The sequence below is a fragment of the Ahaetulla prasina genome, chromosome 2 (genome assembly GCF_028640845.1).
Source record: "Ahaetulla prasina isolate Xishuangbanna chromosome 2, ASM2864084v1, whole genome shotgun sequence".
Taxonomy (NCBI): domain Eukaryota; kingdom Metazoa; phylum Chordata; class Lepidosauria; order Squamata; family Colubridae; genus Ahaetulla; species Ahaetulla prasina.
Window position 1 is genome coordinate 21,978,718 of NC_080540.1, and position 141,528 is coordinate 22,120,245.

The window sequence follows — 141,528 nt, forward strand, 5'->3', positions numbered from 1 at the left end:
AAGCTGAAAGATTTTATCGTATAAATAACCACTAAACTCCTCGGCCTGCCCTTGTAAGGGGTCCTCCCGCTCCTCCTGATAAAGGAGAGAGCGGGTCACCCGAAACAGGGCGGCCGGGCGGTTATCTGCCGACGCAATGAGGGAGGAAGCGTATAGACGCTTCCCTTCCCTCAATGCCACTAGGTAGGTCCTACTATATGACCTAACTAGTGTTCGGTCAGCCTCTTAACGGCTGGATCTCCAGGCACTCTCTAGGCGTCTTCTCCGGCGTTTCATCTCCCTCAGCTTCTCGGAGAACCAAGGAGCTGGTTGAGACCTACGCCGGGTCAGAGGCCGCAAAGGCACGACACGGTCTAGAGCCCCAGTCTAGCAATACGGTCTAGAGCCCCAGCCACAGCCAGTTCCCAGGCCGCGACTAGTTCTTCAGCCGTGCTATTTGATGCGATCCTATTATTCTTAATGTGAATTTTAGCAGCTAACCAGCTAAAAGAAGTGGAAATCTAGCTTTTTTGCTGTTGTTAAGATCAAACACTCTATGATCAAAGTGTTTAATTTAAGTGTCTTCCAGCACTTTTTACAGGCGGGATTAAGGGCCAATCACCCTTGAAATGGCAACAGTAATGTGTTTTATCAATAGCTTAAATATCACTGCATGCTAATGTATGTGGCTTGTCAAGGTGAATCTGGGTGGGGAAGAGAATTTGAAACAATGTAAAGAACTATAAACCAAAATAAACAACAAAAAAGGCTGCCAAGAATTTAAAAAAACCTCAGAATAACAACAATGCCTCTAATCCAGGCTTGACTAACTTTCTAACCTCCATGCCTGACGGTGAGAACAATTAATCAGTGGAACGACTTGCCTCCAGGAGTTGTGAATGCTCCAACACTGGAAGTTTTTAAGAAGAGATTGGGTAACCATTTGTCTGAAATGGTGTAGGGTTTCCTGCCTAAGCAAGGGGTTGGACTAGAAGACCTCCAAGGTCCCTTCCAACTCTGTTCTATTATTATAGCATATAGATATTTAAACTACGATTATAGCAAAGAGTTCAAGGAACATTGTGCTACCATCTACTGATTATCCTGGTTTTGGCAGCCCAGGTAATGGTAGCTCCATTTCCGTTCTCCCCTGAAAGGGCCGCTTCCTTTCCCATCCGCCTTGCAACCTTTTCATGCCTATCTCCAGCCTTAACCCAAGGACAGGAAGAATTCGCCCTGTGCCCAAAGACCCGGGCTTCCGCCCAAACAGACCACAAAGACCACCTCTCGCAGCCTAGAGCGGAAAGCGGTCGCCCCGCTCTACCCCTGCGCGGCCCCTCCTCTAAATCCAGGGGCCGTTCTCTATGGTGATTTTACGGACTCGGAGGTACGGGTTTTGCGCCAAACTGGTGCAGGCGAGAGCTGCGGCCGGAGCGCGCTCATCCCCAAGGACAGCGGACAGCAGAAGGTCCAACATGAACCCCCGGCCGACCCAACTGCCTCGAGCGACTCCCTGGCGCTCCCTGCCTTGCCCGCGCACCGAACTCCGCCTCGACCTGGTACTCTGTGGCGGGCAGACCTTCCGGTTAGTGCGCCCCCTGGCGGCTCCCAGCCAGGAATTGCAACCTTTTCCCCCAAAGCATCTCCCTTGAATTTGCCCCTTGGCCCTTTTCCTTCCTTCCTTTCTTTCTTTGCATCGCTGTCGCCCTTGGGCGGCTTCTCTTCAGCAATCATTTTTTTTAACTTGCCCCTCTCTGGGTTTGCTGCCTTGCTTTCCCCTTGGCTACCCCCCAGGGTTGTGCAGCTTTGGGGTACATGGAGGCCCGGTGATGAAGGAAGAGACCGCTTTGAATGCAGGCATAAAAGCCCCGACAGGCTCGCGCATGAAAAAGAATGGAGGGGGGAAGGGGGGGGGGAAGAGAGCGAGAGATGTTGGGCAGGCTTCTCTTCGTAATGATGCATATATTCTGCTTGTGCAAGCAATGCTCCTGCGAGCTTTTTTCCATCATCCGCAACCACCAATCCTTTTTATTATGATGATTATTGTTATTTTGGTCCATCCCCCCATTTGTAAGAGAAAGGAAGATGAGCACCGCCCCCTATAGTAGTTGATAAGGGCTAGCGAAGTAAAATCAGCAGGGATTCCTTTAGCGTTATCACTTTGTAAGAAGGAGGGGGGAAAAACCCATCTTAATGTTTGCAAAGAGGGGACGGCACTCCTTAGGGGTTTTTTTTTGGGAGGGGGAGCGTTTTGCTTTTTGCTTTTTTTTTTGCTTGCATTTTACTAACCGTGATGCCCCTTTTCTCCCCCCCCCCCACAAGGCACAATATCATTCAATATAAAAGCCCTTCTAATTCTTCTAAGCATCAGTAGGATCTACCCAGTCCTTCTCAGCTCTTTTGTTTTCTGCATATAATCTCTTTGGCTTCATGGAGCTGAAGCCTTGAGCTGCAAAACCTTCCCCCTGGGCACAGCCATTGGCTCCCTGAATTCTCCCATGCTGCTATTGAATTGAAAGAGAACCTGAGCGATCACTGCAATATTTATTTATTTATTTATTTATTCGCATTTTTATACCGCCCTATCTCCCAAGGGACTCAGGGCGGTTTACAGCCTGTTAAAAAACATACATATAGATACAGAATAAAACATCAATTAAAAAACTTATTAAATAAGGCCGAATATTTAAAATAGCAATAAAAGTAATAAAACCCCAATTAAAACCAAATTCAAAATTTAAAATTCCACTCCAGTCCTGCGCAAATAAACAGATGTGTCTTAAGCTCGCGGCAAAAGGTTCGAAGGTCAGGAAGTTGGCGAAGTCCTGGGGGAAGTTCGTTCCAGAGGGTGGGAGCCCCCACAGAAAAGGCCCTTCCCCTGGGTGTCGCCAGTCGGCACTGCCTGGCCGACGGCACCCTGAGGAGTCCTTCCCTGTGAGAGCGCACGGGTCGGTGAGAGGCAATCGGTGGCAGCAGACGGTCCCGTAAGTAACCCGGCCCTATGCCATGGAGCGCTTTGAAGATAGTTACCAAAACCTTGAAGCGCACCCGGAAGGCCACAGGTAGCCAGTGCAGTCTGCGCAGGAGAGGTGTCACATGGGAGCCACGAGGGGCTCCCTCTATCACCCGCGCAGCCGCATTCTGGACCAACTGGAGCCTCCGGGTGCTCCTCAAGGGGAGCCCCATGTAGAGAGCATTGCAGTAATCCAGACGAGATGTCATGATATAAAAGAATATATGTAGCTCAGGGCTGAACTGGGGAGTCCTTGTTACCTCTCTGAGCTTGGTTGTTTGCTTGCAGATGTTTCATTGTCCAGCCAGCACCAAGGACCTCGTAGAATAGATCACTTACAGATCTATGAAAATTCTCCTGAGTCAGGTGAAATCTGCAACCAAACAGGACAGGTACAGACTTCAACAGATAGTAGGACTACAGAAAAAAACAATTATAACCAGCCTGCCTTCCATTGAGGATCTGTATACAGCATGAGCTAGAAAGAGGGCTGAGACAATAGCTACAGACCTCTCACATCCTGGACGTAAAACGGTTTCAAGTTCTCCCCTCAGGACACCGCTATAGGGCATTGCATGCCAAAACAATTAGGCACTAAGATAGTTTTTCTCCCATGCCATCACTCCGCTAAACACCTACCAGTAACTCCCACAGCACTGTCTTACGCCTACAGGTATTTACCCATGTAGTAGGGCTATATTATTACTATCCTCATCTTCTCAAAAGGCAACTAAACTTTGTTTTTCCTTGAAGATGTTTCACTTCTCATCCAAGAAGCTTATTCAGTTCTGACTGAGTGATGTAAATCCTTCTATCCTCCACCATTCAGTCAGAATCGAAGAAGCTTCTTAGATGAGAAGCAAAACGTCTTCAACAAAAAACAAAGTCCAGTTGCAGTTTTGGAAAAAAAACACCTTTGAAACTGTTTCTCTAAAGTGACAAATTGCATTACATTGAATTTCATCCACAATCTGAAGTTCTTTAGAGACTAACAAAATTTAGTCTGAACAACAGTTTCATTTTATTTGTATATTTTGAGGCTAAAATTAGAATAAAGCTGGAAGGGACCTTGGAGGTCTTCTAGTCCAGGGGTCACCAATCTTTTGGACCTCAGGGATCACCAAATTCATAATTTTAAAATCCCACTGACCATTAATATGATTTTTTTTAAAAGATAGTTTTTAGTGCAATATAAAAAATGCAAATAATTTTTCTGTGGACCACCAAAATGTTCTCGCGGACCACCTGTGATCCATGGACCACCAGTTGGTGACCACTGTTCTAGTCCAATGACCTACTCAAGCAGGAGACTCTATACCATTTCAAATAGGTGGCTGTCCAGTCTTTTCTTAAAAACCTCCAGTGATGAAGCCCCTACAACTTATAAAGGCAAACTGTTCCACTGGTTAATTGTCTTCACTGTTAGGAAGTTTCTCCTTAATTCCAGGTTGTTTCTCTCCTTGATTCGTTTCCATTGTTTCTTGCTTCAAAATAAATTGACCCCCTGTTCTTTGTGGCAGCCCGTCAAATACTAGAATGCTGCTATCATGTCACCCCCTAGTCCTTCTTTTCTCTGGACTGACCATATCCAACTGTTCTTCATATGTTTTTGTCTCCAGGCCTTTAACCATCTTAGTTGCTCTTCTTTACACTTTTTCCAAAGTCTTTAAATAATAAATACCACTGAAGTTGCTTGTACCCTCAGAGACCAAATTGTGAGATATGTGAGAAAGGAACTTCTCCTTGGTCCGTTGCAAAATTTATTTCTTCCAGAAATAAATTTATTTCTCCTTCCGTTTTCAGTAAAGGAATTAATCCTGTACCTTGTAACCATGCGTTTTTTGAATTGCACTACTAATAAAGGTAATTGCATGTCACCGGTAACAATTTAGCTTGTTTACCTTTGTGTGCTCTATAGATAAAAGGCAGGAAATAATAAGAACTTTTTACAACTTTAGAAGTGATGTTTGGGGAAGGAGTAGCTTAAAGGTAGAACACAGATCCGGCTTCTATCACTGGTTATTTGCTCAAACAGTTCAGATAAGTTGATCAGAGTTGATTGGAGAGCAGCTGTCAGAGATGCTATCAAGTTAGTTGAAAAACAGGCTCGCTACTGTAGCTATAAGAAGCTTCCATTTTTTCTCTTCCCATTTTGCATGCTTAGAAGTTACTAGGAATCAGGGGTGGGTTCTACTTACCTTTATTACCGGTTTGCATTGTGCTCGCGCACACACGTGCTCTTCAATGCATGCGCAGAAGCTCCTTTTGATGACGTTCGGGTCAGTGGGCGGAGCCTCCCACCAGTTTTACTACCGGTTCTATAGAACTGGTCCGAACCCGGGGGGGCATGCTATTTTCTTTTCATTAACTTGGCTCCTAAGATCAATTAGCAGTACCATCATGTAATCTAATATAATTATTAATGGTTAAACTGAGGATGCTTTCCAAGAACTGGACATACCACACCACAGCAAATCTATACATAGTGTTTTAACACACCCCATCTCCGTGGCACCAACTAGCAGTCAGAAGACATAATGAAAACTCCTGAATCTCACAGCACATGGACAGATTTAATCATAGTTTCAACTGGGAAACTCTGACCATCCTAGAACAAGCCAAGTCCAAGAAGACTAGAGAATACCTGGAGGCCTGGCACCCTGACAAATCAGTCATCAATAGACATAAACAATATCTACATACAGGTAGTCCTTGACGTACAAACACAATTGAGCCCAACATTTCTGTCTCTAAGTGAATTGTTAAGTGAATTTTGCCCCATTTTACAACCTTTCTTGCCACAGTTGTTAAGTGAATCTCTCTAATTGTTCAGTTAGTCACATGGTTGTTAAGTGAATCTGGCTTCCCCATTGATTTTGCTTGTCAGAAGATTGCAAAAGGTGGATCACATGACACTGAGACACGGCAACTGTCATAAATATGAGTCAGTTGCCAAGCATCCAAAGTTTGATTGATCATGGGGGTCATAAGTGTGAAAGTGGCCATAATTCACTATTTCATGCGGTACTGGTATTGACTGAAGGATCTGGGTAGCCTTTTTTTAGGTGAGCCTTGGCTGTTTCTGCTGCTAACCAAGCCTGTGATTTTCTCAGGTGGTCTGAAACCAGCCCTGGCTACTGGACTGGTGTGCTGGCCGGGCGAGTCTGGACTCTCACTCAGTCTGAGGAGCATCTGTGGTACACCTTGCATGAAGAGGAAAAGGAGGACGGTAGCAGAGAGGAAGAAGGCCTGTCCGAACCTCCCCTGAAGAAGAGCAGGAAGCAAACACAGCCAGAACCGAATCGTCCTGGGACAAGCGAACGTTCAGGCAGCCATTTGCCTGGAGAGATGGCCCGGGGAACAGATGGGTTGACTCCTTCTCAGATCCTCCAGGACTATTTCCAGCTACATGTAAATGTATCTGCGTTATACCAGGGTTGGTCTTACGTTGACTCGCATTTCCGGGAAGTAGGTGTTAAATTCCCAGGTAGGCAAACTAGCACCAGAGAATGTTGTACTGCTACAATAAAAACGTATGGATTTTTTTTTACATGATGAAGAGATAGTACAATATCCTAATTTGTGTGTGAGCACTTGTTTTCAGGAATTAGAACTAAGTGACGTTTTATTTAGTTGAGAGTAAACTGACCAGCGGCAAAGCTGTGTCTTATATCAAGAGCGCAGAATTTGAATTCTTAAATGTATTTATGCATTTTAGGGAACAAACATTGTCCTTGTCTGGCAGAGGAAGATTTGAAAATGGACAGACAAATGACCCCAAAGTGAGGCTTTCTTGAGGGGTCCTTGGTGCTCTCTGAGTTTGGTTGTTTTCTTACAGACATTTTATTATCTGCACTGCAGATAATAAAATGCTGCCCTGATGATGTTACCTAGCTGAGTAATGTTGTGGCCCGCCAGCAGCCAGCAGAGCTGGCAGCAGAGTCAGACAGTGAGGAGGTTGGGGAGGAGTATGGGCCAGTTCTGGGAGATGGGGAAAGTTCGGACGAGGGCTCTGTGTCAGAGGCAGACAGGGAGATAGACAGCAGTGAGACAGAGGAACAGCTGGAGCCCATTCCCAGTGTGCGCATGGGCAGAGCTGCCAGAAGACAAGAAGAACTCAGAAAGCAGGGTTGACTTGGGAGTAAAGCCACACCTTAGAGATGATTGGCCCCTCCCATAGGAAACAAAAGAGGAACGAACTGGGAGGGGGCTTTTGCAGGAAACAATTCACTTGTTCGTTCGTTTCAAAAGTGGAAAGTTCTGTTTGTGACTCTGCCAAATTTTGCCTTACTTTGCATTTGGAAACAAGTTACATGGCAGCTTGCCAAGCAAGATAAGGTGTGTTGATAAATATTCCTTTGAAAACTGTTTGGTCAAGCCTTGCTGACTGTGAATGAAAGTAATTCACAGTCACGTAAATAACAGGTTTTGTCAGGACTTAAACTCTGCTTCCTGATTTTCAAGGGAGCCTAGGTCAGAACCAGTGGTGGGATTCAAGTAATTTAACAACCAGTTCTCTGCCCTAATGATTTCTTCCAACAACCAGTTTGCCAAACCGCTCAGAAAGTTAACAACCGGTTCTCTTGAAGTGGTGTGAACTGGCTGAATCTCACCACTGGTCAGAATAGGTAATGAAACGTCCACAAGAAAACAACCAAGCTCAGAGAGCACCAAGGACCTCTCATTTTAACCCTGAGCTACAAATATTCTCCTTTATTGGTGAGGCGTTCTTGCCCAGGGATCTCTCTCTCTGCTTACTACTAGTACTATAAAAACCCAGAAATCAGAAACTACTGTACCACAGAGGCAGCACGAAGGAAAGCTAAATTCCTTAGCTTAAACGCAAAGTATGTGACTAGTGATAGGAAACCTAGAAACATAAAAAACTGATGGCAGGAAAAGACCTAGTGATTCTTTCTTCTTCCAGGGGTTCGGGTGCTGCGGCAGGACCCAGTGGAGTGCCTCTTCTCCTTTATCTGCACCTCCAACAACCACTTGTCCCGCATCACCAACATGATTCAACACCTGTGCCAGGCCTTTGGGCGCCGCCTCTGCCAGCTGGATACCAAGACCTATCATGCCTTCCCCTCACTGCAAGCAATGGCAGGTAAAACCTTAGGCCTCAAAGTTGCTTCGCGGCCTTTCCTTCTCCACAAACCATCCTCGCTACGTCTCTTGACTCCTTCTCCACTTCCTGTTCTATCCCCAACAGGGCACATCAGTGACAGTAACAGTGTTGGAAGGGACCTTGGAGGTCATCTAGTCCAGGGGTCTCCAACCTTGGCAACTTTAAGACTTGTGGACTTCAACTCCCAGAGTTCTGGGATTGTGGACTTTAAGTCCACAAGTCTTAGTTGCCAAGGTTGGAGACTCCTGATTTAATCCAATCCCCTACTCTCGCAGGAGAGCTATACAATATTTGACAAATGGCTGTCCAGTCTCTTCTTAAAAGCCTCCAGACTACATCCAAAAAAAGTGCTTTTCTGCCCCCGTATCAAAAGATATTTGTGCAACATTCACACTCCTGCTTCAGGGAAAGCTGCCTTTTATTCAACCATTCCCCTGGTTGTGTGTCTCCCCTCACTCCAAAGGTCATTCCCACAAACCATTATGGGTGCTGGCTTGCAGGTAGCAGCTCAGGCAATGAGTTGAGTCTCAACCAGGCAGCACAGAAGGATGGAGGAGTTTACTGAGACAGGCCTGGTCAACCTTGGCAACTTTTAAGACTTGTGGACTTCAACTCCCAGAATTCCTCATGGTGGCTGGGGAATTCTGGGAGTTGAAGTCCACAAGTCTTGAAGTGTCCAAGGTAGGGCACTCCGGCAGCGGATGCTTTATCTGAAGCATCTGCCATCTCCCTCATCCTCCTTCTCCAACCCTCCCACCTGTTTCTTTATGCTTAACAAGCATTGGGCTTGCAAGAACGGGCACTTTCTCACCCAGAGACTGATCCTTTCTCTTCACCACACATAGGGAAGTTCTTAGTCGATGTCAAACATCTTTTGCAGTGTTTGCAGAATGCCAGAGGGGGGCAGTGTGGGAACACTCCTTTTAACCTTCCTGTTTTCAGATGGCCCTGGTTGCAATTTCCTCTTTTCTCACTATCTGTTTAACTCTTAAGGAAGGACCATTGGACTGGTTTCTGATACCTGTCTCCACTTTAGAGTCACAGTGTTGGCTGATTCAATGTGCAGCTTTCCTACAGTTCTGCTTTAAATCACAAAGGAGGTCTTCCCGAAATAATAAAGAGATAAGTACTGTATTTTTCGGAGTGTAAGACACACCTTTCCCCCCCACCCCAAAAGTGGGTGAATTGTTTAAAAAAAGTTTTTTATTTTATAAAGAAACAAACATTTAGTACATCAGTCATTCCTTCCATGTGACATCTCAGTGTCTTTTTATTATTTCTTCTTTCTTCACTTCAGTTTAAACTATTACCATTTTTCCACCTATTCTGATTATACCATTTTCTTACATAATTATCCATTGCTTATCTATACCTTTTTTTCTAACCAATGGTAGAATTTATCCCATATCTTAAAAATATTCTGAATCCTCTCTCTCTTTAAAGGATAATCTATTCATTTCTGCACAATCTAAAATTTCCCTAATAATTTCTCCTTCCAGGCGTATTTTCTCCGCTTTCCAATTTTGCACAGAAACAATTCTTGATGCTGTTATTACATGTATAATCAAACAGATATTTTCTTTAATGATTTTCTCTGGTAGAATCCCTGATAAGAACAGCTCCGGTTTTGAGTCAATGTGTTGTTGGGTCATTTATTCTAACCAAACCTTTATTTTCTTCCAATAGTTTTTGGCTTCTGGGCTTGTCCACCACCTATGATAATAAGATCCTGGTAACATATGACATTTCTAGCATTTAGCTGATTTATCTTTAGGTGAAATTTTAGGGGCGTCTTATAGGCTGAATATGGGCGTTTTTGGCCTCCCGAACCTTCCGCATGTTGCGTTTTCGCCTTCCCCAGCTCCCAGAAGCACTGCAGTGCTCTGCATGGCCTGTTTTTGTCAAAAATACCCCTGTTTTTGGCCTGCAGAGTGCTTTTGGGGGCCGGAGAGGGTGAAAACCTGACACACAGAGGCCAAAAACTATTTTTTTCTTGTTTTTCTCTTGTAACTTTAGATGTGTCTTATAGTCCGGTGTGTCTTATAGTCTGAAAAATACGGTAAATAAATTAAACCTCCACATACCTTAGCTGTATCATAATTCCTACCATAACAGGACTTTTCACTTATTATGCTTTCTTTACCACCGGTACCAAAATCTCTCAGCAATCTGCAGCTAGGAAAACTCTTGAGAGCCATGTATTTTGTATGCTCTCTCGGTATGACTCTCTGAAGACCAATTCAGCAGTTATTTAAGATCTCCTAATTTATTGTAGGTCATATAGCTGAAGAAATGTTTTCAAGTGCTTGGGAACACGACTCAGCAAGGATAAGGGATCCATTGGCAATTCAGGCTTGTAAAAGATGAATACACCCATGTGGACAATGATCTGAAGGAAAAGTCAACGTAAGATTGCTCATGGAAGTGCTGGAAGTTTAATTTTAAAAAGGAATTGACAATTGTTGGGAATGTAGACATCCACAGTCGGTTTCGAGCCTGTCTAGTCTTCTCACCAACGATCAATAGTACAGAAAGAATGAACGGAGCTGGGAGAAGATACCCAGTTTCATAAACTAAACTTTGCTAAATCTTGAAAGATCCTTTGAATCTTTGCTTGGGCAAAGAAGTGCCATTGAAGAGTGACTTGATGCACTCTACATTTGCACCTTTGCTTAATAGTTCTTGCTCATTGCTAGAATTGAACCAGGTAACTGGTAGCTTAGGTACCTTATTTTTCGGACTATAAGATGCATTGGAGTATAAGAAGCACCAAGTTTTCGAAGAGGTAAACAAGAAAAAAATAGTTTGGGCCTTCCCCAGCTCCCAGGAGCATTCTCCAGGCCTCCCAAATCCTCTGCAGACCCCGTTTTTGCGAAAAACGGGCCTGGTTTTAGCGAAAATGGGACTCGTGGGACAGGGTTTCAGGAGGCCAAAAATGGCTGTATTCTGTTTATAAGACACACCAACATTTCCACCCCTTTTTAGGGGGGGAAGAGTGTGTCTTATACTCCGAAAAGTATGGTAATTGAAACAAGTTATAAGAAAATAAAATATACCCCAGAGATGAGCTACCAAGATCCATCCTGCAGCAGAAATTCTATTTGTTTGCTGAAGGAAAATTCTGGTTGTTTTTTTTCTCCTTTAATGAAGAGCTGGCTAACAGTTTCTTGAAAGATTTGGCGAGAACAGTAGCTGATGTACGGTTAGGACTAAAGTGAACAAAACTAGTCCTTTGCGATTAAAATGCTAGTAGGTAATGCTGTTAAAATGATGGTGTTGCTCTATTGTTCCTTCAGTAGCTGGCTGCAAGCTGTCAAGTTTCTCATTGTTAGGCAGTTGATTGACGTTGCCCTGCCTGTTTATTTATTGCGTTTCCGTGCCGCCCATCCCTCCAAAAGGCATCTCTTGTTTCTTCTTGAAAATAGAATTATTTCTGGATTTCGTTTCATGTCTCCATTTCTTGGGGTAAACTTCTTGCAGGAGCAGATACAGAGGCTCGGCTGAGGGACCTGGGATTCGGTTATCGGGCACGGTTTATTAGCGAGAGCGCCCGGGCTGTCCTGAAGACTCTTGGTGGGGCTGCTGGCCTTCAGCAGTTGCGCACTGTCCCTTATGAGCAGGCTCGGCATGCCTTGTGCACCCTTCCAGGAGTGGGAGTCAAGGTGAGCATGGACCTGGCCCCCTTCCTCCCTGTTTTGCTGTTTTACCAAAAAAGCGTGTGGGTTCGGTTGTGCCTATTTGTGGGGAAAATGTAGTTGTGGCTTGCAAAAAAGGGTTTGTTTTTGCTCTGGGAGGTGATCGAGCCCCCCCCTCTCCCCCAAGATCCAGAAACATCTAGGCCCATGCCACAGGTGGCATGTGTAGCCATATCGGTGGGCACGCAAGCTCAGCTCCAGCACGCATGCACGCACCAGCCAGCTGATTTTCGGGCCTTCTGGGCCCACCAGAAGTAGGGAAACAGGCTGTTTCCTGCCTCCAGAAGGTCTGGGTGGTGGTGGGGAAGGCCCATTTTTGTCTCTCACCTGGCTCCAGAGCCTCTCTAGGAGTCTCTGGAGGCTGGGACAGCAAAAAATGTCGCTTCCTGTCTAACCGGAAGTTGGTAAACGGGCCGTTTCTGGCCTCTGGAGAGCCTCCAGTGGGGTGGGAAAGGCAGTTTTTGCCCTCCCAAGACTCATAGAGAGGCTCTGGAGCCAGGTGAGAGAGAGAAATGGGCCTACCGGGCCATCGTGTGTCAGGAGCAGGGGTGGTCACACGTGCATGGGTGGGGTGGGTGGGGTGCATAGAATTACATGTGTGGACATGCATGTGCATGACCCCCCCCCTTCCCTGCACACAATGGCAAAAAGGTTAGCCATCACTGATCTAGGCCAATTCCAACTTTTGAGGCCTCAGATACAACAGAAATGAAAAATGATCATTTATGCAACAAACAGTGGATTATAACTTAAATACTTTTAAAAAGCACAGCAAAATCCTGAGTTTGAGGCCCCAACTAAACAATGGATTGTTATTTTGACTAAGTTTTAAAATAAAAACCTAGCTGAAGCCCAAATTTGAGGCCCCAGTTGGCTTAAGGCAAAAGCCAAATACACCCCCTTCCTTGGCCCTACTTCTGATTATCTCTGATAGTCAAAAACAGTAACTGGTATTTTCCAACTAGAATAAACCTATTAGTTTGTTCATCCTGGGGAAAACTGTTGGTGGTTTCCCATTTCATGAGATCAGGGAAACTGAAGAAGACCCTGCAATCATTATAATGACCCAGGGGTGAAATCCAGCAGGTTCTGACAGGTTCTGGAGAACTGGTAGCGGAAATTTTGAGCAGTTCGGAGAACCGGCAGATACCACCTCTAGCTGGCCGCAGAGTGGGGTGGGAATGGAGTGGGGAGGGAATGGGGATTTTGCAGTATCCTTCCCCCGCCACACCCACCAAGCCATGCCCACAGAACCGGTAGTAAAAAAAATTGGATTTCACCACTGTAATGACCCCTATTTTGTGGTTCAGCCTCCCACTAGAGCAGGGGTTTCCCAAACTTGGCAACGTTAAGACTTGTGGATTTTAACTCCCAGAATTCTGGGAGTTGAAGTCCACAAGTCTTAAAAGATCCCTGCCCTAGAAGCTAGATTGGCTTCCCCTTTGTAACAACTGAAGAGCATCTGAAGAGCATTTGGGGTGGATGCTATCTGTATTTATTTCAGGGGTGAAATCCAGCAGGTTCTGACAGGGTCTGGAGAACCAGTAGTGGAAATTCTGAGCAGTTCGGAGAACCGGTAGCGGAAATTTTGAGTAGTTCAGAGAACTGGCAAATACCACCTCTGATTGGCCCTAGAATGGGGTGGGAATGAAGATTTTGTAATACCCTTCCCCCAGGAGTGGGGAGGAAATGGGAATTTTGCAATATCCTTCCCCTAGAGTGAGGTGGGAATGAAGATTTTGTAGTATCCTTCCCCTGCCATGCCCACCAAGCCTCACCACGCCCACCAAGCCACACTCACAGAACCGGTAGTAAAAAAATTTGGATTTCACCACTGGTTTATTTGTTATATTTATTGTTCGTTGCTGTGGTTTGATGGACTTCAGTTGCTTTAATATGTCACATGGGATTGGAATTCTTATTGTTGATATTGGTGTGTCAACAATATAGAGCAGAGTTCCCCAACTGTTCTGGCTTTGCAGCTTGCCCCGGGATGGGGGATGGCTCCATGCGAGCGGTGGGTACACATGCCTGCTATTGGAGCCCACTTCTCGCACAAGTGGGGAATGCACAAGTGCCCGTGCATTTCACCCGCCACTTCCGCAGCCTGGCTCCAAAAGGCTCAAAGCCCAGAGGTTGGGAACCCTAGATATTATAGAGCAGAGGTCTGCAACCTTGGCAACTTTAAGCCTGGCGGACTTGGATGGGGAGAAACAGGCTCAAGATCAATCCCTCCAAGACAGAGTGGCTGTGGATGCCGGCATCCCGGTACAGTCAGCTGCGTCCGCGGCTGACTGTTGGAGGCGAGTCATTGGCCCCAATGGAGAGGGTGCGCAACTTGGGCGTTCTCCTGGATGAACGGCTGTCTTTTGAAGATCATTTGACGGCCGTCTCCAGGAGAGCTTTTTACCAGGTTCGCCTGGTTCGCCAGTTGCGCCCCTTTCTAGACCGGGATGCCCTATGCACGGTCACTCATGCTCTCGTGACGTCTTGTCTGGATTGCTGCAATGCTCTCTACATGGGGCTCCCCTTGAGGAGCATCCGGAGATTCTAGGTAGTTCAGAATGCGGCTGCGCGGGTGATAGAGGGAGCCCCTCGGGGCTCCCACGTAACACCTCTCCTGCGCAGACTGCACTGGCTGCCTGTGGCCTTCCGGGTGCGCTTCAAGGTTTTGGTAATGATCTTCAAAGCGCTCCATGGCATAGGGACGGGCTATTTACGGGACCGTCTGCTGCTACCAAATACCTCTCACCGACCCGTGCGCTCTCACAGAGAGGGACTCCTCAGGGTGCCATCGGCTAGGCAGTGCCGTCTGGCGACACCCAGGGGAAGGGCCTTCTCTGTGGGGGCTCCCACCCTTTGGAACGAGCTTCCCCCAGGACTTCGTCAACTTCCGGACCTCCGAACCTTTCGCCGCGAGCTTAAAACTCATCTATTTGTCTGCGCGGGACTGGACTAGATTTTAGATTTTAAATTTTAAATTTAAATTGGTTTTAAGGGGTTTTAATATGTACACAGTTATTTTTAATTATTTGGCTATTTGGAATAAGTTTTTTAATTGTTGTTTTATTTTGTATTTATATGTATTTTTATCTGCCTGTAAACCGCCCTGAGTCCTTAGGGAGATAGGGCAGTATAAAAATATGAAAAAATAAATAAATAAAATAAATAAACTCCCAGAATTCCCTAGCCAGCTTTGCTGGCTGGGGGGTTCTGGGAGTTGAAGTCCGCCAGGCTTAAAGTTGCCAAGGTTGGAGACCCCTGCTCTAGAACAGGGCTATCAAACTCCCAGCCTGTGGCTGGATGCCTCATGTGCTGGCCACGTCCACGCCTGGTTTAGCGAAGGGGGAAAAAGTCCCGATACGTCATGTGATGACGACATGACACCCCTACTCTAGTGAAGTCCGCCAGGCTTAAAGTTGCCAAGGTTGGAGACCTCTGTTATAGAGAATATGTTGTCACGTAAATTTGATAAATGTTGCTATGCTGCAACCATTTCCTTTCCCCCACAGGTGGCTGACTGTGTGTGCCTAATGGCACTGGACAAGACTGAGGCTGTACCAGTGGATACCCACATATGGCAGGTGGCCAAACGTTACTATGGCCAAGAGTTGGGGATGGGGGCCCGCAGTGTGACGGAGCGTGTCCATCGAGAAATTGGTGAGGGTGCTTTGGAACAGGTCCTGCTTGCTGGTGACCAGCTTGAATTAGCAACATGGAGCAATAGCATATGTGCTGCCCCATAGTGCTTTTTACAGCACTTTCTGGGCAGTTTACCATGTCAGCCCCCAACAATCTGGGTCCTTATTTTACCGACCTCGGAAGGATGGAAGGCTGAGTAAACCTTGAGCCCGTCAGGATTGAACTCCAGACTCTGGGCAAAGTTTTCCTGCAATACTACATTCTGACCACTGTGCCACCAGGGCTCTTGAGAGAGGAGGGCACCTGGAGCACACCCACCTATCTAACCTAGTAGGAGCAGGAGATACGCTCTGGGAGAGGCGGTCTCACAAGTAACCTGTCCCTGTAGGGCTTTAAAGGTAATAACCAGCACCTTGAATTGCACTGCAAAGCAACTGGAAGCTAGTGCAGCTCACACAACAGTGATGTTACTTGGGTGAACCATAGGACACCCAAAACAGAATGTGTATGCCACTGCATTCTGGACCAGTCCAGTTTCCAGATGTCTTCAAGGACAACCCCATGTAGAGCATATGAAGTAGTCCAAACAAAAGGTGGCTAAGGCCTGGGTGACATTAAGCAAGACTTTCCAGTTCAGAAAACATATATAAGAATGTCAGAGCAGTTGTGAGGAATCAGATCTATTTCAATCACATCTTATTTCCTGTAGTGGCCAATGATAAACTCTGATAAAACTGGAGGGCATTAGCTTTACAAGAAGCAGAGAGGAATTACAAATCTCTTGTTAGTCACGAAGTCATGTCCGACCCATCGAGACCCTATGGGCAACTTTCCTCCAGGCCTTCCTGTCCATCTTCTTCTTTTGCCCTCAATCGTTTAGTGATTTTATTATAAATAGCAGTTCCTTTATTTCCATGAAGTTTCCTATCCATCGGGTGGTGTTACAAAGGATAGCTTTGGTGGAAGGAAGCAGCTAAGCTAGATATGTCAGCTTACCTGGTCTTCCACTGCATTGCTTCTAGTTGTAGTCCAGCATTGGGACACTGGAAGACAGTTCCTAAAAGCATAGCCTGAATGCGTTTCACGGGAGTAAAGTTAAACAAAGGGCCTAGTTGAGCTCCATAACAAACTGTACAGATGAAGGGCTTCAAGTATGTAGTAGCCTCATGGATAAAAAGCCAAATATTTTTATGCTTGGAATGTTGCCACCCTAAACTGTAATTAACATTGACAGAATGTTTATTTTTCTTTCTCTATTTTAAAGCATCTTAAATCATAGAATGATAATAAACCCTAATCATATTATATAACCATTACTGCAGCAAAACAATATGAGAGATTTGTGGCAATACAATAAATTGTAAAAAAAACCACCTCTGTAAAAACCTTTTAGTTTGGGAAAAAACCTTAAAATAGCAATGATTGTTTTCTGGATATTCTGGGACCTCTGTTGGTTATCTAGATCAGAGGTCTCCAACCTTGGCAACCTTGATGAAGGTATCTTTTCTTTTATGTACACTGAGAGCATATGCACCAAGACAAATTCCTTGTGTGTCCAATCACACTTGGCCAATAAAAAAATTCTATTTTATTCTATTCTATTTAAGACTTGTGGTCTTCAATTCCCAGAATTCCTCAGCCAGCTTCTGGGAGTTGAAGTCCACAAGTCTTAAAGTTGCCAAGGTTGGAGACCCCTGATCTAGATGCATGCAGAACCACCCATCGATATTTAAAGCTTGATACAAGTTCTGTTAAATTTTTAATTTCTCCTCCAGCAGCCCCCTACAACTGAAATACAATAATATGGGAAGGGACGTGAACTAGTTTGGGAACTCAACCCTGTTCGAGTTCTGTGGACTTGCTCTTTGCCACATTCTGATTTAAGTTTGTTTTGCCTTCAGGAAATTTCTTCCGCAGCCTTTGGGGACCATATTCTGGATGGGCGCAAGCGGTAAGTATGAAATGGCTTTCCCCTTCTCGCATTACTGCTCAGTGCCGTTGCCCACTGTTGCCAGAGGAGGTAAAATGCCTGACTAGGAGAAGCTTTCTCTGTATACGCTGCATAAACTTTCTGTCTTCCTTATATTAGCAAACCGCAGGATTGATTTAGAAGACTCAACAACACTAATAGAATCTGAGACATCACAGTCTAGTGGTGGGACATGTTCATGATTAGGGAGTCCTTTGGGGGGCTGAATTAGTGGATAGTAGTTTGGTCCAATGGTTAAGACGTGGATTCTAGTCCTCCTGTGGGCACAGAAGCCAGCTGGGTGATTTAGCCTGTTGTTTTCTGTGAACCCTAGGAAGAAGCCAATAACAATCCTTCCTAACAAGGTTGCCTGAAAGCTGTATGGATTCCTCTGTGTAGTTGCTAAGTTGGGTTTAAGAAAATAAAAACCCAGAATAGGTTCTTCTCCCACACATACTCTTATACAGAGCTTCCCTTCCCCTTCCCTTTCCTTTTTTCCTTTCTCCTTTCTCCTTTCCTTCTTTCCCCCTTCCCCCTTTCCTTTCCTTTCCTTTCCTTTCCTTTCCTTTCCTTTCCTTTCCTTTCATTCCCCTTCCCCTTCCCCTTCCCCTATCCCAGGGGTCTGCAACCTTAAACACTCAAAGAGACATTTGGGCCTGTTTCCCACAGAAAAAAAAACACCGGGATCCCCAAAACCCTTCCCGTGCCCAATTATTTCTTGAGCGGCCACAAAACTAGCATATGTAGTGAATTAAACATTCTGTTTTCTTCTGAAATTTTTCTTTTCTTGGATTTATCCATGGTTGGCCTATCGGGTTGAAAAGTTCAATAAATCACGTGCTGGCGGGTGTCACACATTGGCACATATTTTGAATGACAAGGAGTCGCATCAGAGGGGTGAAAGAGCCACATGTGGCTCCAGAGCCGCAGGTTGCTGACGCCTGCCCCATCCCTATCCCTATCCTTATCCCTATCCCTATCCATATTGACATGCCCCCTCATACAACCTACTTTGTTCCTCCAGTTCTATATACCAAGACAGAAGCAGCCATGATGAAGGTTCTTGGCTGAAGCTTTCTCCAGTGACCCAGATGAAGATAGATGGCGTCCACTAGTAATGCTGGAAGAACTTTCTCTTTCTAGCTAGATGCAGGTCAGGTGGATGCTGGAAAGATATTTGAGAGGAATGTTCTATGGCTCTACAGATCATGGTTTGATGACTTGACTCCCAAAGATCCAGTCATTATCTCAGGGATTAGAAGCAGGAACTAGAAGAAGAGGGGATACAATTTCTAGTAGATAAGTTGTTGTCCACCATGCCAGGCCCCTCTGTCCTCCACTGTCTCGCGGAGTTTGCCCAAATTCGTGTTCATTCCGTCGATGACACTATCTAACCATCTCATCCTCTGCCATCACCTTCCCCTTTTGCCTTCAGCCTTTCCCAACATCAGGATCTTTTCCAATGAATCTTCTCTTCTCATTTGGCAGCCAAAATATTTGAGCTTCAGCTTCAGTATCTGTCCTTCTAGAGCAGAGGTCTCCAACCTTGGTCCCTTTAAGACTTGTGGACTTCAACTCCCAGAGTTCCTCAACCAGCTTTCACACTAGGAGTTGAAGTCCACAAGTCTTAAAGGGACCAAGGTTGGAGACCCCTGTTTTAGAGAACAGTCGGGGTTGATTTCCTTTAGGATTGACTTTATTTGAACTCTATGTGAGTTGCACAAATTTGAATAACCTCTAGGTGGAAGCACTGAGACAGGGGAAAAAAAATTCTCCTCCTGGATGCCATCTCCAAGCGATCTGGATGTTTGCAGCCATACCTGATATGTCCCATTTTTAAAAATATCTTTTAACCCTTTGTGCCATCCAGATTTTTCCCCCTCTCTTGCCAGGTCCTGTTTTGTGCCGACCTAAGGAAGAACCAAGAGTCTGCAGATCCGAATGCCAAACACCGTTGCATCAAAGTGGCCCAGAGCAGCCACTCCACCTTGACATAGTAACCGTCTCTTGCAGCTCCACCTTATTTATGGGACTGATACAGGCAAGGAAGAAGACCTTTCCTGTTAATGACTGGAGCCAGAGAGAAATCACCCATGCTAAGAATAAGGGTTCTGTGAGCCGCTGAGGAAGACCGAGGCTGCTGTATGTTGCGGGGATCCTCAGTCAGTTGCTCCTACTTTTGTTTTTTAAATTTTATTGTCTTTTTTTCCTACCAGAGGTTGCTTGTAGCCTAAGCATCCCATGGAGCTGCCATGTATTTTAAAAAGTAGAACGTTTCCCGCTTTTTCCTTGTGACTTTTGTAATCGCAATAGGCTTGCTGTGCAGTGATACTGGGCATAAGGCAGTTTTTTTCAAGCAGACCATGGGAAAGTCGTTTTCTCTAACCTGGGGACATCTATTTAGAATGTCAAAAGCATCATTGTTTGGAAAGAGGTGACAAACATCAGCAATCTGGACTCCCATTAAATAGTGAGGTTGATAAGAGTTGTCGGAGGATAGGCAGAAATTGAATGGGCTTTCCCCAAAAGAAGTTGAGCTATTCAGTCTGTTAAATATCACCAATAACTTAACGGTACCACATAAAATTAAGGTAAAGGTTTTCCCTGTCTGGTCGTAGGGGGAGGTAGTTCATCTTAATTTCTTAGCTGAGGGAACCAGCGCTGTCTGAACTCGCTTCCACGGTCAGGTGGCTAGCACGATTAATACAACGAGGCACACAGAATGTGGTTACCTTATGGTAGCTATTTATCTATTTACTTTTGAACTGCTAGGTTGGCAGGAGCTGGGGCAAGTAACAGGAGTTCACCCCGTCGCATGGCACTCCGGTCTCGAACCCAGGCTGACAGCTTTCTAACTGACAAGCTCTTTAACTTGCTGAGCCATCGTGCCTCTCATAAAAATAAGACACTTCCTTTTTTTAAAGACGGGAACAAAGTTTATGGCCAAATTTGCGTGCTCTCTCATTCATAAAACCATGTATGTGCTGGGCTACATGTACTTTGTAACGCTGAATCGTTTCAGAGGCTGATTGTGATAGGCTGACTTTTTGTGATGGATGACACCTCCACCTAGGGAAGAGTAGGGGGGGACATGATAGCAGTATTCCAGTATTTGAGAGGCTGCCACAAAGAGGAGGGGGTCAGTTTATTTTCCAAAGCACCAGAGGGCAGGGCAAGAAACAGTGGATGGAAACTAATCAAAGAGAGAAGCAACCTGGAACTTCCGAACAGTGAGGACAATTAACCAGGGGAACAGCTTGCCTTTTGAAGCTGTGGGTGCTTCATCACTGGAGGTTTTTAAGAAGAGACTGGACAGTCACTTGTCTGAAGTGGTATAGGGTCTCCTGCTTGAGCAGTGGGTTGGACTAGAAGACCTCCAAAATCTCTTCCAGCTCTATTTTGATTGATTGACCTATTAGCTAAGAGAAGAGAATCCCTACCATTCAAAGTTGGCTGAGGAAGCTAGTGATTTGGGGTTTTTTACAACACTGTCAGTCTTTGGCATCAGTTGCCACACAGTTGTGTCCCATGCAGTAACTTGATTCTACCTAACTCTAACCCGGTTCCTTCCCTCTTTTGCCCAACTTACCTGGAGAAGATCCCTCTTGAATTCAGAACGGGTTACACCTGAGTAATTGAAGGGGGTTGCACTGTAAGTGAAGACCATCTCCAGCTGATTTGTGTTTTTGCTGATGATGATATTCTAAAACAGGGATCTCCAACCTTGGCAACTTTAAGGCTGGAGGACTTCCACTCCCAGAATTCTGGGAGTGGAAGTCCACCAGGCTTAAAGTTGCCAAGGTTGGAGACCCGTTCTAAACATGGCTGGCTGAGGAATTCTGGGAGTTGGAAGTCCACAACTCTTAAAGTTGCCAAGTTTGGAGACCCCTGTTCTAAAAGCAGCACTGGTCATTGGACGTGGGGCTGATTTCCAGTTTACTGAAATGGCAACGGTGTTTGTGGTGCCAAAATCCAGCATTAATAGGATCGTGTTTTAAAAGGTACTTTTTGTTTCATTTCTGGCGTGATGTTTCGATGCTCATCCAGATGCTGAGCCAGCTCCTTTTTCTTTTTTGTATTTGCTTATGTATATGTGACACAACAGCTCCAATTTTCTTTTGCCGCCTCATGTATTTAGAACGCTACTCCTAATATTCAATCCCTTGTACTATCTACCTTTTCTTGCTTTCATTAATTTTCTTCGCCGTCTATACAGAAGTCGTAAATTAGATTCCTAAACTCAAATGATAAGCATGCTGCAGCCTAGCCAAGCGTTTTTCTGATTTCAGGCAACGTTTCCTTGAATCTCACGATCGGAACAGAGACTTTTAAGGAGTGCAACCTGGTCTGGCTGTGGCCTGTTTTTTTTTGTTTTTTTTACTGTGTATTGTTTATATATATATATATATATATTCTCTCTTGCCCAAATCCATTTCTTCCTTTTGTCTTTGACCATTTCTAGTGGCTTTGGGCAAAGATCTACTTATTTGTATCCTTTTATAAAGTGCTTCTAAGTTATTTCTAAGTGCTGTATCAATTCTAATAAAACAATCCTGGTTTGTCCCTTAGGTCTCTTCTAGCATGGTTTGTCTGTTCACGTTAGTTCCTAAAAGTATGCCTACAACCAAACCGGATTCCTCTTAGGCAACAGCCCTCAGTGATCGTTTCCTCTTTTGGGGCCGGCCTTTGGCGAAGCTGGAGTGAAGCTCCGTCTTGTGTGCTTCCCTTTTAATACACGAACAAGCAGCAGCCTAGAAACCTCTGAGTTCAAGTTCCTCTTGAACTGAACGGGTGGATGAAAAGATCAACCAGACAAAACGAAGAGCTATAAGCTTTCAAAAATATGAGCCACGGTGGTTAGAGTGCAGTACTGCAGGCTACTTCTGCTGATCACCGGCTGCCAGCAGTTTGGCAGATAGAATCTCACCAGGCTCAAGGCTGACTCAGCCTTCCATCCTTCCGAGGTGGGTAAAAATCAGGGGTGAAATCCAGCAGGTTCTGACAGGTTCTGGAGAACCGGCAGCGGAAATTTTGAGTAGTTTGGAGAACCGGCAAATACCACCTCTGGCTGGCCCCAGAGTGAGGTGGAAATAGAGATTTTGCAATATCCTTCCCCCAGAAGTGGGGTGGGAATGGAGATTTTGCAGTATTCTTCCCTTACCATGCCCACCAAGCTACCATTACCCTTACCATGCCCACCACACCTACCAAGCCACGCCCACAGAACTGGTAGTAAAAAAAATTGGATTTTACCACTGGTAAAAATGAGGACCCAGATTGTTGGGGGCCATAGGCTGACTCTGGTTAGAGAGGGCTGTAAGAGCAGTGGTATATAAGTCTAAGTGCTATTGCTAAAAAAAAAAATCAGGCAGGAGAAGAGACTGAACCATAGAGAAAGCCCTAGTTATATCAGATAAATGGCACCAGTTCTGCCATGGAGGAAGACGGGTAAAACATTTTAAGAGTGGAATCTTCACTAGAAAGTTTCCCCACTACTTTCAAAGAAAGAATTGCCAAATTCAATCTCCCACCAACCCTTTCCTATTTCATGCAACTTTAAGAGAGAAGTCAAAGAGACATACATGAATTTTATGAGTTTATTCTTACTTTAAACCTCACCCTCCCTCTCCTAGCCACAAAATATTAACGATAATTTTACAACTGCTAGGGAGTATAGAAAAGATCGGATCCCCGCTGCCTTTCCCCCCACTTTGTACTGGTACCACCTGTAAAAACTGTTACAATTTTTCTCTCGTTTCGATAACTGTGTAAGAGGACAGCAAAATGACCACTCTTAAAACATCACCAGTCTTTTTCCAGAGTTGGCAAAACGACATTGGAGGAGGCACGGCTGGTGCCAAGGAAGCCGTGACCCTTCACTATTGCTGAAGCAACGGTGGCGCAGTGCTGAGTGCAGTACTGCAGGCTACTTCTGCTGCCTGCCGGCTGCCTGCAATTTGGCAGTTCGAATCTCACCAGCCTCAAGGTTGACTCAGCCTTCCATCCTTCTGAGGTGGGTAAAATGAGGACCGAGATTGTTGGGGGGCAATAGGCTGACTCTGTAATCTGCTTAGAGGGGGCTGTAGAAGCACTGGGAAGCGGTGTATAAGTCTTGAGTGCTATTGCTACTGCTCAGTCTACTTTAGCCTACTAAGAAATCAAATCCCATAAACCATCGCTCAGAATATCCCAAAGGTGCTTTTCTGAAAGGCAACTGGACTTTCTTGGGGGTTTTTTTCCCTTGAAAATGTTTCGCTTCTCTGAAGCTGAAGAAGCTTCTTGGATGAGAAGCAAAACGTTTTCAAGAAAGCCCAGTTGCCTTTTGAAAAACAAAAACAAAAACACCTTTGGGACAACCATGTCCTGGATGGTTGAGAGAATCTCCGTAGATGCTGTTCAGGAGAGCCGTGGCCTCTCTCGCCTCTAGAGGACAATAGGAAAGCTGCTCTAGCTCCAGTGGTGGGATTCAGCCAGTTTGCACCACTTCGGGAGAACCGGTTGTTAACTTTCTGAGCAGTTTGGCAAACTGGTTGTTGGAAGAAATCATTAGAGCAGAGAACCGGTTGTTAAATTACTTGAATCCCACCACTGTCTAGCTCCTATATTTGACTGTTTCTCCTTTAGAAACTTCAATAGATCACAGATAGGTGGAAAGCTACAAGCTACCGCACACTTCTCTCTGCAAACAAACAACCTTCATTCTCCAACACTGCACGCAGCTGAGCCAAGGGCCAGCTACAGTGTATTTACGTCCTCATTCCTTGGGTCAGCTTGGTTGGATCGTGTGGGAGAAGCAAGGGCTGGTTTCTTCAAAGCGATGTGATGGTGTGCGCAGCTGGAGAGCAAACTCCCACTTGAGCGGCTGCTGCAGAAAGCCAGAGGGGTCTTGAATATTTCCTTCCAAGACTTAAGCCACTCACATGATGGGCCAAAGAGGATGGTGGCATCGTTGCTGTCTTCAGATGAAAGAATGAGCATAGGGGGAGGGACAGGAGGGGTCTTTGGTGCGACCAACAGGGGCGTTGGGGTGGGGAGTGGAACGGGAGAGAATAAAGCATTTCCAGGGAAGTGTGGGACTCGGAAAATACTAGCCTCCACTTCCAGATTCTGGAGGATGCCGATTAATAGGGGACAGGTTCCATTCCCCTACAGTGGGACTCAGCTGTACTTTGCTGGGAAGATGGGATGATGGTCCCAGACCCTTCCCTAGCTCTTACAACAGGGCTTGGGGCTGCCCATTCAGTTATGATTGCTGCTGGCTCTGCCATCTAGTTCCTCTGTCCTTTGGTGAATGTTCAGTCCTGAGTTTGGCAGTGAGAGCCATTCCCCAAGGATTCCTCACTGCTATTAGTAGCCGAGCCTGAAGAAGACAAAGGGGGAGAAAAGGACAGTCAAGACCAGATTGACTAGAAATTGGACGATTCCAGGGCTTCCTCTGGTTCAGGAAAGGGAAGCTACCCAGTCCATACTTCCCATACGTAAGTGACCAGATTGACTCCATGGTTCATAACACTTTATTCTTGGAATGTGACTTAAGGAGGCATTCTTCAGGAACAGCATCACATGAACTCAACAGCCCACTGACGTACAACAAAGCTCCTACTGGCTTGAGCAGATCTTCAGAATGAGATGGCTTAGGAAGGAACCTGAAGACCTTGTTCTTCTTCCAGCTGCTTGGCCCAGTTGTCCCCCCCCTCTGCCCCAGCCCACTACATGAGTCATGGTCTGGTCCCCAACAGGGTCAGCTTTAATCGGTATGTTTTGGCAGCAGAACAAGTAGGCTCAAAAGCAAAGATCAAATAGGACACTGCTGTCATTGCTGGCTGACACATCAACGCTCACAAACAGAAGGAAGGGCTTTGAGGAGAAAAGCCACACAGAGACACTCGTAACCTCTCACCGTTGCTCTCCTGCATGGCTTGGCCAGGCCCCTCTTGACTGGTTCCAAGTTGTAGCTTCCTCATATGCCTCACCACAGCTGTTGCGTTGAAGGCTTGCTGAAGAGGGCGGGGGAGAGAAAAAGGAGGAGAGAAAATGAAAAGCAAAGCAAATGTTCCTCTGCCACAGACTTTGCCAAGCGAGAAAAGCTTTTTGAGAGTCCATTCCTTTGTTTCCTTCCCCACACTGTGAAGAACTTACTGATTTATCGATTGAATTTATTTATTGACTTTATTTGCCACCCATCTTGTCGGAGAAGACTCTGGGGCAGCTTCCAGCATTAGCAATTGTGTCAGAGTTTCTTGCCAAAAAAAAAAAATCAAATCCAGAAGCACATACAGATAACTGATTCAGCTGGATTCATCAACTTCTTTATATACATAATAACAGATGACCTATTTACAAGCATAAATTCTTCTTCAACGTAGTAGCAGATATAACACAAGGCAGGAAAGAACAGAGCAGACAAGTTCAGCAGAGCAGACAAGTTCAGGCTTATTTCATTTCAGAGCTGTGCATAGAGCTTAATACAAAGAGAGCCTCCTCTATGCAGGACAGTGAAGCTTCTGCACAGACTCAGTTTCCTAAGCCACTCACAGACTTAAGTTTCTTTTTCTAAACAGCCTTCATTGGCTGGGCCTTGTTACCATGTCTGTATTCAGTCCCCATTGGCAGATCTATTCCAGTCCATGAATATTCATACTCTGACAAATTGCAATATCACTTAGATACATATACCGCTTCGTAGTGCTTTACAGCCCTCTCTAAGCGGTTTACAGAGTCAGCATGTTGTCCCCAAAAATCCGGGTCCTCAGTTTACCGACCTCAGAAGGATGGAAGGCTGAGTCAACCTTGAGCCGGTGGGCATCGAACTGCTGTACTGCCGGCAGCCGGCAGTCAGCAGAAGTTGCCTGCAGTACTGCATTATAACCACCGCGCCAACACGGCTCTTTAAAAACCCAAGAAATATATTTTATGTTTATTTAACTGATGCTTGGGAAGACATCACTTGAGTTATAAACTCATCAGCTTTCTCCCACGTGATGTCCATACTATTCTTTGGGAAAAGGGGATATAAAAATCAAACAAATGAAACAAGCACTGGAATAATTAAAAAGCATTTTTAATCCTCACCTTCCATTTGCTTTTGGCAAAATTCTTTTTGATCTGCTCACTGACTGACTGATGGATGTTCTTATCTAGCGCGGTGTCTCCAGCAATCCTGAGAAGAGAGAAAGCATTCGTTCCTATTTTGCAGACAGTCCACTTCCATAAAAGGTAAGAAAAGGGGCAGCTATTAAAGAGAAACCAGTGGTGTTACCTAGTTGATGGATAAACTCCCTAAAGAAACTCATTAGGTTATTTTACGTTGGGGTCATTTTAGCATTTATGTTTACAGACCTTTACTTTAGGCTCTATGTTCTTTTTATACCAGGGGTCTCCAAGCTTGGCAACTTTAAGACTTGTGGACTTCAACTCCCAGAGTTCCTCAGCCAGCAAAGCTTGCTGTGGAACTCTGGGAGTTGAAGTCCGCAAGTCTTAAAGTTGCCAAGCTTGGAGACCCCTGGTATATACAATGCCCTCAGAGTACACCAAATTATGCAACCAAGATAGAACTTCTGCAAACAAAATAAGAGCAGGCAGAATTAATATAAAACTTTCATTTCCAACTTCCAATTTCCAAATGAAATTGAGAACTCTATTATAGAAGACTTTGTGCTAATAACAAGGAAAGGACATAGGGAGAAGAAATAAGTCAATTCATATAGAGCTGGAAGGGGCCTTGGAGGTCTTCTAGTTCAACTCCCTACTCAAGCAGGAGACCCTATACAATTTGAGACAAGTGGCTGTCCACTCAAAGTTCTTTTTATGTTCCTTTAAAAAGTGTTTAAACTTTTTAAAAAGTTCTTTAAAAGTTTTCAACTTCTTAAAAACCAAGTACATGGGTACTCCTATTTCTTTAAATCAAGTAATACTTTACTTTTAATTCCTTTGACATATTTTCATTTCCTGCCAGGCGATGTACATTCGCATGTACATTCTAAATCGGCTTTGGACAAAATAGGAATATCAATAGTCCTTAGACTTATATACCACTTCACAGTGCTTTACAGCCTTCTCTAAGCAGTTTACAGAGTCAGCCTCTTGCCCCCAACAATCTGGGTCCTCCTTTTACCCACCTCGGAAGGATGGAAGGCTGAGTCAACCTTGAGCCTGGTGAGATTCGAACTGCCAAATTGCAGGCAGCCGGCAGTCAGCAGAAGTAGACTGCAGTACTGCACTCTAACCACTGCGCCACCGTGGGTCAAAATAGTCATATAATCACTCCTATAGGTGGTCTCTATATTGAGGATGGTTGCAGTGTACCAGGCTCACGTCATCACTATTTGTGACCAGCAATTTGTTAGTAACGCATATTAAAGATGCATGGATATGTAATTTTTTTTTAAAGCAGCACGTTTTACTTGAGATTTGATGGCAAAAACGTCAGAAGCAAAAATGTGGGCCTGGCTGGAAGGCCATGGATGAGGTCAATAGAACTATTGAATATGAGAAAAGACACAGAAAAACATCAAAGCCACACCAATCCTAATTAAAGTTCAAAAGCCAAGGGTGGTGGTAAACCTTACCATGGGTGTTGTAGGGCTTGCTCGCAAGTGAATCGTTTTTTGGGGTCTCTCTCCATTAAATGCTGGATGAAATCTTTGGCTGGAAGCAAAAAAGAAGGTGAATGAGAAGCAAACTCTGACATCACAGCCGCGATGGGAATCCAACTTTTATTTTTGATCCGGGCATCCTGAGAAACTTAAGTTCTCTCTTCCTCACCTGAATCCGATATGTCATCCCAGTAGGGAGAATCAAATTCATATTCAGCCTTCAAGATCTGTTCAAACAGCTTGGTATCGTTCTCGTCGTAAAATGGGGGATACCCACACAATCTGAGGTAAAAGAGGGGGAAATAGGCCATGCGTGACTATAAAATCTAGATTGCAGGGAGGAGGGGAATATAGATTGGGAACAGGTGAAATGGTGAGGAGGAGGAGTATATTCAATGAGAGAAGGGAAAGAGACAGAAAGAGAGAACTGGTTATACCTGGATCCAGAAAGGAGATGAGGAGAATAGGAACAAAGGCAGAGATAATATTGAGCTGTTAATTAAGCTTTCCTGTAGAAAGAGGTAAATACCAAATAAAGGTAGTCCCCATCGTACAATCAATTTATTTAGTGACCGTTCAAAGTTAGAATGGCATTGAAAAAAGTGACTGCCGGTCCTCACACTTACAACCATCAAAGCATAATAAATGGTCATATGATCAATTATTTGGTTGCTTGGCAACCCAACTTACTCTGTTACTTTTTTTGTGAACCAAAAACATTCGGAAAGTGCAAAAGACAATCTAAGAGAGAGATTGTCATCTCTGCGGCAAAACATAGAAAAAAATACAATTATTCCCTAGAATGAAGGGGTGGAAGCACGTCGTGATCAAAGGGAGTGGAATTTCCTATCCTCCAAATTGCAAAAAGGGAATCATATAAAATTAAAAGCTGTATGCAAAAGAATAACAAGGGACCAGTGAACCAGCTATGCAAATGCCAAATATATCCTGGAAGCTAAAGGGACAGGATCGTGTTTGTAAATCGTTAAATGCAACTAGACAGAGATGTATTTAGAAGCAACAGGAAGTATTATCAGTTCTCTCTATCTTCCTGTTTATTCCTCCTCCCCCAAACACACACAATTCCACTCGATACATACAAGATGTAGGCAATGACTCCAATAGACCAGCAGTCCACAGCCTTGCTGTAAGGCTTCTGTGCCAAGACTTCGGGAGCTGGGCCACATCAGGAGGGAGGAACAGGAAAGAAAGAATGCAATTATTAGAGACCGAAATGTGTTGCTATGTCCACTAATACTTATTGGTTAATATACCTCTTACACTAGGGACTACCGTTCAGAGGTGGTAGAAGGCCTTCAGATACTGGATCCCAATAGACCCCGTCAATGGACTCACTATTTACAGTAGGGGCCAAAATTGTGGAAACATTTTGGGAAAAATGGATTTTCAAAAACTAGTTAATAACACCACTTTTTTTTCTGAGTAGTACCATAAAATTATATATCAATGGAAAGATAATTTAATCAAGAAAGTAATGCAATAATTTTTATAAAGGATTTGCAATTAGAATAGCAGTGAAACCCATAGAAAAAATGAGATATACAAAAATTATCACCATGTCAGTTAATACTTAGTTGGGTAACCTTTAGCATGAACTACAGCCTTACAATGTCTTCCCATGGAATGAACCAAGTCTTTTAGTTCTGCAGCTGTTATTATGTGAAATCAATACTGAATAATTGCTTCTATTAAACTGGTTTTTATTGCTGGGTCGCTTCTGACTAACAATTTGCTTTAGTCGGCTCCATAGATTTTCAATTGGGTTAAGGTCTGGGCTATTCCCAGGCCATTCCAGCAGTGGAATATGATTATCTTGAAACTCAAAAAAAAATAATGATGTTATTAGCCATCAAACCTCAAAAATACACTTTTCCCAAAAGGTTCCCACAATTTTCGCCTACTGTAGCAATGATAGCTCAACAACACCTAGGAAGCTACAGATGGCCTAACCCAGTTCTGAGAGTTGCTATGTCATTAATTGAGCTAGTGATCAAAAGTCTATTAAAACTTATTTCAACCTTCCATCTTCCTCCCGGATGATTCTCAGTTCTTGGCTTGGAACATTTGCTCAGTCCTTTTTCCTTCACAAAATATGGAGGTCATTTGAAGGTTTCATGCCTCCAAATCTGATCCCATCTCAGGTCCAACATACCTACACAGGTACCTGATTAAGGTATGCTGAAATGAAATTTTCAGTCAACTGACATTTAAAGCTTTAAAAGTTTGACACAGCACAATTGAACAATTGTGCAATAGAATTGTTTGGCAATTCCTGTTTCAAAGAATCTACTCCTGTCATAGGATTACTCAAAATGAATTCTCTTTATAGCAGAAATCTCTCCTTGGTAACTTCCTTCCTGCCCTTTTCTTTTAAAACTACTGCTGTCTCTCTGCCCACTTCCCACTCAATGGCATGGCTGTGGGAATCCTGAATTAGCCCTTTGTTTATCAATTACTCTTCCGGAGGAAAACCTTTCGTGAAAGATTGAATGCTTTAATTTACTTGGACCCCAGAGAGAGAGAAAAAAACCCCAACAAAATCCTTCTTAATTTGGAATGGAAATGGCCCCAAAAGGGGCAATTTAAGAACCGGCAAATAAGATTATAAGTCTCTTTAAAAGGAAGGAGCAAAGGAGAAAGATACTAATTATAAGGATGGAAGTGCCTAGAGGGAGAATGAAATAGAAACCAGAAAAAGAATTCCTGTTAAGTCAAAAAACAACAACAACCCCTCTGCCTTCAATCATTCAACCAATCAGAATAGAGCTGGAAGAAACCTTAAAGGTCTTCTAGTCCAACTCTCTGCTCAAGAAGGAGACCCCTATACCAGGGGTGTCAAACTTAAGGTCCGGGGACCAGCCCACGGAATGCTTAGATCTGGCCCGCGGAGCCACCCTGGAAACAGCAAAGGACTTGCCCGCGGTGCCTCTGTCAGCAAAAATGGAGCTCGGGAGGGCCACAAGCGGCCAACCCAAGCTCCATTTTCACTGGCAGAGGGTTGCAGGAGGCTGTTGCAGCCAAATATAGAGCTTGGGAGCCTGTTTTTGCTGGTACTCGGGCCACCATAGGCGCACCTGACACGAGTGAGGTCGAGCTGGCCACGGCCACCCTGGTCATGTCCACCCTCCCCCCCCCAAGGTCAAACACAACCCTGATGTGGCCGTCAATGAGATTGAGTTTGACACCCCTGCCCTATACCATTTCGGACAAGTGGCTGTCCAGCTCTCTTCTTAAAAACCTCCAGTGTTGGAGCACCTACAACCTCTGAAGACAAGAAAATTCTCCTTGATTAGTTTCCTGCACATTTGTTTTATTGCACATCTAAATTAGATTATTGGCTAGGTCATCAATTCTTTCCCCAGTCCATGATGATGAGCAATATAATCACATTTTGAATTTTGGAGGAATGTTGTGGTTGGTTTGTATCCTTAGTACATCTTCACTATTTCATCTGCCCATGTTACAGGTAGTAATTTACCGTGATGGATATTTCTACACAATCCCTAGAACAGTGATGGCTAACCTTTTTGCCATTGTGTGCCAGGAGGGGGGGGTCGCAGGGGGGGGGTCGTGCGCACATGCCCACACCCATAATTCTATGCACCCTGTGCATGTGCACGCAACCCCCTGCTTCCCTCCCCCTTGCTCCTGGCACACGATGGCCCAATAGGCCCATTTCTCTCTCACCTGGCTTCAGAACCTCTCTATGAGTCTGGGAAGGGCGAAAACGGCCTTCCCCCCCCTGGAGACCTTCTAGAGGCCAAAAACGGTCCTTTTCCCAACTTCCAGTTGGACAGGAAGTGACTTTTTTGCTGTCCCCAGCCTCCAGAGACACCTAGAAAGGCTCTGGAGGCTGGGGACAGCAAAAAAGTCACTTCTTGTCCAACCGGAAGTTGGGAAATGGCCCATTTCTGGACTCTGGAGGGCCTGGGGGGGTGAGGAAGGCTGTTTTTGCCCTCCCCAGACTCATAGAGATGCTCGGGAGCCAAGTGAGAGAGAAAAATGGGCCTTTCCCACCACCACCCAGACCTTCTGGAAGCAGGAAACAGCCTGTTTCCCTATTTCTGGTGGGCCCAGAAGGCCTGCAAATCAGCTGGCCGGCACGTGCATGCCTGCCGGAGCTGAGCTCATGTGCCCACTGATATGGCCACGTGTGCCATAGGTTCACCATCACGGTCCTAGAAGCTAAACTCTTAAGATCCATAAGATTGATTATTACTTTGGCTTTTTGCTCTCACCCCCTTCCCAAATATTTCATATTATTTCGTGAGGAGTCGGTCCCTTGATGCTCACCCACATAGCCAGGAGTTCCACAGGCTGTGGACATGACACTGCCAGAGCCTTCAATCTTCGACAGCCCAAAGTCACTAATCATGATCTTGGAGTCCTCATCCAGGCTGTAATACAGCAGGTTCTCAGGCTGATGGGAAATTGGAAGAAAGCAAGAAGGCAGAATTGGGAGGATTTAACAGCTTTTTCAAACTGCAAAATACATTCAGAGCAAATCTGTACAGACCATCAAAGACTATTAAAACAAATGCTTTACATTTAAAAAAAAAAAAACTAAAAATACCCACCTTATAAAATACAACAACAAAAATAAATCTGAACAAAACAGGCTATGCTCTATGGAAAATAAGTTCCTGAAATAAAATTAAAATCAATTAAAAACAAAACAAAACCCTGAACCCAGTTTCCTAAAGCTGGCTTTAAAAGATAAGCATCATTTTTCAAAGGAACTAAGGATGGAGTTCAAAGCAAGGAAACAGGTTGGGATTCCATTCCTCTAAACAGTGCCAAGAGGAAATAGAGATAAGGGCAGAATTTATAGAAGGGATGGTACTGGAAACTTAAGTGTAAACAAACACACCCTCCCAAATATACAACTAAAAGCTTCTAAAATCAACAGTGGTATCAGTTCGGGTCAATAACAGTTGACAAGCGAGACCCAGCTTCAGGCAGGAGGACCACACACACACACACACACACACACACACACACACACACACACACACACACCTTATGCATTCATCCATGAGCAGCAGCAACAGAGCTGCCATTTAATCTTCAGCTGGTTACCCCATAGACAGCAGCAGTGCTGTTCCAGCAAGCTTCATGCTTCACATACATTGAAACAGATGTTCCAAGCAGCAGATTTAGCAGGTGGGAACTGAGAAAATATCTACAGACCAGTGGTGGGTTTCAAGTTTTGTTTACTATTGGTTCTGTGGCTGTGGCTTGGTGGGCATGGCTTGGTGGCCATGGCAGGGGAAAGATACTTCAAAATCCCCATTTCCTCCTGATCAGCTGGGGCTTGGGAGGCAGAGAATAGATGGGGGTGGGGCCAAGTCAGCATTTTTACTACAGATTCTATGAACTATTCAAAATTTCTGCTACCGGTTCTCCAGAACTGGTCAGAACCTGCTGAAACTCACCTCTGCTACAGACCCCTCACATTTTGGACCTAAACTGTTTCAACTTCTCCCCTCAAGACACCGTTATAGAGCATTGCATGACAAAAGCACTAGACGCATAGACAGTTTCTTTCCCCATGCCGTCACTCTGCTAAACATCTAACACCCTCAGGATTGTCTTGTGCCTAAAAATATTTACCCATGTAGTAGGCTGTATTGCTATTATCCTTGTCATCGTGTCATCTTTCCCGTCTTCTCATCTTTCTCACCTCTCATCTTTCCTACTACCTTCTCCTATTTGTATATTATGATTTATCAATAATTGCTGTTTGTATCTTACGATTTAGGATTGTATCTTATGATTTATGATCTATAACTTATCACTTTGTTGCTGTTTGGATGCACACTGAGAGCTTATGTACTGGAGACAAATTCCTTGTGTGTCCAATCACACTTGGCCAATAAAGAATTCTATTCTATTCTATTCTATTCTATTCTATTCTATTCTATTCTATTCTATTCTATTCTATTCTATTTTTGTTACCCCAAAGGCAGCAGCAATATCGTTGCAGCAAGCTACATACTCCACACACATTTAAGCAGCTGTTCCAAGTGGCAGACTGGGAAGGCAGCAGGTGGGAATGAGACACCAGAAATTTTTAGCTCATCTCTAATTTCCCATCTGCTTTGTTGTTGTTGTTGTTGTTGTTGTTTTATGATCCACACTTCTTTTCTTCTCCCTCTCTCCACTCTGCCATCCAGACAAACATTTGACTGGGATGGTATAAGGTCTCCTGCCTTGAGCAGGGGGGTTGGACTAGAAGACCTCTGAGGTCCCTTCAAGCCCTCGGTTTCAGCGTTCTGAGTAATGCACCCATTGAAATCAGAACTCCAAGAGAGGTAAATTCCTCAAAGGACATATTTATTGGATACATCCAGGGGTGAAATGCTCCCGGTTCGGACCAGATCGCCCAATCCAGTAGGGATGGCAGGGGGTGGTTCAGAGAACCGGTAGCAAAAATCCCCCCCCCCATGCTCAGCTGAGCCGCGCGATCATCAGAGGTTTTTTTTTTTTAACTTTTAAAAGCATTTTTTCTTCGGCTGAAAAAATGCTTTTAAAAGTTAAAAAAAAAAAGCCTCTGATGGTCACACGGCTCAGCTGGGATCATCAGAGGCTTTTAAAATCTCTTTGGCCGAAGAGGTTGTAGAAAAAATGCTTTTAAAAGTTAAAAGAAAAAAAGTTGGCCACGCCCACCCAGTCACATTACCCCCACCACCAAGCCACGCCCACAGAATCGGTAGTAACAAATTTTACATTTCACCCCTGGATACATCATATCGGCACAGCCGGTGAAAACCAACTCTGAAAGTTCTGCTGTTTTCACCTAATTAAAAGAATAACACTTGGTGCTCCCCAATCAGTCGTTTTGTCCAATGAATATAGCTGGCAGACTCCTCTCCTTCTTCACCAATCACCCATTACGATGACCTTGGTTCCCACAGGAAACCTTTTTGTTTTGACTGTGAGCTGGGGTAGCTACTTGTCTCCCTCCCCTCCTTTCTCAGGCTTCGTGGCAAATGTGAGGTAGCACAAGATGGCGTCAGCCAGGTTCACTTCAGTGTTGACATGAGGATTCTATGTTCTATGAGTCCCCAGTTTGCTCCCCATCCTGGTCTACCACTGAGAGTGTCTCTTTCATTTTGCCTAAATGGTAGAAATAGCCCTGTAATCAGAGGACTGGCACAGGCTATGTTCAGAGGTGGTATTCAGCTGGTTCTGACCAGTTCTGGAGAACCAGTAGCGGAAATTTTGAGTAGTTCGGAGAACCGGCAAATACCACCTCTGACTGGGCCTGTCCCCATCTATTTGCTGCCTCCCGAGTCCCAACTTATTGAGTTCCAGCTGATCGGCTGGGTCTTCTTTTGTTGCCCTGCACATGGAGCTGGAAAGCAGGTTAGTAGGGCTGGGGAGGGGTGGAAATGGAGATTTTACAGGATCCTTCCCAGTAATAAAATTCTTTTTTTTTTTTACTACCGGTTCTGTGGGCGTGGCTTGGTGGGCAAGTGTGAAGGAAGAACTGAGGACCAATTTGCTGACTGTTTATTACTGGAATGGAATTTTGTTTTCTTTCACTAAGCATCGGTATATCTTGGCTGATACAGTTTGCCAATAAACAGCCACCGATAAGTATTAGCTGCGTGTTAGTTCATTTGTGGCATTAGTGAGGGACAAAAGGCCAGACCAGCCTTTTATGTAACCTGCGTGCACCTGGAGAGGGTGAGAAGAAAACATAACCTGCACTGCATAAGGCTCCTACACAGATGGGATTCAGCCGGTTTGCACCAGTTTAGGTGAACCAAATACTAGTTTTACACCTGGTTTGCTGAACCGGTAGTTGCAAAGATTGGTTGGCCCCGCCCACCCCACCCCACCCCTCCCAGGAGTCTCCACGCGGCCTGTTTTGGATGCCAGGTAAATGCAAGTTCTGGTAGTCCAGGGGAGGCCGTTTTCGCCAGAGGTGGCTTTCAGCAGGTTCTGGAGAACCGGTAGCGAAAATTTTGGGTAGTTCGGAGAACCTGTAGCTGTAGATGGGAGCCCCGCCCCCATCTATTCTCTGCCTCTTGAGTTCCAGCTGATCGGGTGGAAATTGGGATTTTGCAGTATCCTTCTTCCCCGAGTAGGGTGGGAATGGAGATTTTACTGTAGCCTTCCTCTGCCATGGCAACCAAGCCACGGCCACCAAGCCATGCCACACCCACAGAACCGGTAGTAAAAAAAATTGAAACCCACCACTGGTTTTTGCCTTCCTGGAGGCTTGAGAGAAGCCTCCGGAGTCTGGGGAGGGCGAAAATGCCCCCCCTCCCCCACCATGGTGCAGGAGGCCGAGTTGGCCACGTAACTTAGCAAGGCCACGCCCACCCAGCAACTGGGCAGAGAACTGATTGCTAAAATTTTTGAATCCCACCCCTGATCCTACAGAAAACCTGCAGAGGTTCCTGTAAAAAAACAAAAGATAGAAAAATACTAATAATAAAAGCTGTAAATTTTTACCCGGCTTCCCTTTTTCTCCTATTCCACAATTCCTGTATTTTGCAGTCCATGCAATCTTGTCATGAGGACTAGAGTTGTAGTTCAGAGAAGGAGAACTGAAACCTTTTATTTGAAATCTCTTGCAAGTTCCATGAGAAAGATTAACACACCACCCTGAAAAGTCAACTTGCTGCTGCCAGGTTTACAGAATTTATGGAAACTGCATGTATAGCAGAAAACCTAAGAACTAAGCCCACCCCTACGGAAAGGAGTGAGGTGAGAGGACAGTTTACAACATAGGGAAAACATCATTCACTGTGCAGGTGGTCCTTGACTTACCACCACAACTGAGCCCCCCCAAATCCGGTTGCTAAATGAGACACTTGTGAAGTAAGTTTTGCCCCATTTTGTGACCTTTCTTGCCGCAGTTGTTAAGTGAGTTAGCTTCCCCAATGACTTTGCTTGCCAGAAGGTCACATAAAGTGATCACATGGCCACTGCAACGGTCATAAATATGAACCGGTTGCCTAGCATTCAAATGTTGATCATGTGACCATGGGAACGCTGCAGCGGTCATAAGTGTGAAAAATGGTCATAAGTCACTTTTTTCAGTGCCGTTGTAACTTTGAGTGGTCACTAAACGAACGGTTGTAGGTCAAGAATTAGCTGTAACGGTATGTGGGACTAACTCTGGATGACCAGAGGAAGAGCCACGGATGAGACCACGTCCGATAAGCAGCAGCTACGTCCACAGAAGAAATAGGAGAGCGGCAAGCATCTCAGAGGGGCCCCTCCTTGCGTTAGGATGCATTTCAGTTTTAATGCCCTTCTCAACTGAATAATATTGCTTTTCTTGCTCTTGTAATCAGTTTTTATGGTTGTGGCTTTTTACAACGTATAGCATCCTGAACATCTATTGGCAGGAGAGACATTTAACAAGGACCAAAGGTCCAGATAGCTAACAGAGCTGTCGTTTCAGGTTATTCTTTCTCTCCCCTTTCCTCTCTCCTTCCCTCTTTCTCCCTCTCTCTCTCCCTCTCTCTCTCTCTCTCTCTCTCTCCCTTGCTCTCTCATCCCCCTCTCTTCTCATCTCCCTCCCTCTCCCTTCCTCTTTCTTTCTCCCTCTCCCCATCTCTCATCTCCTTCTTTTTCTCTCTCCTCTCTCTCCTCTCTCCTCTCTCCTCCCTCTCTCCTCTCATTCTCCTCTCTCTCCGTCTGCTCCTCCCTCCCCTCCCCTCCCCTCCTCATCTCTCTCTCTCATCTCCCTCTCATTCTCGCTCTCTTCCTCCCTCCTCCTCCCTCTCTCTCCTCTCTCTCCCTCTCCTCCCTCTCATCTCTCTCTCTCATCTCCCTCTCATTCTCTCCTCTCCTCCCTCCCTCCCTCTCTCCTCTCTCTCTCTTCCTCCCTCCTCCTCTCATCTCTCTCTCTCATCTCCCTCTCATTCTCGCTCTCTTCCTCCCTCCCTCTCCCTCTCATTCTCCTCCTCTCTTCCTCCCTCTCCTCCCTCTCATCTCCCTCTCATTCTCGCCTCTTCCTCCCTCTCTCCTCTCTCATTCTCCCCTCCCTCTCCTCCTCCCTCCCTCTCTCATCTCTCTCATCTCCTCTCATTCTCCTCTTCCTCCCTCCTCCCTCTCCCTCTCATTCTCCTCTCTCCCTCTTCCTCCCTCCCTCCCTCTCTCATCTCTCTCTCATCTCCTCTCTCATTCTTGCTCTCTTCCTCCCTCCCCTCCCCTCCCTCTCTCCTCTCTCCTCTCTCCCACTCTTCCTCCCTCCCCTCCCCTCTCTCATCTCTCTCTCTCATCTCCCTCTCATTCTCGCTCTCTTCCTCCCTCCCTCCCTCTCTCCCTCTCTCTCTTCCCCCACTCCCCCCTCTCTCATCTCCCTCTCTCATTCTCTCTCCCCTGGCTTGCAAAAAAAAAATTCAAAGAGGAGTAAGCTAAGAGTGTCTGCCTCTTTGTTCTGGCCAGTGAAGACTCCTCAACCTTATACCTCCTCACCCCACCCCATCTCATCCGACTTGTTAGTACGAAGGGGGGGAAAAAACCCTATATTTTTCAAGTGGAACAAACAGTAGTAGTTTATGCTTCAATCATTCTGATACTTAAATGTTCTCTAACAACAAGGAAAGGACGTGGAGAACATTTCCTCAATCTGGAAAGGACCAGCTTGCCTGATATCTCTTCTGATACAAGATGAGAAGAAACTGAGCTTATAAAGCTATATTTTTAAAATGAAATAAATATCCACACATCGGTCCAGTAAGAGCCTTCTACAAAAATCTCGTGTCTTTTCTAATCCTGCCTTGGCAGTCAATCTTCAGACACCGAAAGTAGCAACCGATTACTGGGACCATCACATTCTAACAAGTGGCAGGTAAGGCTTGCTCTGCATAGATGCCAACGTCTGACATTCAGTTTAACCGTATTGGGTTAGAATTTCTGGGCAAATGTACAGCAATTTGTAACATTTGCATTTCTAGCCACTGTTTGGCACTGTTCATATGCAACCTGGGGTGAAATCCAGCAGATTCTAACAGGTTCTGGAGAACCGGTAGTGGAAATTTTGAGTAGTTTGGAGAACTGACAAATACCACCTCTGGCTGGCCCCAGAGTGGGGAGGGAATGGGGATTTTGCAATATCCTTCCCCTGCCATGCCCACCAAGCCGCGCCCATAGAACCTGGTATGGAAAAATTTTGAATTTCACCCCTGTATGCAACCACTATCATCGTTTGTCATTTCTGCATAAATAAAGAAAAGGGCTGGCCTGCAATTTTTGAGAGCTGTAATATATTTATCTGATCAGTGTACAAATGCCTTTTTTAATAATTACAACTTTTTCCCCATTTTCTCTCTTTACCTGTGCTAGATTAAGAGAGTAACATGATGTTATAAGTGCGAACATTCTTTTTGTATTCTATGGCTTCTTCCTTCTTATTTATTAGACTCTATAATCTCCTTTACATACATACAGAATAGAGCTGGAAGGGGACCTTGGCAGTGGTGGGTTTCAAATATTTTTACTACCGGTTCTGTGGGTGTGGCTTGGTGGGCGTGGCAGGGGAAGGATACTGTAAAATCTCCATTCCCACCCCACTCCAGGGGAAGATTACTGCAAAATCACTCAGGAGGCAGAGAATAGATGGGGGAAGGGCCAATCAGAATTTTTACTGGTTCTCCGATCTACTCAAAATTTCCACTACTGGTTCTCCAGAACTGGTCAGAACCTGCTGAAACCCACTTCTGGACCTTGGAGGTCTTCTAGTCCAGCCCCCTGCTCAAGCAGGAGATTCTATACCATTTCAGACAAGTAGCTGTCCAGCCTCTTCTTAAAAACCTCCAGTCATGAAGCACGCACAATTTTTGAAGGCAAGCTGTTCCACTGGTTAATTGTCCTCACTGTTGGGTCTCCTTAATTCCAAGTTGCTTCTCTCCTCGATTAATTTCTGTCCACTGTTTCCTGTCCTGACCTCTGGTGCTTTGGAAAATAATTTGACCCCTTCTTCTTGGTGGCAGTTCCTCAAATACTGGAATACTGTTATCATGTCAGTCCTAGTCCTTCTTTTTGCTAGACTAGCCATAACCAATTCCTGCAACCATTCTTCATGTTTCAGTCTCTAGGCCCTTAATTGTCTTAGTTGCTCTTCTCTACACGTTTTCCAAAATCTCTACATCATTTTATAATGTGGTGACCAAAACTGGATGCAGTATTCTACGTGTGGTCTTAATAAGGTTTATAAAGCTGTACTCATACTTCGTATGATCTTGACTCTGCACTCCTCCACTAAGTGGTGGAGGATGGAAGAATTTATATTCCTTGCAGTCAGGGGTGAAACACTCCTGGTTCGGACCAGGACACGCCTGATCCGGTAGTGATGGCGGTGGGTGGTTTGGAGAACCGGTAGCAAAAATCAGCCGCAAAAATGCTTTTAAAAGTAAAAAAAAAGCCTCTGATGATTGTGCGGCTCAGCTGGGATCATCAGAGGCTTTTAAAAGCATTTTTTCTACAACCTCTTTGGCCGAAGAGGTTGTAAAAAAATGCTTTTAAAAGGCTCTGGTGATCCCAGCTGTGTTGCCTGATTGTCAGAGGCTTTTTTTTCTTTTAAAGGCAAAAACAAAATGCTTTTAAAAGAAAAGATAAGCCTCTGATGTTCAGGCAACTCAGCTGGGATCATCAGAGGCTTTTAAAAACATTTTTTTACAACCTCTTTGACCGAAGCGGTTATAGAAAAAATGCTTTTAAAAGCCTCTGATGATCCCAGCTGAGCCGCACAATCATCAGAGGCTTTTTTTTTTACTTTTAAAAGCATTTTTGCGGCTGATTTTTGCTACCGGTTCTCCACACCGCATAGAAAAAATGCTTTTAAAAGTAAAAAAAAATTGGCCACGCCCACCCAGTCACAATATACCACCCCCACCAAGCTATGGCTACAGAACCAGTAGTAACAATTTTTGCATTTCACCACTGCTTGCAGTCCTCTGATTGTTAGTGCTAATGGATCAGATGTCGTAATGCTAATGACCAGAGGACTGCACGGAATAGAAATCTTTCCATTCTCCACCATTTACTCAGAATTGAAGAAGTATGAGAGAGATGAACGATTGGAGGAAAAAGGGGGGAAAAATAAAAGGACAAGGAAAGATTAAATAACGGATAAACTAGGAGTAGAAATAGAAGAACAAATAGGAAGAAACAAAAATTGTGGAAAGGAAATTGGGTACACGTGTATATCTAAGTATATATGCGGCTGCGCGAGTAGTAACGGGAGCCGCTCGTGGCTCCCACGTAACACCACTGCTCCGTAGTCTGCACTGGCTTCCTGTGGTCTTTCGGGTGCGCTTCAAGATTTTGGTTACCACCTTTAAAGCGCTCCATGGCTTAGGACCCAGGTACTTACGAGACCGCCTGCTGTTACCCTATGCCTCCCACCATTCACGCTCTCATAGAGAGGGTCTCCTCAGGTGCCGTCCGCCAAACAGTGTCGGCTGGCGGCCCCCAGGGGTAGGGCCTTCTCTGTGGGAGCATCGACGCTCTGGAATGAACTCCCCCCTGGCCTACGTCAAGTGCCTGATCTTCGGACCTTCCGTCGTGAGCTAAAAACATACTTATTTACTCAAGCGGGACTGGCATAATAGTTTGATTTTAAATTGGGGTTTTATTAATATTCTTAAATATTTTAAATTTAATTTTAATTATTAGCCGTTTTTGTAATTTTGCTATGTTTTAATTTGTTTTAATTGTACATATTTTGTATTTTATCTCCGGCTGAGTCCTTCGGGAGAAGGGCGGTGTAAAAATTTAATAAATAATAAATAAATAAATAACATAAATATATGTAAGTAAAATAATTAGAATAATATAATATATTATGGTAATATATATATGATATATTGGAAATATATATAAAATATATATAAAAGATACATTAGAATAAGAGAAAGAAAATGTATAAGTATTGATCACTGACGCGAAACTGTTGAAAAGAAGAAAGTGTTAACATTTCTTTTTGTTTTTGTTTTGCTTTTTTTGTAAAAAAAATCTGTTTAATAAAAATCATTTTAAAAAAGAAGAAGAAGGAGCTTCTTGGATGAGAAGCGAAACGTCTTCAAGTAAAAACAAAGAAAGTCCAGTTATCTTTTGAAAAAGCACTTTTGGGACCACCATGATCTGGAAGACTAAGAATCTCCATAGACAATTGCAAGAATCGTGTTTAGTTTTATCCCTCAGTAAATAGCTTGTGTGGACACCTCTTAATGGAAGGAGGACTACGACATGCAGATATACCTGGCCAAGTTGACTAACCCACCTTGAGGTCACGGTGCACAATGCCCATGTCATGCAGGTATTTAACGGCATCAAGGATTTGGCAGATCAGCTTGCTGGCATCTCGCTCTGTGTAAAATCCCTTCTCCACTATCCTGTCGAAAAGTTCCCCGCCGGAAACCCTGCCAGAGGGAGATAGAACACAAGTAAGATCTATACCGACAGATCCTTGCGAGCCTCCAACATGGATTAGGTCAGTGATGCGATTTGCTAAACCTTTTGGGCTTGGCACATCAAAAATTCAGAAAATGCCTAACTTGACTCTGCTGGTGTATCGCTATCACATCCAACAAAGGAGAAGCAATTCTTTAGTTATTTATTTAATCTTTAAAAATATACAATCCAATCAAATGTGGTGCTATGAATTATATAGATAAAGGTAAAGGTCCCCTTGCACATATGTTCCCGACTCTAGGGGGTGGTGCTCATCTCCGTTTCAAAGCCTAAGAACCAGCGCTGTCCGAAGATGTCTCCGTGGTCATGTGGCTGGCATGACTAAATGCCAAAGGTGCACAGAACGCTGTTACCTTCCCATCAAAGGTGGTCCTTATTTTTTTACTTGCATTTTTTACGTGCTTTCGAACTACTAGGTTGGTAGAAACTGGGACAAGTAACAGGAGCTCACCCCGTTACGCAGCACTAGGGATTCAAACCGCTGAACTGCCGACCTTTCGATCGACAAGCTCAGAGTCTTAGCCCCTGAGCTACCATGTCCCTATTATGAATTATATAAAAAATGGTCAAATAATAAAAATGAAAAATGAAATGAAGTATAAGCCATTTTCAAAGTTGAAGTTTTGGGAATAGCTCTTGTCAAGTATTGGTGAATGTTGGCATGGCACACGAAACATTATGGCATGTGTCACCTTTGACACATGTGTCGTAGGTTCATCGTCACTGGATTAGGTCCACCACAAGACTCAGAGGGGTTGAGAAGCCAAGGGCATGCCATGCTACAGGTAGTCCATGACTTATGTCACAATTGGGACCAGTATTTCTGTACCTAAACGAGGTAGTTGTTAAGCAAGTTTGTATCTGATTTTACAACCTTTTGGCTGGTTGTTAAGTGAATCACTGCAGTTGTTAAGTGAAAAACGCAGTTGTTATGTAAATCCAGCATCCTTTGTAGACTCTGCTTCTCAAAAGCTGGCTGGGAAAAGTTGCAAACAGTTCATGTAATCATGGGACGCTGCAACCATTGTAAATATATGCCAGCTGCCCAGTGCCCAAATTTTGATCATCATTGAGCATGGGAATGAGCTGCAACGGTTGTAAGAGCGAGGACTGGTCATAAGACAATTTTTTTTCAGTGCTGTTGTAACTTATAACAGTCGCTAAACATATGGTTGGAAGTCAAAGATTATCTGTATTTATCCCTTTCCCTTTTAGCTCCAGTTCTGTTCAAATCAGAGGCATCATTTAAGGTAAGGGTCTCCAACCTTGGTCCCTTTAAGACTTGTGGACTTCAACTCCCAGAGTTCCTCAGGACTCTGGGAGTTGAAGTCCACAAGTCTTAACGGGACCAAGGTTGGAGACCCCTGGTTTAAGGAGTCTGCTAGGTTGAAAGCATTAGCCAATGACATCCCCATTGCCCAGGGAATGCCTGTGGGGCAGAGGTGGGATTCAGCCGGTTCTCTCCAGGTCGGGCGAACCGGTACCGGCGACTGCAGGAGGCTCCGCCCAGCCACCCAGACGTAATGCGCAAGCACTGTCCATGCACAGAAGGCGCACACTCACATTTGTGAACTAGTAGGGAAGGTAAGTGAATCTCACCTCTGCTGTGGGGGCTCCTTTCAAGGAGCTGCAGCAAATGATGGGAACTCACCCCGCCAGGCAGCAGCACTCGGGTCTCGAGCGTGAGCTTGCTAACCTCCAATCCAGCATCCCAACCATGTAAGCCATTGCATTCCTTTCCTTTTTGGCTAATAGGGCCTGAGAACTGTGGCACCCTTCCTCTCCCTCCTTCCTAAATCTTCAACTTACAGCTGCATGATGAGGTAGAGGTGTCCTCCACTCTCGTAGATGTCATCCAGGGCCACTATGTTCGGATGCTTGATTCTGCCAAGAGGGGAAACACGTTTTAATTCGGAAGTGCTACGGATCGCTAAGGAAATCTATTTCATGTTGCCTTGATAAGTTTTAATGTTGATGTTATTCTGAAAGAAAAATCGTCTATGGATCAGCTCAGAAGTGCCTTGCCATGTAAAATACAAACGTGGCTCTTCATGGGACAGAGTGTTATTGAATACAGGTAGTCTTCCAGTTACAAACACAAATGAGCCCAGCATTTCTCTTGTTAAGTGAGACATTGGTTAAGTGAGTTTTGCCACATTTTATGAACTTTCTTACTACAATTGTTAAGTGAATCACTGCAGTTGATAAGTTAGTAACCCCAGTTGTTAAATAAACTGGGCTTCTCCCCTGATTTTGCTTGTCAGAAGGTCACAAAAGGGGATCACACGACCCCGGGACTGAGCAACAGTCATAAATATGAACCAGTTTTTTGTTTTTTTTTATTTACATTTATATCCCGCCCTTCTCCGGAGACTCAGGGCGGCTTACAGTGTGTAAGGCAATAGTCTCATTCTATTTGTATATTTACAAAGTCAACTTATTGCCCCCCCAACAATCTGGGTCCTCATTTTACCTACCTTATAAAGGGTGGAAGGCTGAGTCAACCTTGGGCCGGGCTTGAACCTGCAGTAATTGCAGGCTACTGTGTTCTAATAACAGGCTTCTAACAGCCTGAGCTATTACGGCCCGATAAGCATCTGAATGTTGAGATGATCATGAAGATGCTGCAAAGGTCATAACTGTGAAAAACAGTTGTAAGTAACTTTTTTCAGCGCCGTTGTCACTTTGGACGGTCACTAAGCGAACTGTTATAAGTCGAGGACTACCTATACTGCACAGTAGCAAAAATATATATATATTCTGCACTCATGTTACTATATGCATTTTTGTCATCCTCAGATGGGGAGACGTTGCTCCACAAAACGATGACAGTGTTAGCGTTAGTCTTATTTCTCAGCGGGGGGGAAGGTTTAATGACATGGTGAGATGATGGCCAGGATTTTGTCATATTGTCAACTAAGACCCCCTTTGGAGGAAAATTTAATAAAATCTGGCAGCAGGCACAGAATGAGATTTGGAAGAGCTTGGAAGAGAAAAAGCACAGAAGCTAAGAAAAAGCAAACCTGGGAATAAAAATTGCTGATATCACAGTCACTATGGTGTGTGTGTGTGTGTGTGTGTGTGTGTGTGTGTGTGTGTGTGTGCGTGTGTGTGTGTAAAATTGGTTGGTTTGAAGCAGAGTCCCACCTCAAGGGATGAACGAATCTTGAGGAAACAGTGCGAAAGAACCTTGGATTTAGGATTAGGAGAATGCTGCTGGTGGGACCTCCACCCTTTACTTTAGAGGAGAAAAAAAATCTACCTTGAAATCCAACTCTTACTCTCATCATATCTGGCCAAAAGAATTAATTGACATGAATGTCTTATGACAGGGCTGTCAAACTCCCGGCCCATGGGCCAGATCAGTGGTGGGATTCAAATTTTTTTTTTACTACCGGTTCTGTGGGCATGGCTTGGTGGATGTGGCAGGGGAAGGATACTGCAAAATCTCCATTCCCACCCCACTCTGGGCCTAGCCAGAAGTGGTATTTGCCAGTTCTCCAAACTACTCAAAATTTCCACTACCGGTTCTCCAGAACCTGTCGGAACCTGCTGGATTTCACCCCTGGGCCAGATGCGTCACATGTTGGCTACGCCCATGCCCACCTTAGCGAAAGGGGGAAAAATCCTCATATGTCATGTGACACCACCGTGACAATGTGAGTTTGCCACCCCTGTCCTATGAGAACCCCAAAATGGGAAGAATTGATCCTGGCAATAAGTAAAGAATTGTGCACAGAATTAAAGACAACTCCATCCGGTTAGTCTTGTTCCAGGAAGGCCTAAATCCAGTCAGTTAATCCATTTGGCCTCTCTGTCTCAACTTCCATCATGGCTAGGACCCTCTTCCCAAACCCTGCTTAACTGTTCCTGTCAATGCCTGCCTGGACAATGAGGAAAAAGCCAGGGTAGTTAGTCCTCGGCTTACGACCACAATGGAACCCAAAATTTCCATTGCTAAGCAAGACAAGTGAGCTGTACCCCGTTTTATGACCTTTTTTGCCACAGTTGTTAAGTGAATCACCACTTAAGTTGTTAAGTGGATCGTGGAGTTGTTCAGTGAATCAGGCTTCCCTTATTAACTTTGCTTGTCGGAAGCCATCTTACAAATGGAGATCACATGACTCCAGGCATAAATACAGGACAGTCGCCAAACACCTGAATTTTGATCACATGACCATGGGGATGGTGCAACATTGGTAGATAGGATAATCGGTCATAAGTCACCCTTTCAGGGCTGTTGTAATTTAGAACAGTCACTAAAGGAACAGTTGTAAGTCGAGAACTACCTGTACTATAAAAAATCTTTGCTTGTGTTGGTTTCTGCTCCAAGGACTAAGGAGATACATTCCTAGAGCAAATGGTGGTTGTATTTTGATCTTGCTAAATGTAATTATCTACCGCATTTTATTTTAGCCACTAGGAACCGGTTCCGTGGAGAGAGGTTTTTTTCCATGGGCCAGAGGGGATGTGGTTTTGCATGCTACCTGCATCCCATGGATGGAGCTTTGCTTGCGTGCGCAGCTTGGTTTCTGGCCTGCTGTAGCCCAATAGTGGTCCACGGACCGGGGGGGGGGGGTTTGAGATCCCCTGATCTATCGGACAGATCCACTGGTCAAAAAATTGGACTGGATTAAACATATTGGGAGAATAAAGGATCAGACTGTCAAGTAGAAACTGAATTCCAAAGAAATAAATTTAGAATGTGATGTGAATTTGGAGAGAAGAAAATCCTTAGAAGATTAAGAACATTTTGACCGATTTGTAACAAAGGACTGGTACTAATTAATGCCCCAGTGAGAAACAGTAACTAACATATATAAACATCATTTGAATCCACTCCTTGATTTCTATTTGCTTTTTAAATTACCAATTAAGGTTTTTTTCCCCCCCCAACTTGTTTCCTGGTTGTTAACATAACCATGGATTACTCAATTAGCCTCAAGTTCTCTGTGTGAATACTGTAGTATAAACTAACTGCATATGGTTAGGTTCAAAGGATGCCAGACTGAAACCCAGTCACTTCTTTGGGATTCAGGCTGTCTCCTCAACACAGCTTCCAAATCTTTTCATTTGTTTCCCCTCATTTGAAATCTTTACTTCTCTCGCAAAATCACTTAGATTCTTTAATCAAGATGCAAGGCTTTCCACGCAAACAACTGGGGAATTACAATTATTGCCCTTGCTACCCCAATTTGCTAGTTTATGGTACGAATTAATGAGCCGTGGCACAGAAATGACAATAAAAATGCTAAATGGAAACTAGAGAAACACAACATCACTATAGATCTGCCTTTAAAGGGAGGAAAAAGATACAAGCATTTTTTTTTAAAAAAATGGCAATGCATTGTTATGCAGGTCAGTTTGCTGATATTAAATTGGTTTTGCTTTTGACTGCTTTTGAAAGGGTGTTGTAGGCACTTCGACAGAAGTATTTTCTAAAGCAGGTGTAACCAACCTGTGACCTATAGCTGCAGGCAGACTGGACAGCTAATAATGTGGCTCCACAAGATTGCAAACTTTTAACATTATTATATGATTGTTTTTATAACATTATATATTTTATATGCAGTTCTTTTATATGCAGTTTTATATGCAGTGAAAAAGAATTGAAAAACAATTCTTTTTCACTAAATGCGGTCCACGCAAGCCAAAAGTAAAGCACCCACAATCTGAAGTAAATAAATATTAATTGTGTAAAGATCACTAATAAATAGCGACCGCCTGCTACTACCGGTGGCCTCCCATCGACCAGTGCACTCCGATAGGGAGGGTCTCCTCAGGGTGCCGTCGGCCGGACAATGTCGGCTGGCGACCCCCAGGGGGAGGGCCTTCTCTGTGCGGGCTCCAACCCTCTAGAACGAGCTACCACCGGGGATCCGCCAACTCCCTGATCTTTCGACGCGAGCTGAAAACGTTTCTGTTCCATCGCGCAGGACTGGCCTAATAGTTTTTAAATGGGGTTTTATTAAATGGGATTTTTATAGTTCTTAGCCAAATTTAAATTTTTGTCTTTTAAATTTGTTTTTAACTTTTGTATCTGATTGTTTTATTTTGGCTGTAAACCGCCCTGAGTCCTTTGGGAGAAGAGCGGTATAGAAATTAAAATAATAAATAAATAAATAAATAAATAAATAAATAAATAAATAAATAAATAAATAAATAAATAAATAAATATGTTCCTATGCCAGGCAGCAGGAAATTGCAGGTAGTCCTCTACTTATGACCACATTTTGAGCCCCACATTTCTGTTGCTAAGCGAGACAGTTCTTAAGTGAGTTTTGCTCCATTTTATAACCTTTTTTTCTCCACAGTCCTTTAGTAAATGACTGCAGTTGTTAAGTGAATAAAATGCGGAATCTGGCTTTCACATCGACTTTGCTTGTCAGAAGGTTGCAAAAGTCATAAGTGAGAACCAGTGGCCAAGCATCCACATTTTGTTCACGTGATCATGAGGATGCTGCAATCATTGTCAGTGTGAAAAATGGTCACAAGAAGTCCCTTTTTTCAGTGCCCTTCTAACTTCAAACGGTCATTAAACAAATGGTTGTAAGTCAAGGACTAGCTGTATATGACTGGCCTCAAGGAAATTCATGAAATGTGCAAATTTAGAGCCTAAAAATTATGGTCACCCTTGTAGTCCTTCACAAAGTCCTTGGCATCATACTACAATAGTCATTTTTATATGAGAAAAAGAGGAGAGAGTGGGGATAGGGATGGGAGGCAGTTACTGAAAACTTCTACTGCCACTGCTACATAGTGAAAGAAACAGATACTAAGGACATTTTGGAGAAGTTACTCAAGGTGCAATTCAGACCATGATTAGCAGGAAGCCATAAAAAAAGATACAGCGAGCAAGGAGATTTTAATTAAAGATAATTAAGAGAAGCTTCAACAAGATTTCACCAGTCCAGACTGGACAAAGTATTGATGCAATTATTAAAAAAAAAAATACCACCCAAACTAAAGTATAAAAAAGAATAAAACCCACAGAACTGCAAGAATTTGGTAGTAGCTTTGTCTGGATGTTTTAAGGAAAGACAGCAAGACAAAAATAAAATAAAATAGCAATGACAAAGTAAATATGAATGTCCAAATCCTTGGACTAAAACTAATATTTGTTAGCTGGAAGCAGGAGATAAGATACTGTACAAGTGTGCTTTCACCTCACTGTTGCCTTTATCATGTTAGCTAATGTTTTCTTTCATGTTTTTTTAAAAAATAAACTACTTCAGCAATAAATCATTGAACCCAGAGAATTTCCATAGCTCTTTCCTCTTAAATGAACTTTCCAACTTGCTCGTTTGGTGCAACTATTTTGGTTTGGTGATAGATGACGGTAAGCAAGAAGAACTGATCATTTGAAAACTCACGAGTAGGTCTTAGTAACACTAAGAAGAGCTCCAACTTTGTAACAGACAGCGAATGTGACAATTACAGCTGAAGAGCCAGCAAAGGGGTCATGCCAGAGCACGCAGATAGGGTGCCCTAATGAAGCATGAGCAATGGATGGTCGGAGTCACACGGCTTGTTCTGGTCACAAGAAAACACTGTGTGGTGCCAACCTGGACTATTTTCAGAAAAGCTGATATTCCACATCAGATATGGTAACTAAAAAAAGGATGGTGCAGAAGGCCACTGATGAGCTTGCTTTGAAGCAACTGTGAATGGAAACTGGATCATATGGGGAAAACTATCGCTCCTCAATCCAATTCTAAACATCTCACTTCAAAGTAGACATCCTTGGGCAAGAGGACTGCAAACAGAAGAAAGAAAGAAAAAGAAAGGAAGGAAGGAAGGAAGGAAGGAAGGAAGGAAGGAAGGAAGGAAGGAAGGGAGAGAGAGAAAAAAAGAGAGAGAGAGAGAAAAAAAAGAAGGGAGGGAGGGAGAAGGGAAGAAAGGAAGGAGGGAGGGAGGAAGAAAGAAAGAGGGAGGGAGGGAGAGAGGGAGAAAGGAAGAGAGAGGGGGAGGCAGGGAGAAGAGAAGAAAGGAGGGAGGAAGGAAGAGAGAGGAGGAGGAAGAAAGAAAGAGGGAGGGAGGGAGAGAGGGAGGAAGGAAGAGAGAGGGGGAGGGAGGGAGAAGAGAAGAAAGGAGGGAGGGAGGAAGAGAGGGAGGGAGGAAAGAAGGAAGAAAGAGTGAGAGGGAGGGAGGAAGGAAGGAAGAGAGAGGGAGGGAGATGGGAAGAAAGGAGGGGGGAGGGGAGAAGGAAGGAAGGAAGGAAGGAAGGAAGGAAGGAAGGAAGGAAGGAAGGAAGGAAGGAAGGAAAAAAATCACCTCACCAAGGAAATCTAATCTCTACCATTTGGGTAAGGCGATTTTCCCAATCTCAAATGTTTTAGCCAATGGTTATCACGATTAGGGATGACCAAAATCATATTCTAACATGGATAGGCTTCAATGTTGTAATATAAAAAACAGGAGTTCCCAACCAAGGGTGCCCACACCACAGAGGGTTAGAGATGGAATTTCAGGGGGCACGACAACCAGTGGTGTCCCTCCCTTAGGGATAAGTCACAAGTCACAATCACCTTGTAGCTGGTATCCTGACGATTTATATTGACTGTTTCCTAATATGATTTGATTGCTTATCTGTTCCCTATGACTATCATTAAGTGTTGTACCTTAGAATTTTTTTTTTTTTATAAAAAGTTTTATTTTTACAATCATATCAAATAATTCATCCAATGTACAGTTATATACAATTAGTCGGGCTTGCCCAGTCACCACCACCCTTTTAACACTCTTCCTCTTCTACCTTCTTTTACTTTCCAAACCTTCTCTCTCTCTCTTATCTACATCCGCTCCTCCCTCCACCCTACACCTTCCTTCTCCTCTACTATCCCTCTTCCTTCCTCTTCTCCTCTTTCCTACCTCCTACTCTCTCTTTCTCCTCCTCACCGTTCTAAAATGGTAACTATGCAGACCCGACCCTACATTAATTATATTTCTTCAATAATCCCTGTACATTATCCATCACTCCATCTCTACCAAACCCCTCCCAATTCCCTCCCCTTACCCCCACCCCCACCCCGACTTCCCAGAACAAAATGCAGGGTATCAAAACTAACAATCATAATCCAAAATAATTCCTAAATTATAATCTCTAGTCACACCACACTTAGTCACACTCTCAATTCCCCTCTCCTTCAAAAATATATCTAATACAAAATATTTCCTAAATTTACTCATATGCTATTCGATATTTTTTTTTTATCTGATACTTATTTTAAATATAATCAATCCACATTTTCCATTCTAAAATATATTTTTCTAGTGTATAGTCTTTCAAATAAGCGGAGATTTTTGTCATCTCTGCCAGATTTGATAGTGTCCATTCTTCGATTGTAGGTAATTCTTCTTTCTTCCAATACTGAGCAGTCAAAAGTCTTGCGACTGTTATTAAGTTCAAAATCAATTTAGTCTCTATAGCTGTATAGTCCATAATTATTCCTAGTAGAAAGAACTGCAGAGTAAACTTAATCTTCTTTTTCAAAATATTCTGCATGATCCACCATACTTTAATCCAAAATGCTTTAACTTTTTTACAAGTCCACCATATATGGTAATAAGTAGCATCTTCACAATCGCATCTCCAACATTTAGCAAGATCTAATATGTGTTTCTTGTAAACAGGTAATGTCATTTTTAAATTGTTTCAAATAATGAAATACTTTCCTTCTCTTCTGCGGTGAATTCAGGCCATTAACATTCCAAGATAATAGTTTAATTGCCATTATTGGCGAAGGAAACTTTGGAACACCAGGCGAGATCACATTTTACTTTAGGCCTTGCTCCTCCCACTGTTTCCGTTGTAGTAGTTGCCAGTTGTTGTTGTGCCTTCATCTCTTGTTCCTTGCGTTTAGCAGCAGCTCTTGTCAGCCTTTGTTCTTTGAATCTAAACCCGTCGTAGGTATTTCCAACACTTGTAATAAATCTTCTTCCATCACAATCTGTTCTTGTACCTGCTTCACTTCTCTTCCTTCACTTCAGCCTCCTTCTTCTAGCTTCCAATGGGGAAGACTTCCAACTTTAATACCTCAACATAAAATTCTCTTGCTTTTCCAACCGTATTGAAACGATGTACTTTCCTGCATAATATACTATTATACCAGTTGGAATATCCCATCTATATTCAATCTGATGTTTTTAAGTTCATTCACCAGGAAGGCAAATTCCTTCCTAGCCCTTAACATTTTGGTGGAATTTCCTTTAATATCAAAATATCTTGACCAGCAATCTGAATCTTCTCCCTTATATGAAGCTTGCAAAATCTGATTTCTCACTGTTCTGTTTGTAAAATAAATAACAACATCCCTTGGCAACTTTTTTGCCTTGCTATCCAAGAATTCACACGATATATTTTATCAATTTGATAAGCCACATCTGCTGGACGAGCTGCTAATATCTCAGCAAATACTTCAGAAAAATTTCCTTAAATTCTCTTCCTTATTTTCTTTCAAACCTCGAATTCTAAGAGCAAATTCCATATTTCTATATTGTATCAAAACTATTTCATCCTCTGTTTTTCCATTTTACTTTGAAATTCATCCATTTTATTTTCTAATTTTAAATTATGTTGCTTAATTTCTTCAACCTCCTCTTCCAATAAAATCACATTCGTTGCCAAACTTCGTACTGCCATTACAAATCCTTCTTTAACTTCTTTATTTCCCACTTGAATTTCTGATATCTGCTCTTTCATTTCAGACATCTCATCAGTTATTACTTTAAATTTTTCTTCTATAAAGCCTTTTAAGTTCTCTTGTAACGCCTCTAAATTCAATGTTCTAGTCTCTGCTGTATGAGCTGGAGAGGCACCAGCTGATAAAGTTCCAGAGCTCTTTGTTACAGTAGACTTTAATTGTTTGGCTGCCATCTTCTATAAAATTATTTATTTATTTATTTCCAACTTAATATTCACTTTAAATCTTCTTAACCTCTAAGAAACACAGTCTTTTAAAGCAGTATTTAAAAATCTCCCCTAGATTCTATCAGCAGGCAGCAAAGAGTTAAAGAGTAAGAGCAGAAAGTAACATGCAAATTACCAACTGCAGACGGCAAACTGAAAGTATCGCTTTCGCTTTCCACTCGTTAACTTGTTAACAATTCACCTCCATTTTTTTACTGTTTTCAAGCTTGTTACAAAGTATCGGGGAATCGGCTTGGCTACTTGCATAAAGTTCTCCCACTTTCGTTCTGTCCGGTATAATCCTTTATTGTCCAAAATAAATCTCGGCATTTGGTCGTGGTGATTGGTTCCGCCAAAGCAGAAGAATCCTCGGATCTGGAGCACTTCGGGTTACTGGAGGGAACTTAACCCTTCAAACCCCTTTTTTCTCAGGGGCTTTAGGGAAATTCAACCTCTGCCCTCAGCTCACCACCTTCTCCTTCTCCCGAAGAGGGGGTTTTCCGAACCGCTGGACAGCAGATTTAAGCTGTCCTAGCGATTCCACATAATCCAGAGGTTGGTGATCGTAAAGATCACCGCCATCACCTACGGTGCCAAACCGGAAGTCCGTACCTTAGAATTTTTGATGAAGGTATATTTTCTTTTATGTACACTGAGAGCATAAGCGCCAAGACAAATTCCTTGTATGTCCAATCACATTTGGCCAATAAAAAATTCTTATTCTATTCTATTCTGTTCTGTTCTGTTCTATTTTTTTATAGGGGTAATGAATATTAATCAAACATTTCCTAGGGATACGGGACAGGTCCTAGAAAAGGTTGGGAACTAACTACTGGTTTAGACAACATTTAATTAGACCTAAACAATGCATTTTCATTAGTTCTGGGAGTGGATTTAGGGCTAGATCGAAGGTGAGGAGCAACTGTAGACTTCAACTCCCAGAATTCCTGAGCCAGTATAGTTGAGAGTTGAAGTCCATAGGATGATTGAGAATCTATGGAGATTCTCAATCATCCAGGTCATGGTTGTCCCAAAGATACTTTTTCCAAAAAGGCACTTTGACTTCCTTAATTTTTTTCTTTGAAAACATTTTACTTCTCATCCAAGAAGCTTCTTCAGTTCTAACAGAAACTAAAGTTAGAACGACATGTGAAACAAAATGTTTTCAAAGAAAAAAACAAACAAGGAAGTCCAGTTGACTTTTAGAAAAAGTGCTTTTGCAATAAGTCCACAGGCTGTAAAGGGGCCATAGTTGCCCACCCTCGGGCTAGATGAATTGTGATGAAACAACCGTGTGTATTTATTCATGCATTCTCCTCACCTGCCCAGAAGGAAAGTAGCCCATTTGTTTTTGACACGAAATGCTTAGGTAAAAGAATTAAAAGAATTAAAATTAAGACATGATAGCAGTGTTCCAATATCTCAGGGGCTGCTACAAAGAAGAGGGAGTCAAGCTATTCTCCAAAGCACCTGAGGGTAAAACAAGAAGCAATGGGTGGAAACTGATCAAGGAAAGAAGCAACTTAGAACTAAGGAGAAATTTCCTGACAGTCAGAACAATTAATCAGTGCAACAACTTGCTCCAAAAGTTGTGAATGCTCCAACAGTGGAAGTTTTTAAGAAGAATATTGAATAACCATTTATCTGAAGTGGTGTAGGGTTTTCTGCCTAGGCAGGGGGTTGGACTAGAAGACCTCCAAGGTCCCTTCCAAATCTATTATTCTATTTCTAAAATCCTGTAGGCCCTTTCCTGTTTTACCTTGCTGTATTTTTATTGCTTTAAGCAATTCCATCACTCCAATTCTGTTCTACTGCTGGAAATGACTTGATTGGAGGACAAAATTGCTTGAAGCAGCCGGAGATACAATCTCCAGGGCTAGCTAAACCCTTATGCAGTTCACTTTTGAGGGCCATGCAGTATGGAATAAATAGACAATTCCACTGTCATCGCCGCACTTCACTGAATGGATATGTGGAAAGATGCTCTAGCACAGGGGTCCCCAACCTTGGCAACTTTAAGCCTGGTGGACTTCAACTCCCAGAATTCCCCAGCCAGCTTTGCTGGGAGTTGAAGTCCTCCAGGCTTAAACCTCCAGGCTTAAAGTTGCCAAGGTTGGGGACCCTGCTCTAGCATAAGAGAAGCAATGCACCACTATGTTCTTTTAAAAAAGGAACTTATATTAAAATATACCACTTTATACTGAAACATACCACCAGTAGTCCTCAACTTACAAGAGCTCATTTAGTGACTGTTTTGAAGTTACAACGGATCTGGAAAAAGTGGCTTGTAACCATTTTTCATACTTTTGACCATTGCAGCATTCCCACGGTCATGTGATCATAATTCAGCGGCTTGTCAACCGACTCATATTTATGACGGTTGCAGTGTCCCGGGGTTATGCGATTACGGTTTGCAACCTTCTCACAAGCAAAGCCAATGGGGAAGCCAGTTCAGTTAACAACTAGTGATACTAACTTACCGTAACCATTGCAGTGATTAACAACTGTGGCAAAAAAGGTCATAACATGGGGCCAAACTCAGTTAAGCTTTGTTTCGCTTAGCAACAGAAATTTGGGGCTCGATTGTGGTCATAAGTCGAGGACTATCTGTCCCAGGATTTCTCCTTTGCCATGCTTCCCACTCATGCAATAAAAAAACAGTGCGCCAGAAACTTTGCGTTCTTCTCCACGTTTGCAACTCGACAAAGACGCAACAAGCAACAGGACAACGTCCCTAACCCGAATCCCTCATGATGTGTGAAGAATCAAATCTTGGGCAGAGATAATAGAGCAGGGGTGTCAAACTCGGCCTGCATCAGGGTTGTGTTTGACCTGGTTGGGGGCAGGATTGGGCCTGACCAGGGGGGGCGCGTAGCCAGTTCGATTCTCTGCCAGAAAAAGGGCTCCATGTTTGGCTGTGACAGCCTCCTGCGGCCCTCTGCCAGCGAAAATGGACCCCGGGAAAACCATGCGCAGCCTTCCCGAGCTCCATTTTCACTGGCAGAGGGTTGCAGGAGGCCGTCTCAGCCAAAAAGGGAGCTTGGGAGGGCTGTGCGCAGCCTTCCCGAGCTCCGTTTTCGCTAGCAGAGGGTTGCAGGAAGCTGTTGTCGCAGGCAAAAATGGAGCTCAGGAGCTCATTTTCGCTGGCAGAGCGCTCCCCACAGGCAACCCCAACACAAGTGATTTCAAGCTGGCCATATCCACCCTGGCCACGCCCAGCCTGCCTCCCCGAGGTCAAACACAACCCTAATGCGACCTTCCAATGAAATTGAGTTTGACACCTCTGCTCTAGCCTCTAGCCCTTTAGCAAATCCTTCAGGCATACAGAGTCTCCAATCCCAAAGGTTGCTTATCCTAAGACAGGAGTGCACAGTGGCAAAGGATAACTCTGTCCCTCAGCCCAGTCACTGTGGGCTAGTCTTTCCCTGCGGGCCAGATCTAAGCAGCCCATGGGCTGGATCCGGCCCACGGGCCTTGAGTTTGACACCCCTGGAATAGAGGTTAGTTGCTCCTGGTTTGCTTTGCTTCTGAGCTTTCCAAAGCAACTTGGTTGGTCTCAGTTCGGAAAAGATCTGGACTGCAGCATCTATTTTTTCCCCGAGCCAGACTGATAAGAGTCAAAGAAGGAAGAGGATGAGGAGAGGTACCACGCACTTGTGAAGCACGGCAATCTCGTTTTCAATGCTGGTCTCTTTTCCTTCTAGCACCTTCTTGGCAATGCATTTGATGGCCACCAATTTCTGAGTCGATTTCTCTTCCGCCAGCACCACTTCCGAGAAGGCCCCTCTGGAAAACAAGATGGATGGGGGGGGGGGAGTGGGGAGGAAAGTGAGACACTAGGCACATATCTCCCTGGCCAGGAGATGCCCCATTTAGACAGGCATCGCCTGCTGCAGAGTGTCAACGGATGTAAAACGTTTGAAGTCCAGGAAGCAAACGACGGAAAAAGGACCATCAGCCCAGCAAAGCAAAGGGAAGGGAGAAAAGTAAAAGGGAGGGAGGGAGGGGGGGGTCAAAGTAAGTGACCTCACTCTTTGCTCTGCCCTCTCCTTAGCACCAACCCCCCTCCCCCTTACACCCGGCTGGATCTCTCACCCAGCCACTGTCACCACAGCAACCTGCAGAATCTCAGCTATTTATAGGCGAACATGTGAGAGATGGCATTGGGCAGGAAGGAGAAAGAGAATGTGCCAGGAAGAGCGGAATCTGAGCTTATCAACCTGGCAGGCAAAGTTGGGATGGAACCACAGAGATTCAATCTGTTTTGAACCTCAGAACTAATAAGGTCTCCCTGTATCTGCAAACTAAGGGGGACGAGAGGAGAAAAACACCGTAGGATGATGGTCCCACCCTCTAGGTTAGAAGTGGAACAAGAACAAGGATAAGTAGGGCATTCTTTCCACTTGGATGGAGAAATACCTGGATCTCAGAAACCAGGGGCTGCTATCCCCCCTTAAATAGAGATGTACAATTCAAGCGCGCACCCTCATTTTTCTGGAAACAGGCACCCTTTTTATTCTGAAAGACTCGTCTGTGCTTTGCAATCACATCTGTTATGATTGCAATCACATCTGGTGGAGTGCTAACAGGAGTTAGGGAAAAGAAAAAAAAGAATACATCCAACTCGGTTTCTATTTGGAAACCGCTTCTCGATTTTGTGCTTGAAATAGGGGGGAAAATGGGATTTGCTGATTAGACACGTTTGTTGTTATAGAAATGGCTGGTACATTATTAAGAATGCAAATGTACAAAGTTGATGCTGTCATGTTATTATTTCATTCTACTGCACTGAAAAGAGCCAGAAGTAAATGCTTTTCTTTCTCTCTTTCTCTTTCTTTCTTTCTTTCGCATTACATTCTTTCTTCTTGCATTTCAAGAAGAAATGATGAGAAATCTTCTCATCATGCCTATCACCCATCTCCTCCCACTTATGACTGTATGACTGTAACTTTGTTACTTGTATTCTTACAATTTATATTGATTCTTTCCTGGTATGATTTGATTGCTTATTTATATCCTATGACTATCATTAAGTGTTGTACCTTATGATTCTTGATGAACGTATCTTTTCTTTTATGTACACTGAGAGCATATGCCTCAAAGACAAATTCCTTATGTGTCCAATCACACTTGGCCAATAAAGAATTCTAATTCCAATTCCAATTCCAATTCCAATTCCAATTCCTTTTCCTTCCTTCCTTCCTTCCTTCCTTCCTTCCTTCCTTCCTTCCTTCCTTCCTTCCTTCCTTCTTCCTTCCTTCCTTCCTTCCTTTCCTCCTTTCTTCCTTCTCTTTCCCTTCCTTCCCTCCCTCCCTCTCCTTTATCCCATAGTTCTCTCTCCCCCTTTCCCCATTATTTTTCTTTTCATTTCAGTTGTATTTATATATATATATACACACACACACACACACACACACACACACACACACACACACACACAAAGGAGACAAAGGAGACATGGGTGAAAAATTAGCTACCATAATTGAAGAACCACAGAAGAGAAGGCCTGGTGCCTCCACATCCACCAATATTTACATTCTGATATGTCAGCCATCCCGTTTAGCCCCACCAGATGAATTCAATTTTCCAGCTGCTGTTTATGGCCTGGGGAAATTTGTGGTGGATAAGGAAATGAACAAGAACTGGTTATGATGGGAATCTGGTACAGTATCTCCGACAGGCCTCTAAATACCACTTGCTAGGGAACAACATGACATGACCTCTCAAACAGCTGGTGGGCTTCCCAGAAGGACTTGGCTGGCCACTGTAGAAAACAGGATGATGGATTAGATAAGCTTTTGATCCAATCCACAGGGGCTTCTCTAATGCTTTTTAGACATACAACAAGCTGCAGTGCTAAAAACAAAGGCTGGCAAAAGCTAATGGATGGGCTGCGCCCTACTTTTCTCTTCCAGGCGTTAGGAAAGGTGGGGAGGAGTGCTTGAGTCAGTTCACATAAGGCACAGCATCCATTCATTCCAGACCGGTTGAGTAATAAACAAAACAGCTCCCATTTCATTTTCCTACATGTAGGAAAAATACATTTAGGGTATATGCATTACCCTAAACATGCATTAATATTCTTCCAAGTACCATAAAGGTATGATACTCATAGGGAAACTCGGGAAATGTTGGATCAGAATAAACAAGGAGCTGTGCCCTGCATCAGCGATATAGCAATAGCACCTAGAGTCACAGTGCTTCAAAGCCCTCTCTAAGCAGTTTACAGAGTCAGCCTATGGCCCTCAACAATTTGAGTGCTCATTTGACTGATCTCGGAAGGAGGGAAGGCTGAGTCAATCTTGAGCCGGTGGGAATCGAACTGCCGAACTGCTGGCAGCCAGCAGTCAGCAGAAGTAGCCTGCAGTATTGCATTCTAACCACTGTGCCACGCTTCCTGAATCCTTAACAAAGACACCCAAAAATCTAGAAGCATTAAAATATTCATAATTATGGCATGAGTTTTTGTGAACCGTTGGACGCGGGATCAGAAGACAGCGGTTCAAATGGCCATTTTATTTAAGAAGAGTCTATGACAGGGGTGGTGAACGATGGTCCTTTTATGACTTGTGATCTTCAACTCGCAGAAGCATTAAAATATTCATGAGTTTTTGTGGGCCATGGTCCTTTTATGACTTTTGAACTTCAACTCAATGCTGGTTCAGGAATTCTGGGAGCAGAAGTCCACAAGTCATAAAGGAGCCATCGTTCCCCACCTCTGATCTATGACAACTCAATGTCAGAGAAAAATGCCGCATTACTGATCCTTCTGGAAAATAATGCTTATGTTGACCACACCTTTATTCCAAGCAGCATTTGTGAATAGGGACCTCATGTTTCCAGCTCCCTACTGCACAACGATGCTGGAAGAGAAACAGGAAAAGAAAAGATAGGCTTTGGGTTTTTAATAGTGGGACCATATTTGTTTATTCTCTAATTTCACCCATAAAGGATCACATTTCAGTTCCTTTGAAGAAAGGTTCATTTCAAAATGGCAGCCGGCTTATCTGAATTTATAGTCTTGCCATCTCCAGTCTTCACACTGAGTGCCACAGCTTAAAATAACTAGTCACCTGGAGTGAATCCTCTTCCTTAAAATAGCAGCACGTGACAAGACTGTGCACATACTTATGTTGCAGCCCACACCTCCTGTCAATATTAACAAATCCTATGCTAATATTTGAGGCCATAAGTTGCCTGAACTAATATTCATCTGTTGTTGAACCGTCCTGACACTAATTTCAGATGTAGCGTGTGGGGCAATTTAACAAAAGGAAACAAGGAGCTTTACATTCTTGTACAGCAGCCATTTTCCTTCATGGTCAGTTTGCCAACCTTCTCCAAGCTGATCCATTCCATGAAGGCCTGGACCAGCAGATCCCAAACTTTTTTTTGGTTAGGGGACTCTTTAGAAGACATTTTCCCTATGGAACCCTAACTTTTTTATTGAGCATTATTATTAAGAACTCACAACTTCTTTCGTCTACTCCTATTGCCTGAGCATTTTGCATAATGTAGTAGGTTTGAAAATAAAGAGAAAACATTTTAAATGTAACCTTTATTTTGGTACAAGGTAGTTGGCCTTGTGTGGTTTTATTTTAAAATCTGTTTTAAATTTGATTTTTGAGATTTTTCGCAGAACCCCTAGCACGCTTTTGAGGAACTGGAGGGTTCTGTGGAACACAATTTGGGAACCGCTGACCTTGACAATCCCCAACTGGAAACATGTGAAAACATGTCCATAGACATCTCTGACTTATAACTTCTAATACAAAAATAATCTAAAGTAACTTTTGAAGGCTGCATAGTTAGGGATAGTACTTTTCTTGCAGAATATGGCAGGTAGTTTTTACTCTTCCAAAGCTATTTGCAGTTATGAATATTGTAGAGAATACAGATAGTCCCCGGCTTACAACAGTTCATTCAGTGACCGTTTGAAGTTACAACGTCACTGAAAAATGTGAGTTATGACCATTTTTCATACTTCACAACCATTGAAGTATCCCCACAGTCACATCAGGGGTGAAAGCCAGCAGGTTCTGACAGGTTCTGGAGAACCGGTAGTGGAAATTTTGAGCAGTTTGGAGAACCGGCAAATACCACCTCTGGCTGGCCCCAGAGTGGGGTGGGAACGGAGATTTTGTAGTATCCTTCTCCCAGGAGTGGGGAGGGAATGGGGATTTTGCAGTATCCTTCCCTTGGAGTGGAGTGGGAATGGAGATTTTGCAGTATCCTTCCCCTGCCATGCCCACCAAGCCATGCCCACCTAGCCACACCATGCCCACCAAGCCACGCCGACAGAACCGGTAGTAAAAAAAAAATTGGATTTTACCACTGAGTCACATGATCAAAATTTGGATGCTTGGCAATTGATTCATATTCATGACGGTTGCAGGGTCCTGAAGTCAAGTGATTCCCTTTGCAACCTTCTGAAAAGCAAAGTCAATGGGAAGCCTGATTCACTTAACAACCATGGTAAGAATGTGTTTTACTGTAGGTTTGAGAGGAAACTACAGCCACCTATCTCCACAACCCCCACACTAACAACAGTCAAGCCTCCTACAACTGATCCCATCCCATTGGGCCCACCACCTCTGGTGATTACCGAAAATGAGGTGCAAGGTCTATTTCACAGACAAAAGCCAGGAAAAGCACCAGGCCCAGACAAGATAACTCCGTCTTTCTTAAAAGTCTCTGCTGACCAACTGGCCCCCATCTTCACCCATATCTTCAATAAATCACTAGAGATGTGCCATGTTCCTTCTTGCTTTAAACACTCTACTATCATCCCAGTGCCGAAGAAGCCCACCATCAAGGGACTGAATGACTACAGACCAGTTGCTCTAACATCTGTAGTCATGAAAACTTTTAAAAGGCTAGTGCTGGCCCACCTGAAAATCATCACTCGTGACGTCTCGCCTGGATTACTGCAATGCACTGCACGCACTCGTGACGTCTCGCCTGGATTACTGCAATGCTCTCTACATGGGGCTCCCCTTGAAGGGCATCCGGAGGCTGCAGTTGGTCCAGAATGCAGCTGCGCGGGTGATAGATGGAGCCCCCCGTGGCTCCCGCATAACACCCATCCTGCGCAGACTGCACTGGCTACCTGTGGCCTTCCGGGTGCACTTCAAGGTTTTGGTGACCACCTTTAAAGCGCTCCATGGCATAGGGCCGGGTTATTTACGGGACCGCCTACTGCTACCGAATACCTCTCACCGACCCGTGCGCTCTCATAGAGAGGGACTCCTCAGGGTGCCGTCAGCGAGGCAATGTCGTCTGGCGACGCCCAGGGGAAGGGCCTTCTGTGGGGCTCCCACCCTCTGGAACGAACTACCCCCGGACTTCGTCAGCTTCCAGACCTTCGGACCTTCCGCGAGCTTAAAACATACTTATTTAATTGCGCAGGACTGAGTTAGATTTTAAATTTATGGTTTTAAATTGGGTTTTATTCCTATATTTTAATTATTGGGCTTTTAGAATAAGTTTTTTAATTGTTTTTTATATTGTATTTATGTGTTTTTTAAGTGCCTGTAAACCGCCCTGAGTCCTTCGGGAGATAGGGCGGTATATAAATATGATCAAATAAATAAATAAATAAATAAATCACGGATCCGCTATTAGACCCCTTGCAATTTGCCTATCGACCAAATAGATCAACAGATGACACTGTTAATATGACTCTGCACTACATCCTACGATGTCTTGAATCTCCAAGGGTCCTCTTTGTAGACTTTAGTTCAGCATTCAATACCATCATTCCAGATATTCTTCTAACTAAACTAAATCAGCTAGCTGTACCTGACTACGCTTGTAAATGGATCATAAGCTTCCTAACAGACAGGAAGCAACAGGTAAAGCTAGGCAAAATCACATCAGATACCTGTACAATTAGCACAGGAGCCCCCCAGGGCTGTGTGCTCTCTCCACTTCTCTTCTCTCTATACACCAATGATTGCATCTCAAAAGATCCCTCTGTTAAAGTACTGAAGTTTGTAGATGATACCACAGTGATCAGTCTCATTCGAGACAACGACAAATCTGCATACAGACGGGAGGTTGAACAACTAGCCTTGTGGTGCGACCGGAACAATCTTGAACTAAATACACTCAAAACCGTAGAAATGGTGGTAGATTTTAGGAGAAACCCTCTATATTACCATCTCTTACAATTATTACAATAATTAGAACTGCAGAAAAAATAATTGCTACCAACTTGCCTTCCATTGAGGACCTGTATACTGCACGAATCAAGAAGAGGGCCGTGAAAATATTTGCAGATCCCTCGCATCCTGGACATAAACTGTTTCAACTCCTACCCTCAAAACGACGCTATAGAGCACTGCACACCAGAACAACTAGACACAAGAACAGTTTTTCCCCGAAGGCCATCACTCTGCTAAACAAATAATTCCCTCAACACTGTCAGACTATTTACTGAATCTGCACTACTATTAATCGTTTCATAGTTCCCATCACCAATCTCTTTCCACTTATGACTGTATGACTATAACTTGTTGCTGGCAATCCTTATGATTTATATTGATATATTGATCATCAATTGTGTTGTAAATGTTGTACCTTGATGAACGTATCTTTTCTTTTATGTACACTGAGAGCATATGCACCAAGACAAATTCCTTGTGTGTCCAATCACACTTGGCCAATAAAATTCTATTCTATTCTATTCTATTCTATTCTATTCTATTACAATACTAGACAACAAAGCATCAACAGTAGAAACCTTCAAGTTTCTAGGTTCTATCTCAAGTCTTAAAATGGACACCTAACAACAAAAACGTCATCAAAAAAGGAAAGCAAAGGGACTCCGCTTCGTTGAGAAGCAGCTTTGATTAGGCTGCTAACTCCCTAGTCTGTAGAGCTGTCAGGACATCGTAAATCTGGTCCAACAGCTTGGAAATCTCTTCCCTTGGGCAAAGAGGGAGAGATGAGCATTCAGACTGAAGTTGAGACACCCAAATATAGCCACAGAAAAAGCTTCTGAGGCTTGCGGGGAGCTCTCCTACCATAGCCTGAAAAGCTCCAGATTGGGGGAGGCATCTGCCTTTTATGGCAGACGAAACGTAGCGTCCAATTTCCATGGCAGGAATTGATTTATGATGGATTGTAACGTGGACGGAGCAGAAACTGGAGTTCTAGTACTTGTTTGTAAGAAGACTGCAAACCCCTGAGGATATATTTGTTGCGAAGATAGGAGAGAAGAAAGCAAATGGCGGTTTTGTGGAATGTGTGTACTGGAAACGAAAGTTAAAGAAATGCTTACTAACAGCTAGTGTCGAATTAGAAGATATATAGGAAGATACTGACTAAATGGAAGAAACGAGAATTTTATGATTTATATTTTTTCTTCCTCTTTGGGATTATAGTGATTTAGAAGAAAAGTTTTTTGAATTTTTCTTTTTTAATTTTTTTTTGGATCTGTTATTAAGTTATATTTTTTAAAAATGGCTTTTAAGCAAATAGTGCCAAAATTCATTAAACACTTTGAAATTTCTTCAGTTCAGATTCAAAAATTAAAAGAAGAAATCAAAAGGAATTAAGAAATTCTTTACAGGAGTTTTTGGAGAGTCATTTTTTAGAAATAGATCGAAAATTTGATGAAATAGAGAAAGAGATGTTGGATTTTAAGGAAGTGGTGGAAGAGCAGAAGAGGGAAATGAAAATTGTAAAGGATGCAATTGCGCAAATATTAAGCTCTTGTATTCAGATGGAAGATGATCTTGCAGAAATTAATAAAGCTAATTTAGAGTTGCAAAGGAAAATAGAGGAAATTCAAAAAAATCAAAACAATTGGAACTTAGATAATAAGATGGAAGATATACAGGCAAAGGTAGATAGGGCAGATGAAGAAAGAGTAATATTACAATATAGATTAATGGAATATGCTATAAGGGTGAGGCGTTTGAAGCAAAATAGGAAGGAAAATTTAAGAGATTTTTACGCAAGTCTTTGCTCAGATAAAGGGTGTGGAGCCGGAAGATTTTGAGATTAATATTGAAAGAATTTATCGTGTTAATTCTTGGTGGGCAAGACAAAATAGAGTACCGAGGGATGTGGTTATTTATTTTACAACTAAAAAGGTTAGGTATGAAATTTTGCAAGCCTTTTATAAAAATAAATTTCAAATATTGGGACAAGATATAAAAATGATGAAGGAAATTCCTCCTAAAATGTTAAGAAAGAGAAGAGAATTTGCTTTTTTAGTGGATGAGTTTAAGAAACATCAGATATATTTTAGATGGGAAGTTCCAATGGGTTTGTCAGTGAATTTTAGAGGCAGAAAGTATTTTCTTAATTCAGTTATGAAAGCGAGACATTTTATATTAATGTTTTAAAGAGTGGAATCCTTTGTTGTTAGATGCTAAGTTAATTGGTTTGGAAATGATGGAAAATAGAATGGGAGAGGGGAGGAATGTTTAAGATGTGAATATGATGATTATGGTTAATTTTTGGAATTGATTTGTTTAGGATATAAATTATAGGATTTCTGTTATTTGCTATTTGTATGGTATAAAACTATGGGATGATATTATTTAATTGTGAAGGATGGAAAGTGAAATTTATGAATTTAGATAATGTGGATGTAATGATTTTAACTGTTTACTGTTATATTGTGGATGTAGTTTAAATGATTATTTGTTTTAATTGACACATTTATAGATAGTAAAAGTTATGAAGTTAAGCTGGAAATATTATATTTGAGAGATTTTATTCGAAATGATATTTGATTGATGGAGTAGTATTGGAAGATTGGATATTAAATGTTATGACAATTGAAGAAATATATAAGTGATGAAAATTTGAATTTGAGAAGCTGGATTGTAATTTAAGAAATGGACTTATGAAATTTGAAGGAATATACAAGTGGAAAAAAAATTGAATTTTAGAAGATGGACTAATTTTTAAAATGGACTGTAAGAAGAACGGACATTAAATGTTATGGCAATTGAAGAAATATATAAGTGATGAAAATTTGAGTTCGAGAAGATGGACTGTAATTTGAGAAATGGACTTATGAAATTTGAAGGAATATACAAGTGGAAAAAAAATTGAATTTGAGAAGATGGATTAATTTTAAAAATGGACTGTAAGAAGAAGTAATATGTGAAGTTGGTATTGCTTCTTTTCTTTTTTTCTTTTTATTATTCTTTCCTATCTCTTTATTTTTATTGTGAGGGGATCTAAAGTTTTAAATTTTTAAAGGTGGGAGGTTATGTATATTTTGTATACTTTAGCTTGTGATTGTTGGTCATAATACCCAGTATTTGCTCTGGGAAGTCTGGGGGGGGAAGGGGGAGGGGGGGAAAGGGGGGAAAATGATACATGGATTGATTATTAATGTACAGTAACTTTTGAAGATATGAAAATAAAATTTAAAATGATATTGGGGATGCTCGACTGCCATTTTAGAAAGAAAAGGAGAGAGAAGTAGAAGGAGGAAAGAAAGTAGGTAGGAAAGAGTAGAGAAGGAGGAGGGGAATAAGAAGGTTAGACAGGGTGGAAGAAGGGAGGAGTGGAGAAGGAGGAGAGGAAGTAGTAAAGTGAAGGAGATGAAGGTGTGAAAGTAGTAGAGGGTAGAGAGGGAGGTTGTGAAGAAAGGAAGTGGCAATCGGGCAGGCCTGAATCAGTAATAAATAAAAATGATTAATGATGGATAATAGTTTGTACATAAATATGATGTTGTTTTTGTCTTTATCACTTCCTATATTCTTTATATAGAATTAGGTATCTTATTTCTTACTCTTTCTGAGTATTCCCAGCAGGAGGACTTCCAGTCTAAGTTGAATCAGCTTAGCCACTTTTAATTTTATAACCCAGAATTTTTTGATGTTGGACATGTCCATCAAATGGTAATAGTTCTCATATCTTTTACACTTCCAATATAATGTGGAGTTATTCGAACCTTAGCAAGCCTTGCTACTGGAAGATGCCATCTATAAAACATTTTCAACTGGTTTTCCTTGAATGCCACTGACATTGTCATTTTATATTTATATTATTTTCCCATTTCTCCAATTCTATATTGTATCCAAGTTTTTGCCCATTTGATCATTGTCTTAATCACTTCATCTTTTTATTTTATATCGCAATAGGTATTCATATAGAGACTGATTAATTTTAACTCTGTTCCATGTACAATTTTATCCAGTTCTTGCTCTTTGTATTTCGTAATTTTTATCCTCTGTGATCTTGATTGTATATCCACCAATCTAATGCCATCACTTTTTTCAGTTCGTGTTTTGTTCTCAAATTTCTGTACATTTATTAATTAGCTAATTATCTTGTCTATATCTAATAAATTTGGGTATTTCATTATTTAAATTGAATAGCACATTGGGATCTTGTATAGTTTTTTTCCAAATCTGTAGCAGAGCATTCCTAATCATGTGTGTTTGAAAATATTTATGTGTTTTGTATTTGTCGTCCCAAAGGAATGCATGCCATTTCTTTGCAAATCGTGACCTTCTATTGCTAGAATTATTTATTTTTCAATTCCATCCAATCTAGCTGTGATAATTGATGCTTGGTAGTATAATTCCCAATCTGATAAAGCCAAACCCTATCTTTCATATCTTGCAATAATTTTAATTTAATCCAGATTTTTTGCATGAATTTAGTAAATAATTTGTTCAACTCTTGAAAGAATGTTTTCCTAATTTTATTGAATGACTGGAACAGATATAAAATTTCCCAAAATATTAAGCTAATCAGCAGTTCTGCCAATAATGAAAATTTGTAGATTTTCCAATTATCCAAATCTTTTTATTATTATTTAGTATTTTATAATTGTCCTCCTAATTGACAACACTGCTGTAAGCCAAATCCCTAAATATTTTATTTTCAAGTATTTTGATTTTGTCTTCAGTTTTTTTTTTTACTGAGGTTATTAATTAGATTTATTTTTGTTTATCTGAGTCCCAACTTCACCAAATGTTGGTTTTTTAATCAGTTTCGGCCGGTTTCTAATGAATCTTCCATAAAACCATATCATCAGCCTGAATGTTTGAACCTTGTATTCTTCCTTGGATTTAAGCCTTTATTTCTGATCTTCTCTGATTTTTGTCAATATTTCTAATGATAAAATAAATAGAAGTGGAGAAAGGACACCTTATCTAACTTCTTTAAAAGTTGACTCTTCTCACTTCTATAGATTCTACGAATTCAGTTGATTTGAATTAACCAATCTCGTTGGATTTGCAAAAATAAAAATAAAAATGGTTTTCAAATAATGGATCTAAGCCAGCTGGCTGAATTCAAGACAGCAATCAACAACAGCCTTATTTGCAGCAAACTCTCAAGATAGCCCTAGTAAACAAGCTTATGAATATTTGCTTCTGCAGGGTGTAGTTCAGGGTTGTGCAGAATATAATAACCTGTAAATGACCCTCTCAATCTATGAGAACTTCAAACAACAAGGACTGCTATTTTAGATTACAACGTGTTGAATAAACAAGTTTGCAGGCAGATCACAGTTGGGATTTGGATCTACTGGCAGACTCGGTAATTAGAAAAGATTTACAAAGATTACCCTCCCAATATAAAAAGAATTCTATTTCCATCATGGTCTTCTCTAAATTAGTCTAAGGTTGCCAAAATTAAGAAGGCTCAGGCAGGAAAACCCAGGAGGAGATTTTTAGATGAAACGACTGTAGTTCAAATTCTGGCACTCTTGGCTGGATCCCACGAAACTCTCTCCTCTCCTTGAGCAAGGGCCTCTACCCAGACTGCCCTAGAGCTGAAAGAACTCACGTGCCCAGCACCTCCCGAAATTCATAGATTTCCCGGATGTCTTCCGCTTGTTTTTTCCAGCTGAGCTCATCGTCTTCCAGAGGCATGGCTCTTCCTGGGCTAAGAGCTGGCTTGCTCAATTCCCAGCTGGCTCAAAGCAGAGGAGACAGGCAGATTGTAGTAAATTCAAGGTACAGCTAGCCGAGTACAGGCAGATGGCATTAGAACAAAGGCATCGGAAGGCTTCGCCCTGAAATTAAGCAGAAGAAAGAAATGGGTGGCAACATGAGACCGATGAATAAACTGCATATTCAGCTGGGTTCTCCCCATACATATGGAGCATTGCGTCTGATGAAGTTTACTACGGCTCCTGAAAGCTAACAGAATTTGGAAAAGGTGTTCCCAGACAATCTGGTTTTTCTAGCTACCATAAACTAACATGGCTCTCTTCCTACAATGTGAAGGAAGAATTTCCCCTTCCCTTCAGTGAACAGGTTTTAAGCCCTTGTGGTAATTGTCTTGGCTGAGAAGGAAGGTTTAGCTTAAAATCAGTACACAGCACACAACCTCCGTTTATAGTTTGCTAAATTGTTGAAAGTTCCTCAGCGGGGAAGTCCTGAGAGGTTGCAGCCCCAAAGACCCATCTAGACCTTACACTTCCACAGCAGCAAAGACCTTTTGTGACCTTTTCACAAAAGGGTCAGGAGGCACTGTAGCTCTCGGGCCTTCATCTGATCCTTCCTTTCCCCAATTCCTCTTTATCTCTGCACCCTTCAGCATATTGCGCTGACTTTATCCTGTTTGGTAACATTACAGCTGTCTCCATGGAAACAGCTGTAGTGCCTGCATACACTGAAAATACAGCACCTTCCTGTGCCTTACACATGGTCTCTTGGGGTTCAGATCCTCTCATATTTTCACACACACACACACTGTTTAAGGACGAGGTGCCATGTCGCCATAGGAGGCACAGCTAGCATTTCCACAACTATTAGCCAGCTTCCAGCAAAGGCTCCCTTAAGACTGGGTTAGTTTGGTCACCGGGGTTATGCTTTTTGCATTGGCTGAACTTTTGCCTGTGGCTGGAAAAAAAAACCCGAGGGTATCATTAAAATATTTTAAACACATTATGATGCACATGCTGTTCACCAGCATTTTAAAAAGTAATGAGACAATCTTCTTGCCCTTCTTACCCAACCAAGGTCTTACACGTGAGTGCAATTAAAGTTCCTCTTGGCTCAGATTCCCACAGTGCGAGCTAGGTTGCTTTTTGGCAAAAGACAGACACACCCCAGGCAGCAGGTACTTGAATAACATTCGTTCAGACTAAAGGAATCAGGATGTCCAGCCTCCTGAAAGAAGATTCCTTCCTCAGCTCGTTATAGATCAACAGACGTGATTTTAAGGTCTGAGAATGTCCCACCATCTCCAAAAAATAAAATAAAAAATATCTCTGTGAAAAACAAATGTTTTGGGAAAACTGAATCTTCTCCAGGCCTCCTTTTCCAAGTGATGCTAGCTTTCAATCCGCAGGAAAATCTTGAGGAAAAGGAAACGAGAGGGACAGCTATACATGCATTTTGAAATGGGTCATTTTCCCAAGATGGCTGCACCAGATGATGCTTTTTATGGATAGAAAGTTCATATGAACGCTTCCTGGTTGGCTCCGTTGGCAATGGAGGTGATCTTTCTGGTCACCAACCTCTGGATCATGTTGGACTGCTAAGACAGCGACAATCAGCTGTCCAGCAGTTCGGAAACCCCCCTCTTCGGGAGAAGAAGCGGTGGTGAGCAAAAAGAAGCAGAGGTAGAGCTTCCCTAGAGCTCCTGGAAGATACCAGGGGGCTCGAAGGGTTAAGCCCCCTCAGAACTTCAAAGTGCTCCAGATCCGAGGCTTTTTTCCTGCTCCGGCAGACCTAATTGCCGCGACCAACTTCCGGGACCAATTTTAACTTAAAGAAGATAATACCGGACTGAACAGAAACAGGAGAGCTCTAATTATAAAAGCAAGTAATCAATCAATTCCCTGTTATTTTTTTTTTAAGTTTTGGATTTGACTTCAAAGTGAAAATGGCGATCGTTCTTTAATGAGCTACGCAGTTGAAAACGAAAGTATTACAATTCTCTGTTTGCTGTTTATTGCTGAAGGCCAGCTGGAAATTTTTTAAACATTGTAATGAGAAGGAGAAGAGATCGAGATATTGAGACTGATTTAAAAAAAAAAGACTTAAAAGGTTTATCGTAATATTAGCGGGACCAATTTTAACTTAAAGAAGATAATACCGGACTGAACAGAAACAGGAGAGCTCTAATTATAAAAGCAAGTAATCAATCAATTCCCTGTTATTTTTTTTTAAGTTTTGGATCTGACTTCAAAGTGAAAATGGCGATCGTTCTTTAATGAGCTACACAGTTGAAAACGAAAGTGTTACAAGTCTCACTGTCTGTTGTTTATTGCTGAGGCCAGCTGGAAATTTTTTTTTTAAACATTGTAATGAGAAGGAGAAGAGATACTGAGACTGGAAAAAAAGACTTAAAAGGTTTATCGTAATATTAAGTTAAAGAGAAATTTTAAGAGATGGCAGCAAAACAATTAAAGTCAACTGCTACAAAAACTCCAGGAACATTAACACCGAGTCTCTCCAGCACATACAGCAGATACAAAATCACTAAATTTGGAAGCACTTCAGGATAACCTGAAAGAATTTATGAAAGAATCTCTTAACGATGCTATGAATTGGCAAACTTCCCAGATAGAGGATAAGTTTAAATTAATTACAGAAGAAATGTCAGAGATGAAAAAACAGATGTTAGAAATTCAGACTGGAAATAAAGAAGTTAAAGAAGGTTTGGTGTCAGCAGTACAGGGTCTGGCATCAAATGTGATTTTATTGGAGCAGGAAGTAGAAGAAATAAAGAAAGTTAATTTAAAATTGGAAAATAAGATTGAGGCAGTTCAAAGTAAAATGGATAAAGTTGATGATGAAATTGTTTTGGTACAATATAGAGCAATGGAACTTGCTTTACGAATCCGTGGACTAAAGAATGTAAAATGAGAATTTGAAGCAAATTTTTCGGAGGCCTTTGCAGAGATTTTGGCAGTTCGGCCAGTAGATGTGGCATTTATATTGATAAAATTTATCGTGTGAATTCCTGGATAGCAAGACAAAGAAATCTTCCCAGAGACATTGTTATTTATTTTACTACTAGAACAGTGAGAAATGAGATTTTACAAGCTTTTTAAAGGAGACAAGATTCAAGCGGCGGCCAAGATATTTTAATACTAAAGGAAATTCCCCCCAAAATGTTGAGAGGTAGGAAGGAGTTTGCTTTTTGGTGAACGAACTTAAAAAACGTCAGATTGAGTATAGATGGGACATCCCAATTGGTATAATAGTTTACTATGAAGGGAAAGCACATCGTCTTAATACAGTCAGTAAAGCACAAGAGTTTTATGCTTATGTGCTTAAGGCTGGAAGTCCACCATCTCCGGATGGTAGGAGAAAGGAAGGTGAAATTAAAGAAAAAGAAGTGATAGTAATGGAAGAAGACCGTTTACAAGCGTTGGATGTGTCTAAGATGGGATCAGAGATTCCAAAAGAGCCAAGGATGACAAGAGCAGCTGTCAAACGCAAGGAACAAGAAGAAAAGGCTCAACAGGCTCAATCTGCTATTACCAAGACGGAAACAGTGGGAGGAGCAAGGCCCAAAGAAAGATATGATTTGCGGCTGGTGCTTCAAAAGTTTCGATTGCTGATAATGGCAATTAGACTTTTATCTTGGAATGTCAATGGATTAAACTCACCACAAAAGAGAAGAAAGATATTTCATTATTTGAAGCAATTTAAAATGACATTGTATGTTTAAAAAACAGATGTTAGAAATTCAGACTGGAAATAAAGAAGTTAAAGAAGGTTTGGTGTCAGCAGTACAGGGTCTGGCATCAAATGTGATTTTATTGGAGCAGGAAGTAGAAGAAATAAAGAAAGTTAATTTAAAATTGGAAAATAAGATTGAGGCAGTTCAAAGTAAAATGGATAAAGTTGATGATGAAATTGTTTTGGTACAATATAGAGCAATGGAACTTGCTTTACGAATCCGTGGACTAAAGAATGTAAATGAAAATTTGAAACAAATTTTTCGGAGGCCTTTGCAGAGATTTTGGCAGTTCGGCCAGTAGATGTGGCATTTATATTGATAAAATTTATCGTGTGAATTCCTGGATAGCAAGACAAAGAAATCTTCCCAGAGACATTGTTATTTATTTTACTACTAGAACAGTGAGAAATGAGATTTTACAAGCTTTTTTTAAAGGAGACAAGATTCAAGCGGCCGGCCAAGATATTTTAATACTAAAGGAAATTCCCCCCAAAATGTTGAGAGGTAGGAAGGAGTTTGCTTTTTTGGTGAACGAACTTAAAAAACGTCAGATTGAGTATAGATGGGACATCCCAATTGGTATAATAGTTTACTATGAAGGGAAAGCACATCGTCTTAATACAGTCAGTAAAGCACAAGAGTTTTATGCTTATGTGCTTAGGCTGAAGTCCACCATCTCCGGATGGTAGGAGAAAGGAAGGTGAAATTAAAGAAAAAGAAGTGATAGTAATGGAAGAAGACCGTTTACAAGCGTTGGATGTGTCTAAGATGGGATCAGAGATTCCAAAAGAGCCAAGGATGACAAGAGCAGCTGTCAAACGCAAGGAACAAGAAGAAAAGGCTCAACAGGCTCAATCTGCTATTACCAAGACGGAAACAGTGGGAGGAGCAAGGCCCAAAGAAAGATATGATTTGCGGCTGGTGCTTCAAAAGTTTCCGATTGCTGATAATGGCAATTAGACTTTTATCTTGGAATGTTAATGGATTAAACTCACCACAAAAGAGAAGAAAGATATTTCATTATTTGAAGTAATTTAAAAATGACATTGTATGCTTACAAGGAAAACATATTAGAAGATTAGACCAGAAATATTTGATAAATTCGAAATTGGGAATACATTTTGTTGCATCTGCTACAGAAAAGAAGAATGGACTAGTTGTTTATATAAAGAGTAATTTATCTGCAACATTAACTGAGCCAGATAATCAAGGAAAATATATTGCTATTGAACTTTTATTGGAGGGGAAAAAAATACTTTTAATAGGAGTTTATGCACCAAATCAACAACAAGAAAAATTTTATAAGTTTTTACATAAAAGAATAACATCTTGGGATTATAAAACTCATATATTAATGGGTGATTGGAATGGAGTGATGGATATCCAGAAAGATAAAAGAAGTCTTAGAAATATTTCCAATCGTGTAAAACTGCCAAAGGCATTCTTTGATTTGATGGAAGATTTAGAATTGAGAGATGTATGGCGAGCATAATGAAAAGAGAGATTTTACATTTTTCTGACAGACATCAATCTTTTCTAGGATTGATTTCATTTTAATTACTAATGATTTGTTTTTCAGAGTGAAGAAGACAAAATTTGTTCTAGAACCTTGTCTGATCATAGCCGGTATGGATTGAGTTAGATCGGGAAAAAGAGGCCAGGAGGTCGTGGAGGATGAATGAGAACTTGTTTAAATATGAACAAAATGTAAATGAATGTAAAACTCTAATGAAGGAATTTTTTTCTTTGAACATGGATAAAGGGACACCTATAGAGATAGTTTGGGACACCAGTAAAGCTTATATGAGGGGAATTTTATTAGAGATGAATAATAAATATAGAAATAGACTGCACAAAAGGCGAAAAGAACTAGAAGAGGAAATTAAAAGGAAGGAGCAGTTATTGGTAGGCAATCCAGGAGATAGTAAAACAAAAGAGTCAATAAATATATTAAGAGGTCAATTTAATATGTTAATGGCAGATCAGGTGGCAACTAATTTACAATATGTAAGACATAATTTGTTTAATAATTCTAATAAACCTGGAAGGTGGTTAGCATATTTATTAAGAAAGAAACAGAAACGACGTATAATTGATAAAATAGAATATAGAGGTAAGGAAGTATATCAGCAAAATTTGATTAAAAAAGCTTTTTTAGAATATTATACTAAGTTATATTCTAGAGATGTGATTAGTGATAAAGATATAGATAGATATTTACAGGACCACGGTATTTTAGAAATTACAGTAGATCAAAGGGAAGAGTTGAATCAATTAATTTCTTCAGAGGAAATAGTGTTTGCAATTAAGCAGCTTAAAGCGAATAAAGCACCAGGTACAGATGGCTTGACAACTACTTATTATAAAAATTTACAAAATGAGATGATTGTACCACTTAAGGAGTTATTTAACAGAATACAAAGGGGAGGAGAAGCTCCTCCTTCATGGAGGACAGCTTTTATTTCATTAATACCTAAAGAAGATCGAGATGGTGTTAAACCAGAGAATTATAGGCCAATATCGCTTTTAAATACTGATTATAAGATATTTGCTAAGATACTAGCGAATAGATTGATGCCACTGATGAATCAATTAATTCATAATGACCAATCAGGATTTATTAAGGGGAGACAGATGAGATATAATATGAGACAAATTGTAAATTTACTTGAATATTTGGAAGGAAACAGCCAGGTTTCAGCAGCATTCCTCTTTTTGGATGCCGAAAAAGCTTTTGATAGATTGGATTGGCAGTTTTTGTTTAAAGTAATAGAAAAAATGCAATTTGGGGATTATTTTATTCAAGCAATTAAGGCTATATATCAAAAGCAAACAGCTCAAATAATAGTAAATGGTGGATTAACAGAATCTTTCAAGATTGAGAAAGGGACTAGACAAGGATGTCCCTTGTCACCATTATTATTCATTCTAACTTTGGAAATATTATTGAGTAAGATACGTGGTTTAGATCGAATAAAAGGAATTAGAATTAAAAATCAAGATTATAAATTAAGAGCGTTTGCAGATGATTTGGTTGTTTCTTTATCTCAACCAATACATTCAGCTGTATATTTGATGGAGACAATTGATCAGTATAGTAAGGTATCTGGGTTTAAAGTGAATCAACAGAAGACAAAATGATAATTAAAAATATGAATACACATCAGAGGAAGAATTAGAAAGAATAACTGGATATGAAGTAGTTAAAAAGGTTAAATACTTAGGAGTATACATTACAGCATCGAATGTAAAATTATATAAAAACAATTATGAGGTATTGTGGGGAAAAGTAATTAAAGAAATGGAGAAATGGAAGAAGTTACAATTATCATTGTTGGGAAGAGTGGCAGCTATAAAAATGAATGTTTTGCCTAGATTTTTATTTTTGTTTCAAATGATTCCAATTTTGAAGAAAGATGCAAATTTACAAGAATGGCAAAAGGATTAATAAATTTGTATGGAAGGGTAAAAACCGAGGATAAAGTTAAAAATAATGCAAGACGTTAGGAAAGAGGGGTTTAAAATGTCTAATTTGAAATTGTACTATGATGCAGTTGTTTTAACTTTAATTTCTGATTGGATTAATTTAACAGAGGAAAGGATTTTGAATATAGAAGGTTATGGTTTGTTATATGGATGGCACGCATATGTAATATATGACAAGAAAATTGATAAGACATTTAAGAATAATATGGTCAGAAGTGCGTTGTTGAGGATTTGGAAAAAATATCAATATAAGTTAGATGGAAAGATACCAATATGGACCATCCCCAGACATATGATAGAGAATATAAATATATTACAAAAAATGGAAGTTATCACTTACAAAGAGCTTTTGACTATGGAAAAAAGGGAATTACAGTTGAAATCTAGGGAGAAATTGAGGATGAAGGAAGAAATTATACATGGTTCCAGTATGGACAATTGCAATCTAGATGGAAAATAGATCAGAAAATTGGTATAAGGCAAAGTGATGATAATCTGGTAAAACAAATAAAAGATCAAGGTCAACAGCATATAAAGAGATTATATAATGTATTGGTTGAAATTGATTCAGAAATGGAGTTGGTTAAAGATTGTATGGTAAAATGGGCACAAAATTTTCAACAACCTATAATGTTAGAAACATGGGAAAAAATTTGGGTGAGGAATGTTAAATTCACATAAGCACAAAATTTAAGAGAAAATTTTATAAAATGTTTTATAGATGGCATTTAGATCCTAAAAAACTGTCATGTATGTATCCAAATGTGAAAGCAAAATGTTGGAGATGTGATTGTGAGGATGCTACCTATTATCATATATGGTGGACTTGCAAAAAAGTTAAAGCCTTTTGGATTAAAATATGGTGGATTATGCAGAACATTTTGAAAAAGAAGATCAAGTTTGTTCCACAGTTCTTTTATTAGGAATAATCTCAGATTGCACTGTTATAGAGACAAAACTGATTCTGAATTTAATAACTGCTGCAAGATTATTGATTGCACAATATTGGAAGAAAGAAGACTTACCTACAATTGGAGAATGGATTAGTAAAGTATCAAATTTAGCAGAAATGGCAAAATTTCTGCCTACTTGAAAGACTGTACACAAGAAAAATATATATTGGAATGGAGGAAGTGGATTGATTATATTCAAAATAAGTATCAGATTAAAAAATATCAATTAGTTTTTGAGTGAAGTTAGGAATTATTATGTATTAGTTTAAGAAAGAAGGGAATTGATAGTGTGATGGTGTGAAATGGAATATGTTTTATGTTATATTTTAGATTATGTTTGTTAGTTACAATACCCTGTATTCTGTTCTGGGAAGTCTCGGGGAAGGAGGCGGGGAAGGGGAAGACTATAAATTGATTGGTTGCCATTGTGCAGGAATAATGGTAGAATTAAACAAGTTGGAATGGTGTAATGTCGGGACTGCTCGGCAAACACTCCCGAAGGAAAGGGTAAGGAAAGAGGAGTAAAGAAGGAAGAAAGTAGGTAGGTAGGTGGGTAGGGAGGAAAGAAGGAGGAGAAGAAAGGATAGGAGGAGGAGAAGGAGAAGATAGAGGGTTAGAAAGGATGGTAGTGAGAAGTGGGAAGAGGAGGAAGTAGGAAAGCGAGGAGAAGGTGGTGGGGGAAGTTTAAGAAGGATGAGAAGGGAAGAAAGGATTAAAGGGGGGAGTGGCAGTCGAGCAGCCCTGACTGAGTATAATTTGAGTATAGGACTGATTGTTGGATAAGTGATTGTATTGTACTCTGGTCAAATTGTGGGAATTATTATGGAAAAATAAAAAAATTTTGCAAAAAAAAAAAAAAAAAAAAAAGAAAGTTCATATGAACCATACATCTGTTAAAAGGTAAGGGTAAAGGTTCCCTTCGCACATATGTGCTAGTTTTCCCGACTCTAGGGGGCGGTGATCATCTCCGTTTCAAAGAGCCAGCGCTGTCTGAAGATGTCTCCATGGTCATGTGGCCGGCATGACTCAACGCCAAAGGTGCACGGAACGCTGTTACCTTCCCACCGAAGGTGGTCCCTATTTTTCTACTTGCATTTTTTACGTGCTTTCAAATTGTTAGGTTGGCAGAAGCTGGAAGAAATAACGGGAGCTCACCCCATTACAAGGCACTAGGGATTCGAACCGCTGAACTGTCGACCTTTCGATCAACAAGCTCAGCATCTTAGCCACTGAGCCACCGCATCCCTTCTAACATGCCTCTTAGAGGGTACCAAATACATAATGCTGCACCGAAATGATTGTCTATTGTGTGAACAAAAAGAACTGGAGTTGTTAACCCCCCAGTAAAATCCTAGCCATCAGTTATCCCTAACTTTCCATTTCTTTCGAGAGACAGTTTCCCTCAAAACCTCTCTAACACACACATCAGCATCCACAGTCCAAAGCATTACCTTGTAACACAAGCCAATTGTGTATGACTGCATACAATAGAAAACTATTCTCTGTTCCACATTGCTGGAGTTTCATCTGAACGTGAATATTTATGTCACAGCCATCGTTAAATATTTCAAACTTGTTCCCCATTCAGGAGAAAGAAGCCTTGCAAGAATCAATACAGCAGGGGTCTCCAACCTTGGCAACTTTAAGCCTGGAGGACTTCAACTCCCAGAATCCCCCAGCCATCAAAGCTGGCTGGAGTATTCTGGGAGTTGAAGTCCTCCAGGCTTAAAGTTGCCAAGGTTGGAGACCCCTGCAATAGAGCATATTCAGCCTAGACACATAGACGTGAATATGCCACTCAAAAAAGGGAAATAAAAGATAATGTAATAAAGCAGATTTAAAAGGGAAGCAGCTCGCAGCAGCATTTTCCAAGGCAAAGCATGATAGTGTCTAAGACTCAAGAGACAACATTATATAATTTGAGACCTCTGTGGCGGAGCTCGCTGGATATGAATCTCAGATTCTTGATAAGCACCTAATTTTTAATGAAATCCACTTTGATTTGAGCATGGCTTGCAGAATTGGCTTTCAGACTTCTCCATGTTATTTCTCAGACCTGTATGATACTTCCAGGGTGTGCTTCCACCACCCCATTAAATGAAGGCTAATGATTTGAATTAAAAGACGCTTGCTCCTGGGGAGGAAAGCTATGGCAAATCTAGACAACGTACTAAAAAGCAGAGACATCACCCTGCCAACAAAAGTGCGTATAGTCAAGACTATGGTTTTCCCAGTTGCAATGTATGGCTGTGAAAGTTAGACCATAAGAAAGGCTGAGCGCCAAAGAATTGAGGCCTTTGAGCTCTGGTGCTGGAGAAGACTCCTGCGAGTCCCTTGGACTGCAAGGCGAACAAACAGGTCAGTCCTAGAGGAGATCAATCCTGACTGTTCTTTAGAAGGCCAGATCCTGAAGATGAAACAGAAATACTTTGGCCACGTAATGAGAAGGAAGGACTCACTGGAGAAGAGCCTAACGCAGAGAAAGATTGAGGGGAAAGGAAGAATGGGATGACAGAGAACGAGGTGGCTGGATGGAGTTACTGAAGCAGTAGGCGTGAGCTTAAATGGACTCCAGAGAATGGTAGAGGATAGGAAAGCCTGGAGGAATGTTGTCCATGGGGTCATGATGGGTCGGACACGACTTCACAACTAACAATAACAAATGATTTGAATAGAGCAGGGGTCTCCAACCTTGGTCCCTTTAAGACTTGTGGACTTCAACTCCCAGAGTCCCTCAGCCAGCAAAGCTGGCTGAGGAATTCTGGGAGTTGAAGTCCACAAGTCTTAAAGGGACCAAGGTTGGAGACCCCTGGAATAGAGGATTTGATCTGTGAGAGGGATGTTTATCTCTGTCTCTTCCTCGCTTGTTCCCTAGCTCTCCTTATCTTGGTTTATTCTATACTCTGGCTCCATTCTATCTCAAAAGAATTGGAGAGAAATAGAGGCAAAAGAACTTGGGGAAGTCCATTTTCCACCTGGTGTCTATTCTCACTTCTGCAGCTAATATATCCTAAGGCAGGGGTCTCCAACCTTGGTCCCTTTAAGACTTGTGGACTTCAACTCTTTGCTGGCTGAGGGACTCTGGGAGTTGAAGTCCACAAGTCTTCAAGGGACCAAGGTTGGAGACCCTTGTCCTAAGATACTATATTGATTCTTTTTTTTTAAAAAAAGTGAAGGATAGAGCAGAGGTATGCCCAGAATCAGAAAGAACGGAGTCTCCAGCTCAGGAAGGCAGGGAGATCTGACAAGGCATTACAGGCTACAGTGGGGTGCAGCCTTCCTTGTACCTCCATACTAGCTTGCTTTCCTCAAATGCACTGAGGCAGTGGTCCCCAAGTGGTCTCCACAGAACCGGCAGTGGACCGGTTCTATAGAGACAGGTTTTTTTCACAGATCGGAGGGGGCATGGTTTTGCATGCTGCTTGCATCCCACGGATGGGGCTTCGGTTGTTTGCATGGCCCAGTTTCTGGCATGCTGCAGCTGGTCCACAGACCAGCGGTTGGAAACTCCTGCCCTGGAGGATACTATCCTGCCATCAACATAGAAACAAGTTTGGACTGTCAGTTTCCATGCTTGAAATGGGCCTATCTGTCATCGATAATTAGAACTGTAGAAAAAACAATGGCTACCAACCTGCCTTCCATTGAGGACCTGTATACTGCACGAGTCAAAAAGAGGGCTGTGAAAATATTTACAAACCCCTCGCATCCTGGACATAAACTGTTTCAACTCCTACCCTCAAAACGACGCTATAGAGCACTGCACACCAGAACAACTAGACACAAGAACAGTTTTTCCCCGAACACCATCAATCTGTTAAACAAATAATTCCCTCAACACCGTCAAACTATTTACTAAGTCCGCACTACTATTAATCTTCTCATCGTTCCCATCACCCATCTCCTCCCACTTATGACTGTATGACTGTAACTTTGTTGCTTGTATCCTTACGATTTATATTGATATTGTTTCCTGATTGCTTATTTGTACCCTATGACTATCATTAAGTACCTTAGAATTCTTGATGAAGGTATCTTTTCTTTTATGTACATTGAGAGCATATGCACCAAGACAAATTCCTTGAGTGTCCAATCACATTTGGCCAATAAAAAATTCTATCTATCTAGCTAGCTGAGGCACAAACTCTAGTTGGTCATTGGACTGGCCCCCAACCCACGTTCATTCATTTTTGCTTTTATACCTCACATTTTCTCTGGAGACTCAAAACACCTCTTGATTTTACAGTATCTCCACCAAAAAATACTATACTGATCAGCCCAAAGTTACTTGTGAATGCCATGCTTGAACAGAGATTTAATTTGGAGTCTCCCCACCCACCCACCCAGCAGTCTTGCCTTACTGGATCTCTTTCCTTCTGTGGGAGATTTTCAAGGAAAGGAGAAAGTTTGTTTGTCCCCCCCACCCCCCAAGTTTAATGAGCTACAGAACCAAGCAATCGCTGCCATCTTAGCCAATGATGATGGAGGTTATAGTTCAAAAGCATCCGAGGGGCACAGGTTTTTCTCATGCCAACCAGCTCTACTCTCTTGACAGGAAGAGCCTAATATAATTCTTAACAATGAGGGGGAAGGTTTGTTCTCTGAGCTAGTAGGTTGGTTTCTGAACATTTCGCTACCAGGCTAGGTAACATCTTCAGTGGAGTTTAGGGGATGTCAGTGTCAGTGTTCCTCTGTTTATAAGGGCTTTGTGATGGGTGAGGTGTGACTGTGTCAAGTGAGGGTGTCTCAACCCTAACCCATCACACCTGACCCATCACAAGACCTGACCCCTCACAAAGCCCTTATAAACAGAAGAATGGACATTAACATCTCCTAAACCAGGCCTGTCAAACTGGTGGCCCTCGAGCCAGATACTTCATGGGCAGGCCATGCCCACCCTGGCTCTGCAAGGGCAAAAAATGTCGCGATACATCGCGATCCGGCTCATGACGCGATTGAGTTTGAAACCCGTGTCCTAAACCTTCACCCTCATCCTACACCTGAGCTACAGGTATTCACCGTTGCATTCTTAACAATATTTCTGAACTACAACTTGCACATTGCTCATCATTGACTCTAGATGAGTGGGGCTTTGGAGAGCTGCAGTTCATTCGTATCTGGCCTACCGGCAAATGACTTTATTTCTTCCATCTAGTTTTCGGTACCTATCAATGAGGATCCAGGAGAAAAAATTAGCAAGATAGTGTAAACATAGTCATGGGCTGCTGGTCCAACATGTTCACATATTCACAAACGGCACAGAGGCCTTTAATCATCCTTAGTAATGCAGCAAGGGTAGTTCTACTGGATTTCTTCGCTTATGTTCAAGATAGCAGCCATATCTGGCTCTCCAGGTATTGCTCATTTTGCATATACCCAAATGGCATAAGGGCCTTTAATTATAGTAATGCAGCAAGAGTTGTTCTACTGGCTTTTTCCTCCTTGTGTTCAGGTTAGGCTGCAATATATGGCTCTCCAGATACAGTCCTCGACTTACAACCACAATTGTAACACTTCTGTCGCTAAGTGAGACTGTTCTTAAGCGGGTTTTGCCCCGTTTTGCTTGCCACAGTTGTTAAGTGCACTGTTAAGTTAGCAACACGGTATTCAGTGAATCTGGCTTTTCCATTGACTCTGCTTGTCAGAAGGTCGCAAAAGCAGATCACATGACTTCGGGGCATTGCAACCGTCATAAATATGAGCCGGTTGCCAAGCACCCTGTATTGTAACCTCATGACCATGGGGATGCTGCAATGGTTGTAAGGGTGAAAAATGGTCATAAGTCATATTTTTCAGCGCCGTTGTAATTTCTAACCGTCCCTAAACCAATGGTTCCAAGTCGAGGATTATCTGTACTGCTGATTTTATGTCAGCCACAGCTGGCTAGTGGCAGTGGTGAGACTGACTGAGGTGGAGAGTGCCTTGGCTAGTGGTGAGACTGATCACGGGGAATACACTCTAGCAATATCTGAATAGTTGCACCTTCTTGTCTTCTGCAGTTCCATATGCACTGTGTGCCAGTGGTGGAATTATTATTTTTTTTACTGTGTGGGCGTAGCTTGGTGGGTGTGGCAGGGGAAGGATACTGCAAAATCTCCATTCTCACCCCACTCTGGGGCCAGCCAGGGGTGGTATTTGCCAGTTCTCCGAATTACTCAAAATTTCTGCTACTGGTTCTCCAGAACCTGCTGAATAGCACCCCTGCTCAGTGGTGGGTTTCAAATTTTTTTACTACCAGTTCTGTGGGCGTGGCTTTTTTTTTTTTTTACATTTATATCCCGCCCTTCTCCGAAGACTCAGGGCGGCTTACAGTGTATAAGGCTTGGTAGGAATGTCATGGCTTGGTGGGCGTGGCAGGGGAAGGATACCGTAAAATCTCCATTCCCTCCGCAATCCAGGGGAAAGTTACTGCAAAATCCCCATTTCCTCCCGAGTAGCTGGAGACAGAGAATAGATGGGGGTGGGGCCAGTCAGAATTTTTACAACTGGTTCTCTGAACTACTCAAAATTTTCACTACCGGTTCTTCAGAACTGGTCAGAATCTGCTGAAACCCACCTCTGCCCCTGCTCTATGCCCATATCCTTGCTTTCATATACATAGCCGTGGTGAACCCAGTGGTTAGAATGCAGTATTGCAGGCTAACTCACTGCTCATTGTCAGCAATTCGATCCTGACTGGCTCAAGATCGTCTCAGCCTTCCATCCTTCTGAGGTCGGTAAAATGAGGATCCAGATTTTGGGGGGCAATATGTAAACCACTTAGAGAGGGCTGTAAAGCACTATGAAGCAGTACATAAGTCTAAGTGCTATTGCTATTACCATATAGCAGGGAACAGTTGTTTGGTAAGTAGAAGGGGTTAAACAGGCCGCTGGATGTGTGGTGCAGAAGCAGCAATATGTACTGTATAGATGCCAGGAAGGAAGGAATCTTCTCCTGAAAAGAGATCTTGGGAGATTACCAGCTGCCAAGAGCCTAGCCTGAACTCTGTATGTTGTAACATAGACAGCCATCTGCCAATAGCTTCTACTTACCGGTTTGCCCGATCAGAGAACATTTAATCTAGGCCTCAGGCAAAGTCATACCGCCATAGCTTCCTTTGAAAAGAAAACCGAAGATGCTGAAGATTTAATTACACTTTTAACATGGAACTAGAGTTTCGGGTCCTGCTTTGTTACAGCAGTAAGTTAAAAGTGGATCTTCACCGATTACGATCGTCTCAGGTTTTTCTGAAAGCAAACCATGCATTCAGGCTGCTTAACAAAGGGGCCGCAAAATGATCCCACGCTCCTCAAAGGCCAAAATGAAGACATTTTAAAGGTATTTTCTGTTTGAAGATAGTGGGACGGGTGCCCGTGTATTCTTGAAACTCAGAACAAATTGTTTAATTCCAAGAGTAACATTGTGTGCACCGGGCAGCAGTCGGTGGTTCTTAGAACCGTTATGGAAACCACAACAATCTAAAATCTAGCTATCCCCTTTATAATGGCCATCTTATCAGATTTCCTGGTATTTTCTGAGCCCAGAAACTATCCGTCTGACTCCCGATGTGACTCTCGAAGAGGAAGAAGACTGTAAGATAAGATGGTATAAGTAGGTGTGTGTGGCAACAGCAGAAGGAGACAGTGGCAAACACTATCACATTCATTAACAGGCAGGCAGCCCAATGAGTCAGCTACTACAGACCAAGCTCAGAGAGAATCATGCAAGCCCTTGCCATCTACAGACACAGCTTCCTGCTTAGGTTGTTGCAGCATGCTCTACTACATTGAGCTTCCTTTGAAGACCACTCAAAAGCTTGTCAGGAACGCAGGAGCATAGGTAGTTATGGGTACACCCAGGGATGGGCTGCTGGGGATTCACAGGGGTTCGGGAGATATATTATTCTTATAATATATCATATATCAGATATATATTATATATCTCCTTATATTTACTCATATATGTGTTTATATACTATATAATCTTTTTGTATGATACCTACATAAATTGTTGTGACAAAATAAAATAAATAAAAATAAATAAATAAACCTCTAGCTAAGATTCTGTGCAGTTCGGAGAACTCCCAAATCCCACTCCTGGATGGCCCCACCCATCCTCCTCTCCCCTCCCCTCCCCTCCCAGGAGTCCCCACGCAGTCTGTTTTGGATGCAGGTAAGTGTAGGGCATACACGGAGACTCGGGGAGGGCAAAAAATGGGCCTACCAGAAATTCAGGAAAGCCAGAAACCGGCCCGTTTCCAGCCTCCGGAGGGCCTCCAGAGCCTGGGGAGGCCGTTTTTGCCCTCCCAGAGGCTCGAAGAAAGCCTCCGGAGCCCGGGAAAGGCAAACACACACACCACCATGCTGCAGGAGGCCAACTAGGCCACGCCCACCGAGCAACCGGGCATAGAACCCCTTGCTAAAATTTTTGAAGCTCACCCCTGGGTACACCACCGTATGTTTATAGGTGATACCACAAGAGAACAAACTTTGATGGCTCCCAGGAGGCGGATTACCATCTGTAAAGCTCTTCATGGCATGTGGCCAAGTTGGAGGAGGAGGAGCTGCCTATCTCTAGTCATCTCTGGCCATCCCACACGATCTGAAAGGGGTTGATATACTCTGGCTCCCTTCTATAACATCTGAGGGGATCTAGAAGATATATGGCTTCTCTTGTCTCTGTTCTCTGTGTATTCAGGTAATCCTCGACTTACGACCACCATTGAGCCCAACATTTCTGTGGCTTAGCGAGACAGTTGTCAAGGGAGTTTGGCCTCATTTTACAATCGGAAGGTCACAAAAGGTGATCGCATGGCACTGCAATGCTCATCAACATGGGTCAGTTACCCAGCGTCTCAATTTTGATCACATGGCCATGGGGATACTGCAATGGTCATAAGCCTGGAAAATGGTCACTTTTTTCAATGTCGTCGTAACTTTGAATGGTCACTAAACAAATTGTTGTAAGTCGAAGACTATCTGTACTCATTCTCCCCTCCCCCTTGATGTCCTGATGACTCGACTCTGCTGCCCTTTCAGAGTCAGGGTTTGAAGAACTGGCTCTTAACCCAGGCATTGGGCCAGGTTGTTACATGAGACCATTCTACAAGGGTTAAGAGAACGATTGTCTTCAGACTTGCTATGTTGTTTTCTTTCTTTCCTTCTCTTTTTTTTTTTTTTGGTTTGGATATTTTCTGGGCTTGATTTTTTTTTAATCCAATGCTAGCTGCCCAGAATCACACCTGCAAGTCGGGCAACCCCATTCATTGATGTAAATTGATCTCTACTGTGTTGGATTTTCCTTGTTACGCCTCGTATTGAGACTCTCGGTACTTGTGGGCAGGGGAGGGATTCGAAAATTTTAGCAAGGGGTTCTCTGCCCGGTTGCTGGGTGGATGTGGCCATAGTGGGCATGGCCTAGTCAGCCTCCTGCACCACGGCGTGCGGGGGCATTTTTGCCCTCCCTGTGCTCTGGAGGTTTTCCTCGGGCCTCTGGGAGGACGAAAACGGCCTCCCAGGCTCTGGAGGACCTCTGGACGCCCTTCCCGAACTTCCAATAAGCCCATTTTTTACCTTCCCTGAGCCTCCACGCGCGCCCTGCACTTACCTGCATCCAAAAGGGGCCACATGGGGACTCCTGGGAGGGGGGGGTAGGGTAGGCGGGGCCAGCTAGGAGTGAGATTTGGGGGTTCTCCGAACTGCACAGAATCTTAGCTAGAGGTTTTCCCAAACCCCTGAAAATCCCCAGCAGCCCACCCCTGCTTGTGGGGCCTTTGGGTCCCCTTGCAGCCCAGCCTACCTCCCGTGGTTCCTGTGAGAATATAGGGTTGTGGAGATCCTGATCTTAAGCCACCTTGAAGGCCTAGTGGGGGAAGATGAGATTGCCATCAAGCAAACAATATCAATATACACATTGTGTAGTGCCTGTTGGGGATGTGAGAGGTGGCACCTGTGACTTATACAGCCTGCTGGACTGGTCTAGAGAAAGCTGAGAAGGGGAGTTCCTGGTCTATCTCTGGTGGAAGCCATTCGGTAGAACAGAATGACCAGAATGGGCCTCTGGTGGCTCAGACTGCTAAGTCTGTCTGTTATTAACACAGCTGCTTGCAATTACTGCAGGTTCAAGTCCCACCAGGCCCAAGGTTGACTCAGCCTTCCATCCTTTATAAGGTAGGTAAAATGAGGACCCAGATCTTTGGGGGCAATAAGTTGACTTTGTATATAATATACAAATGGATGAAGACTATTGTTTAACATAGTGTAAGCCGCCCTGAGTCTTCGGAGAAGGGCGGGATATAAATGCAAATAAAAATAAAATTGCTTAGGAATGTCCGTAAGAGGTGGTGAAGAAAATGTCTAAATAACAGCCCGACTGTGTGATTGCAGCCCCCTCCCCTTTTCTGTGCATCATATGCAAAAGTCCATATAAAAAGGGGCAGGGCTTTGAGTATTGGGCTAAAGCCACCATCTTATTATTATTATTTTTTACTTTAGTCTGTCAACACCCCTGGAGCTTTTGATTTTCTACAGCAGCCACCAAACAACTGCAACACCTTATTAGATGAACAGAAGCTAAACCGAACTGTACTGAGCAAAATTTTCTCCCAGGGGGAAAAAAAAAGGGAAAAAAATTGTATAAGACAAGTTATAATGATTATGATGACAATGCAAGCACAATTGAGAAGCTGTCCATGATCATAATCTACTTTATTAATCTGGTGATTAGCATTAGCAGTTCTTTCTCCACTCTCTTCCTTAGAGCATGATCAGCGCATGGAGACAAGGGGATCTCTTTTAGCCAAAGAAACGTTCAATGTGACAAACCCCAGTCTTGGCTCCACAGCAACATTGACAGAAGAATTAAGAACGTATTAACCTTCAATATTAATAAGGAGAGTTGCAAAGGTAGTAGAAGATTCTTTGCCAAGGTTTCAAATATGCCCACATGGTGACAAAAGCCCAAGCAGATTTTTTCTCAGCTCACTGCCTTTCCAGCACCTGTGTGATGGACTACAAAATCCATCATATCCAGCCGGGTGGGTGGGTGGGTGGGTGGGGGAGCCACAGTTGAATTAGAAGATGCTGGGATGGGATAGACAGCACAAAGATAGACCACTGTGGTAGAAAGCAAGCTAGGCACCCTACTAATAAGAGTGGTGATGACTGAAAGAACCTACAAAACAATTATATAATGCGCACACCCAAAGACAGGCAGGAGCGATGACAAACATAGGCTTACCTTTACAGAAACACACACACACACACACATACACAACCTGCATGCCTGCACACAGACACAGAAGCTAACGAAGTCCAAGTTCTAACCCATATTTCCCTACTCAGGTGCACCTTTCCAATTAAATAAACAAACAGAAAATCAGTAGATGGACATCGGCATTGAATTGAAGACCAACCCATCAATTCAAGGATCCCTGCACACCTCCCAGGTGTAGAGAAGCCAAAAAACAAAAGGGGGGGGGAAAGCCTGTCGTATTGTACAGAGTTTGGTCTCCCACAAAAGCCCACAGATGGTCGATCCATTCAAAGAAATAACATGTGCCCAGGCGTGAACAGGAAGAAAGGGGATGATGGTCAGGGATCATCACCTGACGTAGAATCCAGTAAAGGTTTCGTTGTTATCAACTCAAAAATCAGCGAAACATTTCAGGCGGTCTGCTGCTGTTTTCATTCATTCATACACACAGGCACACTATACTCCCCATAATCTCTGCATTGGCCATGTGGGCAGGGACTCCTGGGAGCATTCTTTTAAACCCAGAGGGAGCAGCAGCGGGTTGCCTGCTCCCTGCTGCAACCCAATGCTCACTTTATGCAGGTGCCAGTATATGCCCACCTTCCATGCACACAGGGTATACACACAGGGCGGGCAAGCAATGCCAGCAGAGAGAGAGGGAGGGAAGGAAGGAAGGAAGGCGTCAAGAGGGAGCAGAACTGCCACTAACCAAGGGGGACAACCGCACAAGCCACCACCCTAATCCTGGGCTCTTCCAACCATAAGTCCCGCCGTTTCAAGTCGGGCTAACTCTCAAGTCAGGATGGGAAGAGGAGCGGTCTTGAAAAGGAAGATCGTCCCCGCCAGGATGAGCAACTCGGGTTTTAAGGATGGGCGGAGGGGCAAGTCCACCGCCAACCCTACCCAATGGCCCTGGGACCGCCGGGGGTGGGTGGGGGGGAGGCGCATCCATCCTACAGCCAAAGCCGACCAACCCTCCCGCAGGGTTGTCTCCGCAGGCAGATCCAAGGCAAAACACCCGGGACTCTTCAGCACGGATGAGATACACCGCAATAGGCGGCCAAGCGTCGGCACAAAGAGGCAAAGGCGCCGGCAAAGACGCCCAGGCGCCGGTGGCGGCAGAAGCAGCCCGATGCAGACGGACAATGCCACGCAGTCACACCCGTTCCATCCCCTCTGCCCAATCTGGGCTCACACTTACGGGGTGGGGGAATCGCGGGCGAGGGAGGGCTCCGTCCGGCGGCTTCCCGGGAAAGGTGGGTCCGGAGGGAAGAAGTCCTTGCGACCCCCACCCCGCCCCTCCCCGCCCTGTTGTGCCCGGCGCTGGAGAAAACCTCGGTCCCGCTTCTCTCCTCGCCTTGCCTTTTGCGCTCGCTTGCTCTCCACTCCAGCCACCCGCGAGGTGTCAGCGCGAGTGGGAGGAGTCAGGTCGCATAAAGGGAGCCAATCCGCGGCCCCAGAGGCGGGAACGGCCCGGCCAGGGGTTTAAACTCCAATTAACGAAGGCTGGAGGAGAAGAAAGAGCTGGGGCGGAATGCCAAGGCGGCCCCATTCATAAACTTCCAGGCGAGCGCGTGTCCGCCCGGGGGGGCCGAATTACCTTTGGATTTAGGGATTTAGCGCAGTCACTTTCACCCCTCGCGGCTCTAACTCGCTTTCTCCGCTGAGCCTCCTCTTGCAAGAAAGCCGCTCTTCTGCGATGCGCCCAAGCAAGGGCTTGAGTTCTGCAAAGGCGCGCCGAGTCGTCTTCTTCCTTCTTGCTGGATCGCCAAAACCTTGGCGGAAAGTTGGGCTTATCTTGGGAACGAAATCCCAAAGGTGCTTCCCCCCTCACTCCCCCCAAGAGGCCACTGGACTTTCTGTTTTTTTTCTTTGAAGACGTTTCGCTTCTCAGCCAAGAAAGCTTCATCAGAGCTGAAGAAGCTTTCTTGGATCTTCTTCATCAGAGCTGAAAGGTGAAGAAGCTTTCTTGGCTGAGAAGCGAAACGTCTTCAAAGAAAAAAACCAGAAAGTCCAGTGGTCTCTTGGAAAAAAAAAAAAAGCACCTTTGGGACAACCATGACCTGGATGACTGAGAATCTCCATAGAGACACTTGGGAACGAAAGCATTCTGTACCGTTTCCATAGAGGTTTGCTGCAGGGATGACTTTCTATTTGGAAAGTTAGCTTGGAGATCCATTTCATTTTTTTACAGGTTCATCTCCCATCCCCCCTTTTCTGATAGCTATTCAGCCCATGGTTGTGCTTGTATTTTGAATTTACGCTAACCGTTGCCTTCCTGCCTGACTGGGACTGGGCAGGACAGGTCTCCAACTGGTGTAGTTACCAGGAGAGACTCATCTGTATATCTAGATCCTTATGTACCAGTCTTAGCTTTCTTCAGTTTAGCGTCTTCCAATTGTGTTGGGTCTATCCCAGTCTTCCAGCATTGGTTGAAAAACATTTACCAGGAGTTGTAGTCCCAACACAATAACAGGGTGCCAAGTGAGTTATGGTGTCTCTAACTAAGATCAGTTCAAATTCAGTAATCTTCCTTGTATTTCTTAGGTCACCTCCACCAAATTCTCCCATATTTTGGAGATGTGACAACCAACACTGAAAGACACCCAGTGTGCCTGACTGCAAAGCACGAATACTAGAATCCATTTACACTGGTTATTATTATTATTTTATTATTTATCTTGTTTCCTCCAGTTCAAGGCAACGTATCTGGAACATCTTCCTATCGATTCTACACACACAGTAAGTTTCTACTAGACTATCGTTTGGCAGGCTATTAGGCTAGACTACTGAAAGAGGACTACTGAATTGTTTTTAAAATGATAATCCTCAGATAATAGAGATTGAAAAATGGAAAAACAGGACAATGAGATTTAAAAATATTAAGTATCTGGGATGAAATTTATATACAAATGGTTTTTTACACCATACAATTTCCAAGTTGTTTTCCTGCAGCTTTTTAATTTGTAAAGCTGCTGAAAAACATTACTCTACTCTGCTTTTAATCCTGAGTGATGTCTTGAGAATTTATCTCTTATTTTTGTCCTTTTTGCATCATACCCAGAACCGATAGTTTGGGGCAATTGACAAAAATTGTAAATGAGCAGAATAAGCAAATGATAATTCCTTTTAAAAATAAATTAAGAAAGCATCTAGTTTTGGTATCTGGAGTATTTCCCCTTCTTTCCAATATAATCATTGTGCAAAAACAGCAAAATTTATGTGACAATCCCATTTCTACTTTACCATCTCCGTGCCAATCATTTCAATCTTAGAGAACACAGGAAAGCAAGTGTTTTTGTGGAATGTTTCTTAAAACAAATATTCCAAGCAAACATTTCACAGTCCTAGCCTGTTATGACAGCCAAGAAAACAAACTAATAGATCATTGAGCAAATAAGTGCAGAATTCTCACTCATGGCACAAATGACCAGATTCAAATTATCCTACTTCAGACACATTCTGACCCAGCTTTCTGGAAAAAGCTCTAATCCTGAGAAAGGTGGAAGAAAAGAGAACAAGAGGCTGACCAGCAGCAAGGTAAATGGATTAAGTTGTAGTGGCAATGAATGCATCACTTGGGAGACGTGAAAGAACAGGTGAGGAACAGATCGTCATGGAGAAAATCTATGCGGTTGCTAGGAGTCGAAAATGACTTGATGGCACATAATCATTCAACAGTCAATCATCCTGCTATGTGGAAATCACTTTAGTTCATTAAATTGACTATGATCACCAGGCAGCTAAATAGCCACATCCAGCCCACGTTAACTTCCCTTTTAACTCTTTGAGAGTTGCTGTATAGAGTACTGTATATACCCAACCGATCCGATTAGCTTTTAGTTCAATTTATTGGGACATTCCCCCACAGAATATTTAACAATGAGTTCACATGTTGTGTGAAACTAGACATTCAGCCATTCAACCACTGTGCAACACCTCCCTGCCCCACACTCTTGGCCCCTCCCCAAAGAATTGGGGGGGGGGAAATCAGACACATCACAGCTACCAGTTGGCTCCTGGATTTATTAATTCTTTGGGATTGATTCTGATCTTTTCTCCAAATGCCAGCTTTTGTACCTAGCATCCTTTCATCACGGACGTATTTTTATTTTCCATCTCTTACCCTAAAAGCCATTTATGGTTTTTTTCCCAAAGCAACAGAGTTTGAAAAGTCTTCGCACAACGGACCGAATGTTAAAACTTGCTGGTAAACGGGGAAGCAAAAAAAAGTCCAAACTGGGGAAGAAGATTAAAAAAGACATTGTATGCTTAGTAAGAAAACTGGGAGTGATCAGTCAATCTTTGAAGACAGTTAGTGGTGGAAGAAGTCTGTCCATACAACAGAGGCAGATCTAATCCAAGGCAAATGCGAACACGTGCTCAAGCATCTTCTTCAACTGGTTATCAACACAGAATTCATTAATTGCCCCCACTCCATAACAGCACTGTATTATGATCCATTTCAGTGAGGAGAGCGAACACAGTCATCCTGGAACAGTTGAGGATACAAAAGGAGCCTGAGGCCAGAAGGTGAAATTAATCAAGGAAGAGATGGACAGGCAGGCAAGGCAGACTAAAATGCACATTGCTTTTTGATGAGGACAAGCAGGCCCCTGGGGGGGGGGATGATTTATCTGTACCCAAGTGAGGAAGGTGGCCTCATCCTACTCTTCTGCTCTTTAGTCGCCAATCTGCCAGTTTCACAGTTTGCCTGCTAAATGGCTGGTGGAAAGAAGTGCACCCAAAATGGATTCAACCCATACTCAGCTTGCAGGAAAGAATCATGGGAGGCACAGTGCTTCATTGCCCTGCCTTGTGAATGACCCACAGAAGAGCTATTCCTCCACATCTCTTTTGATGAAAGACTTTTGGTTAACGCTTCTTCCCAGCTTATTTTCTCACTTTCTTGGAGTTTTTGAGTGAGGCTGGGTTAAACTATAGATTCGGGGGTGGGGGCAGGGGGGAGAGAGGAAGGAATCTCTCCTTCCCCCTACCATCCTACCACCTTGTTTTTCCTTAATGCACTGCTAGCCATCTGCAATTTTGACACTGAATTGTGTCTTTCCGGAATTGGTATGGGGCAAGAATGGGTCACTCAGTCCGTTCCACCGAAATACTAAACCGTTCTCCTCCTCCTCCTCCTTGGACTGTTTGAATGTTCTAATCTAACTGCTCAGCCCTTTGTTCCAGAACCCATTAGCATTTTCTCTGTTTGTTTCCATGGAGGACAACTCCTTTCTAGGGGGCTAGAAGGGAGAACGTGCAACCCTCAATGCCACCGCAGGAAGACAATGAGCAAAATAGGAAGTAAAGTCTTCATAGCTGCCTTGCAAAAATATACCCAGCCAAGTAGTGCAGACCTCATCCTTGACAGGGTTTGGACTGTAACTATATTTGAACAGTGAAATGCAGAAGGAGGCCCACCGTTCCCTCTACAAATACGACAGGCATCTACTTAACCACCCATAGAATAGCAATTCTACCTACGCCTCAGAACTTCCCTGGCTGTTTCATGTTAGCTCAGCCCTTGCTGCTGATGAGATACATCCGGTGCAGCCACAGAGTCAATAAATCGTTCCCAAACTTTGCAAGAAAAGACAGCCCTTTAAGAAATGATGCTCCCACATTTGACCTTCATTGTGCCTATAGCTTTCAAGGGGCTGTTTTCCTTAACATGAATAAAGGAAGAGCAGCAGTAGGAAGGGAGGCGGAAATCTAATTTCAAGAACCATCAGTTCCCGTTTATGCTGCTGACAGATCCTGAAACCTGGTATTTGGTACATAAGACTAATAAAAGATTTTGTTCCATCTTGCCTTCACGCCGCAGCGTTAACTTGTCCTTGCAGTCTTTGAAAGAGGGACGGCCACTTTAAGCAATCCGGACGCTCATTTCACAGCCCACCATGGGACTCAAAGCCACACCCCAAAAAGAGAAGGCATACTGCTGGGAAGCCAACCTGTCCAGAGTCTCGGCTGAAATAATGCAAGAGGAGTGATGGCAAACCAGTGAGGGAGGCTGCTATAGTCTACACCTGTGGCTGATGTCTCCCCTTCAGCCGGGGTCTCTATTAGGGTGCAAACGGAGAAGCTCGGCCGGGTGTCTTGTGGCATTAACCATCTAGCAGCTTAAGGATGCTCTCGCGCTCCTTGAGGCTCTTCCAAGCTTGATCTTTTTCCTTCTTGGTTGGGGTGCGCTTCTTCTGCCGGGCGGCCATGATCTTGCGGAAGGCATCCATGACTTCATTGTCAGCTATGCGCACGCGTTGACGGAGCTCTTGCCTGTGAAGTTCCTCTTTGGCCAGCCTGTAAGGAAAACAAATAACAACTTGAGTCGTCCTTGGATCCTCTTGGTCTGACCTTACAGGTAAGTCCTTGACCGACAACGATTCAAAGTTACAAGGGCACTGGAAAAAAAGTGACTTAGGAGCATTTTTACACATGTTGACCGTTTTACGTGATCAAAATTTGGACGCTTGGCAACTGACTTGTATTTATTGATGACTGTATTGTCCCGGGGTCACTGTGATTCCCCCCCCACTTTTTTTTTTTAAGAAATTTTATTTTTAACAAAAAGAAAAAAACCAAGAAAAAACATTCACATCAAACAATTTCAATATGCTGAAGGGGTGTTTACATATCTTCTTGTGCAATCTCAAGATGAACATTTCTTTCATAAATATATCTTTATTTTTCTAACATATTTTCCCATCTAGCCAATTATAGAATAAATCCCATATTTTATAATATTGCTTATCTTCTTGATCTCTTAATTTCTGTGATCCCTTTTTGACAAGCAAAGCCAACGGTGGGGGAAAGCCGGATTCGCTTAACAACCGTTTCACCAAGTTAACAACTGCAGTGATTCACTTAACGAGGCAGGCTGCAAAATGGGGCAACATTCCCTTCACAACTGTCTCGCTTAGCAACAGCAGCTTTGGGCTCAGCTGTGGTGGTAAGTCGAGGATTACCTATATTTCATTCCATTTTGGAGAACAAATTTTCAAGGTGAAAAAAAAAAAACAACCAGTGAAAAACAATGAGCAACAGCATCATCAAGGCAGCCCTGAGGAGGAGAGGATTATCAGACCTGCCACTGGTCTCTCTCTCTCTCTCTCTCTCTCTCTCTCTCTCACCTGAGCAGCTCAACTTTCTTGGTCCGGTTGTGGGTACTTAACGCCTTGAGCTCAGCCTGTCTCTTCCGCAGCTCAGCTAACACTTCGTCCTCTGAATCCTCTGCTGGCCGGTCCTCTGACTCCAGCAGACCTTGAGCTATCAGCTCTTCCTTGATGCGGCCTTCGAGAGATTTTGTGTGGGGCACACTGAAAAGGACAAAACAACAGAAGCTGCATTACAGGTAGTCCTCGACTTACAACAGTTCCAACTTACAACGGCACTGAAAAAGGTGACTTACGACCGCTGCAGCAACTCCAGGGTCACACCACCAAAATTGGGATGCTTGACAACTGACTCGCATTTATGACAGTTAAGAGTCCACGCGATCCCTTTTTGTGACCTTTTGACAATCAGTGGGGGAAGCCAGATTCACTGAACAACTGCGTTGTAACTCAACAACTGCAGTGATTCACTGAACATCGCTGAAAAAAAGTGACTTATGACCGTTTTTCACACAACTGTTGCAGCACCCACATAGTCAAGTGATTAAAATTTGGATGCTTGGCAACCAATTCATATTTATGACAATTGCATTGTCCCGGGGTCATGTGATCCCTTTTTGACAAGCATAGTCAATGGGGAATTCACTTAACAACGGTGGCTAGAAAGGTCATAAAATGAGGGAAATTTACTGACCAAATGTTTCGCTTAGCAACAGACATTTTGGGCTCAACTGTGGTTGAGGACTACCTGCATTAGGAACCTGAGCATCAAACACATTCAGTATTCCTTAAACACATTTTAACAGCCAGCAGAGTTTGTGAGGGGTGGGAGTTCTGGCACAACTTTGAAGTTTTCTTCTTTAAATGATGTATATAAGCAATCCAAAGTTTTTTTTTAAGTATACTTACAGGCAAGACAGTAAAAGAGAGCAGGTCTAACAACAGACACCCCAGTTCTTGCAAAAACAAAAACAAAAACAAAAAAACCCCAAACATCTCTCTCCTCTATAGCCACTTTAAACAATTTCCTATATATTTCCCACATCAATGAAAAGGCTCTTTACAGTATTAATCAGCTTCCAGGCACTTGCCCGTGGCTTCGGGAAAATAATTCTGTTTGCTGAAGGAAAAGGATGGCCAGTAACCAAGCATCTGAAGTGAGTTTTGGCATTTTCTGGCCAACTTTGGCTATGGCATCAACAATTCTCCTAAAACCGTTCCATCTATTGGCCCTTACGTTTCCACCTTCTACAGATTCACAAAAAGGTAAAGGTAAAGATTTCCCTGTCCAGTCATGTCCGACTCTAGGGCACGATGCTCATCTCTTTTTCTTGGCCGAGAGAGCCAGCGTCGTCTGGCCATGTGGCCAGCATGGCTATATGCTAAAGGTGCACAGAACACTGTTAGTTTCCCACCAAAGTGGTACCTATTTATCTACTTGTGTTTACATGCTTTCGAACTGTCATGTGGGCAGGAGCTGGAGCAAGGAATTGGAACCTCACTCTGTTGTGTCTGTGCCCGAGCTGGGCCTCCTGCCAGAAAGTGACTTGGAAAGTGAGGGGGAAGGGCCATCAGGTCTTACCTCGGGAGCACCGGCTTCCCTGGCTCAGCTCCAGGAGCCAGAGGCAGGCCAGGTGGAAGAGATAATGAGGCCTCCGTCCCCTGATTCTTTCCCCCCATCAGGCCACGCCTCCAGACCCAGCTGATGGCAATCAGGCCTGGCTGGACCCTAGGTTTCGTAGGCAGGAGAGGCGGGAACAATAGAAGCAGGGGTGGGGCTGGCCTAGGAAGTGCTGAGTCATGGAGCCACACCCCATAGGATATAAAGACACCAAGAGCTGCTGTGCCTCTTCATAGCAGGCAAATCAACTGCTTAACTAAGAGCTGAAGTACTGTTTGTTCCTGGATGACTCATCGACGTCGAGGGAGATAACAGAGACACTTGGCAGATGCTCCCTAGTTTGCTGCCAGAGCTGATAGTGACGGCTAATTAAGCCATCGCTCAGACAGAGGCGAGGGGGGACAGAATACACTCCATTGCACGCCGCTCAGGTCTCAAACCCAGGCTGTCAGCTTTCTGACAGGCTCGATGTCTTTATGCTATGAGCCATAGAACCTTCCCTGAAATCCACTACCTGGGGCCAATATTATCCTCTCATTGACTATTTTTAAAGTACTCTTATCTCTATATTACACATAATACTGATTGTTTTATGTAATTTACTGCCATTCTTATGTGCCGATAGTTTTTTGTTATTCAATTATTAACTTGCCACTGATTCTTTGTGAGTCTATGGATGACTGTTGGTAACTGCTTCTTTTGATTTCTTATATGCTCCTGTTTATTTCATCAGTGATGGTACCAGGTCAGTTGTTGGACTTTTGATTTTTTGCAAATATTGGAATCTTTTCTAATGATTTTTGCTTTCACAGTTTGTGTCCCAAACATTTAAGCTTGACTGCAGCATCCGTTGGCTAGTCTGGTTTTACTTTACTTAGCCTTGTCTTTTTTGAGGTCCAAAGTATTCTCAGCAATGTTCTGCATAACAATTTAAACCATCTGTTGTTCTTTTTCACAAAATGGTCAAGCTTTCCCAAGCATTTGCTCCAACAGTAGTGATGTCCACACTACCAGTCACCTGTGATTTCTTTTGAGCTTAGGAAGATAAAGTGAGCTAGTATTTCAACTTCTGCATTGGGTTTGCATTATTGTAGCTTTTAAAAACAGTAAACAGCAAATTAGCTTTTGTTCTGTTATCCATAAGAGATTCCATAAATATTCCTTGCTTGTAGCTCATCTGAGGTTATTAGTGTTTATAGTTACCATTTCTATTTAATGCAACATTTCTTGTGATATTTTCTGTACAGAACTTAAATAAAAGTGACAGCCATCAGCCTGAGCCTACTCCTCTTCAAATTCTGAGCCATTTGTCTAGTCTGTTCTAACTGTTGACATCCGTTCGTCAGATAAATTTTATCCTGGAAGGATGAGGTTGTAAGGACTAGTCACAATTTGTTGTGGTTTACACAATCAAAACCCTTTATATCATCAATAAAACAAATACAGACATTTTGATTTTGAAGCTGTGATTTTCCTGAATCCAACCTGTACATCTGACAGTTCTCATTCCAGGGATTGTCTGGATCGTAAAATCTTGATTATTATTTTAGCCGAGTTTGAGAGAAGTGCAATTGTTTAATAGCTTAAGCATTCTTTAAGACTGTCCTTTTTTGGTCATGGAATATAAACTGATCTTTTCCAGTCCCTTGGCTACTGTTGTGTTTTCCACAACTGCATACAGACGGTGAGTATCACTTTAACTGCATCACCTGGCAGGGTTTTTAATGGTTAGTGTATAATCAACTATTGTAGCTGTTGTGAGCAATCATTTCTGGGATTTTTTAAAAACTTCACTTTTCAGAATTCTGGCTCTAATTCAGACTTTGTAACTTTGCATGCATCATCAAATGAGGGAGAAAAACAATTTCATGCTTTTTCCATAGCTTCTTTCTCCAGTTGATCTTTGCTTTATCTCTTATTTGCCTTATCTGTTTATTTATTGTGCTTGACTTCATCTTTATATTTTCCTTAAATAATCACTTGTCCTTCTGGTTTCGCAGTCATCCTCAAGTTCTTTGCACTGCTTGTTTCAGTATAACTCCCTGTTTTGCTTGCTCTTCTGCGGAATTTAGCATTTGGCTGGACAAATATTCCTCCCTCTGTGTTGCCTTTTTCTTCACAGATTTTCAACATGGCAGCAGAATAGCCATTTTACCTTGTTTAGTTTTTGGGGATATTTTATTTGCTTTAACTTTCATAAACATCAGTCCCAAGTTCTTTAGGCACCCTTAGCAAATTTAGTTTCATTAAATCTGGTGTCTATTTTCACTGTTTATTCTACTTGCATGCGATTTTTCTTCAGTTACATGGTCTAGATTTTTCCAAAGCTATAGAGATATTTATTCAGTTGATTTAGACAACCACCCTTTACAACATGACTCAGAGCAACTGAACACGAAACATAAAGTAAATCACCCTAAAAATATAACAAAACATTACAAATTCCACCAAGGCAACAACCAAAACAATTATATCAGACTGGAACACACATTACCATGAAGGCCTTACAAAAGGCAGACAAGGTTGGTGATCTCCAAATTCCAAGTGAAAAGCCTCCATGAAATTCAGCAGGGATTACTTTAAATAGATCAAGTGGAACAACTCGCCTGCAGAAGTTGTGAATGCTCCAACACTGGAAATTTTTAAGAAAATGTTGGATAGCCATTGGATAGAATTGGATAGTCTGAAATGGTGTAGGGTTTCCTGCCTGGGCAGAGGGTTGGACTAGAAGACCTCCAAGGTCCCTTCCAACTCTGTTATTATGTTATGTTATGATATGATCTGTTTAGGATTACACTGATATTCTGTAATGCTTCCTAAACAACTAAACATGAGGATGAAGGGGACAAATATTTTAAGGAATGAAATAGGTCTTCAAAAAAGGAAATCATTGCTATGATCACCTGAAGGGCTTGTTCTGGCTGCGAGGAGAAGTGCTGGCACCATCAATTGCAGAGTCTTTGCCTGCTATCTCAGGAATAGGTGAATCTTCAATAGGGGAGATGATGTTCTCCTAGAGAGAGAGGTGGATTGAGAAGATTATACAGTCCTTGGTTGTATAAACAGAGGCATAGGATCAAAATCGCGTGAAGTATTAGTACCACTTTATAAGTTAAGACCACACCTGGAATACAGCATCCAGTTTTGGTCACCGCATTACAAAAAAAAAAAAAAGATGTTGAGGCTTTGGAAAAAGTGCAAAGACCACCAACCAAGATGATTAAAGGCCTGGAGTCTAAAACGTATGAAGAACGGTTGCAGGATTTGCTTATGGCCAATCTAGAGAAAAGAAAGACTGGGGGAGGGGCACGACATGATAGCAGTATGCCAGTATTTGACAGGCTCCCACAGAGAGAAGAGGGTCAACCTATTTTCCAAAGCTCCAAAGGGCAGGACAAGGAAAAGTGGATGGAAACTAATCAAAGGAGAGGAGCAACCTGAAATTAAAGAGAAACTTCCTAAGCATGAGAAAAATTAACCAGTGGAACAGCTTGCTGTCAGAAGTTGTAGATGCTTCATCACTGGATTGACAATTGGGTTTTTTTAAAGAAGAGACTGGACAGTCACTTATCTGAAATGGTACAGAGCAGGAGTGTCAAACTCAAGGCCGGCGGGTCAGATGTGGCCCGCGGGGTGCTTAGATCTGGCCCGCACAAAGCGGCCCTTTCCACTGGCAGAGGGCTGGAGGCTGTCACAGCTGAAAATGGAGCCCAAGGGGGGGCTGCATGGGACCCTCGAGCTCCGTTTTCGCTGGCAGAGTGCTAGCAAAAGTGGATCCCCCAGCCCTGCCAGGACCACCACAGGTGCCCCCGACACGAGTGATGTTGAGCTGGCCACACCCACGCTGTCCCCTAAGGTGAAACACAATCCTGATGCAGACCTCAACCAAATCAAGTTTGACGCCCCTGGCACAGTGTCTCCTGCTTGAACAGAGGGCAGGACTAGGAGACTTCCAAGGTCCCTTCCAGCTCTATTCTGATCTGACTGGAGAGAAAAGGAGCAGAAACCAAGGTAAATTTTTTCAATAGGCCTTCCCCTAGAAAATCTGAGCCTCCCGGAGCTAAAGAAGCCAGCTGTTTTTGCTTTTTGTTTTAATTATTCCTTACTTCTACAAGTGCCTGTAGGAGGCGCTGGGTGAGAGGTCCAAAAGGGCACCCATCCTCTGGCTGCTCATGCTGGGACTCTGATTTCTTCAACAAAGCATCAACATCTGGAGAGGAGGGAATGAAGCAGCAATTGAGAACTAGGAAGGACAGGTCAATATCAGTTGCAATAATGTGGCATTTCTGGGATTCTTGCCATAATTCAACACATCAGAAGGGACTGACTTTATTCGATATACTATCCTAATTTTAAGGAACTGACCCAGCCAGTTCCAATCTCAGTCTATAAACCTCTAATCTCAATTGGGCTTCATTTCAACAACACTGACTGAGGAGTTGAAGTCCAGACATCTTAAAAGTTGCATGGTTGAGAAGCATGGAGCTAATAAGCACATAAAGCAGAGATAAAAAAAATCTCTGATTTTTTCCTTTTTGCTAAATGATAGTTCCCAGAAGCAAGGAACTGAAGTAGACAATAGGGCTACCATTTTTTTCACTTTCCGTACACAGGTGATCCTTGGTCAATTACTACTTGTTCAGCAAGTGTTACTTACAATGAACTTACAATGGCGCCAAAATGGATGGTTCTTATGATCAGTCTTTAAAGTTCCAAAAGTTGTAGTACTCCAACAGTCACATGATCATAATCCACCCACTTAGCAATCAGTCTGGATTTCCAACAGATGCAGCATTCTGCAGTTTACATAATCGTGATTCGTGACCTTCCCTGCTAGCTTTCCACAATCAAAGTCAATGGGGAAGCCAGCAGGAAACTGGAGGTCATGGGAGATCCTTAATGATCATGTTGATTTGCTCTGTCTTTGCTGATTTGACCATGAATAGAAACTGCCATCACTAAGTGGCATGGACATCTGACATCATAATTTATGACTGCATCACATAACAATGGAAATTCCACTCCTAATTACTGTTATTAAGTGAGGACTACTTGTAAAGCATGGATTCTGCAAGTAAACTAACAGAGCTTTCTAGTAAAATGGCGTCTTTAGTCTCTTCTATTCTGGAAAAGATGTCAAGGAATAGCTCAGGATACCCTTAGTGTCCAGTTCGGTCAGAGGTCCCAAAATGCCTTTCTTCTTATCAGCAGTAGCTGCAGCCCGAGCCCCATCCTTCTGCTCCTCCAGCAGGTCTTCTTGAGCCCAGCGCTGGGAGTAATGCTTTCCTAATGGGGGAATCTACAAGAACAGGACAACAGTGCATAAATGAGAGCCAGCTCACACACCAGAAGGGCAAATATCCCAAAACAATTCACCTGTGTCTCAAAGCTTATATCTTAGCCAAATGTGGCCCCTTTTTTCCAGATCTAATTCTAATTGGGCTGCTTCCATTCAACTCAATTATTTCTTCCTCCCTTCCAAAATTTTCTATTTTAAATGATTATAGCACAATATCCTTATTCCCTAATGGATCTAAGCAGCTTTACAGCTATGATGGGAGAATAATACCCTTCATTCCCCATCACAGTTCAGAATGCCATTCCATTGTCTGTGTAGATCGAATTTCCTTGAGATGAGCCAGAGAAGATACTAAAAAGAGATAACTGGAATAAATTGGGAAATAGGAAAACATGTTCTCTCTTAGACAGGGAGCCTCAAAGATCAGATCAGGGCAAAAAGGGAATTTCCTTCTGTAATTATCCATCCAAACATGGATAAAACCTCAATCTACACAGACAATTTTCTGGCCTGCAACTTTCCTAGTCTTGTGCCCTCAGTCCCACAAATGGAACAAGCAGGGTTCCCTTTACCATTCTACAAGAGAAGAGATTAAGAAGCACTGAGGGGAATGGAAATGGGAGATAAAGTTGGACAAGTGACTGTCTCAAAGGTGCTTTTTCAAAAAGCAGCTTGACTTTTCTGTTTTTCCCTGAAGACATTTTGTTTCTCCTCCTAGAAGCTTCTTCAGTTCTGACTGAATGGTGGAGAGTGGAAGGATTTATATTTCTTGCAGTCATCGGGTCGTTAGCACTCTTTCTGATAGTCGTTGAGGCGACTTGGAGGTTTATTTGGGCCTTCAGGTTCACCTGAATAGTGCAAAGAGGTGTGGAATCTTCTTTGAATTGCTGAAAGGACTGTGTTGTAAACAAGAAATAGGTGGTGGTGTATCCCAACACTCCTTTCAGCAGTTATTTATTTATTTATTTTGTCACAACAATATATGTAGGTATCATACAAAAAGATTATATAGTATATAAACACATATATGAGTAAATATAAGGAGGTATAAGCATATATATAGGAAGAAGAAAAGAAAAAAAAAACAATAGGACAGGAACAGTAGGCACGTTTGTGCGCTTACGCAGACCCTCTTAGGAATGGGGTGAGGTCAATAGTAGAAAGTTTTTGGATAAAACTTTTAGGATTATGGGAAGAGACCACAGAGTCAGGTAAAGTATTCCAAGCACTGATGATTCTGTTACAGAAGTCATATTTTCTGCAATCTAGATTAAAGCGGTTGACATTAAGTTTAAATCCAAGAAGATTCGACCAGACGACTGAAAGAAGTATAAATCCTTCCATTCTCCACCATTCAGTCAGAACTGAAGAAGCTTCTTGGATGAGATACAAAACGTCTTCAAGGAAAAACGAAGTCCAGCTGTCTTTTGAAAAAGCACCTTTGGGACAACCATGACCTGGATGATTGAGAATCTCCATGGGCAAGTGATTTTTTTTCCCCTTCAGTTTTGTAACTCTGGGATTCTTAAAAGGAAAAACGTTGTCCTCTCCATCCAAATTTAAAAATGCTACAGTTTAAAAATCTTAGAAAACGTTATTTGCTTGAGAACAACTACAAAGCTTTGAGTCACAGAAAATCAACAACACACGTTTTACAAAATGCAAATTTTAGCGATTCCAACTATCATGAACCTCTAGGTCAGAAATGGAGAATCTGTGGTCCTTCAAATACTGAACTGCAACACTTATTGTCTCTTACTTGGTCATGCTGATTGGAGCTGTTAAGTTGTAGCTTAGCAACATGTGAATAACTTGCTCTGTGCTCCAGTAAAGTCAATCCAACCACCTTTTAATCCTATTGTTTCACCTGATACAGAATGTCTTAGATCAGTGACAGCTAACCTTTTCTGCACCGAGTGCTGAAACTGGAGTGCGCATACGCTCGAGCACTGGAACGCAAAAGAAGGCAGCTGGTTGTTGCGCATGTGCACACCAGCCAGCTGCTCTTCCAGGTTCCATCACGCGCATGCGCACCAGACAGCTGCTCTCTTCTGAGTTTGCACGAAGACCAGCTGGCTGGCACAAGCACATGCCGGAACTCGGACGAGAGCAGCTGGTGGCGCGCATGCACATGACAGAACCCGGAAGAGCAGCTGGCAATGGTGTGTGCGCCATAGGTTCGCCATCACAGTCTTAGATCAAAATGAGTGCCACAAAACAGTTTAACATGAGGAATGTGCGGAGCATTAACTCAATCCAAATTTAGGGCAGGTTGAATGAAATGCTTCTGCTTTTTTACCTTGTAGTGTTCAGCTTCATCTTCAGGTGGCTTGAGAAGATCGTCTAAAGTACGAACCTCCTCATTAGTGAGGTCAGCACAGTATGGCTCCACTGAGGCCCAGAATCTATAAACATGAACAGTAAGAATGAAACAGAATCATAGTTCAGGAAGATTGCTTATAACAGGCAACATGACAGTCTAACATAACATCTTAAAATCTGGATTACTAAGAAGCTAGAACCTTTCTTAGCTGGCACAAGCAGTACATTGCCTCTCCTAGTCAAGAGCCTCAAGTGCAAGTCATACTGAGAATGGGGATTGAAGTTCAACATGTGGAGAACCTCAGAGCACTTATTTTGACAGTGCAATCCATGTAAGAACCAACAATTGCCAGATATTAAGACAAGGGATGGCAAACTGGAGGATATGTTTAGCGGCCCCATTTTTGTTCTGCCACCTCTTTTGAATATAAGGCTAGAAGTTGCCCATTCCTGCTGTAACTATTTATTGAACTATACACCTATTTCTTCTTTGTGCTTCATAATGTAGATACTCATGGTGATGATGGATAAGATGATAGCAGGCACTTTCATAGTTACCTATTAGGTGCATCATTTTTAGGGATACGGGGTACATCAATTGGATCATCTGAGAATTCATACTCTTGAATTTTAGGCTGTAGGTTCTTGGATTTGGGCCGTCCTGGAGTGCTGTGGCTTCCTTTCACATCTAGCTTCTGCTTCTTGAGCTTGCTATGTTTGATAGAAGGACCCACCTCATGGTCCTTGCCAATTTTCAGAAATCGCCGGTCTCCTTTCTTGTCTTGCCAGTCTGTCAAAATCTGATGAGAATGAAGAAAGAAAAAAGGTGGCTTAAAAGGTCATATAGCAAGGTACCTATACCTATCTTGGAAAGAGAAATCAGAAAAGGAGTTCTTTAGCAGGACTGCTGCATTATGGAATTCTTACTAACATCAGAAGAGCCCCACTGGAACAGAACAATAGTTTAATTTGTCTACAATTCTATATTATGTATGGTTAAACTAATGCATGTTGGAAGCAGGATCCTTAGTGCTCTCTGAGCTTGGTTGGTTTTTTTTTGCAGACGTTTTGCTACCAAAGTAGGTACCAATACATGTTAACTAATTTGGTAATAAAACATCTGCAAGAAAAAACCAAACTGAGAGCACCAGTGACCCCCCAGTTCAAATGTGAGCTACAATTGTTCTTTTCTGTCACCATTTTGGAAGCTAACTCCTCATCTAACTGCGACACAAAATCCTCCAGCAGCAAGGTAAGGGCACAAACACCTGAGCCAGATGTGACTTTTGTCTAAAGACTACAGAAGTCTAGCTTTTCTAAACAGTTTCTCAGGTGACCTTAAAAACATGGAGCCAAATGGGCTCTGCCATCTAGAAAGCATACTTCGCTATATTCTTGTTTTCTGAAAACGACTTGCCTTTCACAGACTTAAGGACTGTTCGATCAATTATATTTGATCAACTGGAGGACTCAATCTGAAGGGCCTTTTTTTAGATGAGGGCTCGATTACCATCTGACCTGGGTTTCAGTCTCCAGCACCCGAAGTCGGCGGCTTGCAGATGACAGCAACGTTTCAAGCTCTAACTGTAACGTGTCAAGCTCTTCAATGCCAATACCATCATCTTCAGAACGGGCCAGTACCGCCGTATAGCGTGGGCACACTTTGAGATGGTCCACAGACTTGAAATCATGGAATTGAAGGGGACAATCTTTCAGTTCAGACATGGTGTTGCCGGGCCTGAGAAAAGAAAAAGAGAAAAAAACAACAACAGATGTAAGTATGAAACGAGCGACACAAACCATTTGCTATAAAACAGCCGAACAGAGGAGGGATGAAATTAATTCATTTTATTCCTAAACAGAAAAAAATAATAATAATCTTACCCTGCATAAATATTGGAAACAAGCAGCTCTTCACAGCCAGGAATCTTGCTTGGATGGAGGCATCCCTGCAGGCACCGTTGAATTGGGAAGAATCCACAGAGTGGAAAAACAAAAGTTATTTAAAAAAAGAGAGAGAGAAACAAACAATGGAAGAAGGGCTGCTATGGCAAATGCAGGCTTTGACAGGGTAGCTGCCGCAGACGAGATTATCATGGAAGTGAACAATCCTGCAGAGGGAAGGCGAAGACAAGGCAAGGAATGTGAGGGGAATTCTTTTGCCCGACGAGGACGAGATCCTAAAATCACGAGGACGGAGGGAACCGGAGCCTGATGCTGCTTTGAAAAGGAGATAAGGAAGCACTGGAAGAACTATGGACGGTGGAGACACAAATGATGAATGAGGGGGGGAAACAAGCCAGGAGGGGGCGCTGGAGAAAGGCGGGGTGGGGGGGAAATTATTGGGGGTGTTTCCGGTTCCAGAGGCTCCTTCCGGGTTACACCCATTCGGGGTGCGCCAGGAAGAGATGAGGGGTGCCTCGTATCCCCCGCAGAGACAGCAGTCGGGCGCGAGGGAGACTCCCAACCGCCATAGCGGCGCGAGGGGGGAGGGGTGAAGGGAAAAGTATCCAAAGTCTCCCACCAAAAAAAAAAAAAATTCTCTCCGCCCGGAGACTCCCGCCCCTTCCGGCCTCAGCGGTCGAGCCTTGTCATTGGCCACGCTTTCTTCCTTCGCTCTCATTGGCTGCAAACCAGGGCGCGGAGCCGTAGAACGCCTCGCCGCTGCTTTTTTTTTTTTTTTTTTAACTTGGCGTCCTTTTGACCCCACCCAGGCCCTCTTTCTCATGGCCAAATATGGAGGCAGGGAGGATGGGTCGTACCATACTCACCGAAAAACGGGGGGGTGGAGGGCGGGGGAGGAAAATGAATTTGCCTCTGTTCCTACGATGGAGATGTTTCGATCTCCTTCGCTGTCGTAACGGAAGCGCTTTATTCGCCGCCTGGCGTGTGATGAATACCTCATTAATATATATATTACCTCAAAATATATATGAATACCTCATTAATATATATATTACCTCAAAATATATATATTTTGAGGGTTAAGATCTAAGATCCCGCGCGCTCACCCGGGGGGGGAAACATGTTGGAACGGGCCAGCCCGTGCGGAAGTGGAGCTCTTGGTTGGTGGAAGCCACTTCCGCTTCCGTTTTCTGGACCAGGTCTCGGGGGGTGCAGCGGCTGCTAGTCTTCTCTTTGCTGCCATGGTGAGTGGGCGGAGGGCTTTGGAGGGAGCCAGAGAAGCGCTGAAGGCGGGCGAGAAGCGGGGGGGAGTTTGACGCGATGGAGGCCTTCCTGGGGTAAAAAAAAAAAGTGGGGGTTGGAGGTGGGTTGAGAGCGGTCCATGGCGAGGCGGATGGGAGCAGAGGCGGCGGCAGCGGCCAAACCCTTCGGCTGGGATCGAACTAGCCCGGATCTCCGGATCCCGCGTTGGGATCGGAGGCAGGGACCACCGGGAAAAGGAATCCCGCCTCTGTGGTTTTGGAAAGCGCTGACCTCAGAGAGAGAGAGAGAGAGAGAGCAAGAAGATCTCTGCTGGACCGCAGGGGTGGGGCAGGGGGGGAATTTGCAAAGGGCTTGAGGATCTCTCCAAATTCGTGATCCCTGTTTTCTTTCTCCCTTCTCCCCCTTCTGTCTCCTTCCTACAGACAGCCACTCTGCGCCCTTACCTCAATGCAGTGCGTGCCACCCTGCAGGCTGCCTTGTGCCTGGAGAACTTCTCCTCCCAGGTGGTCGAGAGGCACAACAAACCCGAGGTGGAAGTCAGGTCTGTGCCTGAAGGTTCAGTGGAGGCAGAATGATGCTTTTATGTGTGTTGGATTTCAGTGGGGGGGGATGACGGGATGCCGATTCGTCTGCCACCCCTACCCCACCCCAAAATGTTTTCCGTGCCTAGCAGCCGTATAGATTTTTCTCTGTGACAGTCTATTCTTAATGCTGTTCTTTCACGCCTCTCAAGGGTGCGCTTGTTGCCACGATAACAGAATCCGTCCGCCTTGTTGCTGGTCGTTCTTCTTCCTTCTCTTTCCTTGCACCTTTCCCCCCATGGCAGCCTTTTCCGGAGAGTTGGGTCTTCACATAATGCAGGGGTGTCAAACTGCGGATGCGTCACACACAGGCCACGCCCACCCGCAAAGGCCTCAAAAAAACCACATCGCAATACATCACGTGACACAATCGAGTTTGACACCTGTGATGTAATGTGTCCAAACAGTTTTATATGGCCTCATCAGGTATAGCTTTCCCCTCCTTCAGAAATTGGATTTGGAAATAGGCTTTTAAAATAAGAATGCAGGTACTCCTCAACTTATGACCACAATACAGTAATTAAATTAGTAACACATGTGTTAAATGAATCTCGGTTCTCTACTGGCTTTTGCTTGTGAGGAGGTCGCAAAAGGGGAGCACAAAACTCTGGGACACTGCAGCCGTCGTACATGTGAGTCAGTTGTCAAGCATCCAAATGTAAATCACGTGACTGTGGGGATGCTGCAACGGTCATAAGTGTAAAAAATGGTCAAAGGTCATTGTTTTCAGTGCCGTTGTAACTTTGAATAGTCACTAAGTGAACTGTTGTAAGTCAAGGACTACCTGTATCTGCTCTAATTTATTAAAGCTGCAAATGCAAACCCAAAGGGCAGCTGATGGCAAAGCTGTTTAAAGGTGTTTTAATTTAATTTAAAGTTATTTAATAGTTATTTAAAACTATTAAAGATAAAGGGAGCTAGTTTGGTCTAGTGGTTAAGGCACCAGACTAGAAACCAGGAAATTGTGACTTCTAGTCCCATTTTAGGCGTGAAAGCTGGCTGGATAACTTTGGCTCAGTCAGTCACTCTCAGCCTAACCCAAGGGTCTGCAACTTTAAACACTTTAAGAGCCATTTGGACCTGTTTCCCACAGAAAAGAAAACACTGGAAGCCACAAAACCCTTCCTGTGCCTGACTATTTCTTGAGCAGCCACAAAACTAGCCTATGTAGTTGAATGAAACGTTCTGTTTCCTTCTGAAACTTTTCTTTTTTTTGGATTTATCTATGGTTGGCCTACCAGGGGTTGAAAAGCTCAGTAAATCATGTGGCGGGTATTGCACATTGGCAATAGTGATGCGTATTTTGAGTGACGAGGAGCCGCAGCAGAGGGGTGAAAGAGCCACATGAGGCTTCAGAGCCGCAGGTTGCTGATCCCTGGCCTAACCCATTTCATAGGGTTGTTTTGAGGAAAAGCAGAGGAGGAAAGAGTATTGGCCATGTTGGCTGCTATGTGTTATTTTAAAAGATAGGATATAAATGTATAGAGAATAGATGAGAAATTTGATAGCATGCAAAATTGTGAAAATAGCATGGAGGTATCAAAATGAATGACGTGTCCTATAAATTGTCATGGAATCAGAGAAGGAATGTTCAATTTGTTGGACTAAGTTTTTAGTGAAAAGACTCTGTGCATGTCTTTCGCTTCTGTTCTCTTGTCCTACACTTTATGAGGTTTCCCATAATACTTTATCACAAAAACAAACAAAAATGCTTCTGGAAATTTCAAAAGCCTTTTATTCAATCTTTTGAGCTTTAGAATTAGTTGGTTCATCAGTCATTGTAATGTTATATTTTCTACTCTTATTTTGCTTCTGTTTATGGTCTGCTTCATTTTATGGTCGCAATAGCTTTCAGCCTAATGTTCATGGCTTCTATATAGTTATATATTATACTGTCCTGTTGGGATATTGCCTCATACTACCCCTTAATTCCAAATTAGTGATTCTTAAATAGACCTTTAGCTCCTGGTGGAGCCACAGGTCATGAATGGCTGCTGCTGATATAAAATGGCTGATAAGCTTATACATTTCTTTCCCACCTTCCTCAGCATTGCCTTTATTTCTTTTTGTAAATACTGTATAGATATTTCTTTGTACATTATCTGGCACTTAAAAAAATACACTGTGCTCATGTTACAATTTTCTCAGCTCCAGTCGGTCTGTCTTGTCTTTTCCTACATTGAATTTATGGATTTATGTGTATTATGTTTTAATAGATATAAAACGGTATTTTATGTGACATAAAAACGTTAACTGCACCCATCTGATGAAGTCTAGTAGTCTACGTACATCACATGATATATCTAGTCAATATTGGACTCACTAGTTTCTCCTGCGTTCAGCTAACAAATTATGGAGTGTACCATTTATGGGCTGTTTCCATTCTGGTTTGAGGCATATTAATTCATTAGATAACTAAAGTGTATCTGAGGTGGTTTTCAAATTTCAAACACAGTACCATAAGATATAGTGATGGTTATTAATATATCCTATTAATGATAGTTGTATGTAAACCAAGCTTCAGAATATGAGTTGCTATAGAACAGGGGTCTCCAACTTTGGCAACTTTGTGGACTTCAGCTCCCAGAATTCCTCAGCCAGCTTTTCTGGCTGAGGAACACTGGGAGTTGAAGTCCACAAATCTTAAAGTTGTCAAGTATAGAACACAAGCCAGACAGTGGTAAGGACCCATTTTTTGCTTTGGGGTTTCCCATATAGTGGGGCCTCAGTAAAAATAATATGCTGCATGGCTCTGATTTATCAGAACTTTTATATTCTTAAGTTGACACAAATAGGTAAATATTAGAAGGAATCAATATAAAAAAATTCTCTTGTGTAAATCTATAGAGTATTCTTGCTGCGTTGCTGTTGGATCTGAAGTGATATACTGTATGTGATGCAGAAACAACAGTTTTCTTTTCCTAGCTCAATCTCCATTCCGTCCCTCCCTCATAATTTACCATACTTCATGACTTGATCATATTGGTATCTTGGTCTACCTTGCTTAACATTTTTCCATTTGTATTTTCTGTATTTCCTTTAAAAGATTATTTTGAGGCCTTTTAGCCCAGCCCAGCCCACTCCAATCCTGACCCGAATCCCTCCACAATTAGCATAAAACAATAGCTCTGTGTCAGATTCTACTCAGTCCGATCCTGAGACGTCATAGATTCCACTTGACGACTGCTCCTTAAAACAGGGGTCTCCAACCTTGGCAACGTTAAGCCTGGAGAACTTCAACTCCCAAAATTCCCCAGCCAGCTGGCTGGGGAATTCTGGGAATTGAAATTCACCAGGCTTAACATTGCCAAGGTTGGAGACCCCCGCCTTAAAACATTTTTGTAGCATCTCTTCAGGCATATAGTATATTCGTTACAAGCTCTATTAAGAAAAAGAAGGCCTATAGTTACAGTTACAGTGAAGGTTTATAGTTCAGTGGGAAAAGCCCTTCCTTAAAAAACCAAATCGCCAAATGGACCAGTAGCCTGATTTAATTAGATGAAAGCTTTATTTTTTGTAAGATTCACTACTTTCCTCAAGACTACTTTGTCTTGAGACGAAGTTCCTCAAGTTAATGTAGGAATCTGGGTAACTAGATGCCTGTTGCAATAGTTTTCTGTAGAATTGTGTTAAATCAAGTGTTGTAAACCTGCTGCTGCATACAGATGGACTTTGTTTTGATCCATTCGACTTGTTCAGCTATTTACAATTAGAACTGGGAACATTATTTTAAGGTTTGTGTCCCTATTTTGGAGCCCTTCGAGGACGTCCCTGGAAATCTGTCCAAATTACTATGCATTTTAGGTGCATTTTCACCTGCAGCTAGAGAAAAGCGATCTAACAACCCATTTGAAATTGTGGAAAGAGGAAGCTCTGCAATTGTGGATGGCTAAGAATGCTTGCAGTTCAACTTCAAGAAACTGAATCACGAGAGTAAAAGTGTAGGCAAATATGTAAACTGTATCAGTTGTGAAGAAGATTAATAATATCAAAATGCAAATAAGGCTAATGCATTGCAGTTTAAGTGGTTGCATTGGGTGGTTCTTTCTGCTCTTTTCCTAGAGGATTTCTATTTTGTACAGAGTTTTCAACAATATCCAGGCACATTTAGAACATTCATTTAATTTTTCCTTATAGGTAGATAGGTATTCAGTCTTCCCTCTAGACTAGATAATCGTTAGGCTGTGCTGTTTTTCCCCATATTTGTTGGCTACTGCCTTTATTGTTTCTATGCCAGCCTCCTGGGAAGATCATCCATCCCTCAGGGTTTTCCTTTTTTTGCCAGTGGTTTTATAGCTCATCTGACTTTCTCCTCAAGCACCAGTAATTCATCCTCAATAGAAGAGGAGCTCGTCAGATTTGCAGAGGACACCAAGCTTGGGGGAATTGTTCACACTTTGGAAGATAAGATTCAGGATTCAGAAGGATCTTGACAGACTAGAGCCCCATGGGGTTTATCCAGTAAGATACAGTTGAGTAGTGAGAAAAGCAGGATCCTGCACTTAGGCTGGAGAAACCAAATTCACAGATATAGAACGGGCAGTACCTGACTCAACAGTAGCAACTAAGAGAGGGATGTAGATGTCCTACTGGACCACCACTTAAGTACAGGCCAACAGTGTGCTGCAGCTGCCAAAAAAGCCAATGCAGGCCTTAACAGATTGCATTAACAGAGGGATAGCATCAAGATCATGGCTCTATAATGCACTAGTCCAGTGATGGCAAACATATGGCACGCGTGCCGGAAGTGGCATGCAGAGCCATCTCTCTGGGCACACCAGCCATCGCCTGTTGTTCTTCCAGATTCCATTGCGCAGGCTGGTCTGCGTGCGGGGAACACCAGCAACTGAAGAGCAGTTCCCTGGCGCGCATGCACGTGCCAGGAAGCTGAGTTTCCGGTGCACGCATGTGTGCTGGCCAGCTGGTCTTTGCACGCCCATGTGCACCAGAAATCAGAAGAGCAAGTGCATGTGCACTCCGGAAACTGGAAGCTCAATTGCGCACACCAGGGATCTGCTCTTCCGGTTTCTGGCGCTCCCGCGCGTGCACGCACTCCCATTTCGGCACTTGGTGCTGAAAAGATTCGCCAACACTGCACTAGTCAGACTTCCAGTTTTGGTACTTGAGGGGCGGTCACAAAGATGCGGGGGTTGACTTGTTCTCCAAAACATTAGAGAGAAGAATAAGAAGCAATGGGTAGAAGCTTATTAATGAGACATTCCACCTGGAATGAAGGGGAAATTTCTTGACCCTGAGAGCAATTAACTAGTAAAACAGCTTGCCTCCCAGAGTTGTGGGTGCTCCGTCCCTGGAGGTTTTCAAGAAAAGATTGGGCAACCGTCTGTTTGGGGTGGTATAAGGACTCCTCCCTTGGGCAGAACACCTCCAAGATCCCTTCCAGCCCTATGATTCTTCTCTCTCGGATGGGAGAGTAGGTCTTACACAAGTATTTATAACATGATCCATTTTTAACTCTCTCATGTTCCCTCTTAAGAAATTCTCTCATGAACTTCTTAAGCAGATCTCTTGTTCTTCCCAGTCTGTTACTTTCTGCAATCTGCACTCGGATATACTACCTTATTTTCTCTCTTTGCTGGTTGGTGGGAGTTTTCATTAAATTCTCCGGTTTTCCCAACATCTCCCAGTTCTCTTTCCATAGCTATGTCTGTGGCCCTGTTTGATAGCTAGTCTTGTTTCTTACCTTCTGGCTCTTGTTATATACTTCCTACCTTCATCACTTAAAAGCACTTTAACATCATACACAATTTTTCATGTTCTCTATACATAAATCCAGGTCTTTAAATCCATTTCGAGCCTGAAACTTGCATTGTTCTGGGTTTTAGGTTACATCTCGTTAGGATTTGATCTTTCCTAAATTTTTTTCCCAATCTGATGTATATTCCAATTAGTGGGTCATGGTCTGATCCACGGTCAGCATCCAGAGTGTTTTAAAATTCAACATGCAGCTTTTCTTCCTGTTGCTATGTAAGATGTCATGTATTTGATTACGGTGTGATTTGTTTGGAGTTGTCCAGAGAAAGCAGAGCTGCTTAACTCATTCTTTGCATTGGTCTTCACGCAAAAAGTAACTTTAGTTCAGCAGTGAAATCCACTTACATTCGCTACTGGTTCAGGTGTGGTCCCATACGGGAGCGCCTCTTCTGCACATGCGCAAAACCTTCGGTTAAAAAAAGGGATGTAATGACATCCTGGTGGGTGGGTGGAGCTTCAGGCTGCCGCTGCTACTGGTTCAGGAACCAGGGGAGGAGGGATTTTTTTTTTAATTTGCATTTATATCCCGCCCTTCTCCGAAGACTCAGAGCGGCTTACACTATATCAAGCAATAGTCTTCATCCATTTGTATATTATATACAAAGTCAACTTATTGCCCCCAACAATCTGGGTCCTCATTTTACCTACCTTATAAAGGATGGAAGGCTGAGTCAACCTTGGGCCTGGTGGGACTTGAACCTGCAGTAATTGCAAGCAGCTGCTGTTAATAACAGTTAACAGTTAATAACAGTTAATAACAGACTGCATTAGTCTGTTGAGCCACCAGAGGCCCTTTCACCGCTGCTTTAGTCCAACCTACCAAAAACATAACTGTAAAAAAAAAAAAGGTATAAAGCCACCTTTTCTGTGGCTGAAATAATGTGTGAAGCAACCCACAGCCTATCAGCATTTTCTGCATCACTGATGATTCTTGGTATCATTTTCATCACGAGTAGCACATTTCACGATTGTGGATTTGGAAATATAATGAGTGAGATGAGGATTGGTTACGGGTGGTGGTGGGTATGTTAAAATATATCCAGAGGATGGAGCGTATGGGCCTCTGTATTGCACAGTCTCTGATGTAAAAAATGTCTTTCTGGGTTTGCAGAAGCAGCAAAGAACTCCTCTTGCAGCCTGTGATCATTAGCAGGAATGAGAAAGAGAAAGTCTTAATTGAAGGTTCTATCAACTCTGTGCGAGTTAGCATTGCTGTGAAACAGGTAAGTCACACACGTTACAGGCGAGGTGCTTTCTTGCAGCCCATCCTGGAGAAAAGGCTCATGGATTCCTATTTTCCTTCTGCAGGCCGATGAGATTGAGAAAATTCTATGTCACAAATTTATGCGGTTCATGATGATGAGAGCAGAAAACTTCTTCATTTTACGTCGGAAACCAGTTGAGGTGGGAAATATGGAGTCACTGTTGTCCTAAGTGTGTGATTCTGTTGACGGTAGTGATAGTACCAACATATGGAATATTTCACATTTTAAGCTTTCGAGCAGGCCTAAAATTTCAAGGTGCCGCCTATCTTTAAGGCATATTTAAATCGGCAACAATAATCTCTTTTCACAAAATCAAGTAACGTGGCTTTATAGACTGCTTTTATCTCTGATTTAGTCTGTTTAACTGTGGGTGAATTGTGTGAGACTTAGTTTTTTTGCTAGCTGCCAGGATAATGTCTATTTTTTATACATATACTTGGAAGAAATAGATTGAGGCTGAATACAAGTAACTAAACTAAATAAATTAATACTGCATAATTGGTAATGTTTGCTTATTACATTGAATATTTTGTCTGTTCTCTTGATTCTTTTTCAACAGTATTATGTACGTAGCATACACTGATTCAAATATTAATATGGCAGAACTTACGTCTTATGCACAATATTAGATCTTTAGATCACAAGCAACCAAAATAAAAAGCTAGATTATTTTTGTCTAGAATAGACAAAATCAATAGTCAACAGTATAGAAGAATTGAGTCTTGGCTTCACTGATGCTAATAATTTGCTTGCTTTTTTTTTTTTAGGGCTATGACATCAGCTTCTTGATCACAAATTTCCATACAGAGCAGATGTACAAACACAAGCTGGTGGACTTTGTCATTCATTTTATGGAAGAAATTGACAAGGAAATCAGTGAAATGAAGCTGTCAGTCAATGCTAGGGCTCGCATTGTGGCAGAAGAGTTCCTTAAGAATGTAAGGGCTTCTTAGACACCTTATAGAAATGATGTCCAAATAATATGTTAAAAGTCACCAGTCTCTTGTGGCTACTTATTAGGCAGGACTTAAAAGGGAAGATGGAGTTGTGGTCTTTAAAAATCTTTATAATTAAGAAGGGCTTCCCCCCCCCAATATTATTTGTGAACGTGGGAGTCCTAAATTCAAATCCCCCATCTAAAGATTTACCATTGAGAATTATTTATTACAGGGTGAAAAAGTAGCATTGTATAAATGAGCTAGAATTTGTGGTTCATTTGTGGAAAAGAGTTCTAGTGGGAATCCAATTGTTCTTTGTAGAGTGTCATGCTCCTTGTGTGTCCAATCACACTTGGCCAATAAAGAATTCTATTCTATTCTATTCTATTCTATTCTATTCTATTCTATTCTATTCTATTCTATTCTATTCTATTCTATTCTATTCTATATAGTATGAATATGAGTGACTAAGGTGCCAGGAACACTAAATGCAAAAGCTTTAGGAAAGAGGGCAGTATAATTGGAGGCGTATTTTATTCCATTACAAAATTCAGAGCAATTTGTACGTTGCTCATAAGAAAGATATTTTCAAACTGTGTTCTGTAAACCTCCCTAGTACGGCCTCCATAGTCATATTTCTAAGACAATGTAACAGGTAAAAGGAGTAACCTTGAAGAACAGAAGGAAGAGCTGACAACAGTCAGACCATAGGATCCTGAGTCTGGGACAATACTGTAACTTGAGAAAATGTCTCAAACAAAACCCTCCCTAGTTCTCACAAAGCCAGGGGGAAGGAGGGGGAGAAGCATAGATTTGCAAAGTTCTGTTACCATAATTTTATTGGCCTGCATGGCTTTGGTTTCCTAGACTGGTGTGTCCGAAACGGCTGACACATGCAGCTAGTTCTCCACTGATGACCAGTTGCTTAACAACTGATCCCAAAAAAGGGACTTGTAACCTGGGTTCTGAAGTTCTGATGTTTGGACCCCATGTGGTCAGACTTCTGGTGCTGGACAAGACAGCTGAATTTATGGCCATTTTCAGCTTCCCAGGGTCCATATGACCATGTTTTAAGACAGTTTTGTGGAATAATAACACTTTTTGTTTTCAGCAAATCTACAACAACAGTGAATGATTGACGTTTTGTGGCATTTAGTGACCACAGGGGTTCATTGAATGACTGCCACAAAAAGGTCATAAAATGGGTCAGTCGTGTGGCTGACCTATTAAATGACCCTTAAGCAGAAGCGGGCTGCACTTTCTTTAACAAAGGGTTCGCTGGTTGTCAGTGAGCGAGCACGCGTCCCTTTGGGAGAGAAACGGAGTTTCAAACAGGTTCCTAATCAGCTCAGGCAGTTCCAGTGAGAACAGCAGGGGTGGCGTGGAACGCTGCTGGGCCAGCCAACGAGCCAGAAAGTAAGTTATAAATGGATAGCATAGAACAAGGGCAGGTGGGCGGGCCCAGCCAGCGATCAGAGCTAAGGGTTCGCCCGAACCCTTGCGACCATGGAGCAGCCCACCACTGCCCTTAAGACATACAGCCATGATGGACAAGCACCACTAGAGTCGTATGTTGAGGACTACCTGTACTATGGAAAGAATAGGCCTGGTTCTCCCATGAAGAAATGCCATGGCTACTGTTTTGTGGATTACGGTTCAAGGATTTATTTATTTTTGGAACAAACAGGTTTTGCAATGTGGAAAAGTTTGAAAAGCCCTTAGACTTACGTAGACTAACTTTATTGTCACTTTGAATAGACACTAATCAGCATACGTTAAAATGAAGTTTTGCTACATAGAGCTCTCAAAGGGTCACCACCTCCAATATACACTATATAAACATAAAAAAATAAAAAAATAAAAACAAAATTATGCATATTCCCACATATATTATATGACACAGAGAAAACAGCGCAGTCTAGTTTGGATGTATACATGTACACGGCGAGAAAAATGAATCTTGCGAATTTACCAGACGGCATAGGGAACAAAGCTGTTACACAATCTGGAAGCCCTGCAAGAAATGCTTCAAAACCGCCTGCTGCAGGGGAGCCACAGAAGAAGACCGTGAAGTGGGTGTGTGGAGTCTCTCACAGTGCTTTGAGGTCTTAGCACATAGCACTTATAAGCAGTATCCTGAATAACGGGGAGCGAGCTTCCTATAACCTTCTCGGCTGTCCTTACCACTCCCTGTATGGACTTTCTATCTGAGGCATTGCAGCCACCGAACCAAACAGTGTTGCAGTTTGTTAAAATACTCCCCATTGTGCCTCTGTAAAAAGTAGCCAGGACAGAAAGAGAAAGATGTACCCTGCTCTAGGACAGGGGTCTCCAACCTTGGCAACTTTAAGACTTGTGGACTTCAACTCCCAGAGTTCCTCAGCCAGAAAAGCTGGCTGAGGAATTCTGGGAGTTGAAGTCCACAAATCTTAAAGTCGCTAAGGTTGGAGACCCCTGCTGTAGGATACGGTCCTAAAAACTGCAGTGATTATATTGTGGGTATCTGTGTGTGAGAAGACATTGATGGTGTTTGCCTTGTTTCATTTGTATTATATGAGCAGTCGTAATAACAATTTTGAATTAACCGATTTCTTTTTGTTCCCTCCCCAGTTCTAGACCAAGGACTGGAATCCACAGCTTTGCTTTCTCATCCTCTCTGCCCCGCTACCTTAGGGTAGCTACAGAGAGGCCACAGCTCAGGAGTGAAATGAGAAGCGGCTAGACCTGCGAGGGCTGCCCCCAGCTGCTCACCGTTCTCGCCAGTGTGCCCGGGGTCGGGAGGAGGGGAGGGGGAGGGGTGCTTTTTAATATTTTTGAAACAAAACTGTGCTTGTATAAGATTGTGTTGACTTGATATTCTTTTTTTTTTTTTAAATACATGATCACTTGCTGTAATTTGTCTCCCTGAATGTACTAGCGGAGAAGGTGGGATTGGTTGCTCTAGCAACCCTCTTGCAGAAGTTGCTAGGGGGAGTTCCAGTTCAGTGATGTGCATGCAAAAAAAAGATTTGCCTGCAATCTCTGACAAAAAATAAATAAAAAATTCCTGCCATTTTCTGTACTGCGTGGACCAGAGGGGGGAAAAAAAAGAAAAAAGGACCTGGACCATTTCTGTCATTTGACGAGTCGATGTTCAGTCTTGGAGCCTTTTGTTCAGAGGTGATTGCTGGATGACTACCTTGGTCCACCTTCCCAATGATGTGTAAGGGTCATGATTGCAGGCAAGTTGGGTGTTGTGAACAGCAACCCTTTTGTGCCAAGTCACTCCATAACCTGGAGAAAGTGCTCTTTCCCCGTCCATCTTTCCCACCCCTAATAGGGATCAGAGCATTCTGAACACTGCACTGCCTCCTGATTCTGCCCTTAGTTTCCCTTTCCATACCTGTGCCAGAAGGAACGGGGAGGGGGGAGGGGGGTGGGGGGGGAAGGGAGGGGGCCAGGCCAGGCGTCAGCTGAATGGGACGGAGCTGGAATCTGTAACTCTCGTTTCTTTTTTGCTATGGCACTTGCTGTATCTTTCTTACTTTAACCTATTAAAGCCTTTTTGTCTTTGCCTCCTGAAGTAAGGATTCTTGTCTAGCTTTACTGGGGTCCCTGATAACATTTCCGTCTTGCCCCAAAGGCAATGTTTAAAACTTCGGTGGATTTTTTTTTTCCTTTTGAAAACATTTTACTTCTCATCCAAGAAGCTTCCTTAGCTTCTATGAGTTGGAACTGAAGAAGCTTCTTGGATGAGAAGCAAAATGTTTTCAAAGAAAAAAAAAACACCAAGGAAGTCCAATTGCTTTTTGGAAGAGCACCTTTGGGGCAACCTGGGTGATTGAGACTCTCCAAAGACGTTTCCATCTTGCCCAGCTGTCTGGGAAGGGTTTTGAATTTCTGGTTGCATCACAATGACCCAATAAGCACAAAGGGAAGAATGCAGAATTATGTTGGCATTTGTAGCTTATTCTTTTTTTTTTTTTTTTTTTTGCATTGCTCAAAGACAGCAAATCAGTTCTTAGACTTTTTCACTCTTAATACATTATAAATGTGTGCCCCTCTCATATCCAGCCCAAATTCCTATTTAAAAAAAGTTATTAGATTATCTGTGAGTGCCTATGTTTGAAATAAGAATGATTTTAACAAGTTGGCTTTGCTATCCTTATATTTACATACGGAGTTCACAATTCAGTTTTCTCTTCCTACTGGCTTGCAGTGATACTTAGTGGTATGGTTTCAATAGTGTGATACCTTTTATCTGAATAAGATCAAGGCGTTGTTGGTATTTAGAAAGTTTTAAAACAGTGAAACTTTTAAGTCATTGGCAGAGCTCTTGAGTAGCAAGAAGATGATCCTTTCCCCACCTCATTCTTGAAAAGATACAAATAAAAATCAACACACTTACTTCAAACTTTTCTCTCCAGCACTAATAATTTCCCCCATCCAAAGGCTTCTGTTGTCTTGACAAATTATAAAATGAACGGGTTTATGATATTCCCTTTCTTTACATAAAACATGCCCTTGATCATTCCTCAATTGAACTGCTATTGCAGTTTAGAGACAGATACATTGCAATCAGCAAAAAGAAGGTGAGGGTTATTTTGATTGGATGCACCGCTGGTAAAATTCATGCGTACATATTACGTGTGTGTGTGTGTGTGAGTTTTGTTTTCTGCCCTCTTAAGACAGAAATCTATATCGGGAAGAGAAAATGTATTTCAAAAGTCTACATGTCCTAGCAGTTGTGGCCAATCAGGAGGAATTTTAGGAACTGCCAGCTGTATTTATGCAGTCATAGGTTCTCTACCCATGGCCTAGATCAGGGGTGTCAAACTGGCGGCCCGTGTGGGCCAGATGCATCATACACACAGGCCACGCCCATCCCAGCTCCGCTAAGGGAAAAAACTGATACATCATGTGACGGCATATGACACTGCGAGTTCGACACCTGTGGTCTTTAGATCAGGGGTCTCCAATCTTGGCAACTTTAAGACTTGTGGACTTCAATTCCCAGAGTTCCCAGAGTTGAAGTCTACAAGTCTTAAAAGTTGCCAAGGTTGGAGTCCTCTGCTTTAGATCATTGAATGTCATATTTCCAACTTGTTGCCACCGGGTATTACACATTAAAAGCCTCTTACCTCACGCTTCTTGCAATCTTACTGGGTGCCTCGCTGAACGTAAGAAGTCACGGCTGAGGTATTTCCGGTTTACTTTAGTCAGCTGGGTCCGGTTCCAGTAGGTCTCGCCATAAACAGTGCCCAAGCTAGCAGTGTACCTTCTATAAATCCATGGACCATAATACTGAAAGGCATTATTCCCGTCTTTTGGAATAAAAGTAGCCGACGTCTCCTCCGTTTTGGATTAATGAGTCGGGAAGCAGAAGCACAAGAGAAAGAAATGGAAGTTTGGCCCGTGAAATGGTTCTGGTGTCTTCTGATGTCATAACTAAGATACCGCGAACACTCTAGTTCCATGCAGTTGACTCAACAATGCCTTTCATCCTCTTTAAAGGTAGGCCTCAAGCTTAGGGGGCTTGCTTGTTAATGAGCCATAAACAGTCTCACTAGATCCCCATTTGAGCTGCCTATGCCCTGGATCTGAACATCCTTTCCTGCTTGCTTAGCTTTGATCACAATTCAAGACAGAAATGTGAAATGATTCATCCAAGCTAGCAGGGTAACCCGGATGAGCAGCATGTTAGGGAAATGCTAGCAAGCTCACTCTGGGGATGTTAATGTTTTAAAATACTGCCCTCATGAAGCACGAGAACTACTTACAGCGGCATCCCATCAACAAAGGAACTCGGTTAGTGTGAACTAATTTCATAGTTTACCATAAAAGCTTGCAGGGATATCAGGGTGTTTTTTAAAAAAATAATTTATATACACAAAGGGAGGAGGTGGACTTGTTGGACTAAATCCTTCTGTAATAGAATGCGGTGTAGGAAGAAAATCCAGTTCCAGTTCCAAGCCGCAATAAAATGGAGATTGCTTAAAGTTTATTGATGGGCCTCTGTGGCTCAAACTGCTAATGCAGTCTGTTATTAATAGCAACTGCCTGCAATTACTGAAAGTTCAAGTCCCACCAGGCCCAAGGTTGACTCAGCTTTCCATCCTTTATAAGGTAGGTAAAATGAGGACCCAGATTGTTGGGGGTTGACTTTGTATATAAATATACAAATAGAATGAAGACTATTGCTAACATAGTGTAAGCCGCCCTGAGTCTTCGGAGAAGGGTGGGATATAAATGCAAATTAAAAAAAAATGAGCAGAATCCACCTACAGCAGTGATGGCTAACCTTTTCCGGACCGAGTGCCTAAAGCGCGTATGCCCAAACCCCCAAAATGCAATGTGTGCGCCCCCCACATGCACGCCCTCCCCACATGTGCGCATGCCTCCCCACATTCACACATGCCCCACGCATGCGTGGCAGAGACCTGAAGACCAGCAGGCCAGTGGGAGGCGAGCGCACATGCACGGTGGAGCTGAACTGGGGCTACAGCTCGTGTGCCCAGAGAGAGGGCACTGCACATGCCATAGGATCGCCATCACGTACCTACAGCATGTGGTTCTGGGACAGCTGACAAGATGGTTGAATGAGTGGATGGATCTTTATAGGTTTCTGTGACTTCGAAGTCTAAAGTGTTCTGGGGGTTGTGCAATGAAGGGGCTTGTGTAGTTTGGTATTTCAATGGTAGTTGGTTAATCCTATTATGTCCTAAAAGGTCCCGTCCTGTCCTTCGAATTTGGGTGGGGGGGATACAAAATCTTAATCCCATTACCTGGAGCTGAAGGTGTTTTGTTTGCGAATAGATTGGTCCAGTCTTTCTTAATGGCCACAAAATATCAATTTCTAAAGACTTCAGACATTTGCTGAGGGCCGTTTTAGTATGCAGAAAACTCGGGCTGCTTTCTGTCTTTAAAAGCTTTATGTTTCTCCATTTCTCCTTTGGGGAAATATAATATTCTGCCTCTTTTAATATTCCCCAAAATATTTCATCCTTCTGGGGGCAGGGGCTTCTCATAGCAACTAATGAGAAGACCTTTTTCTTAGTTGGCATTCAAGTAGGCTGATGCATTTCCATCCCCACCATCCAGTCAGAGCTGAAGAAGCTTCTTGGGTGAGAGAAGTAAAACGTCTTCAAAGAAAAAACCAGAAAGTCCGATTGCCTCTTGAAAAAGCACCTTTGCTTTTTTCAAGATGACTTGGATGATTGAGAATTTCCATAGAGATTTCCATGCACCAAGACAAATTCCTTGTGCGTCCAATCAGAGTTGGCCAATAAAAAAATCCTATCCTATCCTGTCCTGTCCTGTTAAGATCTCTGTCTCTAGGAATGGATTCTTAGGAATGGATTTATCTGATGTGGCTTTCATAAGTGCTTAGGGGGAGGCTTATAGATTGCAAAAAGTCAAGCCCACCTAATCACCATTTCATCTTCTCCCCTACAAACCACACACATAGGCACACCCTTGGGACATCTCCCTCTAGTTTTACTTCCTCCACATGCTTCTTGCTCTTAAAGCATGTCCCGTTGTTTTCAGGATCATCTCATCATGAATGGTCCTGCTCTCTCCCCTTTTCCTTTTCGGGCGCATTTCACCCAAATACAGTCTAAAAAAGATCAACAGCCACCAAAAGGGACGGGCAGGAGGCGGGAAGCATCTGGGTGGGAAAAACGCAGGACCCTTAAAAGGGGGCTTCCCCGCATTTTCTAAGGTTGCCATTGATTGACCTGGAAGAGGGTAAGTGGTGTCAAAAGAGGGGCATCGCCTTAGAGGTGTGTGTGTGTGTAAGAGAGCTAATTATGAAACGTGCTTGCTTTCCCCCCCTCAACCCTCTTCATTCATCGCAATGACATTCCGGTGTACCGGAATGCATCACCCGTTCTGCCCGAGCGCGATCATATTTTTTTTTTAAAAATCTAATTAAAATGGGGAGGGGGCAAAGTAAACCTCCTCCCCGCCCAGCGGTATCTACCCGGGCGCTCCAGTTTCCATAGAAACTCCAAACAGCCTCCTGGGAGTTATCTATGGGGAAGGAGCTCTGGTCCGGACCCGGATCGGCGGGAAAGGAAAAATCAGCTTCGGAATCCCGTCCCGGTTCGTACTGCAGATCTCCAGCCTTGGGAGGTGGGCGTGGGGAGGGAACCAGGCGCGCGACCGCTGGCGAAGGACCCGGGACGCTTTTGGAGAGCCAGAAGGTCCCAACCTGCGCTAGAGAGATTTGTGTCCCTTCCGTCCGTCTCCCCTTTGGCGGCGAGAGAAGTGCCCTTGGCACATTTATTTATTTATTAGAATAGAATAGAATAGAATTTTATTGGCCAAGTGTGATTGGACACACAAGGAATTTGTCTTGGTGCATATGCTCTCAGTGTACATAAAAGAAAAGATACGTTCATCAAGGTACAACATTTACAACACAATTGATGATCAATATATCAATATAAATCATAAGGATTGCCAGCAACAAGTTATAGTCATACAGTCATAAGTGGAAAGAGATTGGTGATGGGAACTATGAAACGATTAATAGTAGTGCAGATTCAGTAAATAGTCTGACAGTGTTGAGGGAATTATTTGTTTAGCAGAGTGATGGCCTTCGGGGAAAAAACTGTTCTTGTGTCTAGTTGTTCTGGTGTGCAGTGCTCTATAGCGTCGTTTTGAGGGTAAGAGTTGAAACAGTTTATGTAATGTATCTTTAAATGGTTTTGGCGGGAAACAAGCACGTTGCTGATTGGTTAAAGCCGCCGGTTGAAATGTATATAAGGAGAGGTTTTTCCCCAGCCTGGTTGCTGGGTTCACCATATATTAAAGAGCTGTTGTCACTACCCTGGTCTCCAGCCTCGTTACTTCCCGAACTTAACACTGGCGACGAAGGTGGGATCTCGAGGCTAAGGAGCACCAGGATCGAGCTGAAGCACGGAAGAAGCGAACCCAGCAAACTCAGGGCAGAAACGCGGAGATGGCCAGCTACACTCCGCCCGCGCCGTTTGACCCAGCCAGGGAGAAATGGGAACGACATGACCCGTTTGAGCTTCCTAGAGGCAAACGAACTGCAAGGAGTTCCAGACAACCGCAAAGGGCATATTTCCTGAGCCACTGCGGTCCGAGGTCATCGACATCGCGGAAGCCCTGGCAGAGCCAACGCCGGTACAATCGGTATCGTGGCAAACTCTGCAAAATCTATTGAAGAACCATTTCGCCAACACCGTCCAAATAAATCGGCGTTTTGAATTTGGGAGCGCAGACAGCAAGAGGCGAATCCATCAGCGATTACATGGCCGCCCTGCGAAAAGCCTCCAAGGACTGTGGGTACGAGACTTGGATGAGGAGCTGTTAGAGCAACTCATCCGTGGGGTCAGAGACATTCGTTTGCGGGCGGCTGCTATCAAAAAGCAATCTAACGCTGGCAAACGCCTGGACGAAGCCAGAGCTCATGAGATGTCCACCCAAGCGGCGGAAACCCTACAAAAGCCACTCACGCCAACAGCGAGCGCGAAAGCAACCACCGGACCACAATGAAGAAATCCAGACCGAATCAGACGGCGAGGATGAGGAAGGAGTTTGCCTCACCGAGAGAAGGGGCAAAGAAGACCGGGATGAATGCAGAAGTTGCGGAGGGCAACACCAGCGTCAACGATGCAAGTTCAAGGGCGCTACATGTCGGTGCGAGAAGAAGGGCACCTGGCTCAAGTCTGTCGAGCACCCCAACCTTCCCGCCGAAAATTCAAACCAACCAATCAGGCGCAGGATCGGCAAGGCGACCCGCGATTGGTCAAAACAAAAGGCGCGAACTCAAATCGAACGACCGTGATCATAGGCCGTGCAGCAACCCGTCGAGAAGAAAATCTTCACTAAACCAAAAATCGAAGGAGTGCCGTGCCGACTAGAAGTGGACACGGGTCAGCGATCACAATCATGTCCTGGGACACTTTTGCAAAGCTTTGCGAGAATCGCCAAACGCAAACTGCAAACACAGCGGCTACGAGTTCACGACTACCAAGGGAATCGCATCCCTGTTCGAGGACCACCTCCGTCCGCGTCAGTCGGACCACACAAGAAGACCCTGCCAATCACGATAGTCGAAGGGACCCTGCCAAGTCTGTTGGGACTAGACTGGTTCCGTGCATTGGGCATGGGAGTGACTGGCATCTACAAAAGTGACTTTAACCTAAAAGACACACTCATGAACGAGTTTGAAGATGTCTTCAAGGACTGCCTGGGCAAGTACAAGGGGACCCCTATTTCCTTCAATTTAGACCCCCAGGTAGCCCCCATACGGTTAAAAGCAAGGAGAGTCCCTTTTGCCCTTAAACCCAAGATTGATAAGGAGATAGACAAGCTCATCAGTCAGGGGATACTAGTGCCAGTCGATCATGCAAAGTGGGAGACGCCAATCGTCACCCCAGTGAAATCAGATGGGTCAGTTAGAATCTGCGCTGACTACAAGGCAACGTTAAACAAAGCCTTGCAAAAGCGCTACCGGTCCCGTGGTGCAACACTTGCTGCACTCGCTGGGGCAAGGCACGTTTTGCCAAATAAGATTTGCCCCAAGCCTACCACCAACTCCCGGTAGACGCCGACACAGCCGAAGCCCAGACAATTGTGACTCACAGAGGTGCTTTCAAGTGTACCCGGTTACAGTTTGGGGTGAGTGTGGCACCTGGTCTATTCAAAATTTAATGGGCGACTTCTGCAAGGGCTCCGGGGTAGTCCCTATTTCGATGATGTATTAGTATCAGCGAAAATTTAGAAGAATTGGGGGCGTTTGAGAAAAGTTCTGGGCATTTTCCGGTCAGCGGTCTAAAGGTTAAAGTGAACAAATGCCAGATAGGGGTAGAATCCGTAGAGTTCTTGGGCCACAGAATAGACAAGGAGGGAATTCACCCCACTGAAAGCAAGGTCAAGGCAATACGAAAGGCTCCAGCGCCCAATAACAAAACAGAGCTACAGGCATTCCTGGGTCTAGTGAATTTTTACGCGGTCTTTTTAAAAAATAAGGCAACCGTTGCCGAGCCGCTACATAAGTTACTGGGAAAGAATACTGCTTGGTCTTGGGGAAAGTCGGAAGCTAGGGCTTTCGAAGCAGTAAAAAACCTACTCTCGAGCGATAGCTTACTGATTCAGTATCATAGCTCATTGCCATTGGTATTAGTCTGCGATGCTTCCCCTTACGGGGTGGGGGCTGTGCTCAGCCACAGGCTTCCAAATGGCACAGAAGCCCCAATAGCCTTCTACTCCAGAACGATGTCCTCGACAGAGAGGAACTATAGCCAGTTGGATAAGGAAGCGCTAGCTATTGTGTCAGGGGTAAAAAGTTTCACGAATCGTTTTTGGTAGAGACTTTGAAATTGTTACAGACCATAGACCACTGTTAGGGATACTGGCTGGCGATCGCCCACCGCCTGTGGCACTTTCGCCACGATTGACCCAATGGACTATCTTCTTAGCCGCCTATTCCTACAAACTGCAGCATCGGCCGGGAAAAGAGTTGGGGCATGCGGACGCATTAAGCAGATGCCCACTACCAGGGGCGATCGGAGACCCCACTCCGGGGACGCCCATACTGTTAATTGACTCTCTGGACTCTGGCCCAGTCACATCTAAGGAGGTGGCTCGGCCATACCGGACATTACTTTGAGAACTGTACTTGGTTGGGTACAAGAGGGTGGCTGCGCGGCGAGCGCTTTAAAGAATTTGTAAAAACGTGGGGAACTTTCGGCTCAAGGGGGGTGCCTGCTATGGGGGGATAGAGTGGTGATCCCAGAAAAACTGAGGAAAAGGGTGTTGGACCTCCTCCACGAGGGTCACCCAGGGATCGTTAGGATGAAGGGTCTAGCGAGAAGCTATGTGTGGTGGCCCTTAATGGACTCAGAAATTGCTGAAAGGGTAGGGAAATGCCAGGCCTGCCAGGAGTCCAGACCGCTACCCCCAACGGCCCCGGTTCGGGAATGGGAGAAACCCCAGGGCCCCTGGTCTAGAATACACATTGATTTTGCCGGCCCCTTCCACGGCCAAACCTTCCTGGTCGTAGTAGATGCCTACTCCAAATGGCTGGAAATCATTCTCATGAGATCCATGACAGCCGAGGCCGTGATCTCAGTCCTACGGCACCTATTTGTAACCCATGGGTTGCCCGACACGCTAGTTTCCGATAACGGCCCGCAATTCACGGCAACCCAATTTGAGGAGTACTTGGCAGAAGAGGGCATCCGACATGCCCTCTCGGCGCCTTTCCACCCTGCGACGAATGGCCTTGCAGAGCGTTCCGTCCGGAGCGCAAAGAGGGATTGTCCAGACTTAAGCCAGGCGACTGGCAAACAAAAGTCGATGTTTTCCTGGCCGTCCAACACAGAACCCCCTGTGTCACAACCGGCAGAAGCCCAGCCGAATTATTAATGGGCCGAAAGCTCAGGTGCCCCCTAGACCGTCTAAATCCAAACTATACGCCGGAGGGTTACAAGGGGGAAATAGGAAAAACAAGAGAAATGGACATAGGCGACCGAGTGTGGGCACACAACTATGGTGAAGGCCCAACATGGATAGCAGGACCAATCCTAAACAGAACAGGTCCAAAATCATACTTGGTGGAGTTAAAGGACGGCCGGTATGGGCGCCACATAGACCAAATACACGCATAGCAGACAATCTGAATCAATCAAACGGGCCCTGACTATACAATGTTTGATTCCACAGCTGACTCAAACCGGAAAAATCGCAGGACTTATCTGAAATTCGGAGGTCCAGCGACGCCCACAGGTTCCAGTAGAAAACAGCAGGGGCGACTCTGCTAATAATCCAGGGCCGGATGGCCTAGAGGAGGAGCTGAGAGGAGCAAACAGCCCCTCCGGTCAGCTCGACCCACTCCCAGGGATGTACTGCGCAGGTCCGAAAGAGTCAGGAGACGCCCAGTCTATTTGCGTGATTACGTTGAAAAATAATATGTAAATATGGGTAAAGTGTTTTCTGGGAGGGAAGGAGTGTAATGTATCTTTAAATGGTTTTGGCGGGAAACAAGCACGTTGCTGATTGGTTAAAGCCGCCGGTTGAAATGTATATAAGGAGAGGTTTTTCCCCAGCCTGGTTGCTGGGTTCACCATATATTAAAGAGCTGTTGTCACTACCCTGGTCTCCAGCCTCGTTACTTCCCGAACTTAACAGTTTATGTCCAGGATGCGAGGGATCTGTAAATATTTTCACGGCTCTCTTCTTGATTCGTGCAGTATACAGGTCCTCAATGGAAGGCAAGTTGGTAGCAATTATTTTTTCTGCAGTTCTAATTATCCTCTGAAGTCTGTGTTTTTCTTGTTGGGTTGCAGAACCGAACCAGACAGTTATAGAGGTGCAAATGACAGACTCAATAATTCCTCTGTAGAACTGGATCAGCAGCTCCTTGGGCAGTTTGAGCTTACTGAGTTGGCGCAGAAAGAACATTATTTATTTATTTATTTTATTTTGTCACAACAATATATGTAGGTATCATACAAAAAGATTATATAGTATATAAACACATATATGAGTAAATATAAGGAGGTATAAGCATATATATATATATTTGTTTTCTGAGGTTTTCGCGGGTGTTTGTATGTAGGTCTTTGGTTATTCGGGTTTTCTCCCGCGTAAAATTGGAAGTGTCTTGGTGACGTTTCGACGAAGTCTCATTCATCATCTTCAGGCTAGGTGTTTACAGCTTGCTTCTGGGAGCAATGTGTGATTGCAGCTGTTTCTTCCTTTTTAACTGCTAGTGGGGGTTTGAACTGATTGGGTGGGAGCTTGGCTGTGCTCTGATTGGCTGGGGTTTTTTTTGTGCTCTGATTGGCTGGGGGTGTGTCCTGTTTGGGTGGGGGCTTGGTTGTGCTCAGATTAGTCAAAAAAAACCCCATCCAATCAGAGCACAGCCAAGCTCCCACCCAATCAGTTCAAACCCCCACTAGCAGTTAAAAAGGAAGAAACAGCTGCAATCACACATTGCTCCCAGAAGCACGAAGCTGTAAACACCTAGCCTGAAGATGATGAATGAGACTTCATCAAAACGTCGCCAAGACACTTCCAATTTTACGCGGGAGAAAACCCGAATAACCAAAGACCTACATATATATATATATTTGTGTTCTGAGGTTTTCGCGGGTGTTTGTATATAGGTCTTTGGTAATTCAGGTTTTCTCCCACGTAAAATTGGAAGTGTCTTGGCGATGTTTCGACGAAGTCTCATTGGTCATCCTCAGGCTTCAGCTTCGTGCTTCTGGGAGCAATGTGTGACTGCAGCACGAAGCATGACTGAAGCACGAAGCTGAAGCCTGAAGATGAGGAATGAGACTTCGTCGAAACGTCCGCCAAGACACTTCCAATTTTACGTGGGAGAAAACCCGAACAACCAAAGACCTACATACAAACACCCGTGAAAACCTCAGAAAACAAATATATATATATATAAAGAAAGGAAACAATAGGACAGGAACGGTAGGCACTTTTGTGCGCTTATGTACGCCCCTTATGGTCCTCTTAGGAATGGGGTGCTCTTCCCGTCTGTCACTCATTCAGATGGTTGGGGTTTGAATCCCGATTCAAAGCCGTGGTTTCATGCAACGAAAGGAAATGGCCTGTAGTGCGGATGTGGTGCTTTCTTGTTTATGTGAATAGTTTAAAATTGGGGGGGGGGAATTCCCAGCTATGGAAATGTTTTCAATTTTGGAGTGGGGTGGGGGGCTGGAAAGAGGCTGGATAATAATCAAATAGGTGGGGTGGGTGGGTCAGAATGCAATTGGCATGAGGAAATACAGGGTACACAGGTAGTTGTGCACACCGGAACAATTAAGGAGTGCTTTATTTATAGAAGAAGGTTGTTGGTGTGAGGTTTAAAATGATTTGCAAATCAAACTGATTTGCAATCTGCCCCCTGGCTCTCTTCCTGTGATTCCTGTGGCAACTGGGGATTACTCTGAAGCAAAGGAAAAATCCTGAAAGAAAAGATGTTAATAAATCCAGCGCAAATAGAATGAGTTCAGTTGGGACACTGGTGCAAAAGCTTTTGGCAATCTGTCAATAGCTGTGGTGTGTTTGTTAATTTCTGATATGTGTAATATGTGTAATTGTAAGATATTTTTTTTAGAAGTAAGATATATTTTTTAGAACTTTTATTTTTTTTAGAACTTTTTTAGAAGTTCACGGTGGAATAATGAAAATCACCCCTCAAGTTTTGTTCACAATAGCCCTGTAAAGGTTGGTTAGATTGAGAGGCAGTGATTGGCTCAAAGTCGCCCATTGGGTTCTGTGGTTAATTTGAAACCTGTATCTTGGTTTACTTGGTCTCAGTCAAGCTTTCTAACCACTGCATCTCAATGGCAGCTAAATAGATCCCTTCATGTAGGAATAATCTAAATATCCTTGGACCTAAAAGTGTCTTGTTTTGCAACAGGGCTTTTTCAAAAATATTCTTTTATTGAGCCCTGGTTCACAATTTTATTATTTTTTATTTTTAAAAGTTTTTTTTAAAAGTTTTAATGGTTTTATTATATTTATTATTATGGTTTTATATGGCTGTTAACCGCCCTGAGTCCTTCGGGAGAAGGGCGGTATAAAAATCTAATTAAATAAATAAAAAATTTAATAGTTGTAAATGCTACAGCACTGGAAGTTTTTAAGAAGAGATTGGATAACCATTTGTCTGAAATGGTATAGGTGTCAGGGTTCCAAGCAACACCCCCAAGGAAAGAAAACTCAGAGGCTAGAAGTTCCTCAAAGTTCCACTTTATTAGAGATGTCATATTGGCACATCCGGGAAAACCCGAATCTGAAAGCTTCCAGGTTTTCCCCACCCAAAAAAAAGTCCAAGTCCCTTCCCCTGCACCCACATGTCCATCACATGGTCCAATCAACGGACCATCCAGTGGTGAAATGTAAAATTTGTTACTACCGGTTCTGTGGGCGTGGCTTGGTGGGGGGTGTAATGTGACTAGGTGGTGTGGCCAAGTTTTTTTTTTAACTTTTAAAAGCATTTTTCTACAAGCTCTTTGGCCGAAAAGGTTGTAAAAAATGCTTTTAAAAGGCTCTGATGACCCCAGCTGAGCCGCGCGATCATCAGAGGCTTTTCTTTTTACTTTTAAAAGCATTTTTTCATCCGAAGAAAAAATGCTTTTAAAAGTAAAAAAAAAAACTGATGATCGCGCGGCTCAGCTGGGCATGGGGGAGAGCAGGGATTTTTGCTACCGGTTCTCCGAACCACCTGCTGCCATCGCTACCGGATCAGGCGATCCCGTCCGAACCAGGAACATTTCACCCCTGGCACCTCCCAGTTACGCCACTCCAAGTGCAGGCTGAATGGCACTGACGATTGCGTGGCTCAGCTGTGATCGTCAGAGCCTCTTTTTTTTACCTTTTAAAAGCATTTTCTAAAAGAAGCGGCAAGCGGGCAAATAGGCGACCGGACAATTGTCTGGGAATGGGCAGGGGGGCCGGGGACTTTTGCTACCGGTTCTCCGAACCACCCCTGCCATCGCTATTGGATTGGCAGATCTGGTCCGAACCGGGAGCATTTCACCCCTGGTCCAACCCCCTGTTTAGGCAGGAAACTCTACTGTCAGCCTTGGAGGCCATCTTTTTCTTTGGATCTTCCGGGCTGCCACATTTAGTACTGTGGGAAACTGGGAGGGGGGGGATTGTATGGTGCAGGGGAGATATCTAGCTATAATAACATTCCTTTCTTTGAGAGTAGTGGTTAAGGCACCAAGCTAGAAACCAGGAGACTGTGACTTCTAATCTTGCCTTAGGCACGAAGTCAGCTGGATGTTTTTGGGTCGACCACTGGGAGATTGTGAGTTCTAGTCCTGCTTTAGGCAGGAAAGCCAGGTGGGTGACTTCGCCAGTCACTTTCTCTCTCAGCCCCTGTTAAAGAAGAAGGAAACAATGGCAAACCCTTCCAGAAAACCTTGCCAAGAAAACTGCAGGGACTACCTCAGGCAGAGCTAGTCCAGAGGTGTGTTTCAGCAGGTTCTGACCAGTTCTGGAGAACCAATAGTAAAAATTCTGACTGGCCCCGCCCCATTTATTCTCTGCCTCCCAAGTCCCAGCTGATCAGGAGGGAAATGGGGATTTTGCAATAACCTTCCCCTAGAGCCACGCCCACCAAGCCATGCAACACCCATCAAGCCATGCCACACCCACAGAACCGGTAGTAAAAAAAATTGAAACCCACCAGTTACAAGGAGTCAAAAACTGACTTGAGGGCACAGTTAGTCCTTGATTTACAACAGTTCGTTTAGTGATTGTTCAAAGTTACAATGGCACTGAACAAGTGACATGACTGTTTTTCTGACTTACAACTGTAGCAGCATCCCCTATGGTCACGTCATCAAAATTCAGACACTTGGTACTGATGCACATTTATGACGGTTGTAGTTTCCCAGGGTCATGTGATCCACCTTTTGCGACTTTCTGACAAAGTCAATGGGGAAGCCAGATTCACTTAACAACCGTGTTACTGACTTAACAACTTCAGAGATTCACTAAACCAGGGGTCTCCAACCTTGGCAACTTTAAGACCTGTGGACTTCAACTCCCAGAATTCTTTAGCCAGCTTTGCTGGCTGAGGAACTCTGGGAGTTGAAGTCCACAAGTCTTAAAGTTGCCAAGGTTGGAGATCCCTGCACTAAACAACTGTGGCAAGAAAAGTTAAGCAAGACTTAGCTGTCTTGCTTAGCAGCATACATTTTGGCCTCAGCTGTGGTTGTCAGTCGAGGACTACTTGTAAATAGACACACACATACAAAGACAAAAAGACAAAAACAGTGAGTAGCTGCCTCAATTATAAAGCAGATTGCGCTGACCCTAAGTAATATATGGGGTAAGTGATGTGGAGAAATTAGGCAACACATTGTAATAGTGAGCTGTCACTTGTTCTTTCCAGGTGTCTGTGCAATGCGCCATGACTGATGTACCTGGTAATTGTGAGTTGCTGTACAGACGGTGGATCTGGCACCTAGAATATGCAGGTGAATTGAGAAAATAATGTGTGCAAAATACTATGATTATAGCATTTTGGTGTCATGAATTAAAGGTATCATTTATATAGGTCATCAAGTACTCTATGCTGGTTTCTAAATTAAAGCATCAGTGACAGATGGTGGCACTTTTGCATGAAAACACCTAGCAAAGAATAGCTTGCTATCTCTCTAAATAATTATATAATGTATACTTTGATATATAAATAAGTACTGAGTCATTTCTGGTGAGATGGGTGACGATATAAATTTGAAAAAAATGTTATTTCTACTACTTCTACAAGCTGCTCTTATAATTACAAATGTTTTCCTAACACTCAAAAACAGAATTTATTTCTAGTGATTTGAGTTCTATTGCTATTACTTAATGCTCTTTTAAAGAACTGCAGTTTGATTCCACCACCTTACTTTTATTTTTATTTATTTATTTATTAGAAAATTCGCACATGGTGACTCAAGGTAATTTACACCTTGGGGATATAAAATCATCATATATAAAAAATAAAACCAATAAAAGAAAATAATATAATAATATACCGTATTTTTTGGAGTATACGATGGACCTTTTTCCCCCCTAAAAAGAGGTGAAAATTTGGGTGCGTCTTATACACCAAATGTAGGTCCGCCCACCCATTGGCCCCCACCCTTTGGCCTCTGCCTCCCAGCAATTTACCTCCTTGCAGCAAGCAGCAAGCAGCAAACAGCCCGTTTCAGCTTCAGCACAACCTAATTAGCACAAGTTGATTGTCCCCGATTCTCAGCTGTTTCAGGCTGCAGGGATGGCCATTGCCTATTGCTGCGTGGGCCTCTGCTGGTTGTTGCAAGGAGGTAAATTGCTGGGAGCAGATTTTTTTTTTCTTGTGCTAATCAAGCTGGAACAAAAATGAAAGTAAAGCAGGCTATTTGCTGTTTGCTATAACAAGGCAAAATTGCTGGGAGGCAGAGGCAGAGGCAGATTTCTTTTTCTTGTTTTTCTCACCAAAAAAGATAGATGCGTCTTGTAGTCCGGTGCATCTTATACTTCGAAAAATACGGTAATAGCCACCCACCCCTCACTCCAACGACAACAAATCACAACAACAAATCACGTAAGCCATTGAATGGGCTCCATCCCACTCTGGGCTCCCCAGGCCCACTGGCAGAACCTGGTCTTCAGTGCCTTCCGGAAGAGTGGGGGCCATTCTAATCTCTGGGGGGATGATGTTTGTTAAACAGGCCTTAGTAGAGAGCAATAATAATAATGCTTTCAATCATTCTTCTGTTTATTTTAATCAAATACCATCTACAGTACTGGCAATATCATTTACATTTCTGAATGTGTTCAGGTAACCTAGACTTACTCTCTGTTGTTCAATGACCATTAGAAGTTACAACAGCCTTGCAAAGGATGCCTTATAGTTCGCAAAGCACTTACGGCCATCGTAAGTCATTGTGCTGACACTCACACATACAGTCACATGACTGCATTTTGGCTACTTCACAATCTGTTCACATTTAGGACTGGTTGCCAAGTATTCCGTGATCATGTTTATTTTATTTATTTATTTATTTATTTTGTCAATCATATGTAAGATAAGCATAATTTGGAGACATGAAAAGAGTAAGTAAAAAGGAATATTAGGACAGGGATGGTAGGCACGCAGGTGCACTTATGCACGCCCCTTACAGACCTCTTAGGAATGGGGTGAGGTCAACAGTAGACAGTCTTAGGTTAAAATTTTGGGGGTTTGGGAAGAAACTACAGAGTCAGGTAGTGCATTCCAGGCATTAACCACTCTGTTACTGAAGTCATATTTTCTGCAATTGAGTTTGGAGCGGTTTACTTTGAGTTTGTATCTATTATTTGCTCGTGTATTGTTGTGGTTGAAGCTAAAGTAGTCATTGACAGGTAGGACATTGTGGTAGATAATTTAATGTACCATGCTTAGGTCAGACTGAAGTTGGCGTAGTTCTAAGTTGTCTAAGCCCAAAATTTGGAGTCTGGTGGCATAAGGTATTTTATTGCAGGTAGAGGAGTGGAGGACTCTTCTCGTAAAATATCTCTGGGCTCTCTCAATTGTATTTATGTCCGATATGCAGTGCGGGTTCCAGACAGATGAGCTGTATTCAAGGATTGGTCTAGCAAATGTTCTGTATGCTCTAGTTAGTAGTACAATATTATCGGAGAAGAAGATTGTGATTGTGATGTGATTGTCAGTTGCGATCTTCTCTGCCAGCTTCCCCAGAAAGGCAATGGGAAAGTTGGCAGAGAAGTTGCAAGCTGCTGCCACTTGCTGAAAGGACTCCTTCTTATCTCTTGGGGCTGGCTGAAAAGAGCTGAGGAGAGTGGACATCCTTCCATGGGGTGCAAAAATGAAGCTTAAGAACATGCTCCCTACCCCACCACACCCAGGAGGCTTTATTTATTTATTTATTTATTTATTTATTTATTTATTTATTTATTTATTTTGTCACAACAATATATGTAGGAATCATACAAAAAATTATATAGTATATAAACATATATGGGTAAATATAAGGAGGTATAAGCATATATATAGAAAGAAGAAAAGAAAAACAATAGGACAGGAACGGTAGGCACGTTTGTGCGCTTATGCACACCCCTTTAGCCCATAGGGAGCTTAAATTGCAAGAACCTTCCATATGATTATGAGAATTTCACCCACTTGAGGAAAGTCCATGCCTTGCATTGGTTGGGTGTACCTGTCAGTAGCTTCAGAGCAATGTGAAGGTAAATGGAGCATTTTGCGCACACTGCTGGGCTTTGTAGCCGGCTGAAGTCTCCCAGCCGACACCAGCTTTCCGTATGCTGCTAGGCTCTGTAGCCAGATGAGGCCTCCAGGATCTGGTGGTCTGGGGCCTCCAAGGCTTTCCACATCTTTTGAGGCACCCCCATGCTCTATTTAACAACCTGTGTGGTTGCTTAACAACCGCAGCTGGGAGAGCCGAGATTGTGCTCATTGAGCAAAGTAGTCGCATGGCCATCTCACTTAATGATCAATATTCTGGTTTCAATTGTGGTCTCAGTGTACATAATAGAAAAGATATGTTCATCAAGAATCATAAGGTACAACACTTAATAGGGTACAAATAAGCAATCAGGAAACAATATCAATATAAATCGTAAGGATGCAGGCAACAAGGTTACATCATACAGTCATAACTGGGAGGAGATGGGTGGTGGGAACAATGCGGTTGCTTGACAACCGCAGCTGGGAGAGCCGAGATTGTGCTCATTGAGCGAAGCGGTCGCATGGCCATCTCACTTAATGATCAATATTCTGGTTTCAATTGTGGTCATAAGTTGGGGACTACCTGTACTTTCAGCATCTTGGTGGAGCTCCTCTACTTTTTCCATTGCTTCCGTTCCTTTTGAACAAATTGTACACTTCAATTGCTATGTTCCAAACACGGAAGTCATCCTAACAGGTCACAGTTACATTTATGAGTCATGTGTCTTTTTGTACGAGGAATTCAATCTCATCTTATTTATTTGCCATAATTGAGGCATTCGTGTATTTTTTAAAAAATGGCCGTGAACTTTATGTTCCAATGTTCTTTCTGATTTTTTTTTCTTCATTGACTGGTTAATGTTCAGCAACATTCCTACTTTCTTCTACAGTACGTTAGACTTTAATTTTGATGTTTCTTTCTGTTTTTTCTTTCAACTCTCACTGGATTCAGTTTCAAGCCCTCTTGAAAAATTCTCTGCATTATTTGGCCAGGTATATTTTTACCAGACCATGTGTGGTTCAATCTGTCTTGCACCACACATCCAGCCATCATTCAGATAACTTAAATCATGGCCTCAGAAAGTGAATCTCCCTAGTTGTAAGGAATGAAGTTGGGGGAAAAAAATCATGAGAAATTCCCAAGCCAGAGAGAACTGTTATTAGATGCTTCTTGCAGACATACCTAAGCATCCATTGAGTTGGAAAAAGAGGAGGAAAACCCCTAGCTTAAAATAGAATAGAATAGAATAGAATTTTTTATTGGTCAAGTGTGATTGGACACACAAGGAATTTGTCTTGGTGCAATACGCTCTCGGAGTACATAAAAGAAAAGATACCTTCATCAAGGTACAACATTTACAGCACAAATGATGGTCAATAGATCAATATAAATCACAAGGGTTACCAGCAACAAAGTTACAGCCATACAGCCACAGGTGGAAAGAGATTGGTGATGGGAATGATGAGAAGATTAATAGTAGTGCAGATTTCGTGAATAGTTTGACAGTGTTGAGGGAATTATTTGTTTAGCAGAGTGATGGCCTTCGGGAAAAAACTGTTCTTGTGTCTAGTTGTTCTGGTGTGCAGTGCTCTATAGCGTCGTTTTGAGGGTAGGAGTTGAAACAGTTTATGTCCAGGATGCGAGGGGTCTGTAAATATTTTCACGGCCCTCTTCTTGATTCGTGCAGTATACAGGTCCTCAATGGAAGGCAGGTTGGTAGCAATTGTTTTTTCTGCAGTTCTAATTATCCTCTGAAGTCTGTGTCTTTCTTGTTGGGTTGCAGAACCGAACCAGACAGTTATAGAGGTGCAAATGACAGACTCAATAATTCCTCTGTAGAACTGGATCAGCAGCTCCTTGGGCAGTTTGAGCTTTCAGAGTTGGCGCAGAAAGAACATTCTTTGTTGTCCTTTTTTGATGACGTTTTTGATATTAGCTGTCCTTTTTAGATCTTGCGATATGATAGAACCTAGAAATTTAATAAAGAAATTTAATTAATATTTAATACTAATAAAGGAGAATATTTGTAGCTCAGGGTTGACATGAAGGGTCCTTGGTGTTCTCTGAGCAGGCTTGATTTCTTGCAGGCATTTCCTTACCCAAACTAGGTAACATCATCAGTGCTAGCGCTGATGATGTTACCTAGTTTGGGTAAAAAATACACCTGCAAGAAAACAAGCGAACTCAGAGGGCACCAAGAACTTTTTGAAATAGAATAGAATAGAACTTTTTATTGGCCAAGTGAGAATAGCTGGCTTTTGATGTACCACTTGAATCCATGTTTCTTGCAGACAGCAAATATCATGAATTTATGTGTTCAGTCAGCACATATTTGTGTTTCATAATAGTTATTTAATAGGAACAGTGACTCTTCTATTTATTTGACACAGCTGCCTCCCCTCTCATCTTCAAGGACTACTTATTTTTTTACTTGCTCAGCAATTTCTTTTATTTTTTATTTTCCATTTAAATGCTTGAAGCCTTTTCCTTCTGCAAAGGCATCAAAGCTGTTCTAATTTCAGAAATCCAAATCTTCTGCATCTTGTTGTGGTTGTCCTTATTATCCCTACTTTGTCTTTCACTAGATCTCTTCCTTGTAAAGTCTGTTTCCTCCGACAATTCATATTATAGTGCTTCCCGCGGTCTCATACATTTTCATCCCCTCTTATGACCAGATGTTGTTTTTCATTTCTCCAATCCTTATTTTTATTCAAACACCAATACAGGTTTGCTGTTGCTGCCAAGTTTCCAGTCAGCCAGGAACACAAGCATGCCTCAAATGTTCTATGTCACAACTGTAGCCTCACTTGTTACCTTAACTTTTGTTTCTTCAGTTATCACCAGCAGACAGCCCTTTTAATTTTACTTGTCTCTTCTTCCAAATTGGTAGATTTGGTAACTTTGTAAATACCCAAAGATAAGGAGAAAATGGTTAAGAACTCCATTTTAAATTTGTCCACCAGATTCCATTTCCATACTCTTCCCCTGTATTCTCACTGGTTGAAGGCTACTTCCCTCCCAGTTGTCAACTCTGAAGCTGTCCTGACCGGAGCCATTTTGGAGCTTCAGCTTTGCCACACTGGAGCTGAGGGATAGGGTGGGGGGGAATAGAGATAGCTGGGGTTTTGTAGTCAAAACAAAATACTTTCTCCTAGGAACCAAGGATATTCCCACTGGTGGTCATAGAAAGGCGGAGTGAAGTTACCAGGCAACCGGATGGCATCTTGATTGAATGGCACTGAAAAAAAGGGACACGATCATTTTTCACACTTATGACCTTTGCGGCATCCCCATGGTCACATGATCAAAATTCAGGTGCTTGGCAACTGGTCATGTGATCACCTTCTGACAAGCAAAGTCAACAGGGAAGCCAGATTCATTTAACCACCATGTTACTCACTTAACAACGGCAGTGATTCACTTAAACAACTGTGGCGAAAAAGGTCATAAGATGGAAGCAAAACTCATTTAAAACTGTCTTGCTTAGCAACATAAATATTGTGGCTCAGTTGTGGTTGTAAGTCGAAGACTACCTGTATACTGATTTATCAATCACCCTACTACCCAACAGTCTCTCTACCTGAGCTTACAGGGAAGATCTAGGGACATTCAGCATGCATGTGATGGCCATTTCTCTCTGAGACCATTTAGCTGGTGGAACTGGGGCAGTAGATGTCTAAAGCAATATCTAAATAGAGTGGAACAGTGGATGAATGCCAACATAACTGAAGTTAATTCTAAATAAGACAAATACTGTTGAGGAAGTCCCATCTAGGCTAGCAGTCTAGTAGAAGTGCAGGTTTTGACGTGTGTGCTCCTGTTGCGAACCGGTAGTAGGGGATGTAGAACCCATTCCTGATGCAAATGTGTGTAGATAAATAAGTACCACTTTGGTGGGAAGGTAGCAGCGCTCCGAGATATCATGCTGGCCATATGACCGCAGAAATGTCTTTGGACAGCACTGGCCCTGAAGTGGAGATGAGCATCTCCCTCTGTAGTCAGGGACAACTAGCAGAGTAAAATCCACAGGGACTCC

General features: G+C 43.0%; 4 protein-coding genes across 7 annotated transcripts; 2 read left to right on the forward strand and 2 right to left on the reverse strand.

Moving 5' to 3' along the window:
- Positions 1-1,293: 1,293 nt before the first annotated feature.
- OGG1 (8-oxoguanine DNA glycosylase) lies at positions 1,294-22,141 on the forward strand. 2 transcript variants are annotated; one of them, XM_058170208.1, is made up of 7 exons: positions 1,294-1,564; positions 6,106-6,479; positions 7,920-8,099; positions 11,607-11,782; positions 15,328-15,475; positions 17,359-17,408; positions 19,319-22,141. In XM_058170208.1, exons 1-7 carry the CDS (start codon positions 1,344-1,346, stop codon positions 19,421-19,423), a joined length of 1,254 nt encoding a protein of 417 aa, XP_058026191.1. In that variant the 5' UTR covers positions 1,294-1,343; the 3' UTR covers positions 19,424-22,141. The 2 variants fall into 2 exon arrangements, with proteins under 2 accessions (XP_058026191.1, XP_058026190.1); XM_058170207.1 differs by having other exon boundaries at positions 1,296-1,564; positions 11,601-11,782; positions 19,319-22,139.
- An 862-nt stretch (positions 22,142-23,003) lies between these two features.
- On the reverse strand, positions 23,004-90,088 carry CAMK1 (calcium/calmodulin dependent protein kinase I). Of its 3 annotated transcripts, none has more exons than XM_058170209.1 (12): positions 89,896-90,088; positions 69,165-69,393; positions 57,048-57,179; positions 44,294-44,368; positions 42,294-42,432; positions 32,336-32,462; positions 29,122-29,197; positions 28,191-28,303; positions 27,995-28,073; positions 26,499-26,586; positions 25,327-25,423; positions 23,004-24,786 (listed from the first exon to the last, which is right to left on the reverse strand). In XM_058170209.1, exons 2-12 carry the CDS (start codon positions 69,248-69,250, stop codon positions 24,722-24,724), a joined length of 1,077 nt encoding a protein of 358 aa, XP_058026192.1. In that variant the 5' UTR covers positions 69,251-69,393; positions 89,896-90,088; the 3' UTR covers positions 23,004-24,721. The 3 variants fall into 3 exon arrangements, with proteins under 3 accessions (XP_058026192.1, XP_058026194.1, XP_058026193.1); XM_058170211.1 differs by lacking the exon at positions 89,896-90,088 and adding an exon at positions 69,799-69,887; XM_058170210.1 differs by lacking the exon at positions 89,896-90,088 and adding an exon at positions 69,711-69,729.
- A 2,618-nt stretch (positions 90,089-92,706) lies between these two features.
- TADA3 (transcriptional adaptor 3) lies at positions 92,707-107,591 on the reverse strand. The gene is made up of 9 exons (XM_058171527.1): positions 106,939-107,591; positions 106,573-106,792; positions 105,613-105,854; positions 105,032-105,137; positions 102,591-102,732; positions 101,540-101,643; positions 100,337-100,446; positions 95,831-96,016; positions 92,707-95,000 (listed from the first exon to the last, which is right to left on the reverse strand). Exons 2-9 carry the CDS (start codon positions 106,777-106,779, stop codon positions 94,808-94,810), a joined length of 1,290 nt encoding a protein of 429 aa, XP_058027510.1. The 5' UTR covers positions 106,780-106,792; positions 106,939-107,591; the 3' UTR covers positions 92,707-94,807.
- A 456-nt stretch (positions 107,592-108,047) lies between these two features.
- On the forward strand, positions 108,048-120,181 carry ARPC4 (actin related protein 2/3 complex subunit 4). Its single transcript, XM_058171568.1, has 6 exons — positions 108,048-108,203; positions 108,645-108,763; positions 115,687-115,798; positions 115,884-115,979; positions 116,608-116,778; positions 119,389-120,181. The coding sequence occupies exons 1-6, from the start codon at positions 108,201-108,203 to the stop codon at positions 119,392-119,394; spliced, it is 507 nt and encodes a 168-aa protein (XP_058027551.1). The 5' UTR covers positions 108,048-108,200; the 3' UTR covers positions 119,395-120,181.
- The last annotated feature ends 21,347 nt before the right edge of the window (positions 120,182-141,528 follow it).

Excerpts from the sequence above, each read along its gene's own strand:
- OGG1 (XM_058170207.1), top strand. The coding sequence starts at position 1,344 with ATGGTGATTTTACGGACTCGGAGGTACGGGTTTTGCGCCAAACTGGTG. Across the intron at positions 8,100-11,600 it reads CTCACTGCAAGCAATGGCAG|GAGCAGATACAGAGGCTCGG; the intron begins GTAAAACCTTAG and ends AACTTCTTGCAG. Across the intron at positions 15,476-17,358 it reads GCGTGTCCATCGAGAAATTG|GAAATTTCTTCCGCAGCCTT; the intron begins GTGAGGGTGCTT and ends TTTTGCCTTCAG.
- CAMK1 (XM_058170209.1), bottom strand. The coding sequence starts at position 69,250 with ATGCCTCTGGAAGACGATGAGCTCAGCTGGAAAAAACAAGCGGAAGAC. Across the intron at positions 42,433-44,293 it reads CTCTACCTCATCATGCAGCT|GGTTTCCGGCGGGGAACTTT; the intron begins GTAAGTTGAAGA and ends TCCCTCTGGCAG. Across the intron at positions 32,463-42,293 it reads TTGTGCACCGTGACCTCAAG|CCTGAGAACCTGCTGTATTA; the intron begins GTGGGTTAGTCA and ends ATTTCCCATCAG.
- TADA3 (XM_058171527.1), bottom strand. The coding sequence starts at position 106,779 with ATGTCTGAACTGAAAGATTGTCCCCTTCAATTCCATGATTTCAAGTCT. Across the intron at positions 105,138-105,612 it reads AAAAATGATGCACCTAATAG|ATTCTGGGCCTCAGTGGAGC; the intron begins GTAACTATGAAA and ends TCATGTTTATAG. Across the intron at positions 101,644-102,590 it reads GACCGAACTGGACACTAAGG|ATGTTGATGCTTTGTTGAAG; the intron begins GTATCCTGAGCT and ends CCTCCTCTCCAG.
- ARPC4 (XM_058171568.1), top strand. Across the intron at positions 108,764-115,686 it reads AAACCCGAGGTGGAAGTCAG|AAGCAGCAAAGAACTCCTCT; the intron begins GTCTGTGCCTGA and ends CTGGGTTTGCAG. Across the intron at positions 115,980-116,607 it reads TACGTCGGAAACCAGTTGAG|GGCTATGACATCAGCTTCTT; the intron begins GTGGGAAATATG and ends TTTTTTTTTTAG.